The 144179-nt window shown below is 44.3% G+C and overlaps 1 protein-coding gene across 2 annotated transcripts; it reads right to left on the reverse strand.

Annotated features, from left to right (window-relative positions):
• Window positions 1–14943: 14943 nt before the first annotated feature.
• LOC143988638 (beta-galactoside alpha-2,6-sialyltransferase 1-like) lies at window positions 14944–99906 on the reverse strand. 2 transcript variants are annotated; one of them, XM_077488346.1, is made up of 6 exons: window positions 99746–99906; window positions 64974–65617; window positions 52739–52836; window positions 24577–24678; window positions 18267–18441; window positions 14944–15650 (listed from the first exon to the last, which is right to left on the reverse strand). In XM_077488346.1, the coding sequence occupies exons 2-6, from the start codon at window positions 65605–65607 to the stop codon at window positions 15409–15411; spliced, it is 1251 nt and encodes a 416-aa protein (XP_077344472.1). In that variant the 5' UTR covers window positions 65608–65617; window positions 99746–99906; the 3' UTR covers window positions 14944–15408. The 2 variants fall into 2 exon arrangements, with proteins under 2 accessions (XP_077344472.1, XP_077344471.1); XM_077488345.1 differs by lacking the exon at window positions 99746–99906 and adding an exon at window positions 80448–80674.
• Between the last annotated feature and the right edge of the window lie 44273 nt (window positions 99907–144179).

The following is a 144179-nucleotide window of genomic DNA, read 5'->3' on the forward strand; positions in this document are numbered from 1 at the left end:
ATTGGGCACCTATAGACTCAGGAGAGCCATGTGTGTGTATGCTGGTGTGTGTAGTGTGCTACATGCATGACCAGTGGCGTGGCGTGGGGGGTGCCGGTGGTGCCGTGGCCCTGGGTGTGACATTGAGGGGGGCGTCAGTATGTGTCACTACTGGCTGCCTCCTCCTAATTTTATGTTCCTGTGTCCCCCTCGCTCCGGCCGCCATGTTCAGTCTCAGGCGCCCTGTGATTGGGCGTATGGGGGTCACGTGAGGCGTAGGGCTAACCTGTCCTGCGGTTGCTCCTGAAGTCCCGCCTCCGCACATGACTCCCATATGCCCAATCACAGTGTGCCGGACACTGAACATGGCAGCAGCCAGAGCGTGGGGGAGACAAGCAAAAATGTGAGCTGCCACTGTCTTCTGAGGAGACTCTTCTCCTCCTCCTATCCTCCGGACCGATGCAAATTACTTGCCTTGCCCTGGGTATTGACAACCCACGCTACGCCACTGTGCATGACTGCTATGCATTTTTTGGTGTTTGGTTGATGTTAGCAAACACTCACAAAGTAAAAAAAATATGTTCTTAATTCATGGAATTACAAACAGCTTTGCTTCCTTGGAGAGGGAGCTGTGATTGTGATCCAGGTATCACATGGGTACTGATTAAGGCACACACCTGTGACTTCAGACAGTCCTTCTGAATGGTTTTTCAGGGTCCAAAAAAGCTCATGTGCTTGTTTGGCTAAAGAACAAAAAAAATTACAAACATCAAAAACATAGCAGAAGTAATTTCATAATAGCCGACAGCTGTTCTACTCCTTCTCCACTCCAGGTCAGAAAATAAACAATGCTTGTCATTTATCTTGGGGCTGTGCTGCCCAGTGGCATCACGTTAACGACAGACTCCATATAATGCCAACAACAGGTGTGTCCTTGTCATGGAGAGATTTCAATGTGATTTTTATTTCATATTCACAACTAGGTATAGATTACTTACATGTAAAGTATCTGCTGATCAGCTCAGCTCAAGTAGCCAATCCTGCCTCAGTACTCTCCCTTCTGGTGGCTGATGGACCTCAGGCTCCCTCTCCTCAGAAGGCTCCCAGGATTTATTCCTTACCAAGCAAATGTTATGCAAAACACAGCAGGTAAGAATGATCCTGGCAGCCTTCCAAGATGAGTACTGCAGTGGCGGCTGGTGCTCAAAAAAAACATCAATTGTAGCCACTGTGCCATCAAATGCAGCCACTGTGCCCATCAAATACAGCCACTACTGTGCTCCATCAGATGCTGCTTGGCACTTACCTGTCTCAGAGTGGGTCAGTGACGGTCTCCCGCACATCCTCCATGTCTTCTTCCGTCCACTCTCAGGTGTTCAATCACAGCGCCTGACGTTTGAGCCAATCAGGTGACTGGTAACAGACCCGGTAACATGATTGGCTGAGAGGTGGGTTCAGTGTTAGCAAAGTGAATTCCTTCGCTTTGCTAAAACATAGCTGAGTGAACAGCGAACGCACAGCATTGTGCCCGCTGTTCACCTTTTTGGGTACCTATTAGAGCCTATGGCTCTAATCAGGTGCTTCCAAAAACACCCCCACCGCTGTAATTCAGATGCCGGCACCTGAATAGGGGGTGTCAGCAGCGACCATAGATGGATTCATGCATTGCATGAATCTATCTATGGTGATTAGAGCTGGGGGGGAATGGGAACAGACGGGCGCCAGACTGAGTACAGTATAAATCATATATTTAATAAAAACAAGTAGTAACTCACAGGTTAAATTAGATGAGTTCAGTATGTGGTGAAAATTGAGAGTCCTGGAGTCTCATAAATGTCTTCCCTTTGCAGCCTGGGGCACTGGTGTGATCTTACAGGGATCCAGAGAATAGGGATGGCCGAACAGTTCGCCCGGCGGTCGTTTCGCAGAGCATTTTGGCTGTTTGCGGTCCGCCCGATCGATGGACTATTGCTGCTGTTCGCCCGGCAGACTTCAGTGTTTACTGTGCAAAAGAAATTTGACCTATGATGACACATCCATCATGGGGTACAGGACAGCCAATTGAGACATTACAGCACATGGACACTTGGACATTCCCCCTAACTTATAAATAGACCCGATCCGGCGGCCATTTTACATTCTTTTTCATATGTCACCATAGGGAGAGGTTGCTGTGTGGAGCAGGGAGAGACTGCCGTGACCCAAATCGCTAGCTATTAGGTCCACAAAAGTTCTTTTAAGGACTGGTATGGTATAGGTGTTAGGTGTAGTTCAGGATATAGGTTTGAGGCACTGCTGTGCTAGTGATTGTTGCAGCAGCCTGTCTTTTGTCAGTGTAGAGAGAGGGACAGGACGCTGTGTGCAGCAGGGACAGTCAGTTTAATCATTAGCTGTTACTATTAGGTCCACAAAAGTCCTTTTCAGGACTGGTATGGTAAAGTAGTACAGGATATAGTTTTGAGTGCTATTCAAGTTATTGTTCCAGCAGCCTGTGTTTTGTCAGTTTAAATAGGGACAGGCAGGAAGCTGTGTGTGGCAGTGAGGGACAGTCAGTTTAATCAGTAGCTGTTACTATTAGGTCCACAAAGGTTCTTTTCAGGACTGGTATGGTAATAGGCTTGTACATGTATAATATTCTTTCTTCCAAATATAGAAAGAATATTATACTTGACTGCTGCCCTTCTGCTGCAGTAGTCCTTTATGAGTATAGGGACTGAGGTACAGTCTGCTAATCACAACCTACTAGTTCCACAAAGGTCCTTATAAGGACTGGTAAGGTATAGCATACTACAGTACATAGGGTTGAGTGAGGTACAGTCTGCTATTCCTTAAGGACTGGTATAGGTCCACAATATATAGGGTTGAGGTGCACTACTGCTGACTGCTGCCCTATACTGCAGCAGTCCTTTATCAGTATAGGGACTGAGGTACAGTCTGCTAATCACAACCTACTAGTTCCACAAAGGTCCTTATAAGGACTGGTAAGGTATAGCGTACTACAGTACATAGGGTTGAGTGATGTACAGACTGCTATTCCTTAAGGACTGGTATAGGTCCACAATATATAGGGTTGAGGTGCACTACTGCTGACTGCTGCCCTATACTGCAGCAGTCCTTTATCAGTATAGGGACTGAGGTACAGTCTGCGAATCATTCACAACCTACTAGTTCCACAAAGGTCCTTATAAGGACTGGTAAGGTATAGCATACTAGAGTATATAGGGTTGAGTGAGGTACAGTCTGCTAATCCTTAAGGACTGGTATAGGTCCACAATATATAGGGTTGAGGTGCACTACTGCTGACTGCTGCCCAATTCTGCAGCAGTCCTTTATCAGTATAGGGACTGAGGTACAGTCTGCTAATCCCAACCTACTAGTTGCACAAAGGTCCTTCTAAGGACTGGTAAGGTATAGCGTACTAGAGTATATAGGGTTGAGTGAGGTACAGTCTGCTAATCCTTAAGGACTGGTATAGGTCCACAATATATAGGGTTGAGGTGCACTACTGCTGACTGCTGCCCTATTCTGCAGCAGTCCTTTATCAGTATAGGGACTGAGGTACAGTCTGCTAATCACAACCTACTAGTTGCACAAAGGTCCTTATAAGGACTGGTAAGGTATAGCGTACTAGAGTATATAGGGTTGAGTGAGGTACAGTCTGCTAATCCTTAAGGACTGGTATAGGTCCACAATATATAGGGTTGAGGTGCACTACTGCTGACTGCTGCCCAATTCTGCAATAGTCCTTTATCAGTATAGGGACTGAGGTACAGTCTGCTAATCCCAACCTACTAGTTGCACAAAGGTTCTTCTAAGGACTGGTAAGGTATAGCATACTAGAGTATATAGGGTTGAGTGAGGTACAGTCTGCTAATCCTTAAGGACTGGTATAGGTCCACAATATATAGGGTTGAGGTGCACTACTGCTGACTGCTGCCCTATTCTGCAGCAGTCCCTTATCAGTATAGGGACTGAGGTACAGTCTGCTAATCACAACCTACTAGTTGCACAAAGATCCTTCTAAGGACTGGTAAGGTATAGCGTACTACAGTATATAGGGTTGAGTGAGGTACAGTCTGCTAATCCTTAAGGACTGGTATATCATGGTGCTGGTGTCAGTGCTTTACGTCACGCTGCTGATGTCAGTGCTCTCTATTACGGTGCTGGTGTCAGATCACTCTATCACGGTGCAGGTGTCAGTGCTCTATATCATGGTGCTGGTGCTGGTGATCATCTCCTGCACCCTCTTCTTTGCCTACCCTGACCTTCCCTCGCCTCCATTGTCTCAAGAGTCCTGAATTGTCAGAATTTCACATATAATAAAAGAATGCTTGTAGTTGTCGATCCCAGATTCACCTCATACATGTGTTATGTCATTGGCCATGTGGTGGGACTATGTGTGCACAGCTAGTAATTATTTTGTGGCTGCAAATATGACCTGTAGGTATGTAAAGTTCACCATCCCTGTGCTGTTCTGACTTCCTCCTGGGGCTGCTTATTTTGAGGGGCTCCCACCATCCCTGTGCTGTGCTGACTTCCTCCTGGGGCTGCTTATTATGAGGGGCTCCCACCATCCCTGTGCTATGCTGACTTCCTCCTGGGGCTGTACCTCTGCTGTGCATATTATGAGGGGCTCCCACCATCCCTGTGCTATGCTCATTATGAGGGGCTCCCACCATCCCTGTGCTGTGCTGACTTCCTCCTGGGGCTGCTTATTATGAGGGCTCCCAGCATCCCTGTGCTATGCTGACATCCTCCTGGGGCTGCTTATTATGAGGGGCTCCCACCATCCCTTTGCAATGCTGACATCCTCCTGGGGCTGCTTATTATGAGGGGCTCCCACCATCCCTGTGCTGTGCTGACTTCCTCCTGGGGCTGTACCTCTGCTGTGCATATTATGAGGGGCTCCCACCATCCCTGTGCTATGCTCATTATGAGGGGCTCCCACCATCCCTGTGCTATGCTGACTTCCTCCTGGGGCTGCTTACGGTGCAGGTGTCAGTGCTGTATATCACGGTGCTGGTGTCAGTGCTTTATGTCACGCTGCTGATGTCAGTGCTCTCTGTCACGGTGCTGGTGTCAGATCACTCTATCACGGTGCAGGTGTCATTGCTGTATGTCACGCTGCTGATGTCAGTGCTGTATATCACAGTGCTGGTGTCAGTGCTGTATATCACGGCGCTGGTGTCAGTGCTTTATGTCACGCTGCTGATGTCAGTGCTCTCTATCACGGTGCTGGTGTCAGATCACTCTATCACGGTGCAGGTGTCATTGCTGTATGTCACGCTATTGATGTCAGTGCTCTCTATCACGGTGCTGGTGTCAGATCACTCTATCACGGTGCAGGTATCATTGCTGTATGTCACGCTGCTGGTGATAATCTCCTGCACCCTCTTCTTAGCCTCCCCTGACCTTCCCTCTCCTCCATTGCCTTCATGCGCTCCACAGTGCTGAATTGTCACAATTTCACATATAAAAAAAGAATGCTTGTAGTTGTCGATCCCAGATTCACCTCATACATGTGTTATGTCATTGGCCATGTGGTGGGACTATGTTTGCACAGCTAATAATTATTTTGTGGCTGCAAATTTGACCTGTAGGTTTGCAAAGTTCGCCTCCCATTGAAGTCAATGGGGCCCGCCGCGAATGTTACGATTTGCGAATTATCGGCCGCGTTTGCGGTCCGCGTTCGCGAAACATTCCGTCGGAAGTTCGTCCATCACTATTCTTAACCCTTGGAGGTAATGACGTTGGTAAGATTAAAATGTTAGACTTGATGTTTCTAATAAAACAGGGTTTGCAGCGTCTAAAACTCTCTTTTCCTACTACCTGTATCATTTTTTCTGAAATGGTTTCTCATTTAAACTGATTATCCTCTCCTGGAAGTAAATCGGTTGAAAAAATTATGAGAAGAATCAATCATTCAATTGAAAAGTTCATGTCCTTGCTGGGGGGTTCTCTTTCTGTCATGTTGATTTGGAGAGAGGCTTCCTTGGTTTATACAGGAAAAATTGTGTCCATTTATCTGATGTCAGTTTGGATATCTTTAATTTAGGCCTTCAGAATAGCATTGAAAGGGCCGTGGTGCTGGGGTAGCCGGGTTTGCTTACAACAAGCCCGGCTGGTGGGGACTTTGTTTTATGAATTATTAATTTATCACTCGAGTTGTATGTTGCTGTCTTCCCTTCTGAAGATGTATTTTTCCTTGTCACAGCCTGGACCTTCGAGACCAGCATCTGTAAGTATTATGGTAATGTTTGCATTATTTTCCCTAGTTCTTCCCTTCCCTCTTGTTTTGCAGATGTTCCTGGAAAGAATATTTGTTTACTTATATTTGCACTTGGACTAAAGTTTGTTAATAATAGAAATCATAGATTTTGATGGGGAGTGTCATTTTTCACATGCCTTGTAATATGCTTTTAAATGTTATTTGAATTCTGTCCCTGATTACTCCCCTTCCTGTAGCTTAGTTTTATCTTGTATAATTAGCTCCACCCTTTGTTCATTTTCCCAGTAATGCATCTCAGCCTCATGTCTCATGAGACACACATCGCAGAGACAAGTGTAATGTTTTGGAGCCGCACAGGACCCCTTAGTCAGATATGCAATGATCGTGACATGCCGGACAAAGGGGTCCTGCGCAGCTCCAAGATGTGCTGGCGAATATGTACACTGGATTGAGTCACTGTCTGCTAGTTCAGCTAAGATGGGGTTATCACTATGTCATCACAACTGTAAGTTACAGAGATCACAATTTCAATGCTTCAATTGGAGAGGCAGAACATGCACATCAGAACCATTGTCTCTATTTGTGCCTTTGTTTCTTCATTACCTCATCAAGGTTCACTGACTTCTAAAAGTAAAATTTCCTGTCATTGATTAAAAAAATACCTTTTTATATATTTTTATTTATTTTTTACACATATATTTTTTTACACTGATTTATTTATGCATTTGGATTATATTACCCTGTAAGATATCTCCTGCTATCGGAAAATATTCATGCACGTCTGCACAGGTTGGATGTAGAGTACTTTGTGTTTTTTTGGCACTTGTGCATGATATTAATCTATATTTACTCTTTTGAATTTATCATATTTATTTCATTTTCACTGGTCCACGTTACACTTTATTATGGATGTTTGCACATATTTCCCTGTATTGTTTACATTAGCAACTTTGGTATTGGTTGCACATTCCCAGTGTACTGGTTGCATAATATTACTGTTACGAAGCAGTTTTAAGAATAATAGTACCTGTATTAATTGTATTCATTTATATTCTCCTTTTTCTGCATCCTGTTACATTCATTCTTGCTGGTGTTACAAAAACACAGTAATATACTACCCCTCTTCTTAGTACTGCCTTATTAGGATATAGAACAGCGCAACACCACCCCCTTGAGTCATTAAAGCCGTCCAGGCACTTTTTTGGAGCCTTCCAGTTACCACGTGGATAAGGGTATTAGTTTTGTTCCAAAATTGTTTCCCACTTGGACATTATCACCAAATCTGACACATATACCCAGGGAGACCAAACCCCCCAAAGCAACGAGACCCTCACTATTTCTAAAACTAAAACTACAGCTGCTTTCATAGTGAGCATTTAACATTACCGATCTGTTGAGCCTCATCACCACTCCACTGGAAGAATTTTAATTTCACATTATGTAATAGCAAGCTATTAAATGCCACATAGCAGCAACTATTTAATGCAGCATGTCCCCTGAAAGAAGACTGTTTTCAAGTAATCACTGGATCTCTAGTCCCTGACCTGCTAGTGAGATCCAATCCAGAATCCATTTCAAGGACATAAGGACTGGGCTTGGGCGTGTTTGGGATCCCACCTGCCCGATCCTGCCAGGAAGCCGACACTGCACACCGCAAATCCCAGGCAGCAAGACATTTTGCAGTCCACAGCTGCACAGACTGGGAAATGTCTCACTGCCTGTGATTAGCGGTGTGTAGTGTCAGCTTCCTGGAGGGATCAGGTAGGTGGGATCCTGAACACACCCGAGCCCATCTCTAATAGGGAGGTTATGAGACTCCCACAAATCCCCACCTCACTGACAACATTGGACTAATAAAGACGTATCTTAATTTCTAGTTAGGGCTGTGATGTCACATCCATGTTATCAATACATTTAACAATCAATTTGGCTGGAAATACAAATCTGACACTGGTAAAAAAATAAAGCATTTGTTACCCCAACACTTCATATTCCTGATATGTGCTTGCTGTAGGGTTGCCATCCTTGTGTCAAGCCAAACACTTTAGCGGGGACTGTAATAGTGTTGGGCAATCTGGTGCTAACAGACCCTCGCTGGAAGGTACACTAGCGGTCTACACTGACATCACTAGTGACACTAATACAGTGTAAACACTGTCACTGTACTAATGACACTGTCAGGAAAGGGGTTAATATTTAGGGGCAATCAAGAGGTTAACAGTGTACCTAACAAGTGTAATTTTTTGTAACGGCTGCTTTTACTAATGAATATGGCTGTTTTTTCTTTGCGGAGAGAAGAAAGATCCAGATCACTGACCTGTGTACAGAGCCCTGTGTGTTTGTAAACACAGGATTCTGTACTGTGATTGGCTACAGCCAATCAGCAGATCTCAGTCATAAATCATTGGTCGGGACTTGCGGTCAGTGCAGATCAGCAGGGAGGGCACATATGCACACCCCTAACCCGGAACAGGGTGGATGATTGGTGGCTGGTGTTTTTTTTTGGGGGGGGGGGGGGTGGCGGCAAGCCAATACAGGGTGCAGGGTTCATGTCGCAGTAAATACAGAGTCCAGGGTTCATGGCGCAGTAAATACAGAGTGCAGGGTTCATGGCGCAGTAAATACAGAGTGCAGGGTTCAGGGCACAGTAAATACATAGTGCAGGGTTCAGGGTGCAGGGTTCCGGGCACAGTAAATACAGGGTGCAGGGTTCCGGGCGCAGTATATACAGGGTACAGGATTCACACACAGTATATTTAGAGTGCAGGGTTCAGGGTGCAGTATATACAGAGTGCAGGGTTCAGGGTGCACTACCTACATAGCACAGGGTTTAGGGTGCAGTACATACAGGGTGCATGGTTTAGAGTGCAGGGTTCAGGGCACAGAGTACACAGAGTGCAGGGTTCAGGCCACAGTAAATACAGAGTGCAGAGTTCAGGGCACATTACATGGTTCAGGGCACAGTATATACAGAGTGCAGGGTTCAGTATATACAGAGCGCAGGGTTCAGGGTGCATTATATACAGGGTGCAGGATTTAGTGCACAGTATACACAGGGTGCAGGGTTTAGTGCGCAGTAAATACAGGGTGCAGGGTTCCGGGCGCAGTATATACAGGGTACAGGATTCACACACAGTATATTTAGAGTGCAGGGTTCAGGGTGCAGTATATACAGAGTGCAGGGTTCAGGGTGCACTACCTACATAGCACAGGGTTTAGGGTGCAGTACATACAGGGTGCATGGTTTAGAGTGCAGGGTTCAGGGCACAGAGTACACAGAGTGCAGGGTTCAGGGCACATTACATGGTTCAGGGCACAGTATATACAGAGTGCAGGTTTCAGTATATACAGAACGCAGGGTTCAGGGTGCATTATATACAGGGTGCAGGATTTAGTGCACAGTATACACAGGGTGCAGGGTTTAGTGCACAGTATATACAGGGTGCAGGGTTTAGTGCACAGTATATACAGAGTGCAGGATTCATGGCACAGTGCAGGGTTCAGGGCACAGTATATACAGAGTGCAGGGTTTAGGGCACATGACATGTGAAGAACCTAACCCACAGTCCCTTAACCCAGCTGATCAACATAATATCTAACTCCTCCAAATCCCCCCACAAATGACATGATTTTGGAGTAAATAGCCTTGGCGGCCTTTTATTAACAATTAAAATTTAATAAATAACATTTTAAATGACTCTTAAATAATTTTTGATGTACTTTTGGGGTCTTCGAGGCGAACACACCACTGGTCACTGCAACAAATTTATTTTAACTTTAGGCCTCCAGTTGCAAGCCCCCGGACTCAGGTACCTGATAATCTCATCCCACAGATGGGTACCAACCATGTTATATATGCATATAACATACATCTTCTCCTCCTCCAAAGACCCAACCACTGCACGGGCTGTCCTTACAGCTCCAATTCTAATTAACCATAACTCGGGAAGGTGGGTGGGAATCTTTCTCGCCACCTCTCTCTAATGACATCACTCCCCCTTTCTTCCTCCTCACTCACTAACCCGAGCGCCTCCCCTGCTCCAGCCACTGCCCTTTTCTTAAAGGGGACACGTTTTTCTTTATAAAAGCATGACTGTGCAGTCCACACCTGTCATGCTGTCCCTACGCTGATGCTTTTCTCTCCTTCATCTCCGGGTCTCTCTGTACATACAGGGTGCAGGGTTCAGGGCACAGTATATACAGAGTGCAGGGTTCAGGGCACAGTATATACAGGGTGCAGGGTTTAGTGCACAATATAGGCAGATTGCAGTGTTTAAGGCACATTCGATACAGAGTGCAGAGTTCAGGGAGCAGTATACACAGAGTGCAGGGTTCAGGGAGCAGTATACACAGCGTGCAGGGTTCAGGGAGCAGTATACACAGCGTGCAGGGTTCAGGGAGCAGTATACACAGAGTGTAGGCTTCAGGGTGCAGTACACTCCACTGGGAGAATTTTAATTTCACATTATGTAATAGCAAACTATTAAATGCCACATAGCAGCAACTATTTAATGCAGCATGTCCCCTGAAAGAAGACTGTTTTCAAGTAATCACTGGATCTCTAGTCCCTGACCTGCTAGTGAGATCCAATCCAGAATCCATTTCAATGACATAGGGACTGGGCTTGGACGTGTTTGGGATCCCACCTGCCCGATCCTGCCAGGAAGCCGACACTGCACACTGCAAATCTCAGGCAGCAAGACATTTTGCAGTCCACAGCTGCACAGACAGGGAAATGTCTCACTGCCTGGGATTAGCGGTGTGTAGTGTCAGCTTCCTGGAGGGATCAGGTAGGTGGGATCCTGAACACACCCGAGCCCATCTCTAATAGGGAGGTTATGAGACTTCCATAAATCCCCTCCACACTGACAACATTGGACTAATAAAGACGTATCTTAATTTCTAGTTAGGGCTGTGATGCCACATCCATGTTATCAATACATTTAACAATCAATTTGGCTGGAAACACAAATCTGACACTGGTAAAAAAATAAAGCATTTGTTACCCCAACACTTCATATTCCTGATATGTGCTTGCTGTAGGGTTGCCATCTTTGTGTCAAGCCAAACACTTTAGCGGGGACTGTGATAGTGTTGGGCAATCTGGTGCTAACAGACCCTCGCTGGAAGGTACACTAGCGGTCTGACACTGACATCACTAGTGACACTAATACAGTGTAAACACTGTCACTGTACTAATGACACTGGCAGGGAAGGGGTTAATATTTAGGAGCAATCAAGAGGTTAACGGTGTGCCTAACAAGTGTAATTTTTTGTAACGGGCTGCTTTTACTAATGAATATGAATATGTTTTTTCTTTGCGGAGAGAAGAAAAATCCAGATCACTGACCTGTGTACAGAGCCCTGTGTGTTTGTAAACACAGGATTCTGTACTGTGATTGGCTACAGCCGATCAGCAGATCTCAGTCATAAATCGTTGGTCGGGACTTGCGGTCAGTGCAGATCAGCAGGGAGGGCACATATGCACACCCCTAACCCGGAACAGGGTGGATGATTGGTGGCTAGTGTTTTTTTTGGGGGGGGGGCGGCAAGCCAATACAGGGTGCAGGGTTCATGTCGCAGTAAATACAGAGTCCAGGGTTCATGTCGCAGTAAATACAGAGTGCAGGGTTCAGGGCACAGTAAATACATAGTGCAGGGTTCAGGGTGAAGTAAATGCAGGGTGCAGGGTTCCGGGCGCAGTAAATACAGGGTGCAGGGTTCCGGGCGCAGTAAATACAGGTTGCAGGGTTCCGGCGCAGTATATATAGGGTACAGGATTCACACACAGTATATTTAGAGTGCAGGGTTCAGGGTGCAGTATATACAGAGTGCAGGGTTCAGGGTGCACTACCTACATAGCACAGGGTTTAGGGTGCAGTACATACAGGGTGCATGGTTTAGAGTGCAGGGTTCAGGGCACAGAGTACACAGAGTGCAGGGTTCAGGCCACGGTATATACAGAGTGCAGAGTTCAGGGCACATTACATGGTTCAGGGTACAGTATATACAGAGTGCAGGGTTCAGTATATACAGAACGCAGGGTTCAGGGTGCATTATATACAGGGTGCAGGGTTTAGTGCACAGTATACACAGGGTGCAGGGTTTAGTGCACAGTGCAGGGTTCAGGGCACAATATATACAGAGTGCAGGGTTTAGGGCGCATGACATGTGAAGAACCTAACCCACAGTCCCTTAACCCACCTGTTAAACATAATATCTAACCCCTCCAAATCCCCCCACAAATGACATGATTTTGGAGTAAATATCCTTGGCTGCCTTTTATTAACAAATTACCATAAAATTTAATAAATAACAGAGTGCAGGGTTGCAGGGTTCGGGGAGCAGTATACACAGAGTGCAGGGTTCAGGGAGCAGTATACACAGAGTGCAGGGTTCAGGGAGAAGTATTCACAAAGTGCAGGGTTCAGGGAGCAGTATACACAGAGTGCAGGGTTCAGGGAGCAGTATATAGAGAGTGCAGGCTTCAGGGTGCAGTACATACAGTAAAGGGTTCAGTGCACAATATATACAGAGTTCAGGGTGCCCTACATACTGAGGGCAGGGTTTAGGGCGCAGTATATTCAGAGTGAAAGGTTCAGGGCACATTATATACAGGGTGCAGAGTTTGAAAGGTATTTATAATTTTTTGCCTTTCATTTCTATTTCAAAAAGGAATGGGTTGTTTTACAAGGTGATCGTTTACAATCACTTAAACTCATTTCCAGTTAGTATTCTTAAAGAAAACCAGTATAACATATATAATCTCATACTATATGACATCACTACTTTGTATTTAAAGTAATTATAAACTATCACCTTGCAACAAAAAAAAAAATCAGTTTAAAATAGAAATGAAAGACAAAACATTTGTATATTACATAAATATATATACATTAAAAATACCTTTTTTTCCCTCTTTTTTATAAGTGATCACATAGCCTTTGTTCCCCCTGTTTTCAGTTGCATTAGAGCTGAGGGAGGAGAATAAACAGCACACTTATATTCCTAGTGAAAGGCTGTACAGGGTGGGGGTCAGGACAAGTCTGATCATTGGAGGAGAGCAGGCTGTGCTCCCAGCATAGATAGATAGCTGACCATGGTGGGCCCTCCTGCTTAGTGTGATCAGTTTTTAATAGGAAAGCAGGGAGACTGGCAGGGATATCAGGGATTTCACAAAAAGGAAGCAGTACAAAGGGAACAGGATACTTTTTCATACCAGTACATGGGATAGCAGGAACATATCAGGAATATGAAATGCTGGGGTAACAAACATTTTAAGCATACTATGAACTTATAGACCTTTTTACGTGCACCTACAAAGTACATTTTACAAAATAGACATCTTGTAACCTGTACACATTCCCTGCTGTACACAATTTACACTATCTCAACATGAATCACAAATAAATTAGAACGCTTTCTCTCTGTCATTATTTTCAACATTGTATACAAATGAATATACATTTTCCTTATATTGGCTATGTTATTGATTCAGTCTTAGGATAAAATAATATCAAAGGCTTCAACTGAGCAATTCTGGTCCACAAGTTATCACACATGCTGACCTGTTAATTCATTCCAAGAACTGTCAATCTGTCAGAAACATCCACAACCTTAATGCTGAACTCCAGTTACCCCTTCCTTGTATTCTACCCCTAACTTCCCTTTGGAGCACTCCCTGCACACCCTAAAAACATTTTAATACATCATTTTTTCCCCAGTGACTCTAATCCAGTTACATAAGGTCATTGGTCCTTTTCCTCCAGCAGTAGGCAGTTATTGAATGCTGTAGAGTACAGCAGTACATAATGAGTTTTGCAGCATTCTCCTGTGAGCCAAGGGCACCTGATGATGTTCCCCCAGAGACCGTGTCATTGATGCCCTAGGCTTACCTGAAATTCAATGACACTATTCAGGACCGCAGAGTAGTCAGTCTGTTGGGGACCATATCAGAGGAAAGGGGAATATTGTAGCAAGAGCTGCTTTTTTTTAATTTTATCTACAGTTGAGAAATAATTTTTTACATTCTCTAATGAAGATGGAGTTGGGTTGTAGTTTCAGTTCTATAGCATTTCCTACAACCAAAGTATATTCAGGGTGGTGGAATATCTCTCCTGATTACTCCTTATGGTTGTGGCTGTAATACTGTGGATTATTAATTTCCTTAAAAATAATCCGATGCATTCACCATTGAAATGGGGGAGGTTTGGAACAAAAAAAAAAAAATGGGGAAGAATGGTTGTACTTATTTATCGAAAGGTATTGAATGTGTTTTATGATTCTATTTATGATCTTCAGCACTAAAAGCCCATTTAAATATATACACTGTACACTTTTTTAACAGGAAATGATTGCATATGAATACTTCTGAGCTTCATTTCCACCCAGCAGGGGGAACTATAGGCTCATTATATTGCTACGTTTATTGCACTCCTAAACAATTTTCTTGTTTATACAGCCTAAAAGTTCCAATTGAAACAAATACACATGGCTCAAGGAGTTATTTGTCCCACCCTCCACTTGCTTGCTTTTTTTCATAGAGATTCAGTTATATTAAAATAGTCTTAAAGCAAACAGTTTCTGTTCCACATGTCCAGGCTCTTGGTTGAACCCAGTATTCATTTATTTTTGAAATAATGATTTTATATAATTTATTTTAAAAATAGATATAATACATTGACAAGATGCCTCTAACCTAAAAAAAATACCAAAACTAATAAAGTTTCCCTGTATGCCTTGTGTATTATTTTTTTTATTTTAATTTTTTTCAGAACAATGCAAGAAATAAATACTATTTACAAATATAAATATCTCATGGCATTACAGTTTGTATACAGTATCAAAAAGGGTGATCTGATTTCAATTCTATCTGGAAATGTAATGTAAATCTACCACCTAATCATGAAAATATCTCAAACACTTTAGCTGCAGATGTCCAGATTTTTTTTCACTTGTTAGCAATATAACATATACATCCATGTATCTTTTGGCTATCAAGGTTTCAGTTTCTTTGTCCTCCTAAACAAGGTTTCCATTTCTCTGTCCTGCTAAACAAAGTTTCAGTTTCTTTGTCCTGTTAAACATCCGTGGTGCACATCCTTATATCTCCCATGTCCACCATATTTATCGAGGCAAACTTCACATACTTTAATTGTATAAGTGTCTTTATTTTCACCTGTGAAAACGTTATATAGTGGTTAGCACTTCAGGTTCTTGATTCCTGGTAATGTTGCTTTCCCATACCTGTGAATGGTGTTCATATCTCCCCGGTTAAGCTTCATCACTAAATTCTTCTCGTACATTAGAGGATGGTATCCCCCAATTGTGCATGCACGGTCATAGTACTTTTCATAATAGTAGCACAGGTCACTTTGCCGAGTGGATGGGAGAAACTCATAAACATTGACTTCATCGCAGAGGTTCATCATCAGCAATATTCCTGAGAAAAGTAACACAGTAACAGCGCTTATAGCTCACCAAATAACACAAATGTGCTGTAAAAGTCTTCATCTTCCTATAGCATTTGTCAGCTAAGCAACATAAAATGAACAGGAACCTTTTCATTTGTTTATATTGGTAAGAAACCAGTGTCTGAAAACAAATGGTTTGCTTGTGCAAAGCAAAAATATTCTCCTTTTTTGTAGAATATACTCACCATTGGGGATGAGCCGAACACCCTCCTTTTCAGTTCACAGCAGAACATGTGAACAGGCAAAAAAATTTGTCAGAAAACACAAACACTGTTAAAGTCTATGGGACACGAAAATTAATAATCAAAAGTGCTAATTTTAAAGGCTTATATGCAAGTTATTGTCCTAAAAAGTGTTTGGGGACCTGGCTCCTGCCCCAGGGGCATGTATCAATGCAATTTTTTTTTTTAAAACAGTAATTTTTTCGGGAGCAGTGTTTTTTTTTTATGCATAAAGTGAAACAATAAAAATGAAATATTCCTTTAAATATCGTGTCTGGCAGGTGTCTATAATATGCCTGTAAATTGGCACATTTTTCCCGTGTTTAGAACTGTACCACAACAAAATGACATTTCTAAAGGAAAATTGTCATTTAAAACTGATCGCGGCTGTAATGAATTTTCAGGTCTCGGCAATATAGATAAAACTCATTGAAAAAAAGAGTATGGGATCCCCCCAGTCCATTACCAGGCCCTTTGGGTCTGGTATGAATATTAAGGGGAACCCCGAACCAAAAGTAAAAAAAATTGCATGGGGGTCCCCCTAAAATCCATACCAGGCCCTTCAGGTCTGATATAGATATTAAGGGGAACCCTGCGCCAAATTTTAAAAAAAAATGGCATAGGGGCCCCCCTCAAAATCCATACCAGACCCTTCAGGCCTGCTTCAAACTGGCTTCAATGGATTAGACAATTGCTCATTCCTCATGTAAGAAACAAAGAAGCCTCCATAGTGTATCTCTTAAAACATTTATTAAAACAAAAAAGTAATGCACTTACAGATATTTGTATGTTAAAAAGCATCTGAAAGGTTTTGACCAGGCCGGCTCTCGATCGCTGCCCATAGCTTCCGGGACTAGCGTGGTATGTGGTGACATCAGCACGCCGCTCCTCCCTACACCGTTTCATCACAGATAACGTCTTTCATACCAGACCCAAAGGGCCTAGTAATGGACTGGGGAGGGGGATCCCATGCTTTTCAATGATTTTTGTCTATGTTGTCGAAACCCAACAATTCATTACAGCCGCGATCAGTTTTAAATGACAATTTTTCTTTTAGAAATGTAATTTTGCAGTGGTACTGTTCTAAACACGGGAAAATGTGCCACTTTATAGGCCTACTATAGACACCCCCCAGGCACGATATTTAAAGGAATATTTCATTTTTATTGTTTTACTTTAAGCATTAAAAAAAATCACTGCTCCCTAAAATACATCAGTTTTGAAAAAAAAATATTTTTCATTGATTACATGTTCCCTGGGGTAGGACCTGGGTCCCCAAACACTTTTTATGACAATAACTTGCATATAAGCCTTTAAAATGAACACTTTTGATTTTTCATGTTAATGTCCCATAGACTTCAACAGTGTTTCGACGGCTTTTGAATTTGCCCCGAACACCGCATATTGTTCGGTGTTTGCAGAAAATCCGAACAACCAAAGTTCAGCTCGAACTTATGTTCGGCCCGAACTGTTCGCCCATCCCTAGTTATATACAGTTGTGAAGGCCTTATCTTCAAAATAAGTTCCAAACATAGCTATAAAGAACGGTACATCACTTTTAATTAGCTATGATGAGCAAACATCTGCATGTTGGCGCACCTCTGTAGCATCATATTACATGTTAGGCTGTTCACTTTACAAGGCAAAGCTTAGCAACTGTGGTGAAAAAAAATCACTTTGCAAACAAATATCCAGGTACTGCATATTCAGTACCTGGATAATCAGTATTTTTGGCTGCAAATAATTGAATGATAGAAGTTAACAGAGTTTTACCTCATTCACTAAGCTAAGGGAAAAATCCTTTGACAAGTGAATGGCCTATTTACCCTTAGTAAATCAACATCATTGTGTGCTGACAATTCTCACGTAAGATGTTTGTTTTTTCTGGATCTGGAGTTCAGTAAATTAAGTGGAACTATTTTCTTACAGAGTGCAATGGATCTGATCTGGATCCTTAATGTTTTCTCTACAATTTGCTATAGGGCACTATTTCTTTTAACTAGGGTTCTTCCAAACTTTCCTAAGGGTTTTTTAAGCAGGGAGAAACCATACATATTGATCTCCCACCTACACTGACCATCAATGTAAGGAGGCAAGCTCCAAGGGTCACACCTACAAGGACCAGCAAAGTAAGGAGGTACTTTTTCCACAAAGGGGCAGTTCTGCATTGGCCACTAGTGTGAGGGGACCCTATGATTTTTTTCACAGTTTATTTTTTATTTTTTTATGGCTATTTCTTTTTCATTTTATTATTTAACCCTGCTCCGCTGTAATACTGAGAACTGACCTGGGTTGTAATGACACAGTGACTTGGTAGCTATCTAAGAGACTGGTTTCCTCGTGCTCATGTAGTAGTGTACCTACCCAGTGACCCCGAAGAGGGTGGATCTGGTTGAATTTTCTCCGGTGCATTCTCCTGTACTATATCCCACAGTTGCCAGCTGGTTTTTGGATTTAGAATGTAAAATGACTGAGTCGGGTTCTGCTTGCAGTATTCACCGTAGCGGTCAAAGAATTGATATTCTGGTTTTGCATACCACTGAGTAGAGAAATTATTGAGACAAAAGATGAGACAGAGTTTTAAATCAACAGAAAACTGAATATGACATTACATTTACACCTGGTTTGATTCCACAATAGAAATTTCTGGAGGAAATGTACCTTTGTATTTTCAGTCCTCTGCACAGCTAGAACCAGGCAGAGAGTGGAAAATTATACATGCTGTATCAGTGAAACTCAATTGCATTTTAATTCTAAAGGGTGGCCACCTTTGCTATTCAAATGTTTATGATGATATAGATTTTTGTGGTAGCATTGCTCTTGATACCTCCATATTATGCAGCTCTGACCTTAACTATTAAATTTGTTTTCCCTACACTAAACCTAACACATAACCTGATCCCTTTTGCTAATAACCCATAAAAGACCATACATCACTAGTCACCTCCACTTTTCAACTTCTGTTCAACTGCAGTGGTCATGCATGGATCAAAATTAGTCTGGTCCCCGCTGAACCGGATGAATTTTGTTTCATGTATGGCCAGCTTTAGATTGTGTGTTACAAGGTACATCTTTGGAAGGTACATCTTTGCACAAAACTACTGCAGCGAAGACACTTTGGACAAAGTGTCTGTCATGTACAAATTTAGTTTTTGCCTCAGAACAGTAAAGGGGTTCTGAGTGTTAATTATGTAGGTTTAACTTTGACATCAGTTTGGTTGGGCTGTATTAGAGTTCTGCCTGGTCATGTGCACAGTGAAGTGCACATGACTGGCTCAGAACCAGGCCTGGTTGGACGCTTTGGGTTCCCCGGAGATAATCGGTGGGTGTGTCTAACCCCGCTGAGGAGTCTGGGGAAGGGTACTTAAGATGTTGAAGTCATGTGTTCTGGGTTCATTCGTGAGGCTTTAGCTGCCTGTTCCTGATTCTGGACCGGGGTAGCCCCGCGAGGGGTCTCGGTCACTTGAGCGTGTGTCACTCCGTAACATGGTTCGGGTGATTAACCCCAATAGACTCGCCTGGTCTGGGGTGAGGATCCGTCTGTTCCCGAGTCTCTCAGAACCGGCTGGTCCGAGGTGCAGTAACTGAGGGAGGATTCATGGCCCCACAGATGCTCAATAGGGTTTAGGTCTGGAGATATGCTTGGCCAGTCCATCACCTTTACTCTCAGCTTCTTTAGCATGGCAGTAGTTGTCTTGGAGGTGTGTTTGGGGTCGTTATCGCGTTGGAACACTGCCCTGCGGCCCAGTCTCCGAAGCAAAAGGATCATGCTCTGCTTCAGTGTGTCAAGGTACATTTGGTAACAAAATATTACAAGGGGGATTTGGTCACACCATATTGCTACACGGTACTTAAACCCACTTACTGCGACAAAGTACCCCGTGATTAGTGGGTCCTACACTATCCATAGACTGGGAGATCCTGCTTCTTTGAACCATGGGATCAATACACTCTATATGGGAGAATTTGAGGTCTCCACCCATGACACAGGTGGATGCAGTTAGTGGGCTTAAGCACTGTATAGCCATATGGTGTAACCAAATACCCATATTGTTTGATAATGTTTTTTAAAAATGTCTAGGTGTTTTAAATAAGCCTTGCAATGTCTTTTTTTTTGCATGTGTGCGCTGTAATATTTTGTTCTGTTGTATGGTCTTATGGCTGCACTATCTTTAATGCATCTTTTAGGGTGTGTCGCCCAAATATCTTGTTTGTCTATTGTATGGATTCTGACCAACTCCTTTTGGGTGAGGAGCACCCCCACTCCTTCATCGGTGCCTCTCATTAGTGTCCACCTGTGTCATGGGTGGATACCTCAAGTTCTCCCATATAGAGGATTGTATTGCTGCCATGGTTCAGAGAAACAGGATTTCCCAGTCTATGGATAGTGTAGGACCCACTAATCATGGGGTACTTTGTCACAGTAAGTGGGCTTAAGCACTGTATAGCAATATGGTGTGACCAAATATTTTTTTGATAATGTTTTTTGAAAATGTCTAGGTGTTTTAAATAAGCCTTGCAGGAGGTAAATGTCTTTTTTGCATGTGTGCGCTGTAATATATTGTTTTGTTGTATGGTCTTATGGCTGCACCATCTTTAATGCATCTTTTAGGGTATGCCCCCCAAATATCTTGTCTGTCTACAGTACATGCTGGCACTCATGGTTTCCCTCAATAAGCTGTAGCTCCTTAGTGCCAGCAGCACTCATGCAGCCCCAAACCATGCTTGACTAGGCAAGACGCACTTGTCTATGTACTCCTAACCTGCTTGCCGTCACACACACTTGACACCATCTGAACCAAAAAAGTTTATCTTGGTCTCATTAGACCACAGGACATGGTTTCAGTAATCCATGTCCTTAATCTGCTTGTCTTCAGCAAACTGTTTGCAGGCTTTCTTGTGCCTCATCTTTAGAAGAGGCTTCCTTCTGGGATGGCAGTCATGCAGACCAATTTGATGCAGTGTGCAGCAAATGATCTAAGCACTGACCCCCCACCCCTTCAACCTCTGCAGCAATGCTGGCAGCACTCATGCGTCTATTTCCCAAAGACAACCTCTGGATATGATGCTGAGCATGCGCACTCAACCTCTTTGGTCGACCAAGGCGAGGCCTGTTCTGAGTGGAACCTGTCCTGTTAAACTCGCTGTATGGTCTTGACCACCGTGCTGCAGCTCAGTATCAGGGGCTTGGCAAACGACTTATAGCCTAGGCCATCTTTATGTAGAGCAATGATTCTTTTTTTCAGATCCTCAGAGAGTGAGAGCGATAACACCATATTTAACACACCTGCTCCCCATTCACACAGAGAAGATGGAGGCTCCATACACAAGGGTACAGCGGTGACTTCGCTGGCTCCTGTGTCAGGTAAGTGACACATAATGGACTATGCGATGCATAGTAGTCCATTATGCTTTACCTTTGCAGGGAATCAAAGAGGAAGTAAACCCATCAGGGTTTACTTCCTCTTTAACAAAGTGACATACTTAACAAAGTATGCCCTTTCCCCATTTTTTATGCTGTCAGCAATGGCACCACGTGGAAGAAAAATGTCACAAGGCCTGAGACAGAAAATAATTTCTTTACACAAGAAAGGTGAAGGATACAAGAAGATCAGCAAAGCTTTACTTATCAGTCAGAATATTGTAGCAAAAGCGATACAAAAATTTAACAAAGGTAGAAGAACTGCAACCATCTCACAGAGACATCCAGGCCATCCACAGAAGTTAACATTGTAAGGAGCTTCTTCTGATGGGAAGGGTTGAAGAAAACCACCATGCATGTTCACTGCAGTTAGCTAAAAATGTAGAAAGACAATCTAGGGTGATTGTTTTCCGTGACACAATACGGTGTACACTGCAGAGAATGGCATGCATGGGTGTTGTCCACAAAGGATGCCTCTCTTAAAGCCCATGCACAAAAAAGCCCACCTAGAATTTCCCATGGCCCATGCTGAAAAAGAAGACTACTGGAACTCTGTACTCTGGAATGATGAGGCCAAGATAAATGTTTTTGGAACTGATGGCTTCAAAACTGTATGGCGTTGCAAAGGTGAGGAGTAAAAAGAAAATGCATGGTGCCTACAGTGAAACGTGGTGGTGGTGGCAGTGTTCTTCTGTGGGGCTGCGTGAGAGCTGCTGGTGTCGAGGAGTTGCATTTCATTGATGGTATCATGAATTCAGATGTGCTGCTCTATATTGAAAGAGTAGATGCTACCATCACTCTGTGCCCTTGGTTGTCGTTCACTTTTCCAACATGACAATGATCCAAAACACACATTTACTGCCACTGTTGCATTTCTGAAGAAGAACAAGGTGAAAGTGATTCAGCTGCCAAGAGTGTTTCCAGATGTGAACCCAATTGAGCACCTATGGGGAATTCTGAAGAGACAAGTTGAGCATCACTCTCCATCCAACATCCAGGCTCTAAAAGAGGTTGTTCTTGAAGAATGGAAAAAATTGATGTTGCAATATGTCTCCAACTTTTTCATTCCATGCCTAGAAGACTTGGTGTTGTATTTACAAATCATGGCAGTCATACAAAATGATTTTGTAATCTAAGTTATACAGTGCCTTGCGAAAGTATTCAGCCCCCTTGAACTTTTCAGCCTTTTGCCACATTTCAGGCTTCAAACATAAAGATATAACATTTTTATTTTTTGTGAATAATCACCAACAAGTGGGACACAATTGTGAAGTGGAACAAAATCTATTGGATTTTTGAAACTTTTTTAACTAATAAAAAAATGAAAAGTGGGGCGTGCAAAATTATTCGGCCCCCTTGCGTTAATACTTTGTAGAGACACCTTCTGCTGCGATTACAGCTGCAAGTCGCTTGGGGTATGTCTCTATCAGTTTTGCACATCGATAGACTGAAATTCTTGCCCATTCTTCATTGCAAAACAGCTCAAGCTCAGTGAGGTTGGATGGAGAGCGTTTGTGAAAAGCAGTTTTCAGCTCTTTCCACAGATTCTCGATTGGATTCAGGTCTGGACTTTGACTTGGCCATTCTAACCCCTGGATACGTTTATTTTTGAACCATTCCTTTGTAGATTTTGCTGTATGTTTGGGATCATTGTCTTGTTGGAAGATAAATCTCCGTCCTAGTTTCAGGTCTTTTGCAGACTCCAACAGGTTTTCATCCAGAATGGTCCTTTATTTGGCTGCATCCATCTTCCCCTCAAGTTTAACCATCTTCCCTGTCCCTACTGAAGAAAAGCAGGCCCAAACCATGATGCTGCCACCACCATGTTTGACAGTGGGGATGGTGTGTTGAGGGTGATGAGCTGTGTTGCTTTTACGCCAAACATATCGTTTTGCATTGTGGGCAAAAAGTTGGATTTTGGTTTCTTCTGACCAGAGCACCTTCTTCCACATGTTTGGTGTGTCTCCCAGGTGGCTTGTGGCAAACTTTAGACGAGACTTTTTATGGATATCTTTGAGAAATGGCTTTCTTCTTGCCACTCTTCCATAAAGGCCAGATTTGTGCAGTGTACGACTGATTGTTGTCCTATGGACAGACTCTCCCACCTCAGCTGTAGTTCTGTGCAGTTCATCCAGAGTGATCATGGGCCTATTGGCTGCATCTCTGATCAGTCTTCTCCTTGTCTGACCTGAAAGTTTAGAGGGATAGCCAGGTCTTGGTAGATTTGCAGTGGTCTGATACTCCTTCCATTTCAAAATGATCGCTTGCACAGTGCTACTTGGGATGTTTAAAGCTTGGGAAATCTTTTTGTATCCAAATCCGGCTTTAAACTTCTCCACAACAGTATTACGGACCTGACTGGTGTGTTCCTTGGTCTTCATGATGCTCTTTGCGCTTTCAACAGAACCCTGAGACTATCACAGAGCAGGTGCATTTATACAGAGACTTGATTACACACAGGTGGATTCTATTTATCACCATCAGTCATTTAGGACAACATTGGATCATTCAGAGATCCTCGCTGAACTTCTGGAGTGAGTTTGCTGCACTGAAAGTAAAGGGGCCGAATAATTTTGCACGTACCACTTTTCAGTTTTTTATTTGCTAAAAAAGTTTAAAATATCCAATAGATTTCGACCACTTCACAATTGTATCCCACTTGTTGGTGATTCTTCACAAAAAATTAAAATTTTATATCTTTATGTTTGAAGCCTGAAATGTGGTAAAAGGTTGAAAAGTTCAAGGGGGCCGAATACTTTCGCAAGGCACTGTATTATTAACCTTACTTTCATGTAATGAGCTAAACAAATGTCCTCTAAAACTCAGTTTTGTCAAACATTTTGGAAGTTGTTCTTGTGTTCATTGAGATATTGATTAAAATCTTACTTTTCAAAATTGGTGTAATCATTTTATGCTGAGCACTGCATATCTGGATATATATCTGTGTGTAAACACTGGCTCTTTAATCCTTAGGGCCAGTTCACACCAGATGCAGTACAGTGTGCTTTTTTTTCTGCACTAAAAATACATGCACCTTGTTTTCAATGTATTCCAATGGCTCTAGTTCACACCATGCAGTCAATTACCACTCAGTTTCCGGTGCAGAAACTGACTACATGGTATGAACTAGAGCCATTGGAATACATGGAAAATACTGTGCATGCATTTTGTGCACAAAAAAAAAATGCACGGAACTGCATCTGGTGTGAACTGGCCCTTAAACTGAATGATCTCACGCCAACATTTTCTCACCTGATGTACATCTGCTTCATATGGTGCCGGATCCCACATAACCAATATTCCTTTTTTATAAAGGGGATTATTCAGGAAATTATAACTGGGAAGAGCGATAACCTGCAAATAGGATGAAGAGTTAGCAAAGTGGAATTATCTACAGCATATTTATCAGTAGTTTTCATGGTTGTGCTTGCAAGATTTTTTTTGTGATTTTACTCAGAATAGCATGTGTAAGTTTAATATAATCACAGTTCCCAAATGTCCCTAATTTTGAGGGACTGTCCCTGATTTCCAACAAAGTCCCTCTGTCGCTCTTTCCTTCTCATTTGTCCCTCTTTTAGTGCCGGTTCACACTACCGCGATGCCAGACATCGCATGTAATTCGCAGTGCACTGCTGTTCACATTACATGCGATGTTTGTGCGGGTGTGATGTCAGCCATACAGATAGTATGGCTGATATCCCACCGCATTCGGTCCAAACGCGCACAGGACCCTTTTTTCTGTTCGGACCAGAATCGTATCGCATGTGTGTTCACACATATGCGATCCGATTCATGTCCGAACTGTCAGTTCGCAGTGCGATATGCGAGCTGAAATGGGGGTATCGTTAACATATAATGACACTCCCCAGCAATTTGCATATGGCAGTGTGAACTGCCGTGTGTGTCGAGTGCGATGCGGGAACCCGCAGTTGATTCGCAGGGTTCTCGCATCGCACTAGTGTGAACCGGCACTAAGGTTCGATTCACATCTATGCATGTTGCGTTTGAGCGTTTTTTTCAGTGTTTTTTGCGGTGCTTGTCGTGTTTTTGGATACGCATTTTTACCACGATTTTGCCGCGTTTTGCATTTTTTTTTTTACACTGTGGTTGCTGAGCAACCAGATATATACAGTGAAAAAAAACTGCAAAACGCAAATCGTGGCAAAATCATGGTAAAAATGCGGTAAAAAAGCAGTACTTGTGTTTTTGATGCAGGTCCATTGACTTTTATTACATGCAAAATGCTGCATTTTGCATGAAAAAAACTCCCTGACCCTTTCCAAAAATGCAGAGGCACAAAAATGCATTGATGTGAACATGTTCCATAGGAACCTATGTTAAAAAATCTCCCTGCATTTCTGCAAAATGCAAAATGCATCAAAAAACACATTAGTGTGAATCAAGCCTTAGGTCTGATAATTCTATGTAAAATTCACTATTTATTTTTCAGAAAGTGTTTCCCGCTGCTAAACCTTTTATCCAATTTCTAAATTGCATTTGTCAATTTCAAAAGCCAGTATAAAGGAAAAGTAGTGGTAAAACAAACAAAAGCATTTCTGGGTTTAACTAATCATTTTTTGTATGCAATTCTCCTTTAAATGTGCATGGCAGGGGTGTGTGTCCCATGTCTACATACTTTTGCTAATAGGTACCTGTCCCTCCATTTCCATCTCAAAAAGTTGTGAGGTATGTATAATTAGCACGTAAAGATATTAAAACCTTCACTTCTCATTTATATTTTGTAACCACAGTCTTCTATCTAGAGTAGACCAAGAGGCCTGGAGAGATGATGAAGCAGCTGGTGGGAAAAGTGATCAAAGCTAAATACATCCCATTGCATGCTTTCAAGCAGCGGGTTAAAAAGCAAGGCTTGGAGTCCACAATTGTTAAAAGAATTGTTACCTACTTTAAAAGATTATATTTTTATCTTGCAATAAATCATTACAGTTTACTACATACAATATTTCGAGAATAACTTCACTAAGCATTAATAGCACTAAAATTACCCTTTCGTCCCATTATAATTTGAATTTGGTGATATTAAAGTGTTTTATTGTTTTTGTTTTTATGTTAATATTTTTATTAGTAGTTTGCAAAATTACATACAAAAAGCCATAATCTGGAACATTGAAATCCCATATATCAAAACAATATTAAAGCTTAAAAAACACTATTCTTTCCAACGTTTTGGAAGTCAATATCAATATCTTACCACCCATTCATAAGAAGCATCTATACTTAAATTACCATTGCTTAATTTAGGTAAGTATCTGTTCAAATGTTTATAACAAAAGAAATTCAAACAAACATTCAAAAAAAGGAGGACACACACGCACGTCCATCCATCTCTCTAAGCCCTTGTACACACGGTCGGATAATCCGTCGGAATGTGTCCTATCGGACCGTGTTGTCGGATAATCCGACTGTGTGTGGTATGCATCGGACTGTTTCCGTTGGAATATCCGTCGGACCAAATTTTCCAACATGTTGGAAATATTTTCCGACCAATTGGTCCGATAGGACATACTCCGATCATGTGTAGAGAATTTCGATCGGACAAAGTGCCACGCATGCTCAGATCAAATTCCTACATCAAAGCTATTGGCTACTAGCCTGAACGTAGTCCCATCGTAACAAAATTACGTCATCACGTTCTGAAAGATCGGATTTTTCGACAACTTTGTCCGACCGTGTGTATGCAACAGTTTCGGACAAGATCCGACGGACAGAATCCGACGGACAAAATCCGACGTATTTGGTTGTCGAAATGTCCGACCGTGTATACAAGGGCTAACAGTCCGTCTGGGGAGCCACCACAACAGACCACAGCCACATCACAAAGTAAAGACTGTTTATGAGACAGTTCCCAACACGCCAGAGTCCAAGAAGTCCATCCAAGGAGACCATACAGCAATGTGCTTAGAAAGGCATTTATGTATGCTTGCCGCTAATTCCTCCATTCCCTTTAAATGATTCAGCTCAACTACCCATTCTTTAACCACTTGACCACTGGGCACTTAAACCCCCTTCCTAACCAGACCAATTTTCAGCTTTCGGTGCTCTCACATTTTGAATGACAATTACTCAGTCATGCAACACTGTACCTATATGAATTTTTTTTCCTTTTTTTCCACACAAATAGAGCTTTCTTTTGGTGGTATTTAATCACCGCTGTGTTTTTTATTTTTTGCGCTATAAAAGAGAAAAGCCCGAAAATTATTGGGAAAAAAAATGTATCTTTGTTTCTGTTAAAATTTTTTGCAAATTAGTAATTTTTCTTCATATATTTTGGCCAAAATTTATACAACTACATATCTTTGGTAAAAAATAACCCAAATCAGTGTATATTATTTGGTCTTTGTTAAAGTTATAGAGTCCACAAGCTATGGTGCCAATCTCTGAAAATTGATCACACCTGAAGTACTGATGGCCTATCTCATTTTGCTACTCCTCTGAGTATGGCGATACCACATGTGTAGGACTTTTACACAGTGTGCCCACATACAGAGGCCCAACATGCAGGGGGTCGCCATCAGGCGTTCTTGGAGCATAAATTCCACATATCATTTCTTGACTACCTCTTAAGCCGCGTACACACGGGCGGACTGTCTGGCCAACTTAGTCCGTCAGACAATCTGACGGACAGTCCGTCATACTTTTTCGAATGAACGGACTTGACCACACACACCACTTTTTGAGCGGACTAATACGGCGTACTAAGTCCGCCATACTATCCGCCCTACTTTTGAAATGAACGGACTCGCCCACACACGCGGAGGAAAGTCCGCTCATTTCGAGCGCGTCTCCAGGTAGGCGGGGCCGCGAAGGAGACATCGCTGACCCCGCCGCCTGGTATGGACTTAAAGGGGAACCCCAACGCCGAAAAAAATCGGCGTGGGGGTCCCCCCCAAGTCCACAACAGACCCTTGTCCGAGCATGCTACCTGGCCGGAAAGGGGGACGAGCGAGCGCCCCCCCTCCTAAACCGTACCAGGCCGCGTGCCCTCAACATGGGGGGGTGCCTTGGGGAAGGGGGGGCCGCGCGGCCCCCCCACCCCAAAGCACCTTGTCCCCATGTTGATGAGGACAAGGGCCTCTTCCCGACAACCCTGGCCGTTGGTTGTCGGGGTCTGCGGGCAGGGGGCTTATCGGAATCCGGGAGTCCCCTTTAATAAGGGGGCCCCCGGATACCGGCCCCCCACCCTATGTGAATGAGTATATACAATGTACCCCTACCCATTCACCTGTAAAATAAAAGTACAAAAAAAACCACAACACACGAGATAAAATACTTTATTGCACAGCTCCGGGGGTGTTCCGTCTTCGGGGGTCTTCTCGCCGGACTCCTCCGTTATCTTCTTGTAGCTCTTTTGCTAGCGGAGGAGTCCGGCTTTCTTCCTCGCCGCCGGCCTCTTCTCCCGACTTCGGGGGTCTTGTCCCCCTCTTCGGTTCTTCTGCCGGGCCACCGTGCCTTCTTATAGCTCTTTTACAGGCGGTGGCCCGGTCTTCTGTCGCCGCCGCCGCCTTCCGTTCTTCTTCTTCTTCTTCTTCTTCTCCAGGAGATGTTGCCTCGACGATCTCTCCGGCCGGAATGCCAGGGACGCACTGCACGGCCACTTATGTAGGGACAAGGGGCGGTGTCACATGGCTTTATGTCACATGGGTTGGTCACATGGGTTGATGTCACATGGGGACTATGACATCGTAAGGGGGCGGGGTCACCATGTGACACCCCCCATGTGACATAAAGCCATGTGACACCACCCCGTGTCCCTATATAAGTGGCCGCGCAGTGCGTCCCTGGCATTTCGGCCGGAGAGATCGTCGAGGCAACATCTCCTGGAGAAGAAGAAGAAGAAGAACGGAAGGTGGCGGCGGCGGCGACAGAAGGCCACCTCCTGTAAAAGAGCTATAAGAAGGCGCGGTGGCCCGGCAGAAGAACCGAAGAGGGGGACAAGACCCCCGAAGTCGGGAGAAGAGGCCGGCGGCGAGGAAGAAAGCCAGACTCCTCCGCTAGCAAAAGAGCTACAAGAAGATAGCGGAGGAGTCCGGCGAGAAGACCCCCGAAGACGGAAGACCCCCGGAGCTGTGCAATAAAGTATTTTATCTCGTGTGTTGTGTTTTTTTTTGTACTTTTATTTTACAGGTGAATGGGTAGGGGTACATTGTACCCCATACTCATTCACATAGGGTGGGGGGCCGGTATCCGGGGGCCCCCTTATTAGAGGGGGCTCCCGGATTCCGATAAGCCCCCCGCCCGCAGACCCCGACAACCAACGGCCAGGGTTGTCGGGAAGAGGCCCTTGTCCTCATCAACATGGGGACAAGGTGCTTTGGGGTGGGGGGGCCGCGCGGCCCCCCCTTCCCCAAGGCACCCCCACATGTTGAGGGCACGCGGCCTGGTACGGCTCAGGAGGGGAGGGCGCTCGCTCGCCCCCCTTTCCTGGCCGGCCGGGTAGCGTGCTCGGACAAGGGTCTGTTGTGGACTTGGGGGGGCTCCCACGCCAATTTTTTTTGGCGTTGGGGTTCCCCTTTAAGTCCATACCAGGCGGCGGGGCCAGCGACGTCTCCTTCGCGGGCCCCGCCTACCTGGGTACCTGCTCAAAATGAGCGGACTTTTCTCCGGGCGGGAAAAGTCCGCTCATTTCAAAAGTACGGCGGACTGGCATACACACGGGCGGATTGTCCGCCGAAATGCGAGTCCGACGGACAGTATTACGGAAATTCCGAAATACTTAGTCCGCCAGACTGCACGCTGAAAAAGTCAGCTGAAGCCCACACACGAGCGGACTGTCCACTGAAATGTGTTTCGGCGGACTAAGTTGGCCAGACAGTCCGCCCGTGTGTACGCGGCTTTACACTTTTGAAGGCCCTGGAGAACCAGGACAATGGAAACACCCCAAAAATGACCCCATTTTGGAAAGAAAACAACCCACTGTATGATCTATGAGGCATATTGCGTCTTTTGAACATGTGTTTTTTTTTTTTTACACAATGTTGTCGATTTACACAATATTTCTAACACATAGCATGTACACACCAAAAGTTACACCCCAAAATAGATTCTCCTACTCCTCCTGAGTACGGTGATATCACATGTGTGAGACTTTTCCACAGCGTGGCCACATACAGAGGACCAACATGCAGGGAGCACCATCGGGTGTTCTAGGGACATAAGTTTCAAATCTAATTTGACTACCAATTACACTTTTGTGAGGCACTGTAGTGGCATGGATGTGGCATGGATGATAACTGATGTGGCATGGCTGAGCATGAATGAGGATGGATGAACCATGGATGGGGATGGCTGAGCATGAATGAGTATGGCCTGGTATGGCTGAGTACGGATGGGTATGGCTGGGTACAACTGAGTACGACTGAGTATGGCTGAGTACTGCTAGGTATGGCTGGGGGTGGATGGGATGGCTGAGCATGGATGGATGGATGAGTATTTCTGAGGATGGATGGATGGCTGAGCATGGATGGATGGATGAGTATTTCTGAGGATGGATGGATGGCTGAGCATGGATGGATGAGTATGCTGAGTATGGATGAGGATGGATGGATGAGTATGCAGAGTATGGATGGGTATGCTGAGTATGGATGGGTGGGTATGCATGGCTGAGAATGGATGGATTTGTCACATATCAGCTCTGTGGGCACTACACATGCAGCCCACAGCTCTGCTGCCACCGATCTTTCCCCTCTCTGCTCACACTGGACGGAGAAGGGAAAGAGGAACCGGATATCACGCCGGTTTGTTTACATGTGATTACTCTGTCATATGACGGAGCGATCACGTGGTAAATGCCTGCTATCAGCGGGCGTTTACCGTGATCTGTGATGCGTTTGGATGCATTTGGGTGTGCGAGAGCAGGATTCTGGGAGGACATCATAGTACGCCCTCCCAGAGTTATGCAACCACCTCCCAGTGGCCTTCATTGGGCTATGGGTGGTTAATTGTAGGAGTAGAGTCAGTATACCAGTATCAAGGTATAAGTATTCGCACTGCAAGAAGGAGCATGCAAAGCAACCCCTTTTTAGTCTCTCCCTTAGAGCCAGGGTATATAGACAAAGCCATCTCAGGAGATTTCTGATATGACGTGCCGGTAACGAAAGAGTAAATTTGGAAGACATTCTCACAAAATGTTGTAATCCAGGGGCAGGTACACCATATGTGAAGCACAGCGCCAACACTTTTCAGCATAGTTTGAGGATATTCTGTGGAGCCTTGGTTAATTAACCACCTGGTTAATCATTTGTTATTCTTTTCTTGTATATATGTTAAGAGACTAGATTTAAAAGTTAGAAATATACTTTTTTCAATCTTCTGTGGTGATACTATGGCCCAATTCCCTATCCCACTCTCTGGTATAATATGGCTGGCTAGCGAATGCATGGGACAACAATATATCATATATTTTTGAAATAGTGTGAGAACACTCTGGAAGTCCATTGCATAGAGATTCAAATGGAGTTAATTCCCTATGGGGTAAGCCCTTTTCCAGCAATTTTGTATAAAAGTGCTAAAGTTGTAAATAGTGTAACCAATGACCTGGATAGTTACACTCTGCAGTTGCTATTATATAATAAATGATTGGAGTCACTTAGTTGTAAGCGCTTGTTTAATTGGTGAAGAAGCCAAAGTCGTCGTAAAAATCTAGTCGAGCATAAACCCAGCGGAAATTCTGGGTTACCCATAATTGGAGTAAATGGGCCAGAGTTTGAATTTTCGAATGGTGGAATCCCAAACTTTTAATAAAGATAACGTCAGAGGTCAAAATGTTTATCTAGAAGGGCGAAATTCAGGCTTAATCCATGAAAGAGAGATCAAGGGAACGGATGTTGTTTTCTACTCAATAGTTACCCATTGTTTTTATTTACCATGATAAATCCCATCCAGTATTCTAGTCAATATGGATGCTATATAGAATAATTCCAAGCTCTTTTGTTGGTGCACTTTAACGTCCTTAATGTCTTGCTCTTCTGTGGAACTATTAGCAAGTGAGAAGATATAAACCGAAAAGTTGCGTAAACTTCGGAGTTCCCCTTTTGATAATCTCCTGGTCAGCAAAGCAGCGAGTGATGTTAAAGGTATGCATTTAATGTGAAGAAAAGCGTAATTGTTCCTATGTGGGAAATCCCCAGTTGCAGCTGCTTATATGTAGGGCAGGTAAGGCACTTGCAGAATGTTTCCCACTTTAAGTACAGCAGCTATTTTGTAATCCAAACTGAGTGCAGAAACTGGTAACGTGGGACCAACAGTTTTTTAGCAATGAGACAAGCACTAGTGATGCTAATCCAGCTCCTATTCATTCCTATAGAACACATAATGTAGTGCAAATCTGCAAAATGCAAAAAGCACTAAAAATGCATAGGTGTGAATCCAGCCTAAGCCCTTGTACACACGGTCGGACATTTCGACAACCAAATCCGTCGGATTTTGTCCGTCGGATTCTGTCCGTCGGATCTTGTCCGAAACTGTTGCATACACATGGTCGGACAAAGTTGTCGAAAAATCCGATCTTTCAGAACGTGATGACGTAATTTTGTTACGATGGGACTACGTTCAGGCTAGTAGCCAATAGCTTTGATGTAGGAATTTGATCTGAGCATGCGTGGCACTTTGTCCGATCGAAATTCTCTGAATTCTCTGTCCTATTGGACCAGTTGGTCGGAAAATATTTCCAACATGTTGGAAAATTTGGTCCAACGGATATTCCGACGGAAACAGTCTGATGCATACCACACACAGTCGGATTATCCGACAACACGGTCCGATAGGACACATTCCAACGGATTCTCCGACCGTGTGTACAAGGGCTAAGAGGGGAGACATCCCTGGACTCAGAATTATGTATAGTGCGGGTGAACAAACAGACAGTTCAGCAAAAGATATGGTCCATTCTCACCCACTTCTGTTGATCAGCAGTCTGGCAGTGACCTCCAGTGTAATGACTCTGAGTGTCCTATGCAGGCTCCACCCTGGCATCTGTCTGCCCACTGTGCACATGAAAAGCAGGCTTAGGCCGCGTACACACGGGCGGACTGTCTGACGGACTTGGTCCGCTGAAACGTGTTTCAGCGGACAATCCGCTCGTGTGTGGGCTTCAGCTGACTTTTTCAGCGGACAGTCTGGCGGACTAAGTCTTTCGGAATTTCCGTAATTTTGTCCGTCCAAACTTGGTTTCAGCGGACAGTCCGCTCGTGAGTAGGCTAGTTCGACGGACTCAGTATGGCGCATGCTCAGAAAGGATTTACACGGCCGAAGGTTGCATTGCAGTGTATTGGACGTCGTATTTCTAGTCCCATCGTACGTACCGTACACGTCATCGCGCAAGCTTTCAGCGGACTGTCTGTTCGTCGTGTGTGGTCAAGTCCGTTCATTCAAAAGTAGGACGGACTGTCTGTCGGATTGTCTGACGGACTTAGTTGGACGGACAGTCCGCCCGTGTGTACGCGGCCTTAGGTGTGTGAAGACAGCTAATGTTGGTCTGGCAGGATGTCCAGGCCTATTGTAAAACTGTCACCCTCTCAATTCAGAGAACCAACAGATACTGGTGGTAAATACCTCAATCCACATAAAGCTCAAACAGTTTAGTATAGTTCTGAAACTTCAGCATGTTTCACAACATCCAAATTAATAATAGCACAGCCATAATATGGACACATTTAGTTTCCTCAGATAATTTGTAACATTTCAAGTCCAGCCACCCCTATGTCAGATCATATGTGAAACCATTGGTACCCCTTATTCCTCCTAGGTAAACTAGACATTGGAAACCTGCCATGTTTATATTTGTTTTGAAGCAAGTGTCACGCTGGACAATAATATGGATATTAGTAGTCTGCAGTAGAGATGCAAAGATATAAATATGTATCACAAAGTGTACATGGGACATCGTCATGAATGTAGAGACCTCCCAGCAACCAACCCCTAAACAAGATGATCAGACGATTGGTCATTGGTAGCTGTCAACACCCCTTTAATCCCACAGAAAAGAGGAGATGCCAAGACAGTGGACAGTTCTCCTTTTACCATCCAAGCAGGAACATGTGCCAAGTTTGAGAATCGATTACCCAGCTCATCGATCAAACTCTGATCAACCCTCGTACATTAATTTCAAGTATTCTCCCTCCTCAATTCTACCTTATTTCTTTGTGGCTGTATATTGTCTTTATCTCTTTGAAACATATTTTTCTGTAAATATTTTATTTGCACCAATTTGACCTTTTCATTATTAAACCCTTATTTTGAAAAGTGTTAACCTTATCTCTAAAGCTCTTAATGAAAGCTATAAACAAACCTGCCTCTTGAAGAGCGCTACTGTTTTAGAGTAAGGCCTCTGAGCAGACCTGTCTGTGGTGGCAGTGTGTGTTACAGACAATTATTCTAAAATCCTAATTGGTATTGCTAAAATTACAAGTCACCCCCTGCTAGGTCTAAAGAAGGGGTGGTGGCAGTTAAAGGGTTAATTGCATAATTGACAATCTAGATTGTGGTCCCGCAAGCTGGGAAATCTTTGTGCCGGACGCAGCTGAGAGTGGTATTGTTATGTAAGTGACATCATAGTGTGAGGTTGGCCGGTCCCTTGTCACGAGTTAGAAAGGAGGGCAGGGAGCTGACACCCGCGTTCGTCACAGCCCCTCCTTTTTTCAAAGTAATTGGGTAATGTAGTCCAGCTTCACCAAAAGTACTTGGAGATTTATTTCAACAGCATACAAATCCCCAGAACTTCCTGGGAGAACTTTCTGTGTTCTGAAAATGACTCGACACCTGCCATCTCGTGGTCATTTTTGAATATAGCACCTGTAACAATCCATGTTACGCGGAGGATTAACCCCTTAGGTTGCACAGTGAGTGTAACAAGCTTGCTTTACTGCATATACTGTAGCAGGAAGCACCCTCATGGCTAACAAAGGGTAGAATTAGAAATAGTCTTGCAATCGTAACATTAATAAGTCCCTGGGACCGGATGGCTTGCATCCAAAGGTCCCTAAGAAATTCAGTCAAGTAATTTCCAGACCATTGTTCCTAATTTGTACGAGCAGTCTACTGACTGGAATGGTACCAGCTGATTGGAGAAAAGACAATGTAGCACCAATATTCAAAAAAGAAAAAAGTGTGTTTAAGGGTAGTCAACACACACTTTTTTTTGTTTTTGCACAGGTTTTTTACTTTAAACACTTAAGCCCCGGACCAATTGTCAGCCTAAGGACCAGAGATCTTTTTACAATTTCACACTGCACTGCTTTAACTGGTAATTGCGCGGTCATGTAATGTTGTACCCAAACAAAATTTGCATCCTTTTCTTCTCACAAACAGAGCTTTCTTTTGATGGTATTTGATTGCCTCTGAGATTTTTATTTTTTTGCGATATAAACGGAAAAAGACCGGAAATTTTTTAAAAAAAAGATATTTTCTGCTTTTTGTTATAAGAAAAATCGAATAAACTCCATTTTAGTTATACATTTAGGCCAACATGTATTCAAATTTTTGTAACAAAACACTGCGCTATTCTTACCAAAAAATGAAAAATGAAACACACAGGAGAGCTGCTAACATATCACTAGGGTATCGAGTGTAAAGTAAACAATGCTATATAAAAGTGTAGCGCTTCTCAAACCTTCAAACACCAAACATAATTATGCCTTCCTTACATAAGCATAATAACTGCAAAATTATACCAATGCATTCAGTGAAAAATTCCACTATGAAGTGGTGCACATAACACATAAAATCTTACGTAAGTATTGATTACTATGTAAACATATATTTGTGACTATAAAGTGAGAGAAAAGAATTTTCCAAAAAATCCAGGAGACAAAAAAGAAAAAGGGAGAAAAAAGGAAAAAGGGTCCCAATAAAACAGTACAGAGTCCTTTGTGTATAGTATCCTTCTATGGTCCACAAGTGTGCAGGAAATATGTTACACCTCCTTCATGAAAAACTTGTGCATTAACCACGTGAAGTTCCCGTCACCAGGCGAATTGAACGCTTACCGGAATTATTATTATTGGATCCTCACAAATTTACATTTGGGGGATCATACAGACTTTTGCAAACATATGCAGATTCTTACAGCAACCAGTTATCCAGGGGGACCTTGAGTATAACCAATTCCTTCATATGTTGAGAGGTATTTTAACTCCAGCCAGATATATCCATAGGCATGATTACATACATATGAAGAAAAAAACAGGGACCAAAAATAGTGTAATTCCGTTTTTTATAGAAAAATAAAAGATAAAAGTACAAAACTCACATGTGTACAGTAGTTTAAGCGCTTAGCAAGATTAAAACACGACGCGTTTCGTCGTAGAAGACGTCATCTGGGGTACCACTCGACTGCAACCTACTCACTTAAATACCAGGGCCCCCAATTAGGCACAAATTCATTCAGCCCGTGTCACCGGAACTTATTTCCGGTATAAAATGGCCGCCGGCGTGCGTTCCACACCTCATTATGAAAACATTCCAAGAAGCCAGGGTTAACTTATATTAATTTAGATTGTATACAAGCCCATATTTTAAAACCATAGTGGACCTCTTTTAAAATTATAAGACATCACCTTAAGGGAGCAGCTAACAGCTACGGAAAGTATAGCCCCGACCATACCTTTCCCGGAAGACAAACAGACACTTCCGGGTTAGTCTATGTTGTAGCCAATGACGGGAAAGACGACAATTGGCGCGAACGTGAATGCGTTCGCTCCGGTCGTCTCTCAGCCAATCAGTAACCGACCGTATTGTCAATCAGTAAAGAGGCTGTCCTCCGCTGCCGGAAGTGAGGTGGATATGATCACCTCACCTCCGGACTACGTGGCATGCAAATAAACGTGAGGTGGAACGCACCGCATAATGACCATAATACGGCCATCTCCCACACAGTGGAAATGAGGTGAACATAGTCACATCACTTCCGAAGTGTGTGGAGCGCAAACAGACATCGGGCGGAACGCAATGCCTAACAGGGTTGAAATAACTTTATTAAATTACGACAATAACACTAAATAAATCACCTATATGTCCAAGAATGTCACGTTCCCAAACTGGGTTATAGATATTCCACAGAACATCATAACAGATAAATACATGCACCAAACGTCCCATCTATATAAGCAGGTATTAACCTAGTATCAAAAATACCAAAAGAAATAGACATTAATGTGAAAAACAATGATTCTATTGCCTTTAATGGGCTGTAATAAGAATTTGAACATCTATAGCTGTTTAATCTAAGAAGTAGCCATTTATGCGGAACTAGGCTACCATAGATATATTTTACCTAACTTCAACACCATTTACATATTATACAATATGACGTACATAAAAGGCACCCTAATGACGCTGCCATATGTCCATCTCTCACACGGCAGCATCTAAAGAGTTAACCAATATTTGAACACGAAAATAGATTAGATCATCTTCACAGAGCTGAAGACGATATAACCCCTATATAGCCATCAACGAGAAAGGCATAAAAGCCCAGATATTAGTTTTAACAATTATGCTCATAAGGCATACATTCCGATATACAAGTTAATATCGTAATAGAGCATTCGACTAGACATGAATGTCACTGTCTTATCCCTCATTGATGAACGCGTTAATATCCCACTCCACATTTAATCCAAAGGGGGAGTAGGATTTAATCGTGTATATCCAGTAAGTCTCCAATCTGGACCCGCCCCTGGTCATAGCACCTCCCCTCCATGGTGGTGTGTATTTATCAATGACCAGAAATTGTGTTCCAGCGGGATCACTGTTGTGGTGCTCTTTAAAATGTCTCGGAACCGTATGCTTTGAATCTCTGCTTTTTATGAGAGCTATATGTTCTCCTACCCTAATTGCAAAAGTTCTGGTTGTTCTCCCCACATACTGTTTGCCACATGGGCACGTGATTAAGTACACTACGTATTTAGTATTGCAAGTACAAAATGGTTTGATGGTATATGTCCTGTTGGTAACAGTTGATGTAAATTCAGTTGTCTTAAATCTCCCAGATATGTTGTGTTTACATACGACACATTTCTTACATGGAAAAAATCCCGTCATATTATGAAAAAATAACGGGCGACTGGGTGGATCCAAGACATTAGGGGCAATATGACTCTGCAGAGATGGAACCCCTCTGAAGAGCACCTTAGCTTGTTCGGGCAATTTAGATGCTAAGACTGGATCATTTTTCAATATTCCCCAATGTTTATTTATAATAGTTTTAATCTGCTTGTGTTGTAATGAGAAAGATGTCAACATGGACCACTTATGGGTGTTATCATATTCACGTTGTGGTCTCTCTGCGACAAGGCTATCCCTATTGGTGTCAATAACTTTCTGTAGTTCACCATCCAATAATTTGACATCATAACCTTTATCCAGAAATTTTTGTTTCAGGATTCCTGCTTGTGTTTTAAATATGTTTAAATCAGTACAATTCCTCCGTAAGCGTAAAAACTGACTACGTGGAACTGAGTTTAACCAGGATTTATGGTGACAACTATCCAGAGGGATAAAACTATTACGGTCCGTTGCTTTAAAGAATGTTTTGAACATAAATTGGTTATTTGTTATCTCGATTTCCAGGTCTAAGAAATTAACCTTAGACGTGCTCATCTCGAATGACAATGAAATGCCTCTGTCATTATGGTTCAGGGTTTCAAAAAATTCCCTCAGGGAGTCTGGTGTACCACTCCACAGGAGGAGGACATCGTCTATATACCTTGCCCACATAACTAAGGAAGGGTTCTGTAGGGCATAGACGACATCCTCCTCCCATTTGGCCATAAATAAATAAATTTAGCCCCCATTGCCACGCCTCTTTGTTGTAGATAATAATTACCATCAAACCAGAAATAGTTATGTTCTGTGGCGAATTCAAGAAGTTCCATTAAATAATCACGTTGGAATGGTACCAAAGAGTCTTCTAAATTTAGAAAATGTCGAACGGCCTTTATGCCTCTCCCATGTGGTATGCAGGTATAGAGGGAAGCCACGTCCGCTGTGGCAATAATATATTGCTCGTGAAGTATTATGTTTTCAAGTCTTCTAATAGTGGCACCGGTATCCTTAAGATATGAGGGGGTCTTCTTGACAAGGGGCTGTAGATAAAAATCTATGTAGCGGCCTATACGAGAAGTAATAGAATTTATGCCGCTGACTATTGGTCTGCCTGGAGGGTTAATAGCATCCTTGTGAATTTTTGGGAGATAATACATTGTAGGGATCCTTGGGGCAATGGGAACCAAAAATGATTTTTCCTTATTATTCAGAATTTTCAAGTCATGCCCCCTTTTAACAAGATCACTGAGTTGTCTCTTATATGTGTTAGTAGGATTATTGAGAAGTCGCTTATAGGTACCTGGTTCCCCTAATATCTTTTGCATTTCGACCCTGTATTGTTCTTTGTCTAAGATGACGATCCCTCCGCCCTTGTCGGCTGGCCGTATAACTACGTCTTTTTGTTCACAAAGGGAACTAAAACCAGTCGTTGGGAAAGAAGATCTATTTGCACGTTTGACTGGAAGTTTCTCTAGATCCTTTAATACCAAGTTCTTAAAAATTTTCACAGCCGGAGCTGTAGCCACCGGGGGTATAAACAAAGATGGATTAGCTAACCCCGAATGTACCGTGCCAGATGTAGCCGCCACATAATCCGTTCTAAAGGGGTTTGTTGTTAAATACCTTTGAATATTGATTTTTCTAATAAATTTATGTACGTCTATAAAGGTGTTGAATTTATTCAGTTGTTTAGGGGGTGCGTATTTAAGCCCCTTATCTAATACTAATAATTCAGCCCGAGAGAAGGTCTTGTTGCTCAAATTAAAAATGCCCTGTCCTACTAGACCCGCCTTCTTTTTCCTCCTTTGTAATCGTTCTCCCCCTCTACACCCTCTCTTGGATCTTGACTTCTTTTTTTGGGGGGGTATGGATCCTCGCGAAAATCCTGATTCCTATACCGTTGGATTGATTATAAATAGGTGGTTCATATAGACTGTTCCTATTATCAGGATCTCTTGGGTCCATCAATGGGGAGAACCTATTATATGTGGGGACTGTAGCTGCATTATAATGCTGGGGTCCCCCATATTGAAGATTAGGAGGGGCACGTCTAGGTGATGGGGAATAATATGGAGATTCATTGTATTCCCTACGGTAGTATCCATCCTGGTTGTGCGGACGCCCCCTATTTTGTCCTCTCCCACCCCTCTTACCCCGAAAATTGCCTCTCCCCCTCTGTGAGTTACCAGGAGTATGTGGAGTGTAGTGTTGTACCCTTTGTGGGAGGGATGATGGACCCTCATCCAATCCTCTTTGTACAGCTTCGCTATACAATATGTAGGGTATCTCCTTTGTTTGGGACATGATGGGGCCTACATATTGGGGTCCATTTATAGATTGTGTGTCCGCATTAGATGTACTTTGTAGTAATTTTTGCCAACTAAAAACATTACCTGTTTTATAATCATTAATATCCCTAGAATATTTTTTCTGTTTTTTATATTTTTGTTCCCTGTCCTCCTTTTCCAGATGGTTCAATAAATTAGCTGATAAGGAGTTATATTCAGGAGTGTTTTTAAAGGCTCCAAGTTTATCTCTCAGTTCCTTAATCTCTTTGTCCAAGAGACTCAATCTGTTATTCTTCCTAGTAATTAGGAAGCCTAAAAGATTAGTCCCGGCCTCATTAAAATATTTGAACCAGGTGTCGAATTCTCGTTCACCTTGTTGTGGGTGTACATCCCACCTAAGACTTCTGGGAACCATATGTTCTGCAATATATTGTTGCAAAAAAACTAGGTCCCATTGCAAATGGAGCTCCGATGTCATAACGTTTTTTAATCTCATGAACATCCCTCCAATTTCTGTGTTGCTACCAGTTGCGACAAATACGCCATCAGTATTAACTTTGTGAGAGGCTCGATATTCAAAAACATCCATTGTGATAATAAAATGTAAGAAAAAAGAATTGCAGCAATGTGTATAACCACCTAATATATAACATAAATTTTTGTAATAAAACACTGCACTATTCTTACCAAAAAATGAAAAATGAAACACACAGGAGAGCTGCTAACACATCACTAGGGTATCGAGTGTAAAGTAAACAATGCTATATAAAAGTGTAGCGCTTCTCAAACCTTCAAACACCAAACATAATTATGCCTTCCTTACATAACATATATTTGTGACTATAAAGTGAGAGAAAATAATTTTCCAAAAAATCCAGGAGACAAAAAAAAAAGGGAGAAAAAAGGAAAAAGGGTCCCAATAAAACAGTACAGAGTCCTTTGTGTATAGTATCCTTCTATGGTCCACAAGTGTGCAGGAAATATGTTACACCTCCTTCATGAAAAACTTGTGCATTAACCACGTGAAGTTCCCGTCACCAGGCGAATTGAACGCTTACCGGAATTATTGGATCCTCACAAATTTACATTTGGGGGATCATACAGACTTTTGCAAACATATGCAGATTCTTACAGCAACCAGTTATCCAGGGGACCTTGAGTATAACCAATTCCTTCATATGCTGAGAGGTATTTTAACTCCAGCCAGATATATCCATAGGCATGATTACATACATATGAAGAAAAAAACAGGGACCAAAAATAGTGTAATTCCGTTTTTTATAGAAAAATAAAAGATAAAAGTACAAAACTCACATGTGTACAGTAGTTTAAGCGCTTAGCAAGATAAAACACGATTGCAGTAGAGTCCCGACGCGTTTCGTCGTAGAAGACATCATCTGGGGTACCACTCGACTGCAACCTACTCACTTAAATACCAGGACCCCCAATTAGGCACAAATTCATTCAGCCCGTGTCACCGGAACTTATTTCCAGTATAAAATGGCCGCCGGCGTGCGTTCCACACCTCATTATGAAAACATTCCAAGAAGCCAGGGTTAACTTATATTAATTTAGATTGTATACAAGCCCATATTTTAAAACCATAGTGGACCTCTTTTAAAATTATAAGACATCACCTTAAGGGAGCAGCTAACAGCTACAGAAAGTATAGCCCCGACCATACCTTTCCCGGAAGACAAACAGACATTCAGCCACATGTCTTTAGTAAAAAAAATGTAAATAAGCGTATATTTATTGGTTTGAGCAAAAGTTATAGCGTCTACAAACTAGAGTACATTTTCTGGAATTTACACAGCTTTTAATTTATGACTGCCTATCTCAAATCTTGAGGTGCTAAAATGGCAAGGCAGTACAAAACCCCCCAAAGGACCCCATTTTGGAAAGTAGACATCCCAAGGAAATTGCTGAGAGTCATGTTGAGCCAATTGAATACTTTTTGTTTGTCCCAAGTGATTGACAAAAAATAAATAAATTTACACAAAATTGTCACTAAATGATATATTGCTCACACATGCCATGGTTATATGTGGAATTGCACCCCGAAATACATTTTGCTGCTTCTCCTGAGTATGGGGATACCACATGTGTGGGACTTTTTGGGAGCCTAACCGCACCCCGAAAACTGCCTTCAGGATTTCTAAGGGTGCAAATTTTTGATTTCACTCCTCACTACCTATCACAGTTTTGAAGGCCATAAAATGCCAAAATAGCACAAAAGCCCCCCAAATTACCCAATTTTGGAAAGTAGACACTCCAAGCTATTTGCTGAGAGGCATGTTGAGTCCATGGAATATTTTATATTTTGCCACAAGTTGCGGGAATATTACAAACTTTTTTTTTTTGCACAAAGTTGTCACTAAATGATATATTGCTCACACATGCCATGGGCATATGTGAAATTACACGTGGGACTTTTTGGGAGCATAGCCGTGTACGGGACCCCGAAAACCAATCACCGCCTTCAAGATTTCTAAGGACATCAATTTTTTATTTCACTCCTCACTACCTATCACTACCTATTCCAGTTTTGAAGGCCATAAAATGCCAAGATGACACAAACCCCCCCAAAATGACCCCATTTTGGAAAGTATTTCTTGTCCCAAGCGATTGAATAATGACAAAAAAAAGAAAAAAAATGTACAAAAAGTTGTCACTAAATGATATATTGCTCACACATGCCATGGTTATATGTGGAATTGTGCCCCAAAATACATTTTGCTGCTTCTCCTGAGTATGGGGATACTACATGTGTGGGACTTTTTGTGAGCCTAGCCACGTACGGGGCCCCGAAAACCGATCACCGCCTTCAGAATTTCTCAGGGCGCAAATTTTTGATTTCACTCCTCACAACCTATCACAGTTTGGAAGGCCATAAAATGCCAAGATAGCACAAAACTCCCTCAAATGACCCCATTTTGGAAAGTAGACACCCCAGGCTATTTGCTGAGAGTCATGGTGAGTATTTTACAGCTCATTTGTTTTTGAAAATTAAGAAAGTAAAGGAAAAAAACTTTTTTTTTTTCAATTTTCAAAACTTTGTGACAAAAAGCTGCAAAGTGCAAAATACTCACCATACCTCTCAGCAAATAGCTTGGGGTGTCTACTTTCCAAGATGGGGTCATTTGGGGGGGGTTGTGCATCTGAGCATTCCATGGCCTCAGAAACTGTGATTGGCAGTGAGGAGTGAAATAAAAAATGTACACCCTTAGAAAGCCTGAAGGTGGGGCTTGGTTTTTGGGGTCCTGTACACGGCTAGGCTCCCAAAAAGTCTCAGCCATGTGGTATCCCCATACCCAGGAGAAGCAACAGAATGTATTTTGGGGTGTAATTTCACATATGCCCATGGCATGTTTGAGCAATATATCATTTAGTGATAAAAAATAATTTAATTTTTTCCCGCAACTTGTGTCAAAATCTAAAATATTCAATGGACTCGACATGCCTCTCACCAAATAGCTTGGGGTGTCTACTTTCCAAAATGGGGCCATTTGGGGGGGGGGGGGGGGAGGGTTTGAACTGTCCTGGCATTTTATGCACAACATTTAGAAGCTTATGTCACACATCACCCATTCTTAAAACCACTTGAAGACAGCCGTTTCTGACACTTTTTGTTTACATGAAAACATAATTATAATTTTTTTTGATTTTTTTGTAAAGCAAAGGCCTTACAGATTAAAATGGCGGGTGTTGCATTTTTTTCTTCCCACACAGTATTTGGGCAGCGATATTTCAAACACATTTTTTTGGGAAAAAATACACTTTTTTAAATTTTAATGCACTAAAACACACTATATTCTCCAAGTTTTTGATGAAATAAAAAAGATGATCTTAGGCCGAGTGCATGGATAACAAACACGACATGCTTTAAAAATGCGTACAAACGAGCTGTGGCGACAAAATACATACATTTTTAAAAGCCTTTACAGGTTACCACATTAGATTTACAGAGGAGGTCTACTGCTAAAATGACTTCCCTCGATCTGACCTTCGTGGTGATACCTCACATGCATGGTGCAATTGCTGTTTACATATGATGCCAGACCGACGCTTGCGTTCCCTTTACGCAAGAGCAGGGGGGACAGGGGTGGTTTTTTTTCATTATTATTATTTATTTTGCTATTTTATTTTTAAACTGTTCCTTCCATTTTTTTTTTTCAAATTTTTATTGTTATCTTATGGAATGTAAATATCCCCATGACAGCAATAGGTAGTGACAGGTACTCTTTTTTTTTTTATAAAATTGGGGTCTATTAGACCCTAGATCAGTGATGGCGAACCTTGGCACCCCAGATGTTTTGGAACTACATTTCCCATAATGCTCAACTATACTGAAGAGTGCTGGAGCATCATGGGAAATGTAGTTCCAAAACATCTGGGGTGCCGAGGTTCGCCATCACTGCCCTAGATGTTTCCTCTGCCCTTAAAGCATCTGACCACACCATTTGGTGTGGTAAAATGTTTTCCCAATTTCCCAAAGGCGCTGTTTATACCCGGGAGGGGGGACATTCCCTCCCACTGCTTGTAAAAGCAGTTTAGAGGCTAATTAGCCGCTAGGATTGCTTTTACATGAAAGCCAATCACTGGCTTAAAAGAATGATACCAAGATGATACCTAAACCTGCAGGCATTATTCTTGTATAACCATTCAAAGTCCAGCAACATACCAGTACGTTGCTGTTCCTTGTTGGACATATATTGTAATCTTTTTTTCATGCAGCCTGTTGGCTGAATGAAAAAAAGAGATTGATAAGTGGGTATGCCCACCATTACAATACCTCCCATCATTCAGCCACTTCTAATGATGGGCATACATGCACCATTTATATATGACAAAGCATGGGGGCATCCTCCCGCAAAAGTTATGCCGCATACACATGGTCGGACTTTTCCACGGGCAAGCCTCCACCGGAATTTCGACCGTATGTACGTGGCATTAGGAGAAAATCACTCCTCCACCCCTGCTGCCCCCATGCTTCGGCATATATGCTCTTTTTTTTTTTTTTTTTTTTTTAACTGTGGTGGTGAAATCACCTCCTACAGCACTGGAGTCACAGCTTTATGTATTGTGGGAGTAAACGCTGTTGCTGTCAAGATAAATAAATCCGCACTGCAGCAGAATGGCGCATGTGAAAACAAAAAAATGGTTAACAATAAAACACAGTAAACAGAAAAGTATAAATAAAACATTGCAGAATAGAATACACTAAAAAAGAGCAACAATAGAGAGAGAGAGAACAATAAAACGACAACTATTTTTGTTTTTTATATTTTATATATTTTTTTGTTTTTACATTTTTTGTTTTTGTTTTTTTTTTACACTTTTTTTTTTCTAACTGTAATTGCAACAACCGTAACGGTTCGGATCTCTCAAAATGTGATGGCATCTTGGGAGACCCTGTGTAAGTGTGTCCTAGCCTGGGAAATGTTGTACCCTATGCTAAAACTTCACTAGTTTGTGGTTGCGTTCAAAACATTCACCAATGCAAAGACCAGGATTGTCACGACAGAGTGGACAATAATAAGGGGTGTCACACCTATATCCACGCTTGGTACAGACACAACATCTTCTTTGGAGGGCTCGTTGGGTAGGGGTACTCTCGAGGACATACGGAAAATGCCTCTCATGCAGCCGGCTTACTGCATTTGGTTGGGAATGGTGAGGTGCAGAACTGTCTGGATACAGAAGGTCTGTGACAATCTCTTTCTAGAATATAAGAAAGGTTAAAATGGAAGTAAACCCTTCCAAACAACTTTGACCTACAGGTAAGCCTAGATTAAGGCTTACCTGTAGGTCCAAGTAATATCTCCTAAACCTATATGGTTTAGGAGATATTTGCCCGAAAATGGGCACCGCTGTCTACGGCGCATGCGCCGTAGACAGCGGCGCGCAGGCGCACTAAATGCGGCAAGTCCAAGAATGGATTTGCCTAATTTGTCGACTCCCGTGCGCATGCGCGGGAGTGACGTCATCGCGGCTCCGCCGAATGGCAGCGTCGGAGCTCCGAGACGCGACTCCCGTGCGCATGCGCGGGAGTGACGTCATCGCGGCTTCTCCGCTGTCATTCGTCGGAGCTGCGAGAGACGCAACAACCAAGATGGATGCGGCGGACTACAGGTGACAGCGGCGACTTCGCTGGCTCCTGTGTCAGGTAAGTGACACATAATGAGCTACTATGCGATGCATAGTAGTCCATTATGCTTTACCTTTGCAGGGAAAAAAAGAGGAAGTAAACCCATCAGGGTTTACTTCCTCTTTAAAGTCCCGCCTTAAGCTCTGTATAGCACATGAGCGTTCAGCAAAGCCAATTGAAATAAGTAAACAGACACTTTTTTGTACCAGCGTCTGGCCTTACGGGCAACTAGACGGGCAACTAGATACAACACCAACAACTGGACGTTGAGGTCCACCCCTCCCATATTTTGGTTATATTCGTGGACACAGAGGGGTTTCTCCACAACCCCAGTCGCCGTAGTAATTTGGACTGTCGTGTCTGCATGAAGGGAGGTAAGAACGAAAACATTCTTATCCCTCCACTTCATAGCAAGCAAGTTATTACACTGCAAGCAGGCTCTCTCCCCCAGCCTAAGACAAGAATCTACTGTAGCAGGGAAAGCCTCAGCGATTAGGTCACACGGTGCCACATGCTCCAATCTGCTGATCAAACAAATGACTAAACAGTGGCACACTCGTGTAATTGTCCACGTACAAGTGGTACCCCTTTCCAAATAAGGGTGACGCCAAGTTCCACACTATCTTGCCACCGCTCCCTATGTAATCTGGGCAGTTCTCCGGCTCTACGTAACTATCTTTTCCCTCATAAACTGTAAAGCTCCATACATAGCCTGTTGCCTTGTCGCAGAACTTATAGAGCTTGACCCCGTATCTGGCACGCTTGCTAGGAAGGTACTGTTTGAAAGACAAGCAGCCAGAAAATTTAATCAGGGACTCATCAACGCAGACAACTTGATTAGGAATAAACAAGGCTGAAAAACGTTGGTTGAAGTGGATTATGAGGGGCCGAATTTTGTAGAGCCGATCGTATTCAGGGTCTCTACGAGCACGACAAAGTTCATTGTCGTTGAAGTACAAGAAGCGCAAGATCTGCTCGTAACGTTTCCTGGATATGGAGGCAGAGAACACGGGCATATGGTCAATTGAGTGCGTGGACCAATGCGTCCGCAACGTCATGAATTTATGTATGCCCATGTTGAGGGAAAGGCCCAGAAAGGTCTTCAATTTGGAAAAACCGTAATTGGTTTCCAATCTCTGGCAAGGGAAGGCAACTGGGGATTAGCGGCGATGTGTTATCCAGCATATAAATTAGTTTGGTCCACAATCGATCTATAGAGATCTTCCGTGAAAAACTGCAAATAAGAATCAAGTGGCGTAAAATCAGCTGTTTCCACCTGAATACCGGGTTGGCCAGTGAATGGGGGAAGTACAGGTTCTGCAGAAGTGGTGGGCACCCAATCAGGATTGGCAAATTCTGCAGGAAGGACACTATGGGAATGACGGGCTTGCCTTTGTCTTCTTCTTGGTGGCAGCGGGACACTACTTGTGCTTGCCACCTCGCCAGTTCAACTGCACTTATGGGACTCGCCACGTCACCACTTGTTACTGCAGTGCTAGATGTACATCCAGGATGTACTAGGCTGCTGGTGCTTGCCAATTCACCAGAAGGACTAGCGGCGCTAGTACTGGCTCTCTGCTCCATACAAGGTTCTTGCACCTCAACAACATCAGAAGATCAGTATCGGGTATGCCTGACCTTAGCAGGGACCTCACCTTCGTCATCAGAGCTATCTGTCATGGAGCCGCTGTCCTCTACAGGATCGTATACTGAGCCTGAATCTGACAGATGAGTGACCTCCTCTTCATTATCGGTACCTGACGGGGAACCTAAATAACGAAATAACTAACACGCTAACCAGCGTCACCAGTAACACTTATATGGTGATCACTGGTGAAAGGGTTAACTCTAGGGGCAATCAGGGGGTTAAAACCTTTATTAGGTTGTATATGGGGGTACCTAACGCTATAAAAAGCTGGTGGTGAACCTAAAGAAATAACTGGCTACCTAGCGGCACCAGTGACACCAATGCAGGGATCAGAAAAATGATTGCTTAGTGACACTGCCAAAAGGGGGGAAAGGGTTACCTGGGGGGCAATCAAGGGGTTAAACCTTTATTAGGGGGGGTAGGGGGCTACCCTGGACCTAAAGGGGCCTAAAGCTAACTGCCCTGACACTTTTTACAGTCACAAATGACACTAAATGCAGTGATCAGTTAATAAATGACCACTGTAATCGGTGACACTGTGACTGGGGGGGGGGGGGCAGGGGTGATCGAGGGGGTGACTGTGATTTGTGTCCCTATGTGTGCCTACGTGTCAGTGTAGTGTTTGTGCACTTACTATGATGTCTTCTCTCCTCGCCGTTCTGCCACGAGGAGAGTGACATTACTTCCTCCTGCCTGTGTTTAAAGTTCACAGGCAGGGGAAGCTTCTCATTCGCCAGGAGCATTGCGAGGGGGTGGCCAGAAATCAATGGCCGCCCCCTCATCACAGATTACTCCTGAAGCGAAATGGACCACTGCCAGTGAGAGGGGGTCCGATCAGACCCCCCACCTGCTGGAAGACAGGCACGTACAGGTTTGTACAGGTACGTGCCATTGTGCCGACGTAAATGTACAGGCGGTGGTCCTTTAAATGGTTAAGTAGAACCATATTTGACTGCAGCAAACCGCATAAACTTTCACATTGATTTTGTAGTGGTCGGGTTGCTCCACAATATTTGGTAATCTAATTATAATTTTTTGCGCCGGTAGACACATATTTGATTTTAATATTCAAAAAAGGGGCAAGATACATATCTGAGAATTACAGACCAGTTAGCCTAACATCAATAGTGTGCAAGCTCTTGGAGGGGATAATAAGGAACTCTATACAAGATTTTAATAGTGAAAATGGTATCATTAACAGTAATCAGCATGGATTCATGAAGAATCATTCTTGCCAAACCAATCTATTAACCTTCTATGAGGAGGTGAGCTACAATCTAGGTAAAGGAAGACCCATAGATGTGGTGTATCTGGATTTTGCAAAGGCATTTGATATAGTTCCCCATCAACGTTTACTGTACAAGCTAAGGTCTGTCAGCATGGACCATAGGGTAAAAACATGTATTGAAAACTGTCTACAAAGGAGAGCTCAGGGGGTAGTGATAAATGGGGAGTACTCGAAATGGTCCAATGTGGAAGGTGGGGTCCCCCAGGGTTCTGTCCTGAGACCAATCTTATTTATTTTATTCATAAACGATCTGGAGGATGGGATAAAGAGATCAATCTCAGTATTTGCAGATGATACAAAGCTAAGCAGGGCATTATTTTCCCCGAAGGATGTGAAAACCTTACAAGAAGATCTGAACAAATTAATGGGGTGCATTTGGGTGGCAAAAATTTGAATGCAATCTACTCACTAGGGGAGAACCTCTGAGGGAATTTAGGATGGAGAAGGACTTGGGGATCCTAGTAGATGATAGGTTCAGCAGTGGCATACAATGCCAAGCTGCTGCAAGCAAAGCAAGCAGAAACATTCGCATAAACGGGAATTTAAAAAGACTAGCGGCCATTCACTTAAATTAGAAGAGAAACAGTTTAACCTTAAACTGCGTAGAGGGTTCTTTACTGTAAGAGTGGTTAGGATGTGGAATTCTCTTCCACAGGCAGTGGTTTCAGCGGGCAGCATCAATAATTTCAAAAAAACTATTAGATAGGCACCTGAATGACCACAACATACAGGCATATACAATGTAATACTGACATAAAAACATGCACACAGGTTGGACTTGATGGATTTGTGTCTTTTTTCAACCTCACCTACTATGTAACTATGCATCTAAATGAATCAAACTTAACAGAATAATAATAATAATAATAAACTGTTTATATTATTATTATTTATTATTATTAATTTGTTATGTTCCATTTGTTTAGATGTGGTTTTCATATTTTGGATAATTTGTAACTTACGCATACATTTTTATCCGTTAGGGAATTTCAATACCTATAATTTAATAGTTAGTAATAGTTATTATTATTAGTTATTTATTTCAGATTTTCGAATTTTCAGGTTTTCAAATTTTCGGGATTTTCATTCTTTTGAATTTTTGGAGTTTCAGTCTTATTTTTGGATTTTCAAATTTTCATATTTTTGGATTTTTGAATTTGAGGATTTTAGAATTTCCACATTTTTGGAAAAATTTGTTAAATGGGTTTTCATTAATTAAAATATTTCCGAATTAACAAATTTGTTGCATTTAGTCGAAAAACGAACTTGGAACAAAATGAATTGCGCATGTCTATTCTATTCCTCTGCACACATACACTTAAAGAGAGGCTGGTCCATTACACTGCACCAGGCTCTCAGTCTAACACAGGAGGCATGTGTACAGAAGGCGAGAACAGAAATGGCCGAATCAGTGTGCTTGAGCTCTTTTGTTGTTCAATAAGCAGGTTAGGGCAGAAACATTACACCACTTGATTCCTAAAGTTGGCAATAGATGGATCGAATATTTACTCAGCTCAGCAGAGAATATCGATTAATCTATGGCCCTTCCCACTCAACAGAAATATGAATGCTGTAAAATGTTCATTTGATCAGCAGGTGCAGCACTGATCAGTGTATGCTGATAGTAGAGGAGTCTCCGGTGTCAGAATATAATAGCACAGTGGGGTAGATTCCTCGATCCCCCTCGCTTGTGAGGGGAAATTTGTTCTTTTTTTTTTGATCAGCCTGCATTCTAGTTGGAAAAAAAAATCCCAACCAAGAAATGCCAAACTTTAAAGGGGTTTTAAACCCTCTTGTTTTTTCACCTTAATGCATTCTATGCATTAAGGAAACCAGTGGGACCTGGGAACACCCATCCATTGTCCAAAGAAGTCTGGCCAGAAGTGGTCTTCATGGAAAAATTGCAGCCGAAACGCCATACCTCCGACGTGGAAACAAGGCTAAGCAACTCAACTATGTAAGAAAACATAGGAACTGGCTTACAGAAAAATGTCAGCAGGTACTGTGGACTAATGAGTCAAAACGTGAAATATTTTTCTGTAGCAGGAGACAGTTTGTTCACCAAAGGGCTGGAGAGTGGTATAATAATGAGTGCCTGCAGGCAACAGTGAAGCATGGTGGAGGTTCTTTGCAAGTTTGGGACTGCATTTCTGCAAAAGGAGTTGGAGATTAGGTCAGAATCAATGCTGTCCTCAATGCTAAGAAATACAGGCAGATATGTACCCATCATGCCATACCATCAAGAAGGCATGTGATTGGCCTCAAATTTATTCTGAAGCAGGACAACAACCCGAAACATACAGCTAACATCATTAAGAATTATCTTCAGCGTAAAGAAGAACAAACAGTCCTGGAAGTGATGGTTTTGCCCCCACAGAGCCCTGATCTCAACATCTGTGTCTGTCAGAGTCTGTCTAGGATTATGTGAAGAGACAGGAGGGTTTGAGGCAGCCAACATCCACAGAAGATCTGTGGTTAGTTCTCAAAGATGTTTGATACAACCTACCTGTTGAGTTCCTTCAAACACTGTGTGCAAGTGTACCTAGAAGAATTTATGCTGTTTTGAAGGCAAAGGGTGGTCACTCCAAATACTGATTTGATTTGGATTTCACTTCTGTTCATTTACTTTCCATTTTGTTCATTGATAAATAAAAATAAACTATTAACATTTATTTTTCTGAAAGCATTCTTAATGCACAGCATTTTTTTGCAACTGCCTGAAAACGTTTTCGCAGTAGTGTATGTATGTGTGTGTGTGTGTGTGTGTGTGTATGTGTATGTATGTGTGTGTGTATGTATATATATATATATATATATATATATATATATATATATATATATATATATATATATATATATATATAAAATATATCTATCTCACATAATCCATCTCTATTGATAGGAATGTACCTGCCTTGACAAATAAAAATGCTCAAATGTTAGTAAGTAAGTTAGTAAAGATTTTCTCTTCTAACTACCTGGGAATTTATCAGACGAATTGTAGTTTTTGATCCAACATCAATCTCAAATCCATTCGTGGGCGCTTTGTTGAATCTTAGAACAGCATCATGGGAATCTACACACACCACAAAAAAACAAGATTAGTACATCTATGTAAGAACTCTATATTAGACATTTAAATAGCAACCAGAAAAAAATTGTCTGTTCTGGGTGGAGAGAAATAAGGTACAATCTTTACTGCTGTTCTGGATCATAGTGCATCTTTATTAGGAAGAACGTATATTACAAAGAAATTACTAGGCAGTGAAAGGCACAGAAATACTATATCTTGCACCCTATACTGGATTCCCTATGGAAACCTATAAAGAGTGAATACCTCTCTCACTGGTGACACAAGTACCGTACTTTCATTAGTGGTATTAGAATATTATTAAGGTTCAACAGCAACGACTAGATGAGGGAACTTTGCTCTACCTGAACCAAAGTGGATTTTGCCATATTCAGCTATCTCACCTGTACACTCCTTATGGAGCAGAGAAAGGTTTATATTTCAGCTATGGGCCTATGTCATTATTTAATTAATTTATTTACTGCTGCTCCTCTCTGACAATTCCTTCACTGGCTCCCCCTACCCCACCGTATAAAATTCAAAATGCTACAAGGCCATTCAAAACATCGCCCCCATCTACATCACCAAATTCATCTGCAGATATCACCCAAATCACCCCCTCCACTCCTCCCACAACCTCCTGCTCTCTAGCTCCATTGTTACTTCCTCCCATGCTCGCCCTCTAGACTTCTCCAGAGCCTCTCCCATCCTATGGAGCTCCCTGCCCCAGTATATCCGATCAGCCCCTACCCTGTCCACCTTTAGGAGATCCCTGAAAACTCATTTATTCAGGGAAGCCTATCCCACACCCACCTAAATGTCCCTGAGCCACCCCCATCAAATCATTCTCTGCAGCTATTACCTTTTTGTACCACCCCCTCCCTTTTAGAATGTAAGCTCTACGAGCAGGGCCCTCCTGTACCTTTTGTATTGAACTGTACTGTAATTGTGTTGCCCCCCCTATACATTGTAAAGTGCTGCGTAAACTGTTGGTGCTATATAAATCGTGTATAATAATAATTTAAGACATAGTAGTAATACATACAGTGTATACTGTATACACTAAGAACAATGATAAGAATATTTGACCAGAAGAGGAAATTACACAAGGGAGACCTCTGCACTGTGTAGTCTATGGAGTAGCTGTTAAGGTGTTCCTATAACGTGCTGGAAGCTTCTTATATACAGCAAAACACTTTACATTCATGGAGAAATAATAGAACATGTCTTTACATCATGGAGACAGGAAACAAGAACTAACTGAGAGAAGCACTTCCTCTCATATACAATAGAAATTACAATAGTTACATTACACTATAATACTACAGCGCCACCTGCTGCATAGAAACGTATAATGCATACAGTGTGTATATATAGTCAGTTTATATGTAACCATGCTGTTGTTCAACAGTTTCTTGTGTGAACAGCTGATGAACAGGTGTTTGGCCAAGAGAACCCCCAGTAAAGTTAAACATTTATCAGTGGAATTACTATCACTGCCCAATGTGACAGCAAAGTTCATGGCTCCTGATTGATAGCGAGTCGGCATGAGCTGACATCCTAATAACGTATATTGCATCCAGTATATGTAGTGTCAGTTTATATGCAACCATGCTGTTGTTCTTTCAACCCCCCTTCTCAACAGCATGTGCTTTGTCAAATTATTATCAGATTCTTCTGGATATAATTATGACATTCCTTCAACAAAGGCTTGGTGAGTGCATCGGCAGTCCTCTACTCTGACGGGCAGTACTGAATGTCAATAACACCTTGCTCTTGATTGTCCCTCAGTCGGTAATACTTGATGTCAATGTGTTATTGCAATGAACCATGAAACAGACAGAGACAGAAAATGCAGTAAAAATCACACCTTTTAATAAAATGGTAAAAATGGTACAACTGGTAAACATAGTTAAAACATAGCCAGGGTTTGGTAGCCAAATTGTGTAGTCAGAACAAGCCAGGAAATCAGAAAGCCAGAGATCAGCGTAGTCAGATTCAGCAGACAGTATCAGGAACCAGAAGGGACGTCAGCCAGGCAAGTCTTCAACAGGAACACAACAGAGAGTCTCTAGATATGTTGACTAAGGCAAAGGCAATTGATGAAATGAGCCAGGCAGTTTAAGTAGCCAGAAGGGGCTGGCTGTGGGCTTGACTGATTTTCTGAGATTGTTTGAGAACATAACTTCCATCTTCTTCTCTCTGTATTTGGATTCCCAGATAGTAACTAATGTTCCCTAGCTCTTTGATTTCAAAATTTTCTTTCAGCTTGTGAACTATTTGATTGTAATCTCCTTCTTTGTTAAAACAAGTTATAATGATAAGGATGTATATCCATCTGTCTCCTTGATTCTTGGAGTAGAGACAGGGGTCTGCTTTACTACTTGAAAACCCCTCTCTAGTAAGCGCTGCTTTCACTTTTTTCACTCTTCTGATGCGTTTCTGAAGATTACATACAAGCTTGTCACCTTGTTCAAACCGTGGTGGTTGCTTCATGTAGAGATCTTCCTTATTGTCTCCATATAGGAAAGCAGTTTTAACATCTAATGCTGCGTACACACGATCGGACTATCTGGCAGCGGAGGATCGCTGGACTTTCAGAACGAACGGACCTGCCCACACATGACCGAACTTCTCCGGCAGACTTTTGAAATTAACAGACTTGCCCACACACGGAGTAAAGTCCATTCATTTTGAACGTGGCTCCAGGTAGACAGGACTAGCAAACGAAGTGAATGTCGCCGCCTCCATCTGCGAGATTGACACCTCGCTAGCCCCGTCACCTGATATGGATTTAAAGGGAAAGCCCTACGCCGAAAAAACGGCGTAGGAGTCCCCCCAAAGTCCATAGCAGATCCTTATCTGAGCACGCAGCCCGGCCTGTCAGAAAAGGGGATGGGGACGAGCGATCGCCCCCCCCCCCCACCCCCGAGCCGTACCAGGGCGCGTGCCCTCAACATGGGGGGGTGCTTTGGGGAAGGGGGGGCCTTGTTGAATACAAGCATTCTATTTTTGGAATATAAGTAATAAACCGTTCATCATATTGCTAAGTCTTTTGCGTGTTCTTTCCGTGTTCCAATTCTGTGTCTATAGTATATCCCAGTATGGTATATATTCCATTGATCATACTGCAGTTTCTCCTGCTACCTTTTCGTTCCAACTTCCCCATACTTTATCAAACTTTTTCATGCTCCCTCTCGCCTGATACTGAGTTTGTATAATGGTAGGGCATTATTAACTAACTTCAGCCAGTCTCCCCCTGAGGGGGTGGTCTGACATTTCCATTTAAGGGCCAATGCCTTTTTGGCGTAGCAGAATACTATTCTTAAGAGTTTTCTGTGATGTGGGTAGTTCTTCTTCCTCCAGGTCTCCTAGAAAACATCTGGCCAGAGAGTATATATTTGGGAGCTCCAGTGTGTCCTCGAGATAAGCAAGAATCGACCTCCAGTATGTCATTATCTTTGGGTATTGCCATATCATGTGGAAAAAATCTCCCACTTCCGCATTGCAGCGATGACACTCTGGAGACTCCCTCCTACCCATCTTATGCAACCACTTGGGGGTATAATAAATTCTATGTAGATAGTTGACCTGAAGCATTTTATCCCTTGCTGAGATCACCGAGGGTAACAATGTGTCTATTATCTCAGACCAGGATTCTTCAGTGAGAGACAGAATATCAGCTTTCCACTGTGCCGCCACCCTCCATTCTAGGAGAAGAGGATGTTAGCAAAGCGAAATAATATTTGTCAATCAGTTTTGAGTGATCCTCATCAGCAATATTTTTTTCAGTTTTTGAAGGGGAGAGAACTACTCCTCCCCCGCCATATTGGGCTCTTACTGCGTGACGCAACTGTACATATCTAAAGAAAAAGGTGTTCGGGATGCCCTATTCTATTTTTAGGTCCAAAAATGACCTAAATACTCCTTCCCTAAACAGCTGATGGGCATATTTAACTCCGTAGGCCACCCAACATACCCCAACTGGTTCCTTAGCTATTTCTTTTAGTTGAGAGTTATACCATAGTGGTGCATTAGAAGATTCCGTTAGGCTGGTGCCCCCCATTTTAGCATTGCAGACATGAAATATTTTGTATGACATTTGGGTATGGGCCATTTCTGTAAAGGACATTGATCAGTGCTTCATACGATTGAACTTGAGCTGCTTGGGTTGCTACTGAAGCTATGTTCATTTGAGGGAAGCCCCACCAGTGCACGTGCGTTAATTGTGCAACAAGATAATAACACTGTAGATTTGGCAATGCCAATCCCCTTGATCTTATAGGTAAGTGAAGTGTCTCTAGTGATACTCTGGGCGGCCTGGGGCCCCATAAAAAGGTAGATATTGTCTTGTTTACCTCAGTAAACCATTTCTTAGGAATATATATTGGAGCATGCCAGAACAGATATAAGAACCTAGGAAGGTATATCTTCTAAGGGGCAGCTTAGCCCATGTTTGCACACTGTCCCTCAACTGTCTCCAAAAAGGAGACAAGTTATTGGACATATAGGAACTCAGTGGGAGCTGAGTATCCCCCAAGTATCTAAATTTAGAAACTATTTTCAGTGGAGCTTCCAGGGAGAGCTTGAAATGGGAATAGTATGGATTTACTCCAATTCACTTTGAATCCAGAATATTTTCCGAAATCCAAGATTCTACCTAGGGCCATGGATAATGATTCCCCTACCTCCTTCTAAATACAAGAGCATGTCATCTGCATATAAAGCATATGCATATAAAGATGTCTTCTCCTCCCCATCATTAACTTTGCACCCTTGATACCTCCATCTGCTCTCAACCGAGCCATCAGTGGCTCTATTGCCAGGGCAAACAGCAGGGCTGACAAAGGGCACCCCTGCCATGTGCCCCTCGTTATGCTGAATGGTTCTGTAATAGTGTTGTCTTGGTTCAGTGTATAGAAGTTTGACCCAGGTTATGAATCTAGGGCCGAAGCCCAGCCGCCCAAGGACCGCCATCAGGTATGGCCATTCGATAAAATCAAATGCTGGTATCGAGTGACACCACCACTCAGGTGTCCGGGGTGGGGCCTTTTGATTGTAGTATAGTGAAGAGGCGCCTCAGATTTATGGCAGGTGACCTCTCAGGCATGAAGCCTGTCTGATCAGGATGGACAATAGAGGCAATTACTTTATTCAAACGTCTGGCCAGGATTTTTGCGTCAACATTAATAAGAGATATTGGTCTATATGACTCACATAAGTCATGGTCTTTGTGCGGCTTTGGGATTAACACTATCAATGCTTCTCTCATAGATTCGGGGAGTATGCCCTTGTTGTAGGCATCCTCATACATTCCTAGAAGTTTAGGCTCTAGGCTATCAGTGTATGTAGCATACCACTCAACTGGGAGTCTGTCTAGACCTGGCGTTTTATTAGGGTTTAGGGATTTTATTGCTGCTACAACCTCTTCTACTGTAAAGGCAAGGTCGAGTTCTTCCACCCCCTCCCTTGAGAGCTCCAGTAAGGGTATAGGGGTCAGATATTCCTCCACCTCCTCCATCCCATATTCCATCCTTGAGGTGTATAGGTCAGCGTAAAATGTTACAAAAGAATTCGCTATATCTGCATGAGATGTGCAGATTGACATATGCTTATTATAGATACGAGGGGTGGAGGTTGGGGCTTGATGTGAATGCTCTAAATATGCTAATAACCTACTATTTTTATCACCAAATTTGAATATTTGCTGTGCTTGGTATAGTAGTTTCTTCCGCGTTCTTTCTATCAGTACCAAATCTAATTGACGTATACTCTCCCACCATATTTTATGCGTGTCCGGGTTCAGGTTTCTAATGTATTCTACTTCAGTTTCTGTGGCTCTTTGTTCGGATTTTTTTACTTTCCATTCCCTGTCTGCTTGGAATTGTTTGACCATGCCTGTAATGGAGCCTCTAAGCGTGGCCTTAAATGCATCCCATGTTACACCCACCGGTGACCCATCTCTATTTTCTATCCAGTAATTATTAATGGATGTTGCCATGGCCCTCTTGAAGCACTCCTCTTTGAGCCACAAGGGGCTCAGTCTCCATACCACATATCCCCGTGGCCTCTCTATATCAAAAGTGAGAAGCATGGGGGAGAGATCCAGAGATGGCCCTTGGCAAATACTGTGCCTCTAACACCCTTGGCAGCAGATCCCTGGAGACAAAATACATGTCTATTCTGGAGAGTATTAAAGGTAGAAGAAAGACATGAGTATTCCTTAGCTTCCCCCTCCAAGCCTCCACCAGATCATATGATTTAATACAGTCCACTAGTGGGGATCCCTCCACCGTAGCCATCCCAAATCTATCCTTGCCTGGCGACAGGACCGTGTCCACATCACCAGCCATTATAATAGGACCCTCTGCTATTTTCAACACCTCCGCCACCATTGCCTCCCACACCTTTATCCTAAATGGGGGTGGTATGTACACTGCTATAAAGGTATAGGTTTGGTTGTTAATAATCAGCACCAGGGCCACATATCTCCCCAAGGGATCTGTTATCACCTTCTTGGTGCAAAGTAGAGATTTTGATATAAGGATGGACACTCCCCTAGCATAGCTAGAGTATGTGGAATGGAATGCCTTGTTTATGAAAGCTCTGTGGAGAGCTACTGTCTTAGAACCTACCAAGTGTGATTCCTGAAGGAATATAATGTGTGGCTTCCTTTTTAAGATATATTTAAAAACTAGGGCTCTTTTGATTTTAGAGTTAAGCCATCTCACATTTTCACATTCCATGAGAGGAGATTAAGGGACTGCATAAGGACAGAAATATATTTTGTTTTCAGTTGGATTTAGTGTGCAGGGAAACCTTGGTAGCAGAGACCCACCCACACAGAAGCGCATAGCTTGACTAGCCAACATTTCCCACTTCCATAGCAGAGATGATAGACATACTATAACCAACGGTATAGTGTTTAAGCATAGACTAGTAGTAGTAATAGGTTTAAGTGTGTAACAGAATCCTATGACATTTAGATAGGCATTACATGTGTAACTCCCTTGTAGCCAGAGCTGGCAGAAAAGAATGCTTGAGAACGAAAAATAAAGGGAAAAAAAGGGGGAAAAAACAGCATAAACATTTGTGGATCCATAACTGAAGATCCTAACTCCCCTTCCCCCCACCCTTCCTGTAGCACTAAACATCCCACAGACTTTAACCCCAAACTTTAACCGTGTGATCTCCCTAAAGGGGGGTATTCTTCCTGTACCAGCCGGCCAGGAAGATTTAGGGGTAGGTATGTATCAGGCCACAAAGCCCACCGGTGACCGCGCCGCTTAAAAAAAGTCATATTGCAGTGTCCCTGTCCGGCTTGAGTTCCAAAGGATCTTTCAGACCGTGAACAGTCAAACATGATGCTTAGTGACAAAAAATGTTAAAGGCATGTATTGTGAGAGGAGAGAGGTAAGTCAGTTATATTTACCCAGGGGCCCTGGGTTCTATCCTATAACATACCCATCCGTGGTAGGAGTGGATGTACTATCCTTGTCCCAGAGATTCCAGCCACCGATTCGCCAATTTGGGAGAGAGAAAGAATTGGGTTTGTCCCTTGTGCACAACCCTTAGCTTTGCAGGATAAATCATACTATATGGCAGGCTCCTTTACCTTAGGCATTGCTTTACACTCTGGAAGGCCGCTCTCAGCTTCTGGGTGGCTGCAGAAAAATCCGGAAAAATGGTAATTCGGCTATTATTGCACATCATCTCAGGTAGGTTGTGGGCTTTTTTCAGTATGGTTTCCTTGTCTCTGAAATACACAAAGTGTGCCAGCATGGGCCTGAGATATCTCCCTGGGGGGAGGGGGGGCAGTCTCTCAGGGGAATCCTGTGAGCCTTCTCTATGGCGAATAGGGGAGAGAAACTTTCATCTCCAAACACTTGCTTGAGCCATGACAGCAGGAACTCCACAGGATTATTCCCCTCTGTACCTTCTGGGAATCCCAGGAAAGGTTGTTCCTCCGGAGTCTGTCCTCATCGTCGCCCATTTTTGCTTCCTGTGAATTGTTGTCCGCCGCCATGTCTCTCACCTGCACAAGGAGCGGGTTAAGATCATCTTCCACAGCACTTATTCATTGTTCAGTCTGTGTAACCCTCTGCTGGACCTTCTTAACATCATCCTTGAGAATAGAAAAGTCCACCCGGATTGTTTCTATTTGTGTGGCCGCATAAGGCCGCATGGCAGCTCTTAATAGTGTCCATAATCTTCAGCAGCATGGGTCCACCTCCTTGTGTCCTGGAGCCCCTCTCCTCTGAATCTGATTGTGGAGAGGGCAGGGGATGTGCCAGCGGGTCACTCGGGTCTGGCCAGTCACCACCCCCCTCGGGCCAGCTGCGATCCGGCGGGGCTGATTTGGTGTGTCTCTCCCTCTCCAGCTGGACGCCATTTTGGGAATCAGCATGGGCATATTTTGCCAGCTTTTCCACAGGCATAGAGTCCATACTCAGGCCGTATTTTACCATTTCTGGGAGCCCGGGTCGTTCCTCTCTCTGTTCCGGTCGGTATGGGCTAAAAAATTCAAGCCTGCAGATCATCAGGATGAGTCAGGATATTGGTGCGGTTGGAGCTCAGGAGAAAAGCGACTTCACATACTGGAAGTTAGGCACTGATTTCTTTGTTGTGCTTTGTGCCTTTGTACATCTTAAGAGCTTTATCATCATTGTGCGTATTTTCTTTTCTTCTGTCATATTAATCAATTAATTTGCCTTTGGCATATTTCAGCATGAGTTCCTGCTTGGGCCTGATTTATAAAGCATTAATAAGAGCAGTATATGTCTCTGGAAGGTTGCTGAGGAGCCCTGGGCGCATAAAGTGTTAGCAGAGTATTGATATAATTCACTGAAAGCTTTGTATACAGCAATACACTTTACTTGGAGAAATAAAAGAACATGTCTTCTTTACATCATGAAGACAGGAAACAGGAACTAACTGAGAGTAGCCCTTCCTTTCATATACAATAGAGTTACATTACACTATAATACTACAGTGCCACCAGTCAGTTTTTATGCAACCATGCCGTTCTTTCAACAATTTCTTGTGTGAACAGCTGAACGAATGGATGTTTGGCCAAGAGAACCTACAGCTGCAGTGTAAAGTAAAACATTTATCAGTGGTGTTACTATCACTGCCCAATGTGACAGCAAAGTTCAGGGCTCCTGGTTGGTAAGGAGCCAGCATGAGCTGACATCTTAATAACCATTGATTCATCCCTACATAGCAAATTCAGCTGTGAACAGGTGAATGTAAAAATGCAGTGTGAATAGTATATAAAAAAGCAATGCATCCCCTCCCAAAATTCTACTAAAGAAAAAAAAAAATTTGAAAAGAAAAGGCATGATTTTCCCCTCAAATTCCATACTAGACCTTTATCTGAGCATTTGGGCCTGGATTTTTTTTTTCTTTCACTGATGTCAATTACAGATCAATTGACACTCCTTTGATCAGTACATGAAAGAACAAGGATAATTATTTTGTAACAATAACATTGTTACAACAGGATTATTAATTATGCCCGCAAACACTGTTAGCAGACATCATTAACACAAGATCTGCTGCAGCCACTACTATGGTACAGAGCAGGACTTGCCCAGTATAGCAGCAGAATGGCTACAATGGCTTAGAAAGCCCTAAGAGTAGAGTACAGGGTTTCTATGTCCTAGACGCATATATAATCTTTTTTAGGGCAGATGCCATATACCCAAAAGTCTTTAAAGAGTAACCCCACTTTTGTTAAGAAAAAAAACAATCCCCCTCTGTACATTGCATGGAGTTTAAAAAACGTTGTTGCAGATTCCTACCTGTTTCTGCTCTGAAGAAAAAATGTTTTTGTACTCAGAGTGAATCAGAATGGTAGTGACTTTCTCATTAATAATCTGCTCGTGCACCTACAGTGTTCTAATGAGGAACGTTGCAAGTCGACATTCCTTTAGAAGTGATCTCACCAAAACTGAAATTTTTGTTGCAGAGGATACCTAAAATCTGACTTCTGAAATCAGTAAGCCAATCACACAAGCAGGAAATTATATTTTTGTGTGTGTGGGGAGGGCTGTGTTCTGTACACCAAATATAAACAGAACACCTCTAGGCTGCAGTATTGCATTGAATTTTACAGAAAATTACAGTGCAAATTGAAGGTCCATGCACACTGGTCTAAAAAAAAAAAAAAAGCTACTACTATAGGAGTTTTGTGTTTTGCCTGTAGAAGCAGCTCAATGTTATCCTATGTATCCATGCACATTAGGACGTTTAGAGGCATATTTTAAACTCAGTGTTTAGAGGGAAATAAAAACCTTCTGGATCGTATTTTTGAGAGGAGCTTTCTTGCAAAAAAAAAGCGTTAAATGCTTCTAAACGCCTGTACAAAAATACTCTATATGAGTCTTTTTTTTTTTTAAGCCCAGTGTACGTGGACCCTGGAAAAAAATTGTAATTTTTCTTAACATTAAACTACAATATGGCTTTATGTAGAAATTGTATATGCTATATTATTTTTTTATTTGCAGTTTTTTTTTCAACAAAAGTGGAGTTATTCTTTAACTATTTAAACATCTCTAAGCCCCTGTACACACGGTCGGAGATTTTGCCAACCAAATCCGTCGGATTTTGCCCGTCGGATTTAGTCCGACGGATTGTGTCCGAAACTGTTGCATACACACGGTCGGGCCAAGTTGGCGAAAAATCCGATCTTTCAGAACGTGATGACGTAATTTCGTTACGATGGGACTACATTCAGGCCAGTAGCCAATAGCTTTGATGTAGGAAATTGATCTGAGCATGCGTGGCACTTGGTCCGATGAAAATGCTCTACACATGATCGGATTAGGTCCGTCCGGCCCAGTTGGTCGAGAAATATTTCCAACATGTTTGAAAATTGGGTCGAACGGAGATTCGGACGGAATCAGTCTGATGCATACCACACGCAGTCGGATTATCTGACAACACGGTCCGATAAGACTCATTCCGACAGATTCTCCGACCGTGTGTACAAGGGCTTAGATTACTATATATTTTTTTTAAGGCTAGGTAATCTTTGTCCTTCATGTTATGGTTCAAACCTTTGTATGCTTAATTTATTAACAACTGCAGTTTATTACTGTATATAGAGCTGTATTACTAAATGTAATATTTAGCTATCAAATGCTCTTAATGTTTTGTTATAATCTTTCTCGTAAGGGCCTATTCACACTGCCTTTGTGTTATGCGTCAATGTGTATAGTGCTAAGGCAGGCTATTGATTCTGAAAGGGCTGACAACGCATGAGAATCGACTAAATAAAGGACAGGCAGCATTTTTTTTTACCATAGTGCAGACCACAACACGTGTGTCAAAGCTGTTTGGCCTTAGTGTGTTGGGATGCCATTGAAAATGAATGGAACAAAAACACGTTAAAGTGGATCTTCAGCCTCAAACACAACTTGCCTCCTCTAGATCCCTCCACCCTCTCCTCTTCATGCAGAGCACACATTTTTTTCTTGTTCACTTTTTTGAGGGGGTGAAACTTTGGACCTGCCCCCCAAATGTACATCATTCATCTAGGCAATAGACTTGCATTATGCCCGCTGTACCTTCTGAGATATGCATGTCTCTTACCCCCGGAGGCATAGTCCTACATTAAGAAAGAAGAAGGAGGCGGGCCTAACACCACATCATTGTGAGGCCTGGCAGCTTAACCCGAAAGAGCCAGTGGGCCTCTCCATGACGTCGCTTAAGAAGATGGCAGCGCTGGACCGAGAAGAGGATTCTGCAGGACCCCACTGGATCTGCTAAGAAAAAAAACTTTACACTGGGTTAAATAAAAAAATGATGCTGGACAGGCTGGAGACCCACTTTAATACCGGTAAAAAGTGTTTTGGACCTAAATGTTTGTGTTGGTTATTCTTAAACAGTAAAAGAGGTAACGATGTTCTACTCAGCAACCTAATACATTTTTGTTTTCATTTTCTAACTTTGGAAACATGCTATGGCTTATTTGGCAGTATCATTGTTTTTGCTTTTTGGGTGTTCTGATTGTTCATATATGTGTAAATTTTTTTTAGAGATCAAAGTATTTATGGCATGCCTGCTTTGCTGTTTTTGGAAAGCCAGATTACTTTCTTATTTCAGAATGCTGAAAAATTCTGTGCCTTGACTTAGCTCACCAATCTCCTGCCCGAGTTTTGAGAATTTCATAGATCCTGCTGATATTACGACAGCACAACGCCCAAGCTTTCCAACTTCTTCTTGAAGACTCTTCTTGGGCAAGTATTGGCTCCAGGAAGTGGCAGTAGGAGGGAGATCAGAGGCCATAAGCGGTGACATGTTTACCCTGTTCTTAAGATGACATAGGGTTTCCAGTGCATTGTTTTTTTGATTAATCTGTCCTTTGAATTTAACTTTGTACTTGTTCATATTTTGGTAATTCTTCCTTACACTTTGCAATCTAAATGTAAGGTCCTTGGATGTCATCTCTTTAGGCCACAACTTGGACCTATATCTGCTTTCCATAAACCTCTCATATCTATTTTTAACAATGGCAAAGGCAGGTGGTACCCAAGAAGTATTCTTCACAGTTGTCAATTTCTCTGTAATATTTGTATGCGGTAAATCTGTAGTCCTCTCAGTTGTAATCCTTGCTGTGTGGACCGTATATTGCCTGGGTGTGAAAACCTGATAACCACTCCATAATTTGATGTCAACATTAGTGGTATCCCAATGTAGATCCAGAAAGAGGAACCAAAAACCACAAAGCAGCAATGAGCAAACAAAACCTGCTTTATAGACGAACCGAGCCATGAGTATAGATCTAGAAACAAAAAAGACACAAAACAATATAAGTAACGTAGAACCCCAATTCCAAAAAAGTTGGTACAGTTTGTAAAATCTATATAAAAACAGAATGCAGCGATTTGCAAATCTCATAAACCCATATTTTATTCACAAAGGAAAATAGAAAAATTATTAAATGCTTAACTCAGGGGTGTCCAAACTTTTTTCAAAGTGGGCCGGATTTGATGAAGTGAACATGCCTGAGGGCCGACCATTTTGCCTGACATTCTTTGAACCATTGAAAATTCGGTCTAAGTGTGTCCATCCGAGCACTAATACACAGCCCAACAAGAATTCTCTTGCCTTTGTCGCACTCGTTCCCAACACACAGACGAATGCTGTGCACTTTAGGGGGCACCGTTAATTCTTAATGGTACCCCACACATTGGAAAATGTAGGGTGCTTTTGGTGCAGTGCAATAAAAAACACACACAGACACATGTGCGCACACGCGCACACACACATACAGACACATGTGCACACACACACACGCACACACACACACGCACACACACACATTTGCACACACACACATACAGACACATGTGCACACACACACATACAGACACATGTGCACACACACACACTTACAGACACATGTGCACACACACATACAGACACATGTGCACACACACACATACAGACACATGTGCACACACACACACACACATACAGACACATGTGCACACACACACATACAGACACATGTGCACACACACACACATACAGACACATGTGTGCACACACACACATACAGACACATGTGCACACACACAAACATACAGACACATGTGCACACACACATACAGACACATGTGCACACACACATACAGACACATGTGCACACACACACATACAGACACATGTGCACACACACACATACAGACACATGTGCACACACACACATACAGACACATGTGCGCACACACATACAGACACATGTGCGTGCACACACACATACAGACACATGTACACACACACACATACAGACACATGTGCACACACACATACAGACACATGTGCGCACACACACACATACAGACACATGTGCACACACACACACATACAGACACATGTGCACACACACATACAGACACATGTGCACACACACATACAGACACATGTGCACACATACAGACACATGTGCACACACACACACAGACACATGTGCGCACACACACACAGACACATGTGCGCACACACTCACAGACACATGTGCACACACACACACACACACATGTGCACACACACAGACACATGTGCACACACACAGACACATGTGCACACACAGACACATGTGCACACACATACAGACACATGTGCGCACACACATACAGACACATGTGCGCACACACACACATACAGACACATGTGCGCACACAAACACATACAGACACATGTGCACACACACACACATACAGACACATGTGCACACACACATACAGACACATGTGCACACACACACATACAGACACATGTGCACACACACACATACAGACACATGTGCACACACACAGACACATGTGCACACACACACATACAGACACATGTGCTCACACACACATACAGACACATGTGCACACACACAGACACATGTGCACACACACACATACAGACACATGTGCACACACACATACAGACACATGTGCGCACACACATACAGACACATGTGCACACACACATACAGACACATGTGCACACACACAGACACATGTGCACACACACAGACACATGTGCACTCACACAGACACATGTGCACACACACATACAGACACATGTGCACATACACACACACACACATACATGCACACAAATACAGACACATGCATACACATACATACATACACACACATGAATAAAGGCCTTTTTAACACGAATCTAGCTTATAGTACAGTACCTTTGCAGCTTCCTCATTCAGCCGGGTACTGCACTGTAGGGGGAAGCAGAGAGCACAGCACACTCCTCTGCACTTTACTTTCACTTTTGAAGCTCACGGAGCTTCTCACTGTGTCGGGGATCGGCTGATCTGACAGCCCTGCTCCCGCAGCACAATAAATTGAGAAAGAGCAGGCGGGCCGTTCAAAACCGGACCGCGGGCCGCAACTGGCCCGCGGGCCGGACTTTGGACATGCCTGGTTTAACTGGTTCCTGACCGCCGGCCGTCCAATGACGGCCAGGCGGCGCACCCATTGTGGCGGGAGGCCGTCATATGACGGCCTCCCGTTTAAACAGGGAATGCGCGCGATCGTGCGCACGCATCCCTGTTTCTTTGGTGGCGGCATGTCACGGAGACACCGCTCGCCATCGAAGGGGGTGAACAGCCATTGGTTATGGCTGTTTACCACGTGATCGGCCGTGATGAAGTCACGACCGATCACAGATGGTCACACCCCGGCTGTGCACGGCGCATGCGCGGAATCGCGAACGATCCTTTCACAGCCGATCACTAAAATGTAAACAAGCCACGGTAACGAGATGTTACCGGGTTGTTCTCCTGCTCACACACCGATCTTGTGTGAGGAGGAGATTGCGGTAACATCTCGTTACCGCCTAGTGTACACCAATCACACTGATTGCCCCTCCCCCCAATAAAGAGGACCTGTCACCACCCCTCATAGTACCTGTCAATCACAGTCCATCAGAGTACCTGTCACAGTCCATCAGAGTATTTGAGTACCTGTCACAGCCAATCAGAGTACCCGAGTACCTGTCCCAGTCCCTCAGAGTACCCGAGTACCTGTCACAGTCCATCAGAGTACCCGAGTACCTGTCCCAGCCCATCAGAGTACCCGAGTACCTGTCCCAGTCCATCAGAGTACCCGAGTACCTGTCCCAGTCCATCACAGTACCCGAGTACCTGTCCCAGCCCATCAGAGTACCTGTCACGGCACATCAGAGTACTCAAGTACCTGTCACGGCACATCAGAGTACCCGAGTACCTGTCACGGCCCATCAGAGTACCCGAGTACCTGCCACGGCCCATCAGAGTACCCGAGTACCTGTCACGGCACATCAGAGTACCCGAGTACCTGTCACGGCACACCAGGGTACTCGAGTACCTGTCACGGCACATCAGGGTACCCGAGTACCTGTCACGGTCCATCAGAGTACCCGAGTACCTGTCACAGTCCATCAGGGTACCCGAGTACCTGTCACAGTCCATCAGGGTACCCGAGTACCTGTCACAGTCCATCAGAAAACCTGAGTACCTGTCACAGTCCCTCATGGTACCCAAGTATCTGTCACGGTCCAACAGTGTACCCAAGTACCTGTCACAGCCCATCAAAGTACCCGAGTACCTGTCACAGCCCATCAAAGTACCCGAGTAGCTGTCACAGCCCATCAGAGTACCCAAGTACCTGTCACAGTTCATCTGAGTACCTGAGTACCTGTCACAGTTCATCTGACTACCTGAGTACCTGTCACAGTTCATCTGAGTACCTGAGCACCTGTCACAGTTCACCTGAGTACCCGAGTACCTGTCACAGTTCATCTCAGTACCGGAGTACCTGTCACAGTCCATATGAGTACCTGTCACTGCCCTTCAGAGTACCCAATACCAGTCACCAAGCCAGCAGAGTACCTGTCACCAGGCCATCAGAGTACCCGAGTACTTGTCACCAGGCCATCAGAGTACCCGAGTACCTGTCACCAGGCCATCAGAGTACCCGAGTACCTGTCACAGTCCATCAGGGTACCCGAGTACCTGTCACAGTCCATCAGGGTACCCGAGTACCTGTCACAGTCCATCAGAGTACCCGTGTACCTGTCACCGGGCCATCAGAGTACCCCGGCTGTGCACGGCGCATGTGCGCAATCGCGAACGATCCTTTCACAGCCGATCACTAAAATGTAAAAAAACCGCGGTAACAAGATGTTACCGGGTTGTTCTCCTCCTCACACACCGATCGTGTGTGAGGAGGAGATTGCGGTAACATCTCGTTACCGCCTAGTGTACACCAATCACACTGATTGCCCCCCCCAATAAAGAGGACCTGTCACCACCCCTCATAGTACCTGTCAATCACAGTCCATCAGAGTACCTGTCACAGTCCATCAGAGTATTTGAGTACCTGTCACAGCCAATCAGAGTACCCGAGTACCTGTCCCAGTCCATCAGAGTACCCGAGTACCTGTCACAGTCCATCAGAGTACCCGAGTACCTGTCCCAGTCCATCAGAGTACCCGAGTACCTGTCCCAGTCCCTCAGAGTAACCGAGTACCTGTCCCAGTCCATCAGAGTACCCGAGTACCTGTCCCAGTCCATCAGAGTACCCGAGTACCTGTCCCAGTCCATCAGAGTACCCGAGTACCTGAGTACCTGTCACGGCACATCAGAGTACTCAAGTACCTGTCACGGCACATCAGAGTACCCGAGTACCTGTCACGGCCCATCAGAGTACCCGAGTACCTGCCACGGCCCATCAGAGTACCCGAGTACCTGTCACGGCACATCAGAGTGCCTGAGTACCTGTCACGGCACATCAGAGTACTCAAGTACCTGTCACGGCACATCAGAGTACCCGAGTACCTGTCACGGCCCATCAGAGTACCCGAGTACCTGCCACGGCCCATCAGAGTACCCGAGTACCTGTCACGGCACATCAGAGTACCCGAGTACCTGTCACGGCACACCAGGGTACCCGAGTACCTGTCACAGTCCATTAGGGTACCCAAGTACCTGTCGCAGTCCATCAGAGTACCCAAGTACCTGTCGCAGTCCATCATGGTACCCAAGTATCTGTCACGGTCCAACAGTGTACCCGAGTACCTGTCACAGCCCATCAAAGTACCCGAGTACCTGTCACAGCCCATCAAAGTACCCGAGTAGCTGTCACAGCCCATCAGAGTACCCGAGTACCTGTCACAGCCCATCTGAGTACCCGAGTACCTGTCACAGTTCATCTGACTACCTGAGTACCTGTCACAGTTCATCTGAGTACCTGAGTACCTGTCACAGTTCACTTGAGTACCCGAGTACCTGTCACAGTTCATCTCAGTACCCGAGTACCTGTCACAGTCCATATGAGTACCTGTCACTGCCCTTCAGAGTACCCAATACCAGTCACCAAGCCAGCAGAGTACCTGTCACCAGGCCATCAGAGTACCCGAGTACCTGTCACCAGGCCATCAGAGTACCCGAGTACCTGTCACCAGGCCATCAGAGTACCCGAGTACCTGTCACCAGGCCATCAGAGTACCCGTGTACCTGTCACCGGGCCATCAGAGTACCCCGGCTGTGCACGGCGCATGCGCGCAATCGCGAACGATCCTTTCACAGCCGATCACTAAAATGTAAACAAACCGCGGTAACAAGATGTTACCGGGTTGTTCTCCTGCTCACACACCGATCGTGTGTGAGGAGGAGATTGCGGTAACATCTCGTTACCGCCTAGTGTACACCAATCACACTGATTGCCCCTCCCCCCAATAAAGAGGACCTGTCACCACCCCTCATAGTACCTGTCAATCACAGTCCATCAGAGTACCTGTCACAGTCCATCAGAGTATTTGAGTACCTGTCACAGCCAATCAGAGTACCCGAGTACCTGTCCCAGTCCCTCAGAGTACCCGAGTACCTGTCACAGTCCATCAGAGTACCCGAGTACCTGTCCCAGCCCATCAGAGTACCCGAGTACCTGTCCCAGTCCATCAGAGTACCCGAGTACCTGTCCCAGTCCATCACAGTACCCGAGTACCTGTCCCAGCCCATCAGAGTACCTGAGTACCTGTCACGGCACATCAGAGTACTCAAGTACCTGTCACGGCACATCAGAGTACCCGAGTACCTGTCACGGCCCATCAGAGTACCCGAGTACCTGCCACGGCCCATCAGAGTACCCAAGTACCTGTCACGGCACATCAGAGTACCCGAGTACCTGTCACGGCACACCAGGGTACTCGAGTACCTGTCACGGCACATCAGGGTACCCGAGTACCTGTCACGGTCCATCAGAGTACCCGAGTACCTGTCACAGTCCATCAGGGTACCCGAGTACCTGTCACAGTCCATCAGGGTACCCGAGTACCTGTCACAGTCCATCAGAAAACCTGAGTACCTGTCACAGTCCCTCATGGTACCCAAGTATCTGTCACGGTCCAACAGTGTACCCAAGTACCTGTCACAGCCCATCAAAGTACCCGAGTACCTGTCACAGCCCATCAAAGTACACGAGTAGCTGTCACAGCCCATCAGAGTACCCAAGTACCTGTCACAGTTCATCTGAGTACCTGAGTACCTGTCACAGTTCATCTGACTACCTGAGTACCTGTCACAGTTCACCTGAGTACCCGAGTACCTGTCACAGTTCATCTCAGTACCGGAGTACCTGTCACAGTCCATATGAGTACCTGTCACTGCCCTTCAGAGTACCCAATACCAGTCACCAAGCCAGCAGAGTACCTGTCACCAGGCCATCAGAGTACCCGAGTACTTGTCACCAGGCCATCAGAGTACCCGAGTACCTGTCACCAGGCCATCAGAGTACCCGAGTACCTGTCACCAGGCCATCAGAGTACCCGTGTACCTGTCACCGGGCCATCAGAGTACCCCGGCTGTGCACGGCGCATGCGCGCAATCGCGAACGATCCTTTCACAGCCGATCACTAAAATGTAAACAAACCGCGGTAACAAGATGTTACCGGGTTGTTCTCCTCCTCACACACCGATCGTGTGTGAGGAGGAAATTGCGGTAACATCTCGTTACCGCCTAGTGTACACCAATCACACTGATTGCCCCCCCCAATAAAGAGGACCTGTCACCACCCCTCATAGTACCTGTCAATCACAGTCCATCAGAGTACCTGTCACAGTCCATCAGAGTATTTGAGTACCTGTCACAGCCAATCAGAGTACCCGAGTACCTGTCCCAGTCCATCAGAGTACCCGAGTACCTGTCACAGTCCATCAGAGTACCCGAGTACCTGTCCCAGTCCATCAGAGTACCCGAGTACCTGTCCCAGTCCCTCAGAGTACCCGAGTACCTGTCCCAGTCCATCAGAGTACCCGAGTACCTGTCCCAGTCCATCAGAGTACCCGAGTACCTGTCCCAGTCCATCAGAGTACCCGAGTACCTGTCCCAGCCCATCAGAGTACCTGAGTACCTGTCACGGCACATCAGAGTACTCAAGTACCTGTCACGGCACATCAGAGTACCCGAGTACCTGTCACGGCACATCAGAGTACCCGAGTACCTGCCACGGCCCATCAGAGTACCCGAGTACCTGTCACGGCACATCAGAGTACCTGAGTACCTGTCACGGCACATCAGAGTACTCAAGTACCTGTCACGGCACATCAGAGTACCCGAGTACCTGTCACGGCCCATCAGAGTACCCGAGTACCTGCCACGGCCCATCAGAGTACCCGAGTACCTGTCACGGCACATCAGAGTACCCGAGTACCTGTCACGGCACACCAGGGTACCCGAGTACCTGTCCCAGTCCATCAGAGTACCCGAGTACCTGTCACAGTCCATCAGAGTACCCGAGTACCTGTCCCAGTCCATCAGAGTACCCGAGTACCTGTCCCAGTCCATCAGAGTACCCGAGTACCTGTCCCAGTCCATCACAGTACCCGAGTACCTGTCCCAGCCCATCAGAGTACCTGAGTACCTGTCACGGCACATCAGAGTACTCAAGTACCTGTCACGGCACATCAGAGTACCCGAGTACCTGTCACGGCCCATCAGAGTACCCGAGTACCTGCCACGGCCCATCAGAGTACCCGAGTACCTGTCACGGCACATCAGAGTACCCGAGTACCTGTCACGGCACACCAGGGTACCCGAGTACCTGTCACGGCACATCAGGGTACCCGAGTACCTGTCACGGTCCATCAGAGTACCCGAGTACCTGTCACAGTCCATCAGGGTACCCGAGTACCTGTCACAGTCCATCAGGGTACCCGAGTACCTGTCACAGTCCATCAGAAAACCTGAGTACCTGTCACAGTCCCTCATGGTACCCAAGTATCTGTCACGGTCCAACAGTGTACCCAAGTACCTGTCACAGCCCATCAAAGTACCCGAGTAGCTGTCACAGCCCATCAAAGTACCCGAGTAGCTGTCACAGCCCATCAGAGTACCCAAGTACCTGTCACAGTTCATCTGAGTACCTGAGTACCTGTCACAGTTCATCTGACTACCTGAGTACCTGTCACAGTTCATCTGAGTACCTGAGTACCTGTCACAGTTCACCTGAGTACCCGAGTACCTGTCACAGTTCATCTCAGTACCCGAGTACCTGTCACAGTCCATATGAGTACCTGTCACTGCCCTTCAGAGTACCCAATACCAGTCACCAAGCCAGCAGAGTACCTGTCACCAGGCCATCAGAGTACCCGAGTACCTGTCACCAGGCCATCAGAGTACCCGAGTACCTGTCACCAGGCCATCAGAGTACCCGAGTACCTGTCACCAGGCCATCAGAGTACCCGTGTACCTGTCACCGGGCCATCAGAGTACCCCGGCTGTGCACGGCGCATGCGCGCAATCGCGAACGATCCTTTCACAGCCGATCACTAAAATGTAAACAAACCGCGGTAACAAGATGTTACCGGGTTGTTCTCCTCCTCACACACCGATCGTGTGTGAGGAGGAGATTGCGGTAACATCTCGTTACCGCCTAGTGTACACCAATCACACTGATTGCCCCCCCCAATAAAGAGGACCTGTCACCACCCCTCATAGTACCTGTCAATCACAGTCCATCAGAGTACCTGTCACAGTCCATCAGAGTATTTGAGTACCTGTCACAGCCAATCAGAGTACCCGAGTACCTGTCCCAGTCCATCAGAGTACCCGAGTACCTGTCACAGTCCATCAGAGTACCCGAGTACCTGTCCCAGTCCATCAGAGTACCCGAGTACCTGTCCCAGTCCATCAGAGTACCCGAGTACCTGTCCCAGTCCATCAGAGTACCCGAGTACCTGTCCCAGTCCATCAGAGTACCCGAGTACCTGTCCCAGTCCATCAGAGTACCCAAGTACCTGTCCCAGCCCATCAGAGTACCCGAGTACCTGTCACGGCACATCAGAGTACTCGAGTACCTGTCACGGCACATCAGAGTACCCGAGTACCTGTCACGGCCCATCAGAGTACCCGAGTACCTGTCAGGCCCATCAGAGTACCCGAGTACCTGTCACGGCCCATCAGAGTACCCGAGTACCTGTCCCAGCCCATCAGAGTACCCGAGTACCTGTCACGGCACATCAGGGTACCCGAGTACCTGTCACGGCACATCAGGGTACCCGAGTACCTGTCACGGTCCATCAGAGTACCCGAGTACCTGTCACAGTCCATCAGGGTACCCGAGTACCTGTCACAGTCCATCAGGGTACCCGAGTACCTGTCACAGTCTATTAGGGTACCCAAGTACCTGTCGCAGTCCATCAGAGTACCCGAGTACCTGTCGCAGTCCATCATGGTACCCAAGTATCTGTCACGGTCCAACAGTGTACCCGAGTACCTGTCACAGCCCATCAAAGTACCCGAGTACCTGTCACAGCCCATCAAAGTACCCGAGTAGCTGTCACAGCCCATCAGAGTACCCGAGTACCTGTCACAGCCCATCTGAGTACCCGAGTACCTGTCACAGTTCATCTGACTACCTGAGTACCTGTCACAGTTCATCTGAGTACCTGAGTACCTGTCACAGTTCACCTGAGTACCCAAGTACCTGTCACAGTTCATCTCAGTACCCGAGTATCTGTCACAGTCCATATGAGTACCTGTCACTGCCCTTCAGAGTACCCAAATACCAGTCACCAAGCCATCAGAGTACCTGTCACCAGGCCATCAGAGTACCCGAGTACCTGTCACCAGGCCATCAGAGTACCCGAGTACCTGTCACCAGGCCATCAGAGTACCCGAGTACCTGTCACCAGGCCATCAGAGTACCCGTGTACCTGTCACCAGGCCATCAGAGTACCCGATTACCTGTCACCAGGCCATCAGAGTACCAGAGTACCTGTCACCAGGCCATCAGAGTACCAGAGTACCTATCTCCAGCCCATCAGAGTACCCGAGTACCTATTTGCAGCCCATGTCTCATAGAATATACGTTGGGGTGTTTGCTTTCCAAAATGGGATCATTTTGTGGGTAATTTCACTGTCCTGGTGCTCCAGGACCTTCAAAAGTGTGATGGGTAGGAATGAAATGAGATGTGTCATTTATGCTCCTAGAACGCCTGAACGTACTACTTCAATGTTCGGCCTCTCTATGTGACCAGACTGTATAAAAGTCCTACACATGTCATATCGCCATACTCGGGAGGAGTAGCGTTTTGGGTTGTAATTTTTGCTATATACATGCTATGTGTTAGAAGTATCTTATAAATTGACAATTTTGTGTAAAAAAAAATGCGTTTTAATTTTTTTCCACATATTCCAAAAACGTCTGGAAAAAAATTAACCGTTCAAAAGACTCATTATGCCTCACAGATTATACGTTGGGGTGTTTGCTTTCCAAAATTGGGTAATTTTATGGGCAATTCCATTGTCCTGGTACTCCAGGGCCTTCAAAATTGTAATAGGTGGTTGAGAAATGAGATGCGTCATTTTTGCTCGTAGAACGTCTGAAGGTACTACATCAATGTTGGTGCTCTGTATGTGGCCAGGCTGTGTAAAAGTCTCACACATGTGGTATCGCCGTACTTGGGAAGAGTAGCAGAATGTATTTTGGGGTATAATTTGTTGTATGCATATGCTGTGTGTGAGAAATAACCTGATAATATGACAATTTTGTAAAAAAAAATAATAATAAAAAAAAATCTTCATTTTGCAAAGAATTGTGGGAAAAAATGACAACTTAAAAAAACTCATCATGCTACTTACTTAATACCTTGGAATGTCTACTTTGTAAAAAGGGGTCCTTTGGGGAGTATTTGTACTTTCCTGACTTGTTAGTGTCTCAAGGAATGAGACTCACCTGATGTACTGAAGGCCTGATCAGATGTGATCAATTTTCAGCGATTGGCACCATAGTTTGTAGACTCTATAACTTTCACAAAGACCAAATAATATATACTAATGTGGGTTATTTTTAACCAAAGATATGTAGCAGTATAACTTTTGGCCAAAATGTATGAAGAAAAATTACTAATTAGCAAAAATTTATGACAGAAACAAAGAAAAAGGTATTTCTTTCACAAAATGTACGTTTTATTTTATTTATAGCACAAAAAATAAAAAACTGACTAGTGATTAAATACCACTAAAAGAAAGCTCTATTTGTGTGGAAAAATGGACGCAAGTTTCATATGGGTACAGTGTTGCATGACTGAGTAATTGTCATTCAAACTGTGAGAGCGCTGAAAGCTGAAAATTGGTCTGGTCAGGAAGGGGGTGTAACTGCACTGTATTGAGGTGGTTAAAATGAGAAAATGTACCATTTTAACCACTTGCCGACCAGCGCACGCCGATGTACGTCAACAGAATGGCACGGGCAGGCAAATGGGCGTACATGTACGTCCCTTTAAATTTGCCGCCCTGCCATCGGGAGCGCGCCGCCGGCGGCGCACTCCCGCGCTGGTCGGAACCCCCGTGAGTCTGGTCGCGGGACCCGCGGACTCGATCGCCGCGGGCATACCCGCGATCGTCTCACGGAGCGGCCGAATGAAGAAATGCCGTTGTAAACAGCATTTCTCCATTCTGCCTAGCAACTAGTGACGCTGATCTCTGCTCCATGTGATTGGAGCAGAGATCAGTGTTCACTAAATGAAAGCCCAACCCCCCCACAGTTAGTAACACACCCCTAGGAACACTTAACCCCTACACTGCCACCCACTGGTTAACCCCTTCACTGCCAGTGTCATTTACACAGGAATCACTGCATTTATATAGCAGTGATTACTGTATAAATGACAATGGTCCCAAAAATGTGTCAAAAATGTCCGATCGGTCCCCCACAATGTCACAGTCACAATAAGAATCGCTGATCGCCGCCATTACTAGTAAAAAAAATAATAATAAAAAATTATTAATAAAAATGCTAAAAAAATATCCCTATTTTGTAAACGCTATAACTTTTGCGCAAACCAATCAATAATCGCTTATTGCGATTTTTTTACCAAAAATATGTAGAAGAATACGTATCTGCCTAAACTGAGGGAAAAAAATGTTTTTTTATATATTTTTGGGGGATATTTATTATAACAAAAAGTAAAAAATAATGTGTTTTTTTCAAAATTGACGCTCTATTTTTGTTTATAGCGCAAAAAATAAAAACCGCAGGGGTGATCAAATACCACCAAAAGCAAGCTTGTTTGGGAGCCACGTCGCACGACCGCGCAATTGTGAGTTAAAGCGACGCAGTGCCGAATCGCAAAAAGTGGTCTGGTCTTTGACCAGCAAAATGGTCCGGTCTGAAAGTGGTTAAGAAAAAAATAAGGTAATTTTGAAATTGATGTCAGCAACACATCTCAAAAACGTTATAACAGGGTCAAGTTTGGCACGGTGTAGCATCCCCTCTTCTTTTCACAACACTTCGTAAACTGTCTGGGAACTGAGGAGACCAGTTGCTGAAGTATTGGGAGTGGAATGTTGCCCCACTCTTGCCAGATATAAGATTCTAACTCTTTCGTTTCAAGTATTTTCAATTAAGTTAAGCACCCGGACTCTTTTACAAAGCTACACTGTTGTCACAAATGCAGTATGCAGTTTAGCATTGTCCTGCTGAAATATGCAAGGCCTTCCCTGAAAAAGCCATCATCTGGGTGGGGACATATGCTGCTCTATCTTTCAGCGTTGATGGTGCCTTTTCAGATGTGAAAAAACAAAAAGGGGAGAAAAGTGCCACTACCTAAGTGTAGCATTTATTAAAACATATATTTAAAATTAAAAACAATAAAAATGCACTCCAATTTACAAGATATTAAAAGGGTATCAATACGTCTCCAGCAGGTGGCAACATTACCGGTGGTCAATGGCGAGAAAGCCCCTCTGGGTGGATAGGATGTGAGGTTCTTGGAACCAAGAAGTAAACCAGGGAAACGCCAAGAAGAGACAACAGAAGCAGCAGACTGTCTGTATATATGACATGGATTAGAACCACTGTTGACAAAGGACTATGCCCCAAAATGCACATCACATGACATCATCACCATGACCATCCTGTGGACCTGCAACTTTTCCTTACTGTCCACAGTGGTTCTCGTGCATGATGTCACATAAAGCACATAAACTTGCAGTGAGAACTTAAACCCAGAGCTGACATATTGTACACAGCCAGACCAGAAATAAATACACTTAGACCAGATACACATCCAGATTACACACATGCAGTCCGGAGAGACATGCACAGTAATATCAAACGCACATCCATTTTAAAGCCTAAACACATTCAGCAGACACACATCCAGATTACACACATGCAGTCAGAGAGACATGCACAGTAATATCAAACGCACGTCCATTTAAAGCCTAAACACATTCAGCAGACACACAGGCAGTGAGAACAGACAGACATGTACTGAAAGTGGACAAGCATGCAGTGTGAGCAGATATGCATAAGTAACAGGAGCAGACATATGGGTAGTGAGAACAGGCACATGCAGTGAGAGCAGACATCCAAACACAGCAAGACTGCACACACAGTAAGAGCAGACACACATGCAGTTAGAGCATTCACACATGCAAACACAGCAGAACATAGGCAACCTGAGCACAAAAACAAGCATTCAGGACATTCAGGACATACACGCATAACTAAATAGGTACACACACAAACACACACTGAAAGCACACACACAGGAAGCAAATGTTTAAGCACACATACAGTCAGAAAACATGTAAAAAAAAAGCGGGTTAGGTCACACACAGACATAGCATACACAGTCACAGCAATTGAACAAATCACACATAGAGGATAGACGCAGCATCCATAACACACACACAAAATGCAGAAATAGCAGATACAGCTGGGCAGGAACCAAGGGGCACCATACAGACAACCTGACACAGGGCCCCATACAGACAACCTGACATGGGGCCCCATAAAGTCAATGCTTCAGTTATGAATGAACACAGTGAGTGATTGGTGCCGATCACTCATTGTGTTTATTCAGGAAAGGAAGGGGCTCCTAAATATGATGTATTTACTGGACCCTTCCCCCACCCTCAATCTTGAAAATTCATACTGTGTGCTTGCAACTCCGGCGGGAAGGAGAGGCTGAAAGCCGGCTGCACTGCAGGGTGGGGGGGGGGGGCACACAGGGGAGCCTGGGCAGCAGGGGGAAACGTATAGTGCACAAGAAGGGTGATCATTGTGGCGGGGGCCAATTACAGGAAACGATCTGTTGTATGGTGCTCTCAGCAGCAGCTGAAAACCAATGGGAGGGGCTGGAGAAAAAGCCAGCTTTCAGCTGCTACAGAGAGAGCTATACAGGGAATCGGTTCCAGTAATTGCCCCTCTGCCACACCAATCAACTTCCCTGCCCACATCTGATTCACCCTTGTTGGCCCGTGCCCCCTACCGAAGGACTGGCGGTACCCCCTTATTCACGGCCCTGCAGCTGGGCATACTAAATCACAAATATGATACCATTTTCAAGGTCTAAAGTGATAACTGGGGTCTAGCTAGATATGATGGTTTGTGCACAATGTTGTCAGCAAATTATAGGAGACCAATATAAGCGGTCTTCAAAAAAAATAGGCTAGGGTAGTACATGGACAAGTTAGGGTAGTATATGGACAGGTTAGAGTAGTATATGAACAGGCTAGAGTAGGTACTGTATGGACAAATCAGGGTAGTATATAGACAGGCTAGGACAGTATACAGACATGCTAGGGTAATTATATACAACTCACTTTTTCTGCAGGCAGTGGACCAGGCCCTGCAGATAAACTTGTGTTAACATCAGGCCAATGGGGTCTCCTCCAGCCCCTCTCCCTTCACAAGCTGCTGACATCTAGTTCCTTTCCCAATGTAGGACACAGGGACAGGTGACACTGCAGGCTCACAATGCTCACACAGTGCTCATTGTCTCTCCAGCAGAGTTAGTTGAGCTTGTTTTGCCATGGTGAGAATGCCTGCAGTTTGGTTCCCTGAGCCTTAGAGCATGAAGCCATGTGTGTAGCGTGTTGAGAGCTGCTTTTCCTTTTCCCCAAGGTTACAATACCAGCAGCACGGTTTGCTGACTCACTCTGCTGCAGGAGGTCATGCAATGGACAGGAGCAGGTCTTCTGCCTATAGCAGTCTGGTGTACTGTCGGACGTCAATGCTAGTGAGCAAAGAAGAGCCAAGATCAACGGACGGCCGGGTAAGTGGTGTTGGCCAAGGAGCAGCCAAGAAATACGACCAGGCGAAGCCCCCCGACTGATGTGTGCTCTAGGCCACCACCTACCTTGCCAATAGATTGTGCCGGCCCTGGTACCCCTACCCATTCACCAATAAAGTGTCAAAAAGTTATGAAAACACAGAGACAGTTTTTGACCAACCCTTCATTAAAACAAAAGTGTCCCCCAATGTAAATCCATTATCAACCACACTGCCCACTGCACACAAAAAAAAACAAAAAAAACATGCTGTGTACTGCAGGCTCTGCCGTTTGACAGTTCTTATATAGGTAATGCTGAGGCTACCTGGCTATGACAACACCCCCTTGTGACGTCACTGACCCAGCATGTACTAATCTGTGGCGTCACAAGGGGGGGCAGTGCCTCCAGGCCTGCAGATGATTTGACTATAAAAGAGTGCTATTTTGAAGTTTGGGTAGAGGTTCATATCTAAGCGTTATGCAAAGTCCACATAATTATTCCCATTAATGTCTGCCTTTGTAAGAGCTCATAATCGAATTTCTGTACCACACACACACACATATATTAAAGTCAGGTTTTGAAGCACAGGTTAATCAACCATTGATTTTTTTTTTTTATTTGGTCTTTTTTTTTTTATGTTACAATGTTACATTCTGAATGTTATCTTGTGAAGAGAAATGTGCATTGTGTTGTAAAATAAAAAAGGCAACTCTTTCCCAATCTCTATAAATATGTACCATAGTTTATACAAACAGTGTGTGCACAGCAGGTTTTGCTTCTCTTTTATCTATACAAAACTTTCTTGCACCTGCCTTTAGCAATGTACTAAAGGGATGAGACGTCACACAATGGGTAGGAATGTTTGCCCATTTTCAAAACAGCAACGTGTTTTTAAGCTTGGTTTCTGTGCCTTTATGTAAAGATCCGTGTACTCTTGGTGGAGTCCGAGAGATCAAGGGGTGAACACTCTGCTCTTAGTAAACAGACACACTCACTTCATAGTTTAAAATGAATAAAGGATGTTTGAACTTGCAGTAGATGAAATACAATGGGAAGGATTTTCAGACTTTCCTGCTAGTTGTTTTTTAAACTGTTGAAATGAATAATATATAATTATAACTGAATTTTAGCATTTTTGTTGTCAAAGCGTGTTGTCTTACAGTATACTGTATACATGTAAGCAGCCATTGGGGGTTATATACGAAAGGCAAATCCACTTTGCACTGCAAGTGCACTTGGAAGTGTAGTTGCTCTAAATCTTATGCCGCGTACACACGATCGGAATTCTGTCCAGAAAAAGACCGATGAGAGCTTTTTATCGGAAAATGCGACCATGTGTATGCTCCATCGGAATTTAGCTGTCCGAATTTCTGCCAGCCAAAAATTGATAGCATGTTCTCAATTTTCCAGACGGAAAAACTTTCTATCGGTAATTCCGATCGTGTGTATGCAATTCCGACATGCCAAAAATCAGGCATGCTCAGATTCAACTACGAGACAGAAGCTATTGGCTCCTGGCTATTGAACTTCCTTTTTCTAATCACGTCATACGTGTTGTACGTCACCGCGTTATAAACGATCGGAATTTGATGTGACCGTGTGGAGGCAAGACATCTTGAGCCGAATTCCGTCGTAATTCCATCGGGAAAACCATCAAAGCTTTTTCCGACGAGAATTCCGATCGTGTGTATGCGGCATAAGGGGTAGATCTGAAATGAGTAGAAACTCTGCTGATTTTATCATCCAATCATGTAGAAGCTAAAATGCTGTTTTTTTTTATTTTCCTCGCATGTCCCCCTCGGATCTACAGCGACTTTACTTCCAAGTGCACTTGCAGTGCAAAGTGGATTTTCCTTTATTAAATAACCCCCATTGTGTACAGCTAAGCAAGTTGTGCTGATTTTGTGCAGGCAAGTCTCTGAGAGCCTTTATAATAATAATAATTACTCGCAGAATTGAGGGATAGCGATTTGTGGGGAGATCCGTCATCAAATACTGAAAAGTAATGACAGTGACAATTCTGCAAATGAGCAAATTTCAGTGTTTTTGATTTGATTACATTATTGAATAATTTTTATTATTGTTATATTATTATTTGGCATAATTATATATAGTTATTTATTATATTATAATTTATGATTTCATTTTTCAAATTTTATCATACCCGGGATGTCTGCTAGACTCTTGTTTGAACAGATTTAAGAGAGTTATTCCTAAGAATTGCAGGACTACAATATAAAATGCCAAATTTTCATGCAAAATAATGGTACCGCTTTCAGCACCTAAAATCCGAAATAATCGTACCGCCAGGGAGGTTAAATATTGTGCCTGGGGGTGTCTATAGTATGCCTGTAAAGTGGCACATTTTTAGAACAGTACCACAGCAAAATGACATTTCTAAAGGAAAAATTGTAATTTAAAACTGATTGCGGCTGTAATGAATTGTGGGGTCTCGGCAATATAGATACAGATAATTGAAAAAAAGAGCATGGGATCCCCCTTCAGGTGTGGTATGAATATTAAGGGGAACCCAGAATCAAAATGAGAAAAAATGCATGGGGTCTGATATGGAAATTAAGGGGAACCCTGGTCCCCCCAAAATCCATAGCAGACCCTTATCCGAGCAGGCAACCTGGGAGAAAAGAGGGGACTCACTTAAGCATTGTTTCACTTTAAGCATGCCAATATTCTGTTTGCTTTGTTAGTAGCAGCTTGGCATTGCATGCCATTGCTGAGCCTATCATCTACAAGGGTCCCCAGGTCCTTTTCCATTCTAGATCCCCCCCCCCCCCAGTGTATAGATTGCATTCATACTTTTGCCACCCAAATGCATTGCTTTACATTTGTCTACATTAAACCTCATTTGCCATGTAGTTGCCCACCCCGTTAATTTGCTCAGATCTTTTTGCAAGGTTGCAAGGTTTCCACTTCCTGGAGTTGTTGCCCTGCTTAGCTTAGTATTGTCCGCAAATACAGAGATTGAACTGTTTACTCCATCCTCCAGGTCATTTATGAACAAATTAAACAGGATTGGTCCCAGCACAGAACCCTGGGGGACCCCATTAACCACCCCTGACCATTCAACTCCCCATTTATCACCACCCTCTGAATTCGCACTTGTAGACAGTTTTCAATCCATGTACTCATCCTATGGTTCATGCCAATGGACCTTATTTTGTACAGTAAGCATTTTTGCTGAACTGTGTCAAATGGCTTTGCAAAATCCAGATACACCATGTCTACGGGCCGTCCTTTATCTAAATGGCAACTCACCTCCTCATAGAAGGTTAATAGATTGGTTTGGCAAGAACGATTCTTCATGAATCCATGCTGATTATTGCTAATGATACTGTTCTCATTACTAAAATCTTTAAAGCGGTTCTGCACCTAAAATAAAAATATTAAAAGCCAGCAGCTACTAATATTGCAGCTGCTGACTTTTAATAAATTGACACTTACCTGTCCCAGGGTCCAGCGATGTCGGCGGCAGATGACGAGCGATCGCTCGTCTCGCTGCTGCCCCCGCCGCCATCCTCTGTCAGGGAATGGGGAAGTGAAGCATTACAGCTTCACTGCCCGGTTCCCTACTGCGCATGCGCGAGTCGTGCTGCACATCTCTTATGGTCCCCCGCTGTGTCTCTGGGAACTGTGTATTTCCCAGAACACAACGGGGGGGGGGGGCGTCTGCGGGGGTCTGCGGCGGTCTGGCCGGAAGTGGGTGCAGTTACCTGGATTATCCAGGTAACTGCACCCCCCTCCCCCCTGAAAGGTGCCGATTGTGGCACCGGAGGGGGGGAGGGATCAGATTAGCGGAACTTCCCCTTTAGGGTGAAGAACCGCTTTAATATTATAGTCCCTTATCATTCCCTCCAAGAGCTTGTATACTATTGATGTTAGGCTAACTGGTCTGTAATTCCCAGGGAATTTTTGGGCCATGTTTAACCACTTAACAACCGCCCATTGCCGATTAACGGCTTCAGGGCGGTTGTTTAACTCTGAGAGGTCGTTAATTAACGGCCTCCCAGAATTCTGCTCTCGCGCGCCCCCTGGGGCGCGCACACGAGAGCATCCGTGACCGCTGGGTCCAGTGGACCCGGCGCATCACGAATCACGGTAAACGGCCGCTCATCGCGGCCGTTTACCACGTGATCGCTCCGTCAAATGTACCGATCGGTACAGCGGAGGGGGAAGAGATCGGTGTCAGCAGCGATGTGGGCTGCATCTGCAGTGCCCACATCGCTGCTCACCGAAAATTAACCCCTCAATTCCCTGCCAACACTCTGCAATACCCTGCAACACTCTGCAATACCCTGCAATACTCTGCAATACCCTGCAACCCTCTGCAATACCCTGCAACACTCTGCAACACTCTGCAATGCCCTGCAACACTCTGCAATGCCCTGCAACACTCCGCAATGCCCTGCAATACTCCGCAATACCCTGCAACACTCCGCAATACCCTGCAACACTCCGTAATGCCCTGCAACACTCCGCAATGCCCTGCAACACTCCACAATACCCTGCAACACTCCGCAACACCTTGCAACACTCCGCAATACCCTGCAACACTCTGCAACACTCTGCAATACTCTGCAACACTCTGCAATACCCTGCAACACTCTGCAACACTCTGCAACACTCTGCAATACCCTGCAACACTCTGCAACACTCTGCAATACCCTGCAATAGCCTGCAACACTCCGCAATACTCCGCAACACTCCGCAACACTCCGCAACACTCTGCAATGCTCTGCAACGCTCTGCAATACCCTGCAACACTCTGCAATACCCTGCAACACTCTGCAATGCTCTGCAACACCCGCCAATACCCTGCAACACTCTGCAATGCTCTGCAACACCCGCCAATACCCTGCAACACTCTGCAATGCTCTGCAAAACACCCACCAATACCCTGCAATGCTCTGCAACGCAATACTCTGCAACGCCATACTCTGAGATACCCAGCCATACTCTGAGATACCCAGCCATAGTCGGTGATACCCTGCAATACCCAGCCATAGACATCCCCCCCCTCCCGCCACCCTCCGGTGCTTCTACCAAATCGCTAATAGGATCAAAGCTTAGAGGTAAGATGTGGGGTCTTATTGACCCCACATCTCACTGTAAAGAGGACCTGTCATGCCATATTCCTATTACAAGGGATGTTTACATTCCTTGTAATAGGAATAAAAGTGATCAAAAAAATTATTTTTGGGGAAAAAAATGTCAAACTAAAATAAATAAAGTAAAATGAACAATAAAAAAAAATGTTTTTTTTAAAGCGCCCCTGTCCCCATGTGCTCGCATGCAGAAGCGAACGCATACGTAAGTCCCGCCCACATATGAAAACGGTGTTCAAACCACACATGTGAGGTATCGCTGCGAACGTTAGAGCGAGAGCAATAATTCTAGCCCTAGACCTCCTGTGTAACTCAAAACATATAACCAGTAAAAAAAAATTTAATCGTCGCCTATGGGGATTTTTAAGTAGCGACGTTTGGCACCATTCCACGAGCGTGTGCAATTTTGAAGAGTGACATATTAGGTATCTATTTACTCAGCGTAACTTCATCTTTCACATTATGCAAAAATTGGGCTAACTTTACTTTGTTTTTGTTTTTTTAAGCACAAAACTGTTTTTTTTCCAAAAAAAAGCATTCGAAAAATTACTGCGCAAATACCGTGCGAGATAAAAAAGTTGCAAAGATCACCATTGTATTCTCCAGGGTGTTTGCTAAAAAAACATATATAATGTTTTGGAGTTCTATGTAATTTTCTAGCACATAAATGATGATTTTTACATGTAGGAGAGAAATGTCAGAATTGTCCTGGGTGCTCCAGAACACCTGATGGCGCTCCATGCATGTTGGGCCTCTGTATGTGGCCACACTGTGTAAAAGTCTCACACATGTGGTATCGCCATACTCGGGAGTAATAGCAGAATGGGTTTTGGGGTGTAATTTGTGGTATGCATATGCTGTGTGTGAGAAATAACCTGATAATATGACAATTTTGTGAAAAAAAAAAAAAAAGTAAAAAAAATCTTGATTTTGCAAAGAATTGTGGGAAAAAATGACAACTTCAAAAAACTCATCATGCCTCTTACTAAATACCTTGGAATGTCTTCTTTCCAAAAAGGGGTCATTTGGGGGGTATTTGTACTTTTCTGGCATGTTAGGGTCTCAAGAATTGAAATAGGCCGTCAGTACTTCAGGTGTGATCAATTTTCAGATATTGGCGCCATAGCTTGTGGACTCTATAACTTTCACAAAGACCAAATAATATCCACCAATTTGTACTTATTTTTACCAAAGATATGTAGTGGTATAAATTTTGGCCAAAATTTATGAAGAAAAAATTACTAATCTGCTAAATTTTCTAACAGAAACAAAGAAAAATTCATTTTTTTACAGAATTTTCGGTATTTTTTCTTTTATAGCACAAAAAATAAAAAACCCAGCGGTGATTAAATACCACCAAAAGAAAGCTCTATTTGTGTGAAAAAAAGGACAAAAATTTCATATAGGTCCAGTGTTGCATGACTGAGTAATTGTCATTCAAAATGCGAGAGCACCGAACGCTGAAAATTGGTCTGGTTATTAAGGGTGTTTAAGTGCCCAGTGGTCAAGTGGTTAAATATTGGTGCTACATTGTCTTTTCTCCAATCAGCTGGTACCATTCCAGTCAGTAGATTGTCAGTAAAAATTAGGAACAATGGTCTGGCAATTACTTGAATAAGTTTCCTCGGGTGCAAGCCATCTGGTCCCGGTGATTTGTTAATGTTACGTTTCCCAAGTCTAATTTTAATTCAGTCCTCTGTTAACCATGGAGGTGCTTCCTGTGATGTGTCATGGTAAACACTGCAGTTTTGGTTACTGAAGCCCCCCGATTCTTTAGTGAAGACTAAGGAGAAGAATAAATTCAATACCTTCGCCATCTTCCCATCCTTTGTAACCAGATGTCCTTCCTCATTGTTTATGGGGCCAATATGGTCCGTTCTCCCTTTTTTACTGTTTACAAGAATTTCTTGGTATTTTTTTTGCTCTGCTTTGCTATGTGTGTTTCATATTCTATCTAAGCCGTCCTAATTGCACCCTTACATTTCTTGTAGCTTTACTTAATTTCCTAAGCTCTAGAGAAACTGTGCTTGAAGAGTGCACAGTTTACAGTATTTTCCTTTAGCATATCAAACCCACTATGTCAGGCGTCATGCCCATCACAGACAAAATCTCTTCCTAATGTCAATCGTGTTGCTCATTTGTGCCTTTGCAGCGATCCCTCCCTACAGGTTGCCTTTCAAATAAGACCAGGATCATGAAAACTTATTTTAGAAGAAATATGTTCCCTTGCAGAGACCGAGATTTGGCAGGTGCATAAAAATATAAGCCCCTCCACATGGTATGAAAAAAAAAACCTTAGTGAGGTGAACATTTACTTTGCAAAGGTGTTCGTTTATGAAGCAGTAGAAAATATTCCCTGCTCAGTTCTCCGGCATTCACAGAGGAGATCTCTCTCCTCTGAGTGCCTGTTTATGAAGCAGTGTAGATCGCTTCTCCTTTTGTGAAGAGAAGCGATCTACAAATGATTCAAACAGTGGAGAATGCCTCCTGGTTCTGTCATCTCGTGAGACATAGCAAGATTACAGTACCAGAAAACACTTGAGGTGTCTTTTTATTAAAGCAGAGTTCCACCCAAAAGTGGAACTTTCGCTTTAAGGCCTCCTCCCTGGCTCTTGTTTGTGAAACTGAGGTTTTGGGGAGGAGTGGGTGAGCAGGTATCAAATTTTGACAGGTACCTGCTCCCACTTCCATTCCGATCACCAAAGCAACCGGAAGCAGAAACTCTCCCTCCCGAAGTCTTCTGGGACATATGATGGGTCCTAGAAGACTTCGGGACGCGTCATGAAGCGCAGTGCCGCTCACGCAGGCACAGTGGACACCCGGCTGTGAAGCCGCAAGCTGTCACAGCTGGGTGCCCATAGTAGAGATGCTGGTGCCACCGAGGGAGGACACAGGGACAACACACTGCTGGACCGTGGGACAGGTGAGTGGCTGTTTAATAAAAGTCAGCAACTACGCCTTTTGTAGCTGCTGACTTTTAATAAACAAAAATATGACTGTAACTCCGCTTTAAGCAGTGATAAATTATCACTGCTCAGTACACGACCCTTCTCTGAGTAGACCGCCTAACTCATTAATAAAATATTGACAGGGGGACATGGTTACTGTGTTGGGGGGGTCTGATCGGGAAAGAGTTAAGTCAATAATCTTCCTCCTTCTTCCTCATTTCCCCAGTGTTCTCTCTTCACTCCCCGAATCACCACCTCTGAGCTGGTGAATCAGGGAGTGTGAATTCTGGCACAGATCTCCAATGAAATTCTGAGATTGCAGCTGCACAAACTGGCTGTTTCTGTGTTAGACAATGACGGCTTCTGTGTGTGTGGAGATTATCAGCAGAGAACATGTTCTCCCCCGATCATCCCTGTTTCGTAAACTTTTAAGGAACTGAGATTATTGGCGGTTCACAGTTTCATAAACGGACACAAAAGTGAGAATGCACTTAGTAAATGAGGTAAAGGTATACTCAGTGGTGTATCTCAGTTTTGTGCTGCCCTAGGCCTGACTAAACTCCTGCCCCCCCCCAATTTAATTATGACCCACCCCTTCCTGTCAAGATCACACCCTTTCCTGTTTAAGGCACGCCCTGTCACCTGTAAACCTCACCCCTTCCTATTTAGGCTCAACCTTTTCCTCTCAGAGCTCCACTTCTTCCTCTCTGTGGGTACCAAGTGCCTACTTGTATATTTTGTTGTTTTGTATACCATTTCAAATGTTGTGTCTATTATTTTCAGTGTCCATCAGTACAGTCCCATCAGTGCAGCCTTATCAGTGCCCATCAGTGCAGCCTTAGTGCCCACCAGTGCAGCCTTATCAGTGACCATCAGTGCAGTCCCATCAGTGTGACCTTATCAGTGCAGCTATCAGTGCCTATCAATACAGTCCCATCAGTGCAGCCTTATCAGTGCAGCTTATCAGTGCCCATCAATACAGTCCCATCAGTACAGCCTTATAAGGGCAGCTTATTAGTGCCCATCAATACATTCCCATCAGTGCAGCCTATCGAACAGAAAAAAATGCCCAAGAGGTATAAGAATCGTACCTGGCTTTGTTGGTGGTTCCCCTCATCCTCCTCTCTTCAATCGTAAACACACAGAGCCTGGGCGGGAGCCGGGAGGAAGTTGCAGTAGATGTCTTGGAGGAGGGTAGGCGGAGCCTCCGTCAGTTGCTTTAAGTGCGGCTTACAGGCTACAGTAAGCTGCCCGCTGCCAGCTTGGGGCTGTAGATGGGGAGAGTTTGTTTGTGGGAGCCAGGACATGGGAGGGGGGCTTTTTTTGGTTGGGGATGGCGCCCCCCTGAAAAGTGCTGCCCTAGGCCTGGGCCTTGGCCAAGAAACAGCATTGACTGCACCCCCAACCACTACTTGCTTCCGCACCCTGTCCAAAACTGTTCGCAGATCACTTCTGCACCCCGTCCAAAACTCACTTCTGCACCCCCTGCGACAACTCACCTTTGCACCCACCATCCACAGCTTACTACTACACCCCAATCCACAATTCATCTGCACCCCCCTTCTACAACTTACCTCTGTACCCCCTGTTCGCAGCTCACCTCTGCAGCCTCCTACTGCAACTCACCTCTTAACCCCCTGCCCACAACTCACCTCTTCACCCCTTGTCTGCAACTCACCTCTTCACCCCTTGTCTGTATCTCACCTCTTCACCCCTTGTCTGAAACTCACCTTTTCACCCCTTATCTGCAACTCACCTCTTTACCCCGTCTGTAACTCACCTCTTCACCCCTTGTCTGTAACTCACCTCTTCACCCCTTGTCTGTAACTCACTTCTGCTTCCCCCATCCTTCTGCAAATCACATCTGCACCCCCTGTCTACAATTCACCTATGCACGCCCCCCTTCCATTACCGCAGCTCCCTTCATCACACTTCCCCCCTTTTACAGCTCACCTCTGCACCCCTGGCCACAACTCACCTTTGCACCTTTCTCTACAGCTTATCTCTGCAACCCCCCAACAGCTAAGCTTTGCATCTCTTTAACTTTGCTCCCTAATTCTACACCTTAATTCTGACCTCTGTATCTCCTCAGCTTTGCATAAGGTCCCCCCCCAAAAGCCCCCTTCTTTCTGGCTTTACTCACTCAGTGTACAGCACTTGTGGCTGCACCTCTTTCCACTTGCTAGTAGCAGCTGTGGGATCATCAGGCATGGGGGTCGCCATCCAGACACCTCTAACTCAGCATGTAATGCCCCACCTCCTACCCATGAACACACAGCGCCGGGCAACTGTCTCTCCATTGGTTCGGTGCAGCAGCTCAGAGATTCTGTGGATGCCAGAGGGAGAGATGCGCTCCGGGCTGTCACTTGTAAGCACAGAACTGAGGCAGAACTGAGGCTTACTAGTAATAGTAGACAGTGGTGAGCACACCCGCGCTGAGCCTAGATGTCACGGAGGAGGGTAGGCGGAGCCTCCATCAGTTACTTAGAATGCAGCCAGTCACCGGCCTCTTATGGGGTGCCAGTCCTTGCCCTCCATCCCCAGACAAGTCTCCGCCCTACCTCTCTGGTCAAGTTTTTTTTTACCTTGGACCTTAGTGGGTAGTCAATGCAAAATAAGGTTTTACTTTCCCTCCCGTTCTTTTGCTAAACTAAGGCTGGCCATACATCATTCAATTCTCTTTAGATTTATTAAAACCATATAATATTAGGTCAAACCTAAACACTTTCAATTTGTATGTGTAGTGGTCACCTCTACCTCCAGAGGCCTAGTGCCGACCCCCAGAGTCAGGGAGAGCTGACATTCCTCTTTAGGGTGCAGGTTAGTAGGCATGGTGGGTGTAGTGCAAGATGGAAAGATAGGCGCTAGTCCATTTTAAAAATTGGACAAAAATAGAACTAGGCAGACAGCTATACAGAAAAATGGCCTTTAAGCTGAATGCAACAATCTGTATCTTGTAACAATGGCTGTCTCATATGGCAACAACTCCACTTACAGTATCCTAATGTAGATCCTCAAGTTCAACTCATAGTACCCCCACTGTAGACTCTCAGCTACCTGCTGAATCCCTACATACAAGTATTATGGCGCTCATAAAAACACCCACCCGCCTATCACTAATTTTCAAGAAGTGAAAAACACTTAATAAACACAATATTTAAAAAACATATTTAAAAGGCATAATGATAATGCTGCAAGTAATAATGCTATAGGTGCAATCAGCACAAGAGGAGGAATGGAAAGGGACGGGGGGAATGGGAGTGAAAGGGGCGGAAGTAAGGAGAGGACCCCTTCCTTAACTAGGTCTAAAATCCGACAGGGAAGGGGTTAAATGCTGAATCCCTCAAGCTCAAGTCACAGTTACCCACTGTATTCTTCAAGCTTCACCCACGCTACCCGCTGGGTTCATCGGACTCACAGCTACTGGCTGTTTGTCTTGGATGAGTTCTCTCCTGAAGCTTTCCCAGCTACTTTACATTCCCTGGCTGATGAAGAGTCTGCTCTGTTATTCCTTCAAAACCCCATCCCTTAGACACCTGTCTCCGGCAAACAAGACTGGTTATCACTCTGGCAACTTCTTCTCTTAAGCCCCATACACACTATCAGTTTTTCTGCTGAGTTTTTCCTTCAGGTTTACCAAAACCATGTAGTAGAAGGGCCTGCCTGATTGCATACACATTGAAACTCCTAAGGTTTGACCTCATATTATATGGTTTTGGTAAATCTGAAGGAAAAACTCAGCAGAAAAACTGATAGTGTGTATGGGGCTTTATGCCTCCTGGCAACGATCGGGCTCCCCTCAGTCTGATCCCCTTCACACATGGCTAGGCCTCAGGCTTCAGGCCTACGCCTGCTGCTCCACACACACACACCCACCCAAGCCACAGCCCAGGTGGAAACAACCCCAATCACCTGACTCTCACAGAAGCCTCAGCGGCCAAAGAAACTCTTGCTGATTGGCTGAGAAAGCACATTCACTCACAACCAGAATTAACTGTAATCTATTATACTAATGCCAAAGGTAACAGTGCCACCTATTGACAAAAGAGACAATCACAGTTCCACTCAAGTTTAGGAGAAAACCATTTGATCAAACTACAAATTAGCCAGGCTAGTTACCACCTAGCACAACTAAATCTACTAGCAGCCCTCTTCAGGACCAGGAAGATACATATATAATCAGGCAGGCCCTTGCACTACATAGCTGAAGGTAAATCCAAAGGAAATAGAACAAGAACATTGTATAATGTATAGCCAACTTAATTGAAAATACACTTTGCAAACTGAACATGCTCTTGTACATCAACCCCAATGATTTTCACACTTTCCTCCAGGAAAATGTCCATCCTTTTCCATTTTTCCAGACCTAGATGTGACAGATCAGAAGTAGCCTGATGTAAAGTGACAGAGCCACCCATAGAGCTATCATAGGTCCATCCGTGCCTGCCATGTAAATTCAGACACAGATTGAATGCGCATGAATGTAAAAAAACTGGCATTCATCCCATTCAACTTTAATTAAAATGCTATTAGCAGGTTTTTTTTTTACCTTTTCTTCATGTACTGCAAAAGGCTTCTAATTGCTTCTAAAAGCTACTAAAATGCTGCTAGATGCTGGCAAAAAATGCTATAATCAGCATTTTTCAGCCAGCATAGCTTTTTTTTGAGCTTATAAAAAATGCTAGTGCATGGAACCTTTCTTGTAGTGTATTTCCAGCAAAAAAAACGCAGAATGTTCCTAACTACTTCTAAATGCTCATAGCTGCTTCTAAATGCTACTAAATTGCTACTTATAGCTTTTTTTTTATTTAATTTTTTTTATTTTTTCTTCATGTACTGCGAAAATGTAGATAAAATATTAACACTCCTAAAAGCTTCTAAAAGCTACTAAAATGCTACTAGAAGCTGGCACAAAAATTGTATAATCAGCATTTTTTCACCCAGATTTTTTTTCTAGCTTTTTTTGAGCTTTTGAAAAATGCTAGTGTGCATGGAGCCTTTCTTGGAGCGTTTGTCCAGCAGGAAAAAAAATGAATGCCCCTAACTGCTTCTAAAAGCTCCTAAAATGCTACTAACAGCTTTTACTGAGCTTTTTTTTTTCTTCTTCATGTACTGCAAAAAAATGCTAATAAAATATTAATGCTTCTAAATGCTTCTACAAGCTACTAAAATGCTACTAGAAGCTGGTGTTCCATCAAAATTGGCAACTCGTCAAATCTGGTAATGAAAGTGACGTTCTGTCGCTGCCATCTTGGTAAACCCTGCACTTGGCTGCAGTAAGGCTACAGTTGGAAGTTGGGAGTAAAAAGATGTCCGCTTGCCGACTTCTAATCTGATGGAACACTGGCACAAAAATGCTATTATCAGCATTTTTCATCCAGCATTTTTTTCCTAGCTTTTTTTGAGCTTATGAAAAATGCTAGCGTGCATGGAGCCTTACATAGGTGTAATAAAACACTTTCAGTGGACTGCTCCTTTACCAATAAGTCATAAGTAGGGATGAGCCGAACACCCCCCGGTTTGAGACCAAAAAACAGACCAAAAATTTCTGCGAACATTCGAACAACGTTAAAGTCTATGGCACACGAATGTGAAAAATCAAAAGTGCTAATTTTAAAGGCTTATATGCAAGTTATTGCTATAAAAAGTGTTTGGGGACCTGGGTCCTGCCCCAGGGGACATGTATCAATGCAAAAAATGTTTTTAAAACTGCCTTTTTTCAAGAGCAGTGATTTTAAGAATTCCTAAAGTGAAACAATAAAATGAAATATTCCTTTAAATATTGTGCTTGGGTGTCCCCTTAGTCTGTGTTTTGTGTGTCTGTGTTTTACTGTGACGCTGCAAAATTACATTTCTAAAGGAAAAAATTTCATTGAAAATTGCTTGCGGCTGTAATGTATTATCGGCAACCAGTAATATAGATGAAAAACCATTGAAAAAAATGGTGTGCACCCCCCAGTCCATACCACGCCAAAATGTAAAAAAAAGGCGTGGGGTTCCCGCCAAAATCCATACCAGGTCTGGTATGGATTTTAAGGGGAACCCTGTGCCAAGATTTTGAAAAAAATGGTGTGGGGTCCTCTCCAAAATCCATACCAGACCCTTATCAGAGCAAGCAGCCACGGCAGGGCAGGAAAGGGGGGGGGGGGGCAAGCCAGCACCCCCCCTTCTGAACCATACCAGGCTGCTTGCCCTCAACATGGGGAGGGTGCTTTGGGGTGCCCCCACCTCATCCCCACAACCCTTGTCCAGTGGTTGTGAAGGTCAGCGGGAACCCATTCACCAAAAAAAGACAATTGCTTTATTAAAGCAAAAAAAAGTGTCCCGCGATGTCCATCCATCTTCAATCATGGCGTCGATGGACCTGAAAAATAGAAAACAAAAACAAAATACTTCACCTTCATGGGGGGCCTTGAGATGACAGGAAGTCCTGCTCTTCCTTTCGCTGTTCTGCATTAAGTGCTCTGTCCATAATTCCACAAAATCGTGTGCTCCAGCAGGAAGACTACAGGGACAGTGTCCCTGATGCATTCATTGTTGCTGTTCACCATCCTTGTGTCATCCTCAAATATTGACAAGAGAGTGCATGCATCCTCGATCAGTAGCCACTGGTGTGGCGAAAAGAAGCCAAGCTTCCCTGACCCTTTCCTGGTGTCATACTCACACAGGTACTTATTGATGGCCCTCTGCTCTGCGTGCAGCTGCTGCAGCATTGCCAATGTTGAGTTCCACTTGGTGGGCATGTCACAAATGAGGTCGTTGGTGGGCAGGTTGCATTTCTGTTGAATGTCAGCCAGCCAATCACTGCCATTGTATGACCATAGGAAATGACCACAGACATTTCTGGCATGCCTCAGGAGATTTTGTAAGCCTGGGTACCTGTTCAAGAAATGCTGCACCACCATCTTTCCCAGCTGCCAGCAGAACTACCCAGTGTGCTGTGAAGGAAATGTAACATTCCTTCCCATGCCTGCTGGACCATGAGTCAGCGGTAATATGAACCTTGCTGCTGACCGCCCTGTCCAATGAAACCAAAACATTGGCGGTAGAGAGCCGAAATGGCCTTATGTGAAAAGAAATGCTGTTTTGGACCCTGCCACTGTGATACAGCACATTCCACACATTCCTGAAAGGGGGCGGAGTCTACCAGCTGAAAAGGCAGCAGTTGCAGTGATAGCAATTTGGCCAAGCTAGCATTTAGAAGCTGAGCATGTGGATGGCTGAGACTGAATTTCTTTTTATGGTTCAGCAACTGGGGTAGGGAAGTTTGGCTGCTGAAATCAACTAGTGGTGTACTGCTAGCAGATTGTCTGCAAGTACTTGTGGCACCTATTGCTATACCTTCATTCCTCTCAGTACAGGTTTTTGAGAAGACTGGAGGTATAGTAGGCTTTGAGATCTCAGAGCCTAGGAGCAAGGTGAAATCTGCCTTTTTCTATGATGTGGATCTTTCAGGTGCTGTTGCCAATGGACTGCATGGCAGGTCGCCATATGTGTGGTCAAGCACGTGGTGCCAAAGCGGCTGCTGTTGTGGCCACACTTGATCCGCTTCATACATAGGTTGCAAACAGCAATGATGCGATCTGCAGTACACATGTCAAAAAAAAGCCAACACCAAGACTGTCATCTTTTGCGGGGAGTCAGCAGTGCCCTGCACCTGTGGAGCTTTGTGGTGTGATGCAATAGGCTGGCTGCCCTTAAGCTGGCCCCTGCAGGACACCCCGCCTCATTGGAGTTGTGCCTTCTCCTCACTTTCCTCCTCTCTTCTATCAGGTACCCAAGTACAGTCAGTGAACTCATCATCCCCTCCCTCCTCATCACTGAATCAAACTTGGCAGTATGCTGACAGTTTCTTGTCCTTCTGTGGCACCCCCTCTCTCTCTAGGCTCACGTTACTCTCTTCCTCAATCTGGAAACCAACATCGGAGCCTTCAAATTGCTTTGCATCCTCCAGCAGCATGTAACCGATATTATGGTCAAATAACTCTGCTGACTCCTTTGTGCATAATGGTGGGGCTATGGAAGGAGTAGCTGTAAACAATGAGCCGGTGGAATTGGCTGCTTTGGCAGCTGTGTTGGAAGGCAAACTACTATGAGCCTGGGTGACAGAGGATGAGGGGGACGAGGGCAGTTTCCTTATCCACTCCACCAACTCTTCAGCATGGTGTGGCTCAATAACAAGGCCAGCAGTAGGGATGGCCGAACGGTTCGCCCCGGCGGTCGTTTCGCAGCAAATTTCGGCTGTTTGCGGTCCGCCCGATCGGCGGACTATTGGCTGTATAAGAAACCATACCCCTCCTGCACTGTATTAGAAACTGTACACAGGATGCACCGTATTATATACTGTGTACACCACCTGAAGTGTATTAGAAACTGCACACACTGTATTATATACTGTGTACACCGCCTGCACTGTATTAGAAACTGTACACCGGCTGCACTGTATTATATACTGTGTACACTGCCTGAAGTGTATTAGAAATTGTACACATTGTATTATATACGGAGTATACCGCCTGAAGTGTATTCGAAATTGTATACCACTGAATATATATATAGGCTACACTGAATGCAGAGTGTATGTATATGTATATATATATATATATATACATATATATATATATACATACATATATAAATATACATACATACATATACATATATATATATACATATACATATGACGTTCAAATTTCCCGTGAACACCCCATAATATTCGCTGTTCGGCGAACAGGTGAAGACCCAAAAGTCAGACTTACGACTCGAACATTGAGCTCATCCCTAGTCATAAAACTCAAATAACGTTTTAGATAGGAGCACAAATGCATACATCACATCCAATTTCTGCTCTATCTTCTGTCTCCTTCCACGTATCCTGATAAAACAAAGCATATATGCAACATTGATTATCTTTTTTTAACCCCTTCAGATCTGCACTAGAGCCAAATGATGGCTACAGTGCAGACCTCCTTTGCTGGGAGGCCGTCAATAGACATCCTTCCCTTTGCACACTCCCCGTGTGCGTCCTGCCGTGATCACCGAGTCAACGAGACTCGGGTGATCACAGATCAGAGTAAGGAGTCGATCCCGGCCCCTTATCATGTGATCAGCTGCCAGCCAATGGCAGCTAACCACGTGGTGTAAACAGAAGATCGGTAATCTTTTTTTTTTTCTCCTCACGCTGACAGTGTCTCATCAGTTCCACCTAGCAGTGCTGCCTATCAGTGTCACCTACCAGTGCCAATCAGTGCCCATCACTGCTACCTAGCAGTGCCCATCAGTGTCAGCTATCAGTGCCACTATTAATCCCCTTCAGTGCCCCCCATCAGTGCCACCTCTCAGTGCCCACCAATGCCACCTATCAGTGCCCACCAGAACCAGCTCATCAGTGCCCACCAGTGCTGCCTATTAGTGCCCATCGTTGCCCATCAATGCAGCCTATCAGCACCCATCAGTGCAGTCTATCAGTGCCCATCGGCGCAACCTCATCAGTGTACATCAATGAAGGAGAAAAATTACCTGTTTGCAAACTTTATTAACAAAATATAAAATGGTTTTGTATATTATTTTTTAAATTTTTTAACAAAAAATAAAAAACCCAGAGGTGATCCAATACTACCAAAAGAAAGCTCTATTTGTGCGAAAAAATTATTAAAATTTCATACAGTATTGTATGATCGTCCAAAATTGTCATTCAAAGGGTGACAGCGCTAAAAGCTGAAAATTGGTCTGGGCAGGAAGGGGGTTTAGGTAACCAGTAAGCAAGTGGTTAACATATTCTACCCCTTCAATGCTCATATTACCATTGCGGATCTATATTTAATCTAATTTTATGTTTTTTCAAAGAATTCAGTAATACCAGTAACATATTATTCAAAGATAGGGGGTTATTTACCAAAGGCAAATCCACTTTGCACTGCAAGTACACTTGGAAGTGCAATCACTCTAAATCTAAGGGGTAGATCTGAAATGAGTGGAAGCTCTGCTGATTTTATCATCCAATCATGTGCAAGCTAAAATTCAGTTTTTTTTTTTTCCTTGCATGTCCCCCTCAGATCTACAGCGACTTTACTTCCAAGTGCACTTTCAAAGTGCAAAGTGGATTTTCCTTTAGTAAATAACCCCCATAAGATACTTGTGAGTTTTGAACAGGGGGATACAGATGATACAGAGAAAAGAAACTGCACACTCTTTCTATAGGAGTACGATTCATTATGCCAATTGTGAAAGTGCAGCGAGTATCCAATGCCTATATCTAACTACCTATCATCCTGGATCTATTATATGGTAGATGACTGCTGCAGTGTAGATATTCCTATTATGTTACTTCAGCCCCAAGAATAGTACACATATCAAGACTACAAAAAGATTTAGTGCTTTATTGCTAGCTTACACATAGCCATGCTCTGACATCTGATAGCATATTACTATGTAGTGTCCGCAGTTCTTTTCAAGCACATAGGAAAGTGCTGTATTCCAGCTAAAACCAGACACCTGCAATTCATAGAATTTCATGTAGAAAGTAACAAACAGCCACACATGTTTATCAAATGCAATGCATAATCATGCATTTGTGTCAACAGCCCAGAAAAAAGAAGTCATCGGATAATAAAAAAAAAAGGTGCACAAGGGTAGGGCTTCTAAATAAAGGAATCCAGAAATAAATAAAAAATACGACCGTACCTTTAAATAAATAAAAAAAAACACAAAAAACACAAAAAAAGTACATCTTCAATTAACGCAAATAGTAATTCAAAAGTTTATTTACATATGTAAATACCTGGTGATCTTTTCAGTTAATTGTCCCTTTATCCTGGAAGGTGATAACGCTTATGTCACATTCATGACACCTTCCCTCCACATGCAGCATATGTCCTACTTAGGTGTATTAATCCTCCAGAGACAACTCCCAGACTAAGGTACCTGGGGCCAACCAGAGGAAATGAGAGAGGGGACCCACCTTGAATCAGTGCGTGTAGCACTCCCCTGCAAATAGTGGGCGTGGATCACTGTGAGTGGGGAGTGTCATTTTCTGGGTCATGGTTAGATGGTGACAGGTCTACATATACAATGCTGACATAAAATGATGCTATAAAACATTGCATGTATAAGCCCCTATAGCACATTATGCAAGGATTAATTAGCATATTATGCCATTAAACCAAATGATATAAAAAGCTATAGCAACAAATTGCTGAATAAAATGTGTGCTTTTGCAAGAGCAGATTATTATTATTTGTTAGCTAACTGAGCTTCCAGACAGAAGACAAAATGTTGGTTCTCATAAAGAGTGTGAACCGCGCCTGGATGATAATTATTACATGTATTTATTAAATTATTATTTATTACTTTTTATTACATTATTAATTATTAAATCATCGCTGCTATCCACATTAAGAAAACGCAATTGCAGTAGGTATTCGACAAGATGACAGCGCTGTGCAAGGGGAATGTGTTTGTTTTTTCCTGTATGAGTTCAATAAAGTGTTATTGTAATTATTTGCGTTTGTGTAATTATTTTGTTGCAATGGTTTAAATACTTTGTAATTAGTAACAACAGTGACTGTAGTAAGCCGTGTGTACTTTTTTTTTAAAAGTAATTTTCTAAATAGAAATGTACTCAGTTGAACATCAGCACCAAATTCTGGGATAAAGGATTGTACATAGAAAGAAAAAGATTGGGACTATATAAATGCTTAAACCCTCCTCTTGAAATAATTAGTCGTACAACATATAGAATAAAAATATAATTTTAATAAATTGGTAAAAAGTGTGTCTCATTAGACATAAGACACCACACTATTATATACTATTATAATTATTCTTTTAATAGATTGGTAAAAAGTGTGTCTCATAAGACATAAGATACCACACTAGTATATACTATTATAATTATATTATAATTATTATTTTAATAGATTGGTAAAAAGTGTGTCTCATAAGACACCACACTATTATATACTATGATACAGGCATACCCCACTTTAAGTACACAATGGGGTTTATTTAATAAAATTAGAAAGTGCAAAATCAGGCTCACTTCTGCATAGAAACCAATGAGCTTCCACGTTTTTACCCAAGCTTAATTGAATAAGCTGATGTTAGAAGCTCATTGGTTTCTATGCAGAAGTTATCCTGATTTTGCACTTCCCAGCTTTAGTAAATAAACCCCATTGTGTACTTAAAAGTGGGGTATGCCTGTAATCATATTGTAATTCTAATAGATTGGTAAAATGTGTGTCTCATAAGACATAAAACACCACACTAGTATATACTAAATATAATATAATTCTAATAGATTGGTAAAATGTGTGTCTCATAAGACATAAGACACCACACTATTATATACTATTATACTTATATTATAATTATAATTTTAATAGATTGGCAAAAAGTATGTCTCATAAGACATAAGACACCAAACTATTATATAATATTATAATTATATTATAATTTAAATAAATTGGTAAAAAGTGTGTCTCATAAGACACCACACTTTTAGTGTGGTGTCTTATGTTTTATGAGACACACTTTTATACCAATCTATTAAAATTGTATTTTTATTCTATATGGTGTACGACTAATATAGAATTATAACTAATTAAACTAAAAGTCCCAATCTTTCTTTTCTATATACAATCCTTTATGAAAGTGCCAACTTATTGTGAGTGAAACAGTGAAACAAAAAAGTGCTATACAATTTATCCATAAGGGTATTCTATTGCAAATCCTATCGTGTAAACAATGATATACTTAAAGTGCTCTGGTGTAAAAAAAAGATTCACATTGTATAAATAAATTGGAATGGTTTTAAAAAGATTTCATGCCATGTGAAGCTTTTTCTCTCTCCTATATCGGTGCGATTGGTTCCACTGAGAGATCGGTTGTCTATTGGGAAACAGCAGAGAATCACATCACAAGGATTACTGCAGAGGATTGCTCCCTGGGAATGTTTTACTTGAATTTTGAATCACGGAGATTGCTAATAATAAGTATATATATATATATATAATTTGGGACTTTTGTGGATGTTATATATATATATATATATATATATATATATATATATATATATCCACATTAGAAAAATTCACAATCAAAACATATATATATATATATATATATATATATATATATATATATATATATATATATATATATATATATATATGTGTGTGTGTGTGTGTGTGTGGTTTGATTGTGAATTTTTCTAATGTGGATACATATATGAGTACGCATTTTTACAGCACTTTAAGTATATAATGCTTTACATGATAGAATTTGCATATAATACCTTTGTGAATTTTATAGCACTGTTTTTGTCTCACTCCCAGTAAGTTAGCACTTTCATAAAAGAACACTCACCGTTATTTCTAATTACAAAGTATTTAAACCATTTCAACAAAATAATTACAATTGTAACATTTTATTGAACTCACAGGAAAAGAAAAAAAAACAAATAGTTTGTCCTTGCACAGAGCATCCCATCCAATACTTGGTTCTGATTTATCTTGCTCATTATGTCTATTTTTTTTTTTTTTTTTTTTACACAATAACCACAATAACTCCCTTTTGTGTTTATTATATCCTCAACTGGTTAGTGTAATATTGTTTAATTAAAGGTTATTTGGTAGATATAATCCAGATAGGTGATACAGGCTAATTTAGAACCTTAAAGCTATTGTATAGTCTTTTTTTTTTTTTTTTTTACTTTTACCTACAGGTAAGCCTATAATTATAAGGCTTACCTATAGGTAAAACTAATATTTCCTAAACCTTTACGGTTTAGGAGATATTTACGTTTAATGTAGCCACTGACGTCATGCGGTGCACGTTTAAGACCTGGCTGTAGATCCGGCAGAACTGCCAGACCTTGCCAGGAAAAAGACTCCCACATCCATGCGTGGGTTTGAGGTATTGCGGCTTCAGCCACTCCCACAAAGACTCCCACATCCATGCGTGGGTTTGACATATTGCGGCTTCAGCCACTCACAGCGCCACTCACAGCGCCGGAGCCGCAATACCCGGAAGACACGCTGAGGCAACATGTCAGCTCCCTCAGCGTGAATCAGGCGAGATAGCAACACCTCGTTCTAAGGTGAACATTTTATAATGAGCTGGTATGCGCTGCATACTAGCTCATTATGCCTTTGCCTTGCAGGGTTTTTTTTTTTTAAAGTGCGAGTTTACTCCCACTTTAAAGCGGGAGTCCGCCGGGACTCCGCATTTTTTTTTTTTTAAAGCCAGCAGCTAGAAATACTGCAGCTGCTGACTTTTAAAATAGTGACACTTACCTGTCCAGCGCGCCCGCGATGTCGGCACCCGAAGCCGATCTCTAGATCATCACTCGGGTGCTGCCGCCGCCATCTTGGGTATGGGAATCAGGAAATGGAGCCTTTCGGCTTCATTTCCCGGTTCCCTACTGCGCATGCGCGAGTCACGCTGCGCAATAAGGACGGTCCCCGCTGCCTCTGGGATCTGTGTGTTTCCCAGCAGGCACTTGCGGAAGGGGGCGGGCACTTGCAGAAAGGGGCGTAATCTACGCCCCTTTCCGCAGAGAGCTATCCCGGAAGTGGGTGCAGTTACCTGGATTATCCAGGTAACTGCACCCCCTCCCCCCTGAAAGGTGCCAATTGTGGCGCCGGAGGGGGGGAGGATTCCGATGAGCGGAAGGTCCATTTTAGGGTGGACCTACGCTTTAAGTGCAATAAAACTGCAGGAAAGGTCTGTAACATTTTAGGCACCAATTATGTTTGTTTTATTTTGGAACAAGGAAGACCAGGTTTTCCTTGATGTACTTATCCATGTTGGGATATTTTTATTTCCTGTTGTTTCATCAATAAAAAGAGACATGTCAAATCACACTAGTGTGAATGTGGGCTTAAGGATCTTTAATGGCATTCATGCAGATGCTGCTGGTTAGTAACTCTTTTGGTGCAGTAAGTCATTTTCTGTCTGACTTAAGCCTCATACACACGATCGGACTTTGTACAAACTTTCCTGTGGATTTTTGTACAAAGGGCGTCGGCCGAGAACTTGTATTGCATACACATGGCAGGACTTTTTCAGCCAACTTTCACCAACTCACGTGCTTTTTCTGCTCTTTACCGCCACCTTTGGTCAACTTCTGTATTGTTGTCTGATCTTTTGCATTGGTTCTGGGCATGCATGTTTGTAATTGGTAGAAAAGTCTGATGGTTTTCTGTACACACGATCAGACTTTGCTCCATCTGACTTTTTTTGCCAGAAAGTTTGTCCATTCGCACAGCCAACAAAAGTCCAATGAAAACCGAAAAAGTCTGTCCGATGGAGCGTACACACGGTCGGATGTTGCTCCAAAACAGCTAATTTGCATGTTTGTTGTCAAAAAGTCTGATCGTGTGCACGGGCCTTTAGATTTACTTATAATAAGCCCTATTTTGAGACCAGTCAAGTCTCTTGCTTTAACTGAAGACCTAAAGAAGGAGTCTTTTGCTGCTCCTGAAACTTTTTTTTTTTTCCAGATAAAAACTCTTATGACCCATACACACGATCTGAAATTCCACCAGCAAAAGTCCAATGTGAGCTTTTGGTCAGAAACTCTGTCTGTGTGTATGTTCCATCGGACTTTTGCTGGTGAAATTTCCTCCAGCAAAAGATTGAGAGCAGGTTCTCTATTTTTCTGACGGAAAAAGTTCAGATCGGAAATTTCCGATCGTCTGTAGCAATTCCGACACGCAAAATTCCTACGCGTGCTCGGAAAGAATTCAACACATGCTTGGAAGCATTGAACTTCATTTTCTTGGCTCGTCATAGTATTGTATGTCATCGTGTTCAGAGAACTTTTGTGTGACCATGTGTATGCAAGCCAAGCTTGAGCGGAATTCTGTCGGAAAAACCACCCAAGATTTTTCCGACAGAAATTCCACTCGTGTGTATGGGGCATAAGGCTGGGTTTGCACTTATGTGAATTGGATAAACCACATCCAATTCGCATGGCAGGAGAGTGTGACTAGCTTTAAATTGAGCTGGCACACATATCTCCAGGGTGGCTGCAGTCTGCATTTGGAAAAGGTCCCGTGCGTATTTGGCTCTGAATCAGGTGCAAATTAAGGCAAAAATTCGGACCTGATTCGCACCTGAATCGGTGAACAGACATGCACTGAACCCCCTGCTGTGAAAGACAGCCACAGTATGTGTGAACCCGGCCTTAGTCGAAGCCGGGCATTCTGCCAGCTTCTGTCGAAGGGGCATGACCAAAAAATGTCTGCCGACCGACTACTGATCAGTACTCTAATGCCATGTACACACGACCGGACTTTCTGGCAGACTAGGTCTGACGGTCTTCCCGACTGACTTTCGGCGGAGTTCCGACGGACTTTCCGAACTAACGGACTTGCCCACACACAAACGGACTAAGTCAGTTCGAAAGTCTGTTCGTTTTGAACGTGATGACATAAGACGGGACTAAAAAAGGAAGTTCCATAGCCAGTAGCCAATAGCTTCCCTTATGTCGTATTTGGTCCGTCAGACCAGCATACAGACGGATGGTTTTTCCCGATAGGAATTGAGTTCGTTGGACAGATTTGAAACATTTCTAGGTCCATCAGATTTTTAAAGCGAAAAATGATCGGATTAGCCCACACAGGATCGGATTGTGCGATGGTCTTTTTTCGTCAGACCTAGTCTGCTGGAAAGTCCGGTTGTGTGTACGCGGCATTAGTCAATGGCTGAGAACGCTGACCAGAGTGTTCTGGTAAGGACAGGAGTGTCCTATCAGAACACAATAGCACAACAGGGAAGATCACTGTACTAACATCAGATAGTTAGTACAGCAGCTCCTCCTGTGCTATCAGTTTTTTCATTTAGCCCTGCTGGGTTGAAGGAAAAAAAATAGTAGTGTGTACCATGCTTAAGCAAAATCATTATGCACTATACAGTATGTTTCCAGCGCACTAGGTGTATATAAGGACAATATTACATATTAAAACATCAAAGGCTACTTGCTCATCATGGGGCTGTTGTTTGAATACCTGTTCTCCTTATTATCTCTTATCTTTGTGTCTTTTATCAATCGACCTGACCTTCCTTTCTGTTGACCTGTGTGTTAAATCATTGCTCCCCAGCTGCTGCATGTATTCTACACTTCCAGTTATGTTGAATACCTGCTCCCCCAGACCACATTGTGGTTTCTCCCACTGGACTATACATGATGTACAAGTCAGCAGAAGGAATGTGAAGCTGGTGAAATATTGAAACTTGGCTCATCAAAATGGTCAAAGACCCACTACAGGTGGGGAACAGCAAATAGGCAGTGTTTCAACAAAGGGTCCAAAGTGTATGTAAACCCTCACCTTGTAAAACAACCCATTCAGCTAAACCACTTGCCGACCAAGCCTTTTCTGGCACTGTTTGTTTAGAAGTTTAAATCAATAATATTTTTTTTTTTTGCTAGAAAATTACTTATAAGCTCCAAACATTATATATATATATATATATATATATATATATATATATGTATGTATGTATGTATGTATGTATATATATATATATATATATATAGATATGTATGTATGTATGTATGTATATATATATATATGTGTGTGTGTGTGTGTGTGTGTGTGTGTGTGTGTGTGTGTGTGTGTGTGTGTGTGTATATATGTATATATATATATATATATATATATATATGTATTAGCAGAGATGGCAATCAATGCATTTTTTTATGTCATGTGATATTTGCGCAGGGGTTTTGTGTTTAAATCTTTTTTATTGAAAAATAAAGTGGTTGTACAGATGGTAGGTAAATACCAGAAAATGAGCAATTGACAGTCCGAAAAGAAGGTTCAGATACATATCAAAACGATAACAGTCTGAAGGTAATGAAAGTTACATCCACTTACAATAAACATGTGAACAATCAATATCTTGAACATAGATAATAAAACGCAAAAACCACGTATAAACCTGTCATCCTGTCCATCTGTGTTAAATCTGACTGGAAACAGGGTATAAGCCCTAGACTCTATTAGTGTACAATTTCCACGGGAGCCAGTTCTTATCATATTTTTGTAAATTACCGTCCCTATATGCTAAGATTTGTTCATATGCCATTACGGAGTTAATTCTGGCTTTGACACTTATAATGGATGGAGGTTCTGGTGTTTTCCAGTTACTCATAATCAGTGATCTAGCCGCTAAGAACACATGCACGACCACTGATCTAAACTTTGGCGGGAAATCGTTTATATTTATACCTAGAATGGCCTGTTCTTTCCTGATTGGGGCTCTTTGCTTAGTAATCCTACAGATCATATCAAATACAGCTGCCCAGAAGGGGTGTAAAATTGGGTAGGCCCACAGCAAATGTAGCAATGTCCCAACATTCCCACATCCTCTCCAACATATGTTTGAGACGCCGTCAGCAAATTTAGCAACAAGGTATGGTGTATAATACCATCTTAACCATATTTTCTGCATTAATTCGGCATAATTCGAGCACCTGGAGTACATGCCCATATGTTTAATGGCCTTTGTCCACTGGATGTCTGTGGATTCCTGTCCTATTTCCTTTTCCCAATTCAGAAATTGCGTGGGTTTGGTGAAGACGTCTTTAGAATACAAAGACTGGTAAATCACTGAGATACCTTTAGATTTTAGGGAGTTAGAGTGCAAATGAGACCATATTTTTTTAGTAACTGGCAACCTTACTACTTGAAATGTCTGAAAGTAGGAGGCTAACTGTGTATATGTTAAAAATTCAGAGCTTGGAAGGTGGAATTTCTCCTGTATCTTGCTAAATGAAAGTATCTTGCCCTCCGCAGTTATGTCTGTCCAGTTTACCACTTTGTGTAATGACCATTGAGATAGGTTAATGTTTGGTATATTCCATTTAGCAATGTCTAAAGGTATTGGTACTTTTTTCGATGGGTAGAATTCGTTCCCTTCCGATGTTACTTCTTTCCATGCTTCGATTGAGGCTTGGATAGTAGGGTGTTTAGGGATATTGTTCCGTTTAGTAACACAAGCTGCCATAAGCAAAGCCAAGGGAGGGGATTCCCTCATCCAAGCCTTTTCCAATGTACACCATGGTTTAGCATCTAAGTCTAGAAACCAATATATCAGTTGGTCCAGAAGAAATGCGGTATAGTAATCTCGCTGTACTGGAATTCCCATGCCTCCCGTTGTTTTATGTCTATGCTGCATATTAGAGGAACACCTAGATTTTTTCCCATCCCATACAAAGATCAGCAAATGCTTTTGTAGAGTAGTGAAAAAGGAGTGCGGAAGGGGGATCGGTAGGGCTCTAAAAAGGTAGGTTAATTTGGGCAGAATAAACATTTTGTATGCCGCAATGCGGCCTGACCAGGACAAATAGAACTTCTATAACTTACTGATATCATGTTGTAAAGATGATACTAGGGGAGCATAGTTTTCTTTATACAATTTATCAGTGGGGTAAGTAAGATTCACGCCTAAGTATTTAATTGAAGTGGTAGCCCATGTGTACGGGAAGGTATGTTTAAGATACTTTGTTAACGGTGGGCTTATGTTCATTCCTAAGATAAGAGATTTGGACGTATTAATTTTATAAAAGGAGATTTTGCTAAATTCCAGGAGTGCTGAATGTGCCGCCGGCAGAGAGACCGAGGGATTAGTTAGGGACAGTATGACGTCATCTGCAAACAACGATACTTTGTACTGTCTCCCTTTCATGCTTATACCTTCTATCAGATGGTCTTCCCTCAACCTCTCCGCCAGGGGCTCCATCACTAGGGCAAAAATAATTGGGGACAGGGGGCAACCCTGCCTAGTCCCATTCGTTATATCAAAGGGCTTAGAGTATAAACCCTCGGTGTACACATGGGCCGAAGGTTGTGAATAAAGGGCAAGTATAGCATCCCGTATCGTACCTTCCATCCCAAATTTAGAGAGTACTCCTCGCAGGTAACCCCAGTGGATTCTATCGAAAGCCTTCTCTGCATCTAGTGACAGAAGCAGAGAAGGCTCCCCCCTGCGCTCCACCATATACATGAGATTGATCATGCGCCTGGTGGCATCAGTAGTCTGACGTCCCGCTACAAATCCAACTTGATCATAATTAATCAGCTTGGGAAGAACTATTTTCAATCTATTTGCAAGTAGCTTAGCGTGGAGTTTCACGTCCACATTCAATAAAGATATCGGACGAAAGTTCTGCGGTACATTGGGGTCTTTACCCGGTTTTGGCAGAGTGACGATCGTCGCTGTGAGCATTTCTGGAGGGAATGACGCCGCTGCGGTCGCGGCATCAAACACTCGGGACAGATGCGGCACTAGGCTGGAGCTAAAGAGTTGGTAATATTCCGACGAGTAACCGTCGGGGCCTGGGGCCTTATTACGTGGGAGGCTGGCTATAGTTTTCTCTATTTCTGATAAAGTGAAGGGTGTATTGAGCTGCTCGAGGTCATCTTTGGATAATTTAGGTAGATTAATCGAGTCCAAAAATGCCGCTATTGAGGATTCAGTGGGTTGGTGTGTTTCTCCATCTGAGCTTAAGTTATATAGTGTCTTGTAATACTCACTAAATAAATCAGCTATTTCCTGCGGGTTCGTGTGTTTCTCATTAGTTTTGGGGTTTAAAAGGAAAGGCAATTTGTGACGGATCGCTTTGTCCTTAACTTGCTTGGCCAATAATTTACTAGCCTTATTACCATATCCATAACTCTGGGCTTTAAGAGATCGGTAATGAATGTCGTGTTGTGCGACCAACAGGGATCTTAAGTCCTGTCTTGCTAAGAACAATTGTTCCCTAAGGTGTTGGGTAGTTTGTCGTTTGTTTTCAATTTCCAACTGATTTTTTTTTTTTAACAAAGTGTCAAATTTTTCTGATCTTTGTTTCCTGACCCTACAATTCAACTGAATAAGCAGACCTCTTATGTAGGCTTTATGTGAGTTCCATACTACAAAGGGACTACTCACTGAGGGTACATTTCGGTCAAAGAACGCCACAAGTTCTTCCTCAATATATTTTCTATGCCCTGGTTGTGATAAAGTATAAATATTGTTTCTCCATCTATTTGCCCTTGTTTCCAATCGGTTATCCCCCACATCAACCGAAATCGGTGCATGGTCAGACCATGTGATGCTGTGGATCTCCGACTTGGAAATTTGCTGTAACGTGACTTTATCAGCCAAAAACATATCAATCCGTGAATAACTATGATGAACATTTGAATAAAAAGTGAAGTCTTTTTCAGATGCGTGTTGGCACCTCCATACATCAAATAATTCCGAGTGGGAGATGAAGCTCCCCAGAGATACCCTTTTTGTTAGACGCTTACCGGAGCTGGAGAGATCCATCTCCCCCCAGGGACTGCATTGAGATCTCCACACCACACCACCCTCCCCTGTTTAATTTTAGACACCTTTTTCCATAATTTGTTCAAGAAGGAAAGTTGTTTGACATTCGGTGCATACACAGTAACCAAAGTTAGTTTCACACTATTAATCTCACATATTAGCACGATATAACGGCCTAAATCATCTAAGTGTACTTCTATAAGCTTGAATTGAACTGTATTTTTAATAGCGATAGCCACCCCCCTTTTCTTTTTGGAGAAATTCGCTAGAAACACTTGGGGGAATTGCCGGTTTTGGAACGTAGGTGTTTTGTGGGTAGCAAAGTGGGTTTCTTGAAAACAAATCACATCACTATGTAAGTGTTTAGCTTCTTTCCATGCCAACTGACGTTTGAAAGGGCTATTAAGGCCTTTAACATTGAGTGATGAAATGCGAAAAGGCATGGAGTCAAAGGGCCTTCACCTCTGTGTAGGGAAATTAGAAAATTTAATGGCGGCCTATACACCTACTCAAGAGGTCCCGTGAAACCTCCCCGTATTTCTCACGTACCACTGAAGTAACAAAGCTTGCTGTGCTGCTAAGGGTTGTTCTAAAAGCTGATCACAGATAATCACCTGAGGATAAGTTAAGATACTGTAAGTATGGCTCGCGTATAATACCACACAGATAAAAATTCAATAGGGACTATGAACTTATTAACTAACCACAGAATGGTTCAGAGTAGATCGGTCAATGGAAGGAATCCGCTACTTAAATGAGCGAATCACTTGCAGACCAGTGCGGTGGGTTCACCGCTCAACTTAAGGGGGTTACAAAATGCAGTAATATTCTGCAAACAAAAGATAGATAAACCAAACAAAATAAACGTATAACAACTGAAACGGCTACATGGCGGCCGGGCCATCAGGGGGAGAATATGGATAAAATCCTAGAAATGATTGAGCTCGTGTCCATTGCCTGAACACATGGCAATAAGCATACTCATCCTTGATCTGAGTCGTCCGCACGTTCTGGTTCCAGAATTTGCCAGTCCTTTAGGAGTCGCAGTCCTTCTTTCAAGGTAGAGATGGTATGAGTAGTGTCCTCTCAAACAATTTGTAGGCGTGCAGGGTAAATCCACCGATAAATTATACGATGGTTGTTTAAAGCTTTCGTAATGGTGGATAATTGCCTGCGTTGTTGCATCGTAAACGCCGACAGGTCAGCAAAGAAGGATAGATCCTGCAAATCTTCTGGTAGGGATTCTCTGCGTCTCGTTGCTGCCATAAACTGATCCTTGATGTGGTAGAAATGGATACGGACGATGGTATCCCTCGGGAGATGAGCTGCCACATGCTTGGGTTTAGGGAGTCTATGGATGCGGTCCACAAGTAAGTCTTCCAGCGGTGCATCTGGGAGGATTGCCTTAGCTATCTGTAAAAAGTGATGTTTTAGGTCTGGAGGTTTAACGGATTCAGGGATGCCTCGGATTTTAACATTATTCCTCCTAGACCTATCCTCCAAATTTGCTAACTTCAGCTTCATGAGCATCATTTCTTCTTCCCTGTCATTATGGGCATCCACCAGGTCATTGAAAGTTGTAGCAAATTCACCCATTTTAGTTTCAACATGGGCCACTCTCTGCGACACTGAGGATATCTCTGATTTAAAGTTCCTAGTAAGAGTTTGAATGTCAGCATGGATCGTGGAGCGTAGTGACACCAGCATATCTTTTAATGTTGTGTCCAGAATAGGGGCATTTGCTGTGGGGAACTCTGACAGGCAATCCTGCAGCTCTCTGGTGTCCTCCAGAGAGGAATCCAAACTTGCTTCAGCCTCCTCTCTGTCACTGCTATCCAGTCTCGGCTTGCTCTTAGCAGGGCTAGTCACCCCAGACAGCGGAGGGGTGCTGGTGTCTTTCCCTAAATAGCGGTGTGGACGGTCTGGGAGATGTGGGGCTGATAACTGTCTGTTGGGCGCTGTATAAGCGCCATGCTCTCCTCCACCGCCGCCATCTTGCTCCGTATGCCGCCGCTGTGTGAGGAAGTAGTCTGGCAGTTTGTTCGGTTTTCCACCGCTTTTTCTTTTTCGTTGAGGCATCTCCAGGCTTGCCCGCACCTCCTAGGGTAGAATGCGCCAGGAAATGAGGCTCGTAGAACAGGTAATCTCCCCCTTTTGGCCCGTGTATGCGATGAGCTCTTCACTGAGCGTCCATCCGCTCCGCCGGTTAGCCACGCCCCCCCTGCGCAGGGGTTTTTAACACATTTTGTTTTGGAAAAAATAAACTTTCATGAATTAAAAAATAAATAAAATAACATAATATATACCCTAATTTTTAAGTAAAATATAATTTTGTTGTGCTGAGTAAACAGATACCTTACATGTCATGCTTTAAAATCGCACACACTCGTGGAACGGCGACAAACTACAGTACTTAAAAATCTCCATATGCAATGATTTAAACATTTTTACATATTACCAGTTTAGAGTTACAGAGGAGGTCTAGTGCCAGAATGATTTCTCTCACCCTAACATTGTCAGTGATACCTCACATGTGTGTTGCAAACACCATTTGCAATATGTGTGCAGAGCCAGCTGTATGACAACAATGACCTTTTTAGCTATCTAAAAGGGTCTAGTTCAGACCACCACTATAAGGGGTGTATTCTTCCTAGTGTCCTCCTATTAGTTGGTTTTATCATTGGTTTTGTAGGACCTAACATTTATTTTAAGCCCTTGTACACACGCTCGGATATTCCGACAACAAAATCCATCGGATTTTGTGTTACAGATTTTGTCCAAAACTTGTGTTGCATACAGACGGTCGGACAAAGTTGTCGGAAAATCCAATCGTACGTAACGTGATGACGTTATTTTGTTACGACGGGACTACGTTCAGGCTAGTAGCCAATAGCTTTGGTCTAGGAATTTGATCTGAGCATGTGTGGCACTTTGTCCGATCGGAAATTCTCTACACACAATTGGACAAAGTCCGATCGGATCATGTTGTCGGAAAGTTTTATAGCCCAGGTCTAAAACTTTGTCCGTTGGATATTCCAATGGAAACAGTCCGATGGAGCCCACACACAGTCGGATTATCCGACAACACGGTCCGTACTGACAATGTCCGACCGTGTGTACAAGGGCTAAGAGTTACTCTGGGGTAAAAAGGTTGCCTGTAGTCTATTATCACCTATTTCCATTTTATTTATTTTTTTCTAGCTAGTTGTCTCTAGTTTATTAGTACCTACTTCTTTTTTTCTTTTTTTTTTAGTTTAGTAGCTTTTCTGTAGCCTTCCTTTAGTACATCTCCTGCAACCATTTCCCTTCCTATGTCTCAATGGACCTCTACAGCTTTATATAGCCAGTGACATTCATCCGAGGCTATACACATACATATATATGGAAAGGCCAGTATGGTGGCCTGTAATTATGGGTGGAGCCCGGTGGAGTATATAACCAGCCCGTTCGCCTGGCTCCCTTGTCGGTTCCGGTGCGCGATATCTGATACGTCAGAAATCAAGGGCCGACTATCCACGTGACTTTACAGTGAGCCGGGTTCGTGAGTTCCTACGTTTTTCGTCCGCCTCGTGTCGACAAAGCCTTGTCGTTCGTCAGCGTCCGTCTGGTTGCCGTCTGAGTCGCTATACTCTAATCGAAATTTTCCGTTGTCGTACAACACGTCTGGGCCGGCTGTCGCAGGTAGGGCTTCGGCACCCTTTTCGTTTCATGTGTTATTAAGTCACGTAAACTAGATTCCTGAACTCACGAACCACTCACTCTGAATTACACGAACGTCTTAACTGCGACACTTGTATTCGATACCTCATGTCACTACCCCTTCCTTCGAAGAAGTCGTTGTCACCTTTTCGGTACATGTCGTTCGTGCCAACAGGCACTTCGTTTCGTAGCACGTCATTGCTAAACCGAACGACTCATTTCATTGTGTTCGAACCGATCGAACCGTTTCGAAATCGCAGCTGTCTGCTTGTCACGCTGAATTGAGCAGTCCGGGCAATGTCAATCTCAGGTTGTTCAAACCAAAAAAAAAAAAAAAATCATTTCATACCGTTTGTACTATGTCCGTCATGTCATTTCTTTTCATGTCAATCATTTCAGTCATTTCAATCATGTCAGTCGGTTATGTCGGATCATTTCCTTTCTGCCATTTCTAACCATGTTATCATTTCTGTCACTTATTACGCTCCAATCCGAATCCCATCGCATTTCTTATGCATCGATTCGTTCTGGTGCGCCCAGCTGCACGCCTCATTTCAGTGACCCCCCCTTGCCTGAGCTCCACGTGGCAGGGTCCCCCCCCCCTGCCTGAGCTCCACGCGGCGGGGTCCCCTCCCCCCCCCCTGCCTGAGCTCCACGTGGCGGGGTTCACCCCCCGCCTGAGCTCCACGTGGCGGGGTCCCCCCCCCCCTGCCTGAGCTCCACGTGACGGGGTCACCCCCCGCCTGAGCTCCACGTGGCACGCCCCCCCCCCCCTGCCTGAGCTCCACGTGGCGGGCTCCGCCTGAGCTCCACGCGGCAGGCCCCCCCCCCCTGCCTGAGCTCCACGTGGCGGGGTTCACCCCCCACCTGAGCTCCACGTGGCAGGCCCCCCCCCCCCTGCCTGAGCTCCACGTGGCGGGCTCCACCTCCGCCTGAGCTCCACGTGGCAGGCCCCCCCCCCTGCCTGAGCTCCACGTGGCGGGGTTCACCCCCCGCCTGAGCTCCACGTGGCAGGCCCCCCCCCCCCCTGCCTGAGCTCCACGTGGCGAGGTCCACCTCCGCTTGAGCCCCACGTTCTATGTGCAATTTGCATTGGAAACAAAAAAAAAAAAAAAAAAAATGGGGAAAGGGAAGGAAAAGGAAATTTTTCATCCGCGACGCAACCAAGTCACGTCTCTGTCGCCATATGCACGTTATTCTAAATTCGGTTGTCTGCTCGTTTCATTTATGTAGCTCGTTTCAGTTATGTCTTTCATCACATTTTCCAGTCTTACCTCCACGATTTAGCTAGACATCTCTCTGCAGGTATAGGAGTCTCATACAAACTTACCTTCATCTCCTCAGATCAGTCGAGTTTTCAGTAGGTCCAACCTGCACCGGGTCGGACGGTGCCTCCTTAGGTAAGAGAATCTTCTGGGAGGGAGACGCTCACAAGCGGTAGTATCCTTCTCTTAAAAAAAAAAAAAATGTGTTTGCTCAGGAGTCTCCTACGAGTCTTGTAATCCATGTCACCCTCTTAGGTTCCGTATAGGAGAAAAACCCAGACCCAAGGATTAATAGACTCACCAAGCCTGGATTTTGCCACCATGTCCCAGGCTGGCAGCGAGGACTACACGGCTCCGTTGTCTCCATCTCTCGTCTCAGAGAGCGGCAGCCAAAGGTCCTTCAGAACATGGACCATTCCCAGGCTGACAGCCGAGTTGAGGCGTAGGGGTGTACCCTTCCCAGCTACAGCCAGAAAGGCCGAGCTTTTCGGGCTCCTCTTTCCTCCCCCAGCCGCGGTTGAGGATAGTGCCCAGCAGGCCTCCCTGGGCTCTATCGCTGCTTCCATCACGCAGCTTCACACGCTGGTGTCATCCCTGACGACCTCAATGTCAGAGGTTCAGAGTCGGGTGGCCCTCCTCGAGACCCGCCCAGTCGTTTCTCCTCCTATACCAGCTTCACAAGCAGTGGAGAACACCAGCGCAGGTACCCCCGGGTGTACACCAGTAGTGTACCCTTCTCATTTAATATCAGCCAACATCAGGAAGGACATCCTAGAGGGCAAGGACGTCAATCTGGCTTCACTCCTGATATCCATTCATGAGCTGGCAGAAAACAAAGCTTACACTTGGGGGGACGTGTCGGTGGTCCTCAAAGCCAAAGACCCCAGGCTGGACAGGAAGCTTTCGGTCACCGAGTTCACCTTGGCCTTCGGCATGCTGAGGGATGTCATCTGCTCGGCCTCCCCCGGCAGGAGGGAGGAACTGGATCGTTACCTCCACGTGGTAGTTGACCTGGGGTATAAATACGGCGGTTTTTCATTTTATGACTATCACCGCTCCTTCTCCGCTAAGGCGGCCGCCAGGCTCTCCCAATTTCAGATACCTACGGATTGGAGTGTCTTGGACACCGAGTTGTTCTGCCGACACTTCGCAGGGCTGCGGTCTCCCCTTTGTGCCATTTGCCAGTCGGCTACTCACACCGCAACTTGGTGTGCCAGCTCAGTGGCAACCCCGCCCGTAGACGGTCCATCGACCTCAGGTACTGCCCAGGCCCTACCGGCGCCGGTACGCCTGCCGCAGACGGATAAACTGGGGCGCCCGGTCAAGACCTTGGGAGGCGCAGCCATCTGTAACAACTTCAACAGCGGGTCGTGTAATTTCAGCCAGTGCAGGCTGCTTCATGTATGCTCACGATGTCATAGAGCTCATCCCAGGCTCATGTGCGAGGTCAAGCAGGCTAGAAAATCTTGACTAAGCCGGGTCAACGTGTCGTGGCTCAGTGTCTACCTCGCCAATCATCCCACCCCCTCACTTGCCACCTACCTAGTTCAGGGCTTTACTCAGGGCTTTCATACAGGACTTATCTCTCTCCCTCACCTTACACACGAGTGCCAGAACCTGCGGTCAGCAGCCACGGACGTACAAGCCATCGACCAGCTATTACGGGCAGAGCTAGACCGGGATTTCATCATAGGCCCTTTCACGAAGCCCCCATTTAACACCTGGCGAGTCAGCCCTATTGGGCTTGTCAAGGGCAAATTCTCCAATAAACTTAGGTTGGTCTACGATTTGTCAGCGCCTTATTCTTCCTCTGTCCCCAGTCTTAATTCCCTTATCCCCTCTGAGGAGTTCTCCCTTAAATACGCATCCGTAGATACGGCCATCCAAGCCATTCTCAAGTCAGGCACAGGAACATGGCTCTCCAAGGCCGACATCTCGGACGCCTTCAAGCTCCTTCCTATCCATCCATCTCTCTGGTGCTGGCATGGCATCAAATGGAGGGAGCTCTACTATTTTGCCACCAAGCTAACCTTCGGGTCCAAGAGTAGCCCCTGGCTCTTCGACTCGTTTGCGCAGGCTCTCGCATGGATCTTGCTGCACGTAGCCCAGTGCCAGGGAGTCATACACTATTTGGATGACTTCCTGCTGGTCGAGTCACCTGGCTCCCTTCCAGGGGATCTGGATAAACTAAGGGTGGTCTTCAATAACCTTAACGTCCCTATTGCTGAGCACAAGGTGGAGGGCCCTGCGCAGGCAATCACCTTCCTCGGGGTCAGCTTAAACACCAGCACTATGCAGGCCAGCCTCCCCCCGGATAAACTAAGCCGCATCAGGTCGGTCATGAGGGACTTCACCCGCACCAGAACTTGCACCAAGAGGCAGCTACAGTCCCTTCTCGGTATGCTTAATTTTGCTATGCGCATCATCCCTCAAGGTCGCGCATTCATATCGCGCCTGTTAGTCCTTCTGTCCCATTCACAAGACCCGGAGCACGTCCTCAGCCTGGACCCCGCAGCTATAGCAGATCTTGCCATGTGGGAGGAATTCCTGACGTCCTGGAATGGCGTGTCCCTGTTCATTCCCTCCGTGTCCTCCTCGTCACCGCAGGTCGTGACCGACGCAGCGGCCTCCACGGGTTTTGCGGCAATTTTTGGCCACCTCTGGCTCGCAGCCCCTTGGCCTCCTCAGATACTGGCAATTCCGGGCTTCACCGAGACGTCCTCCCTATTCGAGTTGTACCCCATCGTAGCCGCTGCCCACACGTGGGGCCGCAGTTGGTCCGGTCAAACAGTGACCTTTTCAACGGACAATCTCGCCACTGCGGAAATCATTAACAAAGGCAGGTCTAAGTCTCTGGAGATTATGTCCTTCCTGCGGCGACTGGTCCAGCTCTCGTTATTGTTTCAATTTAATGTTCATTGTGCCTTTATCCCCGGTAAATGTAATCGGGCAGCGGACGCCCTCTCCCGCTTTAACTTAGTTTCCTTTTTTGATCAGGTGCCCGGAGCCGGACCAACGTCAGCAGCTATCCCGGACTGGTCTCAACTGACCCTGGATTAACCCCTCACCTAGTAGCCGCAACTCAACTCATCAATCACTCCCTCGCAGACAATACCCGCAAGGCCTACCAAACAGCCTGGAGGGCCTTTAACCGTTTCTTAACATCTCACTCCACAGAGACCTCCCGGGTCAAGCAAGTCCTGGCCTTCATTGCCCATTGCCACTCGGACTTGGCGTTATCCTTTAACACGATCCGGCTATACCTGGCCGGGGTACAACATTTTACGTCCCTCCAGGACCCTGCCGAACCCTCCTTGTTCACTTTTCACGCCATTCGGGCCGTCATGCGCGGCATCCAGAAACGCCAGCCTACGGCCTCCCCCAAACGCCTGCCTATCACAGGAGACGTTTTCAGAAACATGTCTGATATTCTGGCCACTGCACCTTTCGGACTCCACACTAGTATCATTATACAAGCAGCCATACACCTGGCCTTCTACGGCTTCTTACGGCCAGGCGAGTTTACCTCCAGTAGCCCCTCAGCTCGCACGCTATGCAAGCACCACCTGGTCAGGCACGGAGACCATTTCATCCTACATATAGCAGTATCCAAGACGCAGCAGCTTGGCCCAGGTACAGACATACATTTTTATAAAACTAACAACCGCTGGTGCCCGGTCGCCATTCTCACCCGCTTGTTGACCCTTCTGGCCGATCAACCAGGAACTGGCCCGCTTCTGCCATTCCACGGTAAGCCACTGAACGCAGCCCAGTTCATGGAGCATGTCAGGATACTCCTGGGCATCCTTCACCTCAATCCGGCTCACTACTCCGGACATTCATTTCGGATCGGAGCGGCTTCAACTGCCTCCCGCCAAGGGGTCCCGGTCCACGTTATCAAAAAGTTGGGTAGATGGAAGTCCACCTGTTTCGCCCGTTACATACCCAATCCGCAAGTAGAGATGGCCCAGGCCTTTGTCAAGCTCACCCAGTAACAAACTCGAATCAATAAAGGCATTCCCTACCTGTATGTTTTTGCCCCCTTATTTTGGTATACCCTACGTTAGGCCAGGGCACACTTTCAGGTCCGGTTCAAGTAAGCGAGTTTGTGTTAACCTTGTTTGTCATCCTTATCCGTATCGGTCAGAGGGCTCTGGGCCATAAATGGAAAGGCCAGTATGGTGGCCTGTAATTATGGGTGGAGCCCGGTGGAGTATATAACCAGCCCGTTCGCCTGGCTCCCTTGTCGGTTCCGGTGCGCGATACCCACCCACCCATCCCCTGTCAGGGCATTTCTCAAGCATTATACTCCTCGGGCGAGTACTCATTTCACTCCATTTCATTTTCATTTCATTTAATTACTCATTTCTCTATCAAGGGTATGCCCCCTTATTTTGGTATACCCTACGTTAGGCCAGGGCACACTTTCAGGTCCGGTTCAAGTAAGCGAGTTTGTGTTAACCTTGTTTGTCATCCTTATCCGTATCGGTCAGAGGGCTCTGGGCCATAAATATATATATATATTGAGAATGTCAGTATTGGTCCTCATGATGTTCTAACATTTTCCTTTTAAAATAATTTGTCCTTAACATCAACTTAATTGTGTATACATGTTTTTTTTTTTCTTCAATTATTTTGAATATGTTGTTTCTACTATACAATGATTTTGAATGATGTGTCCAGTTTGATCCGAGTTCAATTGGTGAATCAGATTCTTTCTGGCAATGGATCTGGACTGAACTCTTCACAATAAGGTTTGAGTGTATGTACCGTGTACCGCAGCCGGGTTTTGTTTGTGATACCGGCTGAGTACTGTTTTTAATTGGTTAGTTCACCTGTAACCTAATGATGACACATTAGAGCAGTGTATAGGTGATCATGGTGACTAGTTCCAATAGGTAATGACTAACGATTACATGAAACCTCTTTGTCTCCTGCTCAATCTGTTAATCACTTGTCATATGAAGCTTCAATAAAAAGGATTTTTGGAAGGAACCTTTTTGTTTCATAGAGCGAGAGAGACTGGTTTAACTACTTCTCGCCCGTTCTATAGCCGAAAGACAGCTACATTACAATCCTCCAGTACTAGGAGGACATCCATGGACATCCAAAACAGCACTTTTTGCTTGCACCCAATTGGATGATGGAAGTCAGCAGAGCGTCTCTCCATTTACTAAGCACTGGAACAAATGCTCTTGCAGAGTGCACAGTCTATTTGAATTTAGTAAATCCATCTTGCTGTTTAAAGGTGCCAACCTGCAGAGTACAGCAAAGGTTAGAATTCCAGTAGTTTCCATTTTATAAAAATTCAGCACAAAGGGCATGTCATAAGGACTTATTCTGTAAGCTTACAGTGTCCCCAATGCAAATAATGTGCATTGGTTTACTAGTTACTATGGATAGGCAATGCTGGTAGTTTTCACTTCCCCAAAATTTCTGAAATCGGAAAAATTTCAGCAAGAAAAGAAAAATCAGGCTTTCCCTAAAAAACATTGATAAAGCCATATCCCACAGAGTTGTGTCAATTGTTAGTGTTGAGTAATCAATACTGTATACAGAATGAATTAGGAATCGCATGTCATAAAAGTTGTGCACCACACATGCAAGACCTCACTGACTGTGCTTATACCCACCAACCTACGGGACATACGTGTTGAAGTTGCAGTCCGATAAAAGTTACAAACAACACAGGGTACAGCAACTGTTTGATTTCAGTAGTCATATATATATATTTTCTGAGAGTCGCCCAATTCTGGACCAGTCTATTGGTCTTCTGACAGTGACAGTAAATTACCTGGTCACAGTATCCCAGGCTTGGAGCAAGGACAGGTCCAGAGGCAGCACTCGCATTCTTCTTTTTTCCTTCTCAGTAGCTCTTGTGGACCAGAGCAGTCTTTACTTTTCTGATATTGGGCCTGTTTACAGTATGTGACAATAACCTTTTTCATTACTTAAAGCGGAACTTCACTAAAAAAGTAAAGTTCTGCTCTTCCTCCTCTTTCCCCTTCCTCTGCCAATAATGAAAACTTTTATTTTACTTTGGGGAGCAGGGGCCTATTTCTGCCAAACCCTGTCCGACTTCCACTGGAATTGCCTAGGCAATCCAAAGGAAAGTTTTCCCCACTCGCCCCCCTCCTCCTGGGACCAGCGTTGATTTCGTTGGCTAAAATATTTTCGTTGACTAAATTAACAATATTTTAGTTGATTGAAATATGACTAAAACTAAAACAATTCAGTTAACTAAAATACGACTAAAACTGAAATGGAGTTTTAATGAAAAGACTAAAATACAACTAAATCTAAAATGGTATTTTAGTCAAAAGACTATGGCTAAATCTAAACTGAAATTTGACATGAATTTGACATAAAAATTTACACTACTCTGCTGGTCATTTCTAAACACAATTCCACCCAGAGCCTGTAATAATAGTGCATTAAAGTTTAAACATGTATTGTACTACTGCACTACTTCCACTACCGCATAAGGATAATAAGGGGCATATACTAAGCTGATGAAAGAGAAAAAAGGCTTTTCTTATATTTTTTCTTAATATTTAATATTGGTAATATGTTCAGGCAATATGTACAATGGCATTACAATTTTTGGGGTTTTTTGTATTTTAAAGTTGCACTTCTGTTTGTCAAAAAGCGATATTTCTGTTTATGAAACTTGGTTTTAATTATAAAGACATTATATATCACAATAGCTAAATCTGTGTCTGTAGTGCATGTTCAAACCTTAATACCAGAAATAATAACCTGTTATTAGATTTTTACTAATATTTACAGTTGTGCTCAAAATTTTGCATAGCCTGGCAGAAATTGTGAAATGTTGCCATTAATATTGAAAATATGACTGATCATGCCAAAAAAAATTCTTTTATTTAACCACTACAATACAGGGCACTTTCACCCCCTTCCTTCCCAGCCCAATTTTCAGCTTTAAGCGCTCTAGCGCTTTCAGTGACAATTGCGCAGTCATGCTACACTGTACCCAAATGAAATTGTTATCATTTTGTTCGCACAAATAGAGCTTTATTTTGGTGTTATTTATTCACGACTCCGTTTTTTTTTTTTTTGCGATATAAGCGCAAAAATAGCGGAAATTTGGAAAAAAAACAATATTTTCTTTTTTCTATTTGAAAAGAAATCCAATAAAATCAAATTTTGTCATAAATTTAAGCCAAAATGTATTCTGCTACATGTTTTTGGTAAAAAAAATTCCGTTAAGTGTATAATAATTGGTTTGTGTGATCACGGACATATGTACGCAAATGATCATGTACATATGTGTGCAGATGATCACGTACATATGTGTGCAGATAATCATTGGGACATGTGATTTTAGTGGGACATATGTGGGGGACATGTTTTTATTATTAGGGACATGTGTTTTTATTATTTGGGGACATGTATGTTTTGGGGACATGTGTGTTTTGGGGACATATGTGGGGACTGTGTTTGTACTGTGTGGTGTGTTGTGTGTTTACACTACACTGATGATCAGTGAGTAAAAAGCTGTAAAAAGCAGCCCATACTCACTGATCATCAGCCGGCTGCAGCGTTCTGCTCTCCTCTCCTCAACGGTGACTTCCGTGTGAGGAGAGGAGAGCCGATTGCCTAGCAACCGGCTGTTTGTTTACATCACATGACGGCCGTGATTGGACACGGCCGTCATGTGATCAGGAGGGCCAATCACAGAGCCCTCCTGCCGATCTGAGATGTGCCGTGTCCGGGTGACACGAGCACATCGGGAACGCGCCGCTGCGCGGGCGCGCGCGCGCGCGATCCCGCTACTCCTGAATGACGTTCCTGAACGTCCTATCAGGAGTAGACGGCTCCCACCCGGCCGTATATATGCATTGGCCGGGTGGGAAGTGGTTAAGGATAGCAATCACATAAAGCCATTTAGTACACACACAGAAGGTGGAAATGTTGGCATTAATATTGAAAATATGACTGATCATGCCAAATAAATGTCTTTTATTTAAGGATAGCAATCGCATAAAGCCATTTAGTACACACACAGAAGGTGGCACACACAGGTTAAAATGGCAATTAAAGGTCAATTGCCCACATTTGTGGCTTTTTACATCACAATTAGTGTCTGTGTATAAATAGTCAATGAGTTTGTTAGCTCTCACATAGAAGCATTAAGCAGGCTAGACACTGAGCCATGAGGAGGTAGAAAAGAACAGTCAAAAAACCTGCGTAACAAGGTAATGAAACTACAAAGATGGAAAAGGATATAAAAAGATATTCAAAGCCTTGAATATGCCAGTCAGTGCTATTTAATCACTTATTAAAAAGTGGAAAATTTGATACCAAGCCAAGGTCATGTAGATCAAGAAAGATTTCAGCCACAACTGCCACAGGAACTGTTCGGGATACAAAGAAAAACCCACAGGTAACCTCAGGAGAAATACAGGCTGCTCTGGAAAAAGATGGTGTGGTTGTTTATAAGGAGCACAATACGATGATACTTGAGCAAAAAAGAGCTGAACAAAAACAAAAGTTACAATATGCCCAACAACACCTTGACATGCCTCACTGTCATTTTTGTGGCAGTAAAGGCTTCCTGATGGCTGCTCAACCATGCGGCTCTTTTTTGTTCAAGAATCGTTGAATTGTGCTCCTTAAAAATAGGAATGAGCTCGATGTTCGCCCATTTGCCGAACAACGAACAATATGGGGGTGATCGGGAAATTCAAACGCCATGGAACGCCCCATAGTGCACTGCAAGATCGCAGTGCATTAGTGTCTGAAGACTGGCCAAAGCATGCACCTGACCTGCATGCTTTGGCCAATCACAGCGCGCCCTGCAGAGAGAGCCATAATTGGCTAAAGGCAGGGTGCCTTTGTCCAATCATGGCTCAGGGGGACTAAGTCCATGCCCCACACTATATAAGGCTGCTTAAATAGCAGTTGTGTATAGTGTGTGACTGAGGACGGAGATGTATTAAGTTAGCGTAGTGAGGCAGGTTAGTTGCAGTGTATTTGATATATATGCAGTCAGTCTAGTATATATACAGTCTATATAATAGACTGTATATATATCAAATACACTGCAACTAACTAACCTGCCTGACTAATCTATCTCAATCCATGGTAGATGGCCCAGTAACATGAGACTGACAATAGATTCACTTGAATGGATTTTATTTGCAAAACTCAGACAATTGAACAGTCATTCAACTTGGGATCAGAGGGTTGGAAAGAGGGTTCAGGTACTCTTAGTGTCAAAGTCAGAAAAACATTGAAGAACTTGCTTACTTTGACGGCATCCAGAGAATAGTCATTCCAAACTGGATGATCACTCAGGTTGGACAGTAACTCTCTCACAAGGCCTAGCAGCCAACTTGGTGCTTACTCAGGAACAAGTCTCTGCCACAGACGTTGTTGTAGAATGTACAAAATAATGTCTCTGTCACAGACGTAGTTGTAGAACCCGTAGGAAAACTAAGCTTGAGAACACTTGTGGGATAACTGGATCTCTCAGCCTACATGGCGATATCCACAAAACTGGATTCTCTTGGTTACTTCAGCCCTTCCAGGCTCTTGCTAAGAAAACCAACCCGTACGTGATGTTCTTCTGAAGAGTCCTCCCCTGGAATGCTGGAAGTACACTGGGTCTCACCCGAATCGGAGGCGGCACCCAGCCACCTCAGAATCCTTCCTTAGTTTCCTTGCCTCAGGCTAGCCAGCCCCGAGACATTAAAGTCGGGTGGATCCACACCCCAGGCCATAGCCTTCCTGGAGGCTGGTCAGAAGGACCAGGACCATGAAGTCAGTGCATGATTCTGGGCCGGAACCCCGAACCACGTGACCTCCGCATCTTAAATACCCTCTCCCAGAAAGCACAGCGAGAGTGCCACTCAAACTGGGCGGGGTCCGAGAGAGAGTAATTTTAGCACCTGACCAGACCATAGTTCCATGCCTGCCAGAAGAGACGGTGCCCCCTGTGGCCAGGCTGAACATCTCACAGTCCAGTCAGACTGATGCTAAGGCCCAATTAGATAATTATACCCAAACCAAACTGCAGTTTGGGCAACTTTAACTTTAGAAAAACGCATAGCGCGTGCTCTTCAGGAGCCGCCGCTATATATATATATATATATATATGGAAAGGCCAGTATGGTGGCCTGGAATTATGGGTGGAGCCCGGTGGTGTATATAACCAGCCCGTTTGCCTGGCTACCTCGTCGGTTCCGGTGCGCGATATCTGATACGTCAGAAATCAAGGGCCGACTATCCACAAGACTTTACAGTGAGCCGGGTTCGTGAGTTCCACGTTTTCGTCCGCCTCGTGTCGACAAAGCCTTGTCGTTCGTCAGCGTCCGTCTGGTTGCCGTCTGAGTCGCTATACTCTAAATCGAATTTTCCGTTGTCGTACAACACGTCTGGGCCGGCTGTCGCAGGTAGGGCTTCGGCACCCTTTTCGTTCATGTGTTATTAAGTCACGTAAACTAGATTCCGGAACTCACGAACCACTCACTACCCCTTCTTCGAAGAAGTCGTTGTCACCTTTTCGGTACTTGTCGTTCGTGCCGACAGGCACTTCGTTTCGTAGCACGTCATTGCTATACCGAACGACTCATTTCGTCGTGTTCGAATCGATCGAACCGTTTCGAAAGCACAGCTGTCTGCTTGTCACGCTAAATTGAGCAGTCCGGGCAATGTCAAATCTCAGGTTGTTCAAAGGAAAAAATCATTTCATACCGTTTGTACTATGTCCGTCAGGTCATTTCTTTCCATGTCAATCATTGCAGTCATTTCAATCATGCCAGTCGGTTATGTCGAATCATTTCATTTCTGCCACTTCTAACCATGTTATCATTTCTGTCACTTACCACACTCCGATTCGAATCCCGTCGCATCTCTAACGCACCGATTCGCTTCGAAGTGCCCCAAGGTTCGGCCTCATTTCTGTACGTGCTCCAGAGACTGAGTCACTCGCAGGTTCAAGCATGGTCCTTGATTCTAGTCTTTGTCATGGCATAACATTTCTGTCACTTATTACGCTCCAATTCGAATCCCATCGCATTCCTTATGCATCGATTCGTTCTGGTGCGCCCAGCTGCTACACCTCATTTCAGTACCCCCCCCCTTTTTGCCTGAGCTCCACGTGGCAGGCTCCCCCCCCCCTGCCTGAGCTCCACGCGGCGGGGTCCCCTCCCCCCCCCCCTGCCTGAGCTCCACGCGGCGGGGTTCACCCCCCGCCTGAGCTCCACGTGGCGGGGTTCCCCCCCCCCCCTGCCTGAGCTCCACGTGACGGGGTCACCCCCCCGCCTGAGCTCCACGCGGCAGACCCCCCCCCCCCCCCCTGCCTGAGCTCCACGTGACGGGGTCACCCCCCGCCTGAGCTCCACGCGGCAGACCCCCCCCCCCCCCCCTGCCTGAGCTCCACGTGGCGGGCTCCACCTCCGCCTCCGCCTGAGCTCCACGCGGCAGGCCCCCCCCCCTCTGCCTGAGCTCCACGTGGCGGGCTCCACCTCCGCCTGAGCTCCACGCGGCAGGCCCCCCCCCCCCCCTCTCTGCCTGAGCTCCACGTGGCGGGCTCCACCCCCGCCTGAGCTCCACGCGGCAGGCCCCCCCCCCCTGCCTGAGCTCCACGTGGCGGGGTTCACCCCCCTGCCTGAGCTCCACGTGGCAGGGTCCACCTTCGCTTGAGCCCCACGTTCTATGTGCAATTTGCGTTAGAAACAAAAGAAAAAAAAAAGAAATGGGGAAAGGGAAGGAAAGGAAATTTTGCATCTGCGGCGCAACCAAGTCACGTCTCTGTCGCCATATGCACGTTATTCTAAATTCAGTTGTCTGCTCGTTTTATTTATGTAGCTCGTTTCAGTTATGTCTTCCATCACATTTCAAGTCTTACCTCCACTATTTAGCTAGACATCTCTCTGCAGGGATAGGAGTCTCATACAAACTCACCTTCATCTCCTCAGATCAGTCGAGTTTTCAGTAGGTCCAACCTGCACCGGGTCGGACGGTGCCTCCTTAGGTAAGAGAATCTTCTGGGAAGGGAACGCTCACAAGCGGTAGTATCCTTCGCTAAAAAAAAAAAAAAAAAAAAAAGGAAAAAATGTTTGCTTAGGAGTCTCCTACGAGTCTTGTAATCCATGTCACCCTCTTAGGTTCCGTCTAGGAGAAAAACCCGGACCCTAGGATTAATAGGCTCACCAAGCCTGGATTTTGCCACCATGTCCCAGGCTGGCAGCGAGGACTACACGGCTCCGTTGTCCCCGTCTCTCGTCTCAGAGAGCGGCAGCCAAAGGTCCTTCAGATCATGGACCATTCCAAGGCTGACAGCCGAGTTGAGGCGTAGGGGTGTACCCTTCCCAGCTACAGCCAGAAAGGCCGAGCTCTTCGGGCTCCTTTTTCCTCCCCCAGCCGTGGTTGAGGATAGTGTCCAGCAGGCCTCCCTGGGCTCTATCGCTGCTTCCATCACGCAGCTTCACACGCTGGTGTCATCCCTGACGACCTCAATGTCAGAGGTTCAGAGTCGGGTGGCCCTCCTCGAGACCCGCCCAGTTGTTTCTCCTCCTACACCAGCTTTACAAGCAGTGGAGAACACCAGCGCAGGTACCCCCGGGTGTACACCAGTAGTGTACCCTTCTCATTTAATATCAGCCAACATCAGGAAGGACATCCTAGAGGGAAAGGACGTCAATCTGGCTTCACTCCTGATATCCATTCATGAGCTGGCAGAAAGTAAAGCTTACACTTGGGGGGACGTGTCGGTGGTCCTCAAAGCCAAAGACCCCAGGCTGGACAGGAAGCTTTCAGTCACCGAGTTCACCTTGGCCTTCGGCATGCTGAGGGATGTCATCTGCTCGGCCTCCCCCGGCAGGAGGGAGGAACTGGATCGTTACCTCCACGTAGTAGTTGACCTAGGGTACAAATACGGCGGTTTTGCATTTTATGACTATCACCGCTCCTTCTCCGCTAAGGCGGCCGCCAGGCTCTCCCAATTTCAGATACCTACGGATTGGAGTGTCTTGGACACCGAGTTGTTCTGTCGACACTTCGCAGGGCTGCGGTCTCCTCTTTGTGCCATTTGCCAGTCGGCTACTCACACCGCGACTTGGTGTGCCAGCTCAGTGGCAACCCCACCCGTAGACGGTCCATCGACCTCAGGCACTGCCCAGGCCCTACCGGCGCCGGTACGCCTGCCGCAGACAGATAAACTGGGGCGCCCGGTCAAGACCTTGGGGGGCGCAGCCATCTGTAACAACTACAACAGCGGGTCGTGCAATTTCAGCCAGTGCAGGCTGCTCCATGTATGCTCACGATGTAATAGAGCTCATCCCAGGCTCATGTGCGAGGTCAAGCAGGCTAGAAAATCTTGACTAAGCCGGGTCAACGTGTCGTGGCTCAGCGTCTACCTCGCCAATCATCCCACCCCCTCACTTGCCACCTACCTAGTCCAGGGCTTTACTCAGGGCTTTCATACAGGACTTATTTCCCTCCCTCACCTTACACACGAGTGCCAGAACCTGCGGTCAGCAGCCACGGACGTACAAGCCATCGACCAGCTATTACAGGCAGAGCGAGACCGGGATTTCATCATAGGCCCTTTCACGAAGCCCCCATTTAACACCTGGCGAGTCAGCCCTATTGGGCTTGTCAAGGGCAAGTTCTCCAATAAACTTAGGTTGGTCTACGATTTGTCAGCGCCTTATTCTTCCTCTGTCCCCAGTCTTAACTCTCTTATCCCCTCTGAGGAGTTCTCCCTTAAGTACGCGTCCGTAGACATGGCCATCCAGGCCATTCTCAAGTCAGGCACAGGAACATGGCTCTCCAAGGCCGACATCTCGGACGCCTTCAAGCTCCTTCCTATCCACCCATCTCTCTGGTGCTGGCATGGCATCAAATGGAGGGAGCTCTACTATTTTGCCACTAAGCTAACCTTCGGGTCCAAGAGTAGCCCCTGGCTCTTCGACTCGTTTGCGCAGGCTCTCGAATGGATCTTGCTGCACGTAGCCCAGTGCCAGGGAGTCATACACTATTTGGATGACTTCCTGCTGGTCGAGTCACCTGGCTCCCTTCCAGGGGATTTGGATAAACTAAGGGTGGTCTTCAATAACCTTGACGTCCCGATTGCTGAGCACAAGGTGGAGGGCCCTGCGCAGGCAATCACCTTCCTCGGGGTCAGCTTAAATACCAGCACTATGCAGGCTAGCCTCCCCCCGGATAAACTAAGCCGCATCAGGTCGGTCATGAGGGACTTCACCCGCACCAGAACTTGTACCAAGAGGCAGTTACAGTCCCTTCTCGGTATGCTTAATTTTGCCATGCGCATCATCCCTCAAGGTCGCGCTTTTATATCACGCCTGTTAGTCCTACTGTCTCATTCACAAGACCCGGAGCATATCCTCAGCCTGGACCCCGCGGCTATAGCTGATCTTGCCATGTGGGAGGAATTCCTGACGTCCTGGAATGGTGTGTCCCTATTCATTCCCTCCGTGTCCTCCTCGTCACCGCAGGTCGTGACCGACGCAGCGGCCTCCACAGGTTTTGCGGCAATTTTTGGCCACCTCTGGCTTGCAGCCCCTTGGCCTCCTCAGATACTGGCTATTCCGGGCTTCACCGAGACGTCCTCCCTATTCGAGTTGTACCCCATCGTAGCCGCTGCCCATACGTGGTGCCGCAGTTGGTCCGGTCAAACAGTGACCTTTTCAACGGACAATCTCGCCACTGCGGAAATCATTAACAAAGGCAGGTCCAAGTCTCTGGAGATTATGTCCTTCCTGCGGCGGCTGGTCCAGCTCTCGTTATTGTTTCAATTTAATGTTCATTGTGCCTTTATCCCCGGTAAATGTAATCGGGCAGCGGACGCCCTCTCCCGCTTTAACTTAGTTTCCTTTTTCGATCAGGTGCCCGGAGCCGGACCAACGTCAGCAGTTATCCCGGACTGGTCTCAACTGACCCTGGATTAACCCCTCACCTAGTAGCCGCGACGCAGCTCATCAATCACTCCCTCGCAGACAATACCCGCAAGGCCTACCAAACAGCCTGGAGGGCCTTTAACCGTTTCTTAACATCTCGCTCCACAGAGACCTCCCGGGTCAAGCAAGTTCTGGCCTTCATTGCCCATTGCCACTCGGACTTGGCGTTATCCTTCAACACGATCCGACTATACCTGGCCGGGGTACAACATTTTACGTCCCTCCAGGACCCTGCTGAACCCTCCTTGTTCACTTGTCACGCCATTCGGGCCGTCATGCGTGGCATCCAGAAACGCCAGCCTGCGGCTTCCCTCAAACGCCTGCCTATCACAGGAGACGTTTTCAGAAACATGTCCGATATTCTGGCCACTGCACCTTTCGGACTCCACACTAGTATCATTATACAAGCAGCCATACACCTGGCCTTCTACGGCTTCTTGCGGCCAGGCGAGTTTACCTCCAGTAGCCCCTCAGCTCGCACGCTATGCAAGCACCACCTGGTCAGGCACGGAGACCATTTCATCCTACATATAGCAGTATCCAAGACGCAGCAGCTCGGCCCAGGGACGGACATACATTTTTATAAAACTAACAACCGCTGGTGCCCAGTCGCCATGCTCACCCGCTTGTTGACCCTTCTGGCCGATCAACCAGGAACTAGCCCGCTTCTGCCATTCCACGGTAAGCCACTGAACGCAGCCCAGTTCATGGAGCATGTCAGGATACTCCTGGGCATCCTTCACCTCAATCCGGCTCACTACTCCGGACATTCATTTCGGATCGGAGCGGCTTCAACTGCCTCCCGCCAAGGGGTCCCGGTCCACGTTATCAAAAAGTTGGGTAGGTGGAAGTCCACCTGTTTCGCCCGTTACATACCCAATCCGCAAGTAGAGATGGCCCAGGCCTTTGTCAAGCTCATCCAGTAACAAACTTGAATCAATAAAGGCATTCCCTACCTGTATGTTTTTGCCCCCTTATTTTGGTATACCCTACGTTAGGCCAGGGCACACTTTCAGGTCCGGTTCAAGTAAGCGAGTTTGTGTTAACCTTGTTTGTCATCCTTATCCGTATCGGTCAGAGGGCTCTGGGCCATAAATGGAAAGGCCAGTATGGTGGCCTGGAATTATGGGTGGAGCCCGGTGGTGTATATAACCAGCCCGTTCGCCTGGCTACCTCGTCGGTTCCGGTGCGCGATACCCACCCACCCATCCCCTGTCAGGGCATTTCTCAAGCATTATACTCCTCGAGCGAGTACTCATTTCACTTCATTTCATTTTCATTTCATTTATTACTCATTTCTCTATCAAGGGTATGCCCCCTTATTTTGGTATACCCTACGTTAGGCCAGGGCACACTTTCAGGTCCGGTTCAAGTAAGCGAGTTTGTGTTAACCTTGTTTGTCATCCTTATCCGTATCGGTCAGAGGGCTCTGGGCCATAAATATATATATATATATATATATATATATATATATATATATATATATATATATACTCTGCATCCAGTGTAGTGTATATATACAGTTCATTCGGGGTGTAAATTATATAATACATTTCAGGCAGTGTATTCATATACACATATATATACAGTCGTGTATATATATTTTTATATATACTAGACTGTACATATATGTATATGAATACACTGCCTGAAACTGCCTGAAGTGTATTATAGAATTTATAATAATGTATACTTTTAAAATAATTTATAATAATATATACTATGCATTCAGTGTAGCATATATATATATATATATATATATATATATATATATATATATATATATATACAGCATACATATACAGTTTTATATATATATATATATATATATATATATATATATACAGCATACATATACAGTTTATATATATATATATATATATATATATACACACACACACACTTCAGGCGGTGTCTAGTTTTTCCAGTAAGCCTCCTCCATTCTCACGGGGGTGGTGGTGTCTTTCTCACTTTCAGAGGGTTCACGTAAAAGTGGGGCTTCTACATTTATTCACTGGATTTTTCCCATTCCAGACTGTATTGGCATTCGCACTTTGGAAAGTGGTTATGGACTAGTTATCATAAATATTTCGAATATTTTTTCTTTGGCTTTTCTTTATATTTTGGTTTATATACCATATATGACTTAAACCTGGCACTTTATATATATTGATGTATGTATGTTTCACGCATATTTATATTTTATTATTACAGAATAGCGCTGCACATATTTTTGTTTTTTTACAGTTTTTAATACACAGTCTATAATACAGGGTGTACAGTTTCTAATACAGTGCAGGTGGTGTACATAGTATATAATACAGTGTATACAGTTTCTAATGCACTTCAGGTGGTGTACACAGTATATAACACAGTGTGTGCAGTTTCGAATACACTTCAGGAGGTGTAAACAGTTTATAATACAGTTCAGCTGGTGTACAGTTTAATACACTTCAGGTGGTGTACACAGTATATAATACAGTGTGTACAGTTTCTAATACAGTGTAGGCAGTTTACACAGTATATAATACAGTGTGTACAGTTTCTAATACACTTCAGGTGGTGTACCGTTTCTAATACAGTGCAGGCGGTGTGCACAGTATATAATACAGTGTAGTGTGCTGTGAAAAGAAAAAAAATCCCATCATGTCCTGAAGACCACCAAGGAGAGACAGATGCTCACAGGCCACTAAAAGAGGGCAAGTAGCCTCTGTGTCTACAGTCAACAGTGGTAGTCATCGGCATGGTGTATCCTCTGCAGGTGGCCGTGGGGCACGCTTTTCTTTTTTTTCTGCTGCTGGCTGTGTTATTGAGCCACAACATGCAGAAGAGTTGGTGGAGTGGATAACAAAGCTCATCTTCCTCATCCTCTGTCACCCAGTAGTTTGTCTTCCAAGACAACTGCCAAAGCAGCCTATTCGACCGGCTCCTTGTCCACAGTTATTCCTTCTGTAGCTCCACCATAATGCACAAAGGAGTCCCCAGAATTATTTGACCACAGTGTAGATTACATGCTGCTGGAGGATGCGCAACAATTTGAAGGCTCCGATGTTGGTTCCCAGGTGGAGGAAGTGAGTAACATGAGCCTAGAGAGAGGGGGTGCCACAGAAGAACGAGAAACTGGCATTCATGTTCCCCCAGCTGCAGCATGCTGTCAAGTTTGCTCCAGTGACGAGGAGGGAAGAAATGATGAGTTCACTGACCGTACTTGGGTGCATGAGAGAAAAAAGGAGGAAAGTGAGGAAGAGGAGGAGGCACAACTCTGAGGCATGTCCTCTATGGGTCAGCTTAAGGGCAGCCATCCTATTGCATCACACCACAGAGCTCTGCAGGTGCAGCACGCTGCTGACTCCCCACTGACTTTTAAAAGTGGTGTGGGCCTTTTTCGATATGTGTGCAGCAGATTGCGCCATTGCTGTTTGCAACCTATGTCTGAAGCGGATCAAGCGCGGCCAGAACAGCAGCCGCTTGGGCACCACATGCTTGACCAGACATATGATGACCTGCCATGCAATCCATTGGCAGCAGCACCTGAAAGACCCACATCATAGAAAAAGGAAGACTTCTCCATGCTCCTCATCTGGGATCTCAAACCCCGCTATGCCTCCAGTCCTTTCAAAAACCTGCACTCAGAGGAATGAAGGTATAACAATAGGTGTCACAAGTACTTGCAGCCAATCTGCTAGCAGTACCCCACCAGTTGATTTCAGCAGGCACATTTCCCTACACAAGATGCTGAACTGTGAAAAGAAATTCGATCCCAGTCATCCACATGCTCAGCATCTAAATGCTAGCTTGGCCAAATTGCTAGCACTGCAACTGCTGCATTTTCAGCTGGTAGACTCAGCAACCTTTCGTAAATTTGTGTAATGTGCTGTACCACAATGACAGGTTCAAAAACGCCATTTCTTTTCACGTAAGGCCATTCCGACTCTCTACTGCCATGTGGAAGGCAATATTTTGGCCTTTTTGGACAGGGCAGTCAGCAGTAAGGTTCATATTACCACTGACTCATGGTCCAGCAGGCATGGGCAGGGACGTTACCTTTCTTTCACGGTGCACTGGGTAACTCTGCTGGAAGCTGGGAAGGATGCAGGATAGGGTTCAGTGTTGTAGCTTGATCCTCCAACCATGCCTAGCAAAGCTAGTGGTGATTCTGCCATAAAATCTGGATGTTCCCTTCCCTCTTCTTCCTCTATGGCCTCTTCTGCAGAATTGTCCTCTTAACCAGCAGTGCTCGCTAAATGCTTAAGGGGCTACGCAAGCACTTAGGCTAAAAGATGTCATGCAGTGCTTGAGTTGGATCCAGTGGATGTCTGGCTGCCGAATGAGGGAAAGATGGCCCCCGCTCGGCTCCATAGCATGGGAGGGCGGAAGCAACGTCAAACGTCACTTCCACTCATAGTTCTTGAAGGAGAAATGTATTTTTTATTTTTTGCAAGTTACATTTTAGTGTAAATGTGACATCTGAGGTGTTTTTGACCCCAAATCTCATACTTTTTTTATTACAAGGGATGTTTACATCCCTTGTATTAGGAATAAAAGTGACCCAATTTTTTTTTTAAAGACAGTGTCAAAATAAAAAATAAAAAGTAAAATAAATAAAAACATTTTTTTTAAAGCCCCCCCCCCCCCCCCCATCCCGACGAGCTCGCACGCAGAAGCGAACGTATACATGAGTAGCGCCCGCATAAAAAAATCGGTGTTCAAACCACACATGTGAGGTATTGCCACGATCGTTAGAGCAAGAGCAATAATTGTAGACCTCCTCTGTAACTAAAAACTGGTAACCTATAGAAATGTTTAAACATCGCCTATGGAGATTTTTAAGGGTAAAAGTTTGTCACCTTTTCACGAGCGGGTGCAATTTTGAAGCGTGAAATGTTGGGTGTCAATTTACTCAACATAACGTTATCTTTCACAATAAAAAAATAAAATTGGACTAACTTTACTGTTATCTTATTTTTTTATTCAAAAACTTGTATTTTTTCCAAAAACAGTGTGCTCATAAGACCGCTGCGCAAGTACAATGTGACAGAAAGTATTGCAACAACTGTAATTTTATTCTCTAGGGTGTTAGAAAAAAATATATATAATGTTTGGGGGAGCTGACATTTTGCCCTTGGTGTGTCATCCGGGTTCGCGACTCCGGCAATGTGAGTGGCCAGAGCTGCGGTGATGTCACTCCCGCACATGCGTGCAGGAGTTTTCTTCCCAGCAAGGTCCAGCAGCGTCTGCCGGACCTTCATTTGCTGGCTTCATCTACATCCTATGCATTAAGGTGAAAAAAAAACAGCCCCCCAATTTTACATACCTGAGCCCTCGAACTTGACCCACAGGGATCTGCTGTCTCTCTGCCCGGGGTTCTTGGCTCTTGATTGGATAGATTGATAGCAACACAGCCAATGGCTCACGCTGCTGTCAATCAAATCCAATGATGCGGGTGCCAGGGGGCGGGGCCGAGTCCTACATTATACCTCTATGGATGCCAAATGCTGGACTCGGAAATGCGCCCACAAGGTAACCCCCGGGAGAGTGCTTCTCCCAGGGGGTTATATGATGTGGGGAGGAGCCACCAGAGCTGCCAGGGGACCCCAGAGAGCAAGTTCGGGGCCACTCTTTGCAAAACGAGCTGCATAGGAGGTAAGTATGATATGTTTGTTATTTAAAAAAAAAAAAAAAACCCTTACAATCACTTTAAAGTGGTTCTGCACCTAAAAAAAAAAAATATTAAAAGCCAGCAGCTACTAATATTGCAGCTGCTGACTTTTAATAAATTGACACTTACCTGTCCCAGTGTCCAGCGATGTCGGCGGCAGATGACGAGCGATCGCTCGTCTCTCTGCTGCCCCGCCGCCATCCTCTGTCAGGGAATCGGGAAGTGAAGCGTTGCGGCTTCACTGCCCGGTTCCCTCTGCGCATGCGCGAGTCGTGCTGAGCATCTGTACTGGTCCTCGCTTTGTTCTGGGAACTGTGTGTTTCCCAGAACACAACGGGGGGCGGGACATCTGCGGGGGTCTGCGGCGGTCTGTCCCGGAAGTGGGTGCAGATACCTGGATTATCCCGGTAACTGCACCGCCCTCCCCCTGAAAGGTGCCGATTGTGGCACCGGAGGGGGGGAGGGATCAGATTAACGGAACTTCCCCTTTAGGGTGAAGAACCGCTTTAAGAACAAACCTACGGAACCTCATCTTGTTTGTAACCCAGGGAACACCTGTGTGTATTTATACACTCACAACACACACAGACACACACTTATAAATAAATGTAAACACACATTTTAAAATGTATTAAAACATTTTTTAAATAAATAAAGACTTATCGCACATGCATAATTGGCATTGTTTTTTACAGGTACCATCCTTCTTCCCAAGTCGAAGCTGAACACTGCAGAACCTGGTGCCACTTTATTGATAATGATTACTGAGGTTTGTTTTTTTTTTTTCCTTTTTTTGTGCAAACCAATTTGCAGCTTGTAGGTAAGTAGTGGTTAACGCTGCCCCAGTTGGGAAGACTAATGTTTGTGTGCTATAAAAAGGGACACGACCCTGGACCCAAGGGGAAGACACACACACAGGGAGATTTGTGGGAAATGTTCATTGCCGTTGCTGGGGTCTTGATCGCCAGTACCATGCCGAGTTCAGAGTTCCCATTATTAAGAGAGATTTATGGGACTTGCAGTCCTCCCTGAAAACAAATCCATGGACTTTGCCAAGAATGGACTCTTTCATATGCAGATATGCTGGGGCAGCCACAAGCCTGAAGTTTGTAACTAGGGATGTTAGGGAAAAGACTGCACCTTATTTCGGACTGCTGTCTGTATTTGTCATCATGTTAATTTATTCAAGTAAAGCCTTTGAAACTTTGCCTTTGCCTGGTGTGAAGTTACTAAAGGGGTGTAATGCAAGTAACCGGCACATATAACTACTTCCTATCCGGCCTATAGCAAAATGACGGCCGGGGATAGGGGTTTCATTGTCCTTACTGGTTTTCATATGACGTCCTTCAGAACAAGCCACTCGTGCATGCCCTCTGGGATGCGCAGCACGGTGATCAGTGGTGTGGTGTGTCCCTCAGACAAACCGCATCTCCAATCATGGTAAAGAGCCTATGATGTAGGCTCCAATCACAGCTGATCACAGTGTAAATAGGAAATGTCAGTTATCAGCATTCTTCTCTTCAGGCTGACAGAGCATGAGTAGAGGAGAGTCGATAAGTGACTTTCCTCAGTGGGGACATCTGCATAATCAGTGCTAGGGATGAGCCGAACACCCCCCGGTTCGGTTCGCACCAGAACTTTCTAACGGACCCCAAATTCGTACGAACGTTAGAACCCCATTGAAGTCTATGGGACTCGAACGTTCGAAATGAAAAGTGTTAATTTTAACGGCTAATATGCAAGATACTGTCCTAAAAAAAGGATTTGGGGACCTGGCTCCTGCCCCAGGGGACATGGGTCAATGCAAAAAAAACTTTTAAAAACGTCCGTTTACCTGGCCTTACCTGGCCTCCCAGCTTTCCCACTTTTATTATCTCAACACGTACGATAAAATGCGGTACTTGTATTTGGTGTGCACCACGGCGACAGACGTGATCGCGCATCCCTTCCAAATTGTTTTTTGCAAACATCGGGGTGTCCATCGCTCGGGGCCTGGACGCGGTATGCTCACACACCACTGTCGGGTGTGGCAGCTGGCGATGTCCAGAACTGAGGCTCCTTCCCTACATGCGCATACGCCCCTTTGGGATAATCCTGAATTACCTGAGCTGTTGCAAGTGCCGGATTATAAGGTGTGGATCTGCAGAGGTATAGTATATCTATCCCAACTTTTTACTACTCGGGGCGTCAAGACGTTCCAGGCCCTTAAGGAGGAATTTGGCCTCCCTAATCACCTATTTTTTCGATACTTGCAGGTACGTCACGCCCTGCAGACGCAATTTCGGAATGCACCCCCTGCTCTCGCGGACCTCCCACTGGCAAAGTTGCTTCTTGGTGAGGATTCCCGAAAACTTATTTCCACCTTGTACATGTACCTACTCACTCCCCGGGCTACAACTCATGTGTACACCCTTAAAGCTAGGTGGGAGTCTGACATTGGGCGGGTGGAGGATGATCTTTGGGAGGAGATGCTGGCGGTGTCGACTGAGGTGTCCCCTAGATTGTCTGACAGACTGACCCATCTTTATATATTGCACCGTTCTTATTTGACTCCCAACCGCCTTGCCAAATACAAGCCTGACTTTGCCCTACGTGCCCCAGATGTGGCGACAGAAATAGCACGTTTTTCCACCTTATCTGGACCTGCCCCCCCATTCACAGGTACTGGGCACAGATTGTACGATTTCTACATGATCATATGGGTTCTCCTCTCACGCTCTGCCCACGTCAGTGTGTGCTTGGGCTCCTCCCCCTTCAGGAGGAGAGCAAGTACTTACGTACCTTTTTACAGGAGACTCTTTTTACTGCTAGGATGCAGATAGCGCAATTGTGGCTTAGGCCGGATCCTCCTACGTTTCAGCAGTGGAAGGTGGCTGTTAACCGCACACTGCCCTTCAAAAAAATTATATACTCCAATAGGGGGTGCCTGTTAAAATTCAACAAAGTGTGGGATAGGTGGTTGGAGAGTGCAGACAGCTGCGAGGACTAGCCCTTTGGGATCATTCTGGATGGTGTGATTGCTGCCTTTCCTCTGGGCTTGCCTGGGCGGTCTATTTACTGTATCTCTATGTGTACTACTGATGGACATGGTAATGTGAATACTGTGATTTTATTATGCTGTGTCAGATATGGAATGTATCCTTATTTTTCTGTTGTTAGGTGCCTGTTGCACCGTTCTAGGTTTGACTACTCCTATGTGATCTTTTTTTTGCATCTGCTCAATAAACCTTTTCTTGGTTAAAAAAAAAAAAACGTCCGTTTTGGCGGGAGCACTGATTTTAATGACGATTAAAGTGAAAAAAAAGTGAAATATTCCTTTAAATATCGTGCCTGGGGGGTGTCTGTAGTATGCCTGTGAAGTGCCACGTGTTTCCCGTGTTTAGAACAGTCCCTGCACAAAATGACATTTAACGGAAATAACGTCATTTAAAGCTGCTTGCGGTTTTAATGTTATATCTGGTTCCTGCAATATGGTTGAAAATCATTGAGAAAAATGGCATGGGTAGCTCTCCCTGCCCATTACCAGCCCCTTTGAGTCTTGTACGCATATTAAGGGGAGCCCCATACCCATATTAAAAAAAGGAAATACGTGTGGCCCCCAGGCCCTATATACTCAGAACAGCAGTATACAGGTGGTGCAAACAAGACAGGGACTGTGTAGGTTTGTTGTGTTAAGTTGAATCTGTTTGTAATTTTCAACCGGTACATTTTTAAAGTGTAGCTCCAGTCAAAAAAACTATTTTTAAGCTTTTTGGAAAACATAGGGAAGGGTTATCACCCCTGTATAATTTGTTTTGCTGTCCGTCTTTTTCAGAGCATGCAGACAGCACGCACAATCTCCTACCGCTGACTGCAAGCTCTATTTAAAACGAGCAAGATAGTTAGCTATATAGGTGGATATAGCGGTGTATACTGCGTTCAGAGCACGCAGACAGCACGCACAATCTCCTAACACTGACTGAAAGCTCTATTTAAAACGAGCAAGATATTTAGCTATATAGGTGGATATCGTGGTGTATACTGCGTTCAGAGCACGCAGACAGCATACACAATCTTCTAACACTGACTGAAAGCTCTATTTAAAACAAGCAAGATATTTAGCTATATAGGTGGATATAGCGGTGTATACTGCGTTCAGAGCACGCAGACAGCACGCACAATCTCCTAACACTGAATGAAAGCTCTATTTAAAACGAGCAAGATATTTAGCTATATAGGTGGATATAGCGGTGTATACTGCATTCAGAGCATGCAGACAGCACGCAAAAATCTCCTAACACTGACTGACAGCTCTATTATAAAAGATAGATATATCGCTAGATATATAGGTGAATATAGCGGTGTATACTGCGGTCAGGGCACGCAGACAACAACCACTACAGAAGAGCAAGAACGAAAAATCGGCCGATAACGATCGGTGTATACTGTGTTGAAGGTACACAGAACACCCACTAACTGCTACAGATGCCAACACACTACACAAGGCCGCCGCGCTGGCGGCCTTATATAATGTGGGGCGTGTACTACACAGCCTGAGCTATGATTGGCCACAGGCATCCTGCCTGTGGCCAATCATGGCTCTCCTCGCTGCCAGCGCTGTGATTGGCCAAGCATGTGGGGTCACAGTGCATGCTTGGCCAATCATGAGCCAGCAATGCACTGCGCCATCGCAGTGCATTGTGGGCTGTGAGCGCCACACGAATTTGGTGCGAACGGCCCATAACGTTCGGAATTCGCCGAACGGGCGAACAGCCGATGTTCGAGTCGAACGTATGTTCGACTCGAACACGAAGCTCATCCCTAATCAGTGCAATGATTATCAGTGCATGCCCACCAGTGCCCATCAGTGCCTCCTCATCGGTGCCGCCTATCAGTGCCATCCATCAGTGTCGCCAATCAGCACACATCAGTGCCACCCATCAGTGTCTATCAGTCCTGCCAATCAGCGCACATCAGTCCCGCCTATCAGTGCCTACCATTGCTGCATTTCAGTATAGAGATAGGCCGAAAATCCCCCTGTTTGGTTTGCACCAGAACTCCCTAACAGGAAAAGTTCTGCCCCGAATCTCATTGAAATCTACTGGACCCAAACATGAAAAATCTAAATTCTCCAATTTGAAGGCTTACAGTATATCCAAGTTATTGGTCATAAAAAGAGTATGGAGTCCTGGGTACTAACCTGGGGGGCATGCATCAATGCAAAAAAAGTTTTTAAACATTAACCACTTAAGGACCGAGCTTCTTTGTGAGATTTGGTGTTTTACAAGTTAAAATCATTTTTTTTGCTAGAAAATTTCTTAGAACCCCCCCCAACATTATATATTGTTTTTTTTTTCTAACACCCTAATGAATAAAACGGCGGTTGTTGCAATACTTTCTGTCACACCGTATTTGTGCAGCAGTTTTACCAGCGCACTTTTTTTGGAATAAATAAAAATGTTAATAAAAAAATATGACAACAGTAAAGTTAGCCCAATTCTATTTTAAATTGTGAAAGCTGATGTTACGCCGAGTAAATTGATACCCAACATGTCACACTTCAAAATTGCGTCCACTCGTAGAATGGCTACAAACTTTTACCCTTACAAATCTCCATAGATGACGTTTAAAAAAAAATCTACTGGTTGCATGTTTTGAGTAACAGAGGAGGTCTAGGGCTAGAATAATTGCTCTCACTCTAACGATTGTGACGATACCTCAAATGTGTGGTTTGAACCAGGGCTCAAGTCCTGCGGGAACGCATGGGAACGGAGTTCCTGTACTTTTTCCACAACAGGAACTCAGTTCCCGTTAGCAGCCGCCTCCTTCAAGACTTTGAAGTATGCAAACTATGTGGCAGGTGCTACACCAGCAGCCGCCGACACAGCTCGCATTAGTAAGTGCCGAACACCAAGGGTGGACTGACCATTCAGGCATTGCCAGTAGGGGGCCCCATGACAGCCTCCTCTTCGATCTACCTGTCAATCACAGCTAGCTGACAGGTAGATCAGGTCCCTGCTGCTAAGAGATTGTATTTAGTCAGACCTCTCCTGATTCGCTCCTCCCCGTCGGCCCCTCCTGATTTTCTGTCTCCTCATCCTCCCCCCCCAATCTCCGGCATACTTGCTCTGTGTGTACCGCTGAATCATCCCCCCCCCCCCCCCTCTATCTTCAGTGCCATATGATGAGAGAACCCAGAGGAGGAGCACAGCTATTCTGCTCACAGGACATGCAGGGAGAGAGGTGAGCTGAGGGAGGAACATCAGTTTGGGGTGGTAAGCTGAGCACAATACCTGGCAAAGTTTAATGCCAGGAGGGAAGTTTATGTGAAAATATGTAAAGGGTTGGAATAGCAGTGAGTGTGTGTTTTGGAGCCCTGCAGAGTTTGCAGTGCCCCAAGCTAACATACATCTCCTAAGCAGTAACACATCACTATCTCCCCAAGCATTCTGTACAGATAATGTGCACTTCATTTATGACCTTTCCGTTTAACCCTGTGTTATCCAAACTCTGTTCAATGAAAAGTGTAAACTCAACACATAAACACTATAAACAAAATAACGTTCCCCAATAAAGATCAGAACATGATGTTCACATTTGCATGGAAGCACAATTGAATGAATGCTGATTATTCAGAGAATTACCATATTTATGTTTATTGAGGATTTTTTTTTTTTTATGTACTAACAGTTAAGCTTCATACACACAATATGAAAATTGGATGAAAAACACCACTTTTGAAGTGTTCGTGCATATGAGCGTATCATTTTTGTATTTTTTTTTGGTGGAGGAGTGGATCTTGGGTGGGAGTTCCCACACTTTTTTCCCCAGGACTTGACCCCTTGTTTGAACTCTGTTTTTATATGTGGATGCTACTCATATATGTGTTCGCTTCTGCAGGCACACAAGCTCAGTGGGACGGGCGCGTTAAAAAAAAATTGTATTATTATTATTTATTTTACTTTTTATGTTTACACTATTCTTAAAAAAAAAAATGATGTCACTTTTATTCTTATTACAAGGAATGTAAACATCCCTTGTAATAGAGAAAAAGCATGACAAGACCCCTTAAATATAAGATCTGGGGTCAAAAAGACCTCAGATCTCATATTTACTCTAAAATGCAATAAAAAAAAAATGTAATTTGAAAAAATAAAAATGTCCCTTTAAGAGCTATGGACAGAAGTGACGTTTTGATGTTGCTTCCCCCCTGCAATGGTATGGAGCAGAGTGGGGGCCATCTTCCCCTCACTCTGCTCCATACTACAGAGGGGACAGGACCGGATGGCCTCCGCCACTGCCAGTGGCTCTAGCAAGCGGCGGAGGGCACCGAAGCATGGCGGGAGGGGGGCCTCTCCCGCCACAGATAAACGTGATCTTGCAACGAATTCACCGCAGAGACCACTTTTATCTGAAACCAGACCTTTCACAGAAGAAGAAGATACCAGCATTATGGCACCTATGTGTAGTCCATTTAAAGGGTAATTTGTATTTTTGTTTATATTTGTATAATTTGTACTTGTATAATACATTTTTCTGCAGTGGTTAACGAGATGTTCAGTGCTGTAGATTTTTGAGTATTAACCGTAAGGCCTGAGATGATCGAATAGCTTTTTTGTATATTCATAAGGTCAGGAGCTGAAATTTGAGGTGAAGATAAAAATAGAAGGATGTCATCCACAAATAAACATATCTTGTGGTGACAACCTCCCATTTCTATGCCTGTTATAGAAGGTTCCATTCTTATTCTTTGCGCTAAAGGTTTAATAAGCAAAGCAAATAATAAAGGTGAGAGCGGGCATTCTTGATGTGTGCCCCTTTCTATGTTGAATGTTTCAGATTTGTAACCTGCATATTTAATGTACTGTATGCTTTAGGTTTGCAGTAAAGTGCTGAGATCCATTGTAAGTAATGTGGGCAGAATCCCCATTTACTAATGTTATAGTAGTATAGTGTATAGAGTATAGTGCATATAGGACCATGAAATGGAATCAAATGCCTTTTTTTATATCTAATGAGAGGAAACAGGCAGCGTAATTTCGCAGCATGTGATTGAAGGGTGACATGTCTAATATTATCACCTGCTTGTTGGATAAGGATAAATCTTGCTTGGTCTTTATGTATAATTTTACCAATGAATGTATTAAGTCTAGTAGCAAGGATTTTTGCTAATATTTTAATATCTACATTTAGTAAAGAGATAGGACGATAGTTTGAACATATTCTATTGTCCAAGTTTGGTTTGACCTGGTAGTATAGGGTTGAAGGCATCAGTTAAGGTGGGTGATAATGTTTCAATATATGTATGATAATATAGAGAGGAAAATCTATCAGGGCCAGGTC

The sequence above is a fragment of the Lithobates pipiens genome, unplaced genomic scaffold (assembly GCF_037356315.1).
Source record: "Lithobates pipiens isolate NorthernLeopardFrog02 unplaced genomic scaffold, aLitPip1_a1.2 Scaffold_18, whole genome shotgun sequence".
Lineage (NCBI taxonomy): Eukaryota > Metazoa > Chordata > Amphibia > Anura > Ranidae > Lithobates > Lithobates pipiens.

Excerpts from the sequence above, each read along its gene's own strand:
- LOC143988638 (XM_077488345.1), bottom strand. The coding sequence starts at position 80,548 with ATGTCAGCAGCTTGTGAAGGGAGAGGGGCTGGAGGAGACCCCATTGGC. Across the intron at positions 52,837-64,973 it reads AAAACTCGGGCAGGAGATTG|ATTCCCATGATGCTGTTCTA; the intron begins GTGAGCTAAGTC and ends TGGTGTGTGTAG. Across the intron at positions 15,651-18,266 it reads ACCCTCTTCGGGGTCACTGG|GAATATTGCTGATGATGAAC; the intron begins GTAGGTACACTA and ends TACTTTTCTCAG.